Below are 117,070 nucleotides of genomic sequence, written 5' to 3' on the forward strand. Positions count from 1 at the left end.
AAACTTTGTAAGGTCTCAATTCTGTTTCTTCCTGGTCTACTCCTCTCATGGTGCTGCTCTGCTACCTACATATACACCAGCAGCAGACACAATTTTCTACACTCTGGGTCCTAGTGGCAGCCCCCACAGTCTGGCACCTGAGGCAACCGCCTCAGTTCGCCTCATGGTAGAGCCAACCCTGCAGGGAAGCCATGGCAAAAGAACTGCACGTTCACATTTCCAAAGAGAAGAAATCCAGGTGCCCACACAATAAGTAGAAACCTGCCGCTTTTCAACAGGTGGGGGGTTGTTTTGCAACACCTGGAAGTGGTGCACAAACAGACTGAAAACACAGACACCTTGCAACTATAAAACCCGCTATTTCCCATGCTGTGCCTCAGCCATGCGGGCAGATGAAGATGGGAAGCGACAGTCTGTGTTTATGTCCTCAGCGCAAAGCCACCCCGGGCTCAAGAAGCACACGCTTACCATGCAGTCCTTTCAGTGACCGCTCATGACTCAGCACAAGTGGCCCGGCATGACAGTCACAAGCCCAGACGTGTCACTCAAAGCAACCGTTCTCCAAGTATAAAAAGCTGCTTTCATCCCTACCAGTCCCAGAGGTGCGGTTGTACAGAGCGAGAGTAAGTGGAGGGCGGGCAGGCGATACCCTGCAGGTTTCCAGCCAGGATTGTGTGAGTTCAGAGCGCTTTTCATCCCAAAGGTTTTATTACTTCATAGTGTTTCCAAGTGATTCTGCTTCACACACCGAGTGTTTCCATGGGCACAGCACAAGGCCGGGAAGAGCATACCACCTACCACGGACCAGAGACTGTACGGTTACAGTCACCCAGCCAGGGAAAACTGCGGTGGGAGCTACCTCGCACCCGGCTGAAAGGGCAGAAGGTCTGAATCGGGCCAGGATACTCGAGCTACCGTTCCTGCTCTTGCAAACAGTGCTTTTCAAAAACCATTGCCATGATGGCCCACCCACGGCTGGTAGGAGGATGCTGAGGAGTATTCCCCTAGCTAAGGAAGCACTCGCAGAGCTTCAGAGAGCCAGCTGAGATCCCAGAGGAGGCCCCCACTTGGAACTGTCACCGGGAGGATTTGAACCTGGGACCTCCGGAGCTTAGTGCAGAAGACCAGCCAGACGGGGTCAGACCAAAGGTCCATCCAGCCCAGTGTCCTGTCTGCCCACAGTGGCCAATGCCAAGTGCCCCAGAGGGAGGAATCACAACAGGAAATCCTCCCGTGATCTCTCCCCAATCACCCATCTCCAGAGAAAGTATTTAATTGCGCAGTGCAGCACGGGGCGTGAAAAATACCCCCATTTCCAGAGAAATGGAGGCGAGGGACACCATTCCTCCCCATCCTGGCTAATAGCCATTGGTGGACCCAACCTCCGTGAAGCTTAGGCTGTAGAGCTCCCTTGTTCTCATCTCTCACTGTGAGGGGTCTAAGTGCCACTCCACGGGGCAGTGACCTACACAAGCTGTGTGGGTTACATCTGCACACTAGTAGGTGGAAGCCCCTTCTCTTGCATGGGTGTAATTCATAAAGCCATGTGTGTAAAAGAGCCCCAAATGCCCGAGAACGTAAAATAGGATGGTAAGAGCCTGTGAACACCTGGGAAGATTCCACCTGATGATATTATAAATGAAAAGCTCTCAGCCATGCTTGTGTTTCTGTCACTTCACACTCACTCCACAAACATTCTGGGCTTCCGAGGGATGCTTGGAGTCATTGTGGGTATTTCTAGACTACATGCCTCTGCTGACAGAGGCATGTAAATGAGACATACCGACATAGTCAATGAAGCAGGGATTTAAATATCCCATGCTTCATTAGAATAAAAATGGCCACCGCGTTGTGCCGGCTCAGCTGTTTGTCGGCTCAAAGCAGCAGTCAAGACAGGGATCGGTCAACAAGGAAAGCCGTTGTTGACTGCTCCTGTAAACCTCGTTTCATGAGGCATAAGGGATCGGTCAACAACAGCTTTCCTTGTCGACCGATCCCCGTCTTGACTGCCGCTTTGAGCCGACAAACAGCTGAGCCAGCACAACGTGGCGGCTATTTTTATTCAGGTAAATTAGAGCTAAATCACAGAACACGGAGAGCCAGGACTGATGGCAGTCAACAAACTTTATGGGACCATGGGAAACTTGGCCACATACATAATAAGTGGACATCTGGTAACTCAATATATAATACCGGACCACGGATGTTGCCAGGCCAGACAGTGCCAAACTAGAGAGGTGCAACCTGTCCTAATATTTTCCAGATTCTCTTTTCCCATTTTGCCAATATAAACCACAGGGCCCACTCGTGAAATTATCACTGCTTCCACATCAACGCACACTCTGGGATGCGTGCTCTTTTTCACTATCTTCATTTGCAATTAGCCTTTTATTGTTGGAGAAGCTGTGATCCAGCATGTGGTGCCTGCAATCCCCACCTTGTAAGAGGCTGGAAAAAGATATACCTGCCAAGGAAAATATTTGTGAGGCTTTTCCCTGCAGTGGTAAGATGCTACTTGGCCTAGCTAACTTTGTCTGAGCTTGGTGACCAGCACAGTTTTACATCTTATGCGTCTCTGATTTGGCTGACTCAAGTCCACAGGGATATGATTCATCTTCTTAAGAGCTGGCATTTCTTAGTCGGCAGGAATTGACCCGCTGGTGTTTCCTAAACTTCATTTTTATTGAATTTTCACTGGATAAGAAATAGAAAAACAACAATAGTGCATTTAGAGCGACAAGGCAGGAGAGAGGCCGCGCATGGTAATCACTTTACAAGACAATACAAGTATTTATAGATCCCATGCTCCAAATACTTGGTACTGGGCCCACTGCTCTCTAACATAAGTCCCATTGACTCGCTGCAGAGAATCAGGACAGGGCTGTGTTTTTGGAGCCTCGATTTTGCAAGGACTTCCACACATGCTTAACTTTAATTTGAGCTCCAAGGGACTACTCAGAAGCTTAAAGTTAAGCATGGGTGTAAATCTTTGTAGGATCAGAACTTAAAATACTCTGGCTATCCTTGGAGCGGCACTGTCAGGATAAAATGAGTAGTACTTAAATAAAAATTAATATTTGTAACAATTACTGTCCTTCCCTGTGCTACTAACAACACCTTAGTTTGATGAATCGGAAAAAAAATTAAAATCTCTGTAGCAATTGCTGGGCTCACTGTGCCACTGTCTCTCTCTGGTCTCCCTGAGTGCATCCCCTCTGGGATCAGGGGCTGTCTCAGGTGGAATCACATGATTATCCTACCAGGTCCTTGGCTGCAGTACCTGCGCATCAACCATTCCTGCCTTGCAGTTCCAATGGGATTTAGGATTTAATAGGTAGCAGGTTTAAAACAAACAAACAAACAAAAATAAGTACTTCTTCACACAATGCACAGTCAACCTGTGGAACTCCTTGCCAGAGGATGTTGTGAAGACCAGGACTTTAGCAGGATTCAAAAAAGAACTAGATACATTCATGGAGGTTAAGTCTATCAATGGCTATTAGACAGGCTGTGTAGGAATGGTAACTCTTGCCTCTGTTGATCAGAAGCTGGGAATGGGTGAAAGGGGAAGGATCACTTGATGATTCCTTCTTCTGTTCACGCCCTCTGGGGCATCTGACCTTGGCCACAGACGGAAGACAGAACACTGGACTAGATGGACCTTTGTTCTGGCCCCTTATGGCTCTTCTTATGTTCTTAAGATCATTGTTCTGTTTCAGCAGCCTGTGACCAGTGGTATTCAGTTATTGCCATGGCCCTCCGAAACCAAAGTATGGTTTATTTTGAAGGAACAAAGCACTGGAAAAAAGGATTTTAAAAATAGCAAAAGATCTACATGCAGATGCTAATCTTATCCAGAGTCCTTCCATGCCAAAATGTCGACCTACTAGACTAAGACACCCCTAACGACCGTGTTGGGTGTTAACTGTCTCCCCTGCTTAACCAACGGTGTCTCTTTAAAACCTCTTCGATCATTTGATCTTCCTTCCCCTCAGGGGGACTGATTCATTCCTAAGGAAACCAGGTCTGGCAGGGCCAACAGAGCATCTAAGCAAACTAGCCAATTAGCCCGTCATAAGACGAGATTTTCAGGTCTCTCCTCCACGTCGGTCTTCTCTCTTGAGCCTCTGGTCTCTCTCTCTCTCTCTCTCTCTCTCTCTCTCTCCTTCTTCCTCCTCCTCCTGCCTCCCCCCCTCTCTCTCTCAGCTCTCCTCTGCCTCCTGCCTCCTGCCTCTCTCTCTGTCTCTCTCTTTCTCTTCTCCTCCCCCTCCTGCCTCTCATTCCGGGGATCGCGGAGCCCAAACGGCCATTTGGGCTCCGCACTCCCCGTGCTGCATGGGGAGCATGGAGCCCAAACAGTCACTTGTGCCACTTACTCCCCCGTGGCAGCCCGGCTGAGCGGCACAGAAGTCAGCTGAGTGCCATGGTGGGAGGCGAACGGGGGCGGGGCAGTGACATTTACGGCCAGGGGGCGGGGCCTGGAGCCGCCGTCACGCCGCATGTCACCGTCCCGCCCCGCCCCCCTTTGCCTCCCGCCGTGGCGCTCAGCTGACTTCTGTGCCGCTCAGCCGGGCCGCCGTGGGGAAGCCCAAACGGCTGCTTACTCCACTTGCTCCCCCGCAGCGGCCCAGCTGAGCGGCGCAGAAGTCAACCGAGCGCCACACTGGGAGGCGAAGGGAGGTGGGGCAGTGACATACACAGCCAGGCCCCACCCCCTGGCCGTGTACTTCACCACCTCACCCCCCTTCCCCTCCCGCTGTAGCACTCGGCTGACTTCTGCGCCGCTCAGCAGGGGAGCAAGCGGACGTTTGGGCCCCGCACTCCCCATGCAGCACGGGCCGCCCAGAGGGAACAGCCAGCATTTCAGCAACAGCGCCGCCCAGAGGGAACAGCCAGCATTTCAGCAACAGCGCCGCCTAGAGGGAACAGCCAGCATTTCAGCAACAGCCCCCCCAGAGGGAACAGCCGGCATTTCAGCAACAGCGCCCACCAGAGGGAACAGCCAGCATTTCAGGCAACAGCACCACCCAGAGGGAACAGCCAGCATTTCAGCAACAGCGCCCCCCAGAGGGAACAGCCAGCATTTCAGCAACAGCGCCGCCCAGAGGGAACAGCCAGCATTTCAGCAACAGCGCCCCCCAGAGGGAACAGCCAGCATTTCAGCAACAGCGCCCCCCAGAGGGAACAGCCAGCATTTCAGGCAACAGCGCCGCCCAGAGGGAACAGCCAGCATTTCAGCAACAGCGCCCCCCAGAGGGAACAGCCAGCATTTCAGCAACAGCGCCCCCCAGAGGGAACAGCCAGCATTTCAGCAACAGCGCCCCCCAGAGGGAACAGCCGGCATTTCAGCAACAGCGCCGCCCAGAGGGAACAGCCAGCATTTCAGCAACAGCGCCCCCCAGAGGGAACAGCCGGCATTTCAGCAACAGCGCCGCCCAGAGGGAACAGCCAGCATTTCAGCAACAGCGCCGCCCAGAGGGAACAGCCAGCATTTCAGCAACAGCGCCCCCCAGAGGGAACAGCCAGCATTTCAGGCAACAGCGCCGCCTAGAGGGAACAGCCAGCATTTCAGCAACAGCACCCCCCAGAGGGAACAGCCAGCATTTCAGGCAACAGCGCCGCCTAGAGGGAACAGCCAGCATTTCAGCAACAGCCCCCCCAGAGGGAACAGCCAGCATTTCAGCAACAGCCCCCCCAGAGGGAACAGCCAGTATTTCAGGCAACAGCGCCGCCTAGAGGGAACAGCCAGCATTTCAGCAACAGCACCCCCCAGAGGGAACAGCCAGCATTTCAGGCAACAGCGCTGCCTAGAGGGAACAGCCAGCATTTCAGCAACAGCCCCCCCAGAGGGAACAGCCAGTATTTCAGGCAACAGCGCCCCCCAGAGGGAACAGCCAGTATTTCAGGCAACAGCGCCGCCTAGAGGGAACAGCCAGCATTTCAGGCAACAGCGCCGCCTAGAGGGAACAGCCAGCATTTCAGCAACAGCCCCCCCAGAGGGAACAGCCAGCATTTCAGCAACAGCACCCTCCAGAGGGAACAGCCAGTATTTCAGGCAACAGCGCCCCCCAGAGGGAACAGCCAGCATTTTAGCAACAGCGCCCCCCAGAGGGAACAGCCAGCATCTCGGCATTACAGACTCTCAGACATTGGGCTACTATATATATGATGGCTCTTGCATTGTGCTTCCAGTGCTCGTGAGAAGTGAATATCAGGATTTACCTTGCCACACCCCATATTGACAATGCTGCTGCTGAATTAACTCCATATGTGTATCTAGCAAACACCACAGCGTCCGCTCAGCACGTGAGATTCATAAAATTATTACAAGCCATTCCAAATCCATCACAGCCGCATTGACCTTTCCCACATTTCTGCACTCTACTTACTTCTTAGCATTTCCCTCGGCTTGAATTAGAGAAGCCAGACTGGACAGTGGCACAAAAGGTGGTTGTGTTCAGGCTGCACACACTGCTGAGAGAGATTCAGGATTCGCTAGCAACTAACTTCACTGAAATTAAACCAAAATGGAAACATTTTATCTTCATGGTAGATTTTGATAAAATTATTTTCTTTCAAATGAAACAAAACAATGCAGCCAAACTGTCTGAACAGGGAAAATCTTGGGGTTCCTCCTGCACTGAAAGACCCTGCTAGAAGTTTCTTTTATACTCAGATCAGCACAGAATCTAGACATGCAACTTTCTAGTTGCTATCCCTCTTGATATGTTTCCAGGTGGCTACTGCTCACGACCCGTGACTGACAAGAACTTTGCTATAGCATACTTTCAATCAGTGCTTTTTTTGTAAGAAAAAAGGTGCTGGTATTCCAGGCTCAATCTTGTTGAGCAAAAAAAAAGGGGGGCTGAAATGTGGTTGTGGTCCCTTTAAGAGCCAAAACACCATGCTGGGAGCCGGAAAAAAAACACCTCGTGTCCTGAGCAGGCTTCCGTCAGGATACAAGCGGAGTCAGGAAAACAGGTGCCGGTACATGCGGGGGGAAATGCTATTCCTTTGCTGGATGCTGGAAAAATAGGTGACGGTACACCGTACTGGGCCATACCAACACAAAAAAAACACTGCTTTCAATCAATACAAATACAAATTAAGGGTCTAAGTCTGAAGTTCTTGCTCAGACAAGTATGCAGACTGCAAAATGTGTTTTAGATGGAATGTAGATACTACTAAAATGTGTTGCCAGTTCTCCCAATGCTAGAGTCTTGCAACACTTTAGAGTTTTTCTGAAAGCCCCAGATACTTCAGTCATGTTATTAACCTCCCCCCCCCCCCCCCACACACATACACATACACACATTTCTACCTGTCATGATAAGGAAGAAAAGGTGAAGAACATGAACACCAGCAAACAAATAAATAGCATATCAAACACAGTACTTTCAAATCTTGTGGTCTCTTAAAGCCAAAACTCATGAGTTTGGGACAGTTGGGGCCAATAATACTGCTGGAGCCTATGAGATTTCTCCTCTCAGTAAGGGCTGTAGAACTAGGCCTTTTAAAGTCTGCCCCTGCTCCCTCAGCAGTGATATAGGATGGCATTTGCTGAAGAGACTCATGGTATTATTCAGTCTAGTCTCACAAAGCCCTGTCTTTATTTACAGCCAGATAGTGCCACGGATGGGTCTGAATGTGGTGTACCCCGGCAGAAAGCGATCTGTCTCTTTAAGGGGATGTCTGGATTTAAAAAAAAAAAATTAGCTGGACTAAATATTCACCTGAGACTCCAGTGATGCCGCTTTCCCCACCCCACCCCCCCAGTTGCCTCTCAGTCCTCAGCCTAGCCCTTTTCACCTGCTCTTATCCATGGTTCCACTCAGAGTGCTAATGTACTGTGTGCTCTGTCAGCTGGCTGGCCAGACGCCGATTAATTTGAAATCCCATTGCCCTTTTGAGCACTGCTCTTACCTGAATAAGCAAAACACACACACCTGAGTCCCCAGACACAGCACAAGCAAATGGACAGCCTACTGCATTTTAAGACAACTCCGCACAAAGGGGAAAGCGGCGGGTTGCGTGTGGTGGATGGCAGTTCTTTGGGGAGGGGGGTTGACCCTTATGTTAGAGATAGGGAAAAAAAGAGTCTGGCTTTGATCTGGCTCCCTCTCCGCGCTTCGGGGATTAGGAGATTTCACCTGCTTCCCAGCCCACCCTTCACTGCTTTTCCAGAGCTAAAAGGAGCAAAGAATGCCCCCCTCCCCTCCTGCAGAGCCCAGCAGCTTTGAGAAGCTGCAATTCTCAGCATGAATAACTGGGGCAGTGGCCTGGAAAACAGAGGCCTTAATTACACACTGCCGTCCAAAGGGCTGAGGCAGCCATCTTGGGGCACGGGACATTCGAGCAGGGGTTCTCCACCTTTCTCTTTCTGAGCCTCCCCCTACAGGCTATCAAAACACCACGTTAAAAACACCTCCCCCTACAGGCTATCAAAACACCACGTTAAAAACACCTCCCCCTACAGGCTACAAAAACACCACGTTAAAAACACCTCCCCCTACAGGCTACAAAAACACCTCCCCCTACAGGCTACAAAAACACCTCCCCCTACAGGCTATCAAAACACACGTTAAAAACACCTCCCCCTACAGGCTATAAAAGCCAGGGCTGGTGTGAGGGGGTAGCAAGGAGGGCAATTGCCCAGGGTCCTGCACCATCAGGGGCACTGTGAAGCTAATCCACTCAGGCTTGGGGGCCCAGATTACAGTCCTGCATTCAGGGGAGCCGACAGCCTCGCCAGGCCCCTGGGCAAGGGGGCGGGGCAACTCTGCTCACCCAGAAAGGGCGGGGCCTCAGGCAGAAGGGGCGGGGTTGGGGACAGCCAGTCCTCAGTGCTACCTGGAGCACAACATGCGTGCTCCAGCCGTGATTTAAAGAGCCAGGGCTGCAGGCACTGCTGCTGTAATAACAGCCAGAAACCCTGGGCCCTTTTGAATTGCCAGGCCCTGAGGTAACTGCCTCATTCCCTCCCCATCCCCACTGGCAGGCCTGCCTGCATGGATGGACTTTGGCTTTCTGTGTTAATGCTTGACACCCCCATCCCCGAAACCTGCTTGTGCCCACCTCGGCGCCCTGGCCCCTGGTTGAGAGCATAGCACTGCCCCATAGCACCTTGTGAGTCCGGCAAACGTCGCATTGGCTTCTGAGGGAGCTTTGCTTGAGCAAGGAGCACGGAATGAAGCCCACGTCACTCAGGGAAGTAACGCAGTGAAAACCACCTCTTCGTTATGGCTTAGTAATAAGACACGCTTGGATTTATGAGAGAAGGGAGATCAGCTGGGATGTCCCATTTAACCCAACTCTCGGCTTCTCGCAAGGGATTCTCTTGGTGGCAGCAGCTGGTAAGGTAAGATGCCCTCTTGGGCCTCTCAGAACCACTTCCTGCATCTGTCCACATCACTCAAAGCCTCTTGGGAGATGCTCCATTCCAGTCCCACCTCCCCAAGAGAAGAGGTTGCCGGCTCAGCAGTTCCTCAGACTCATTGTCTGACTTGAACTCTACAGTAACCTTCTGAGGATGCTACTTTTTGCCCTGTTAGGAGCTGGACGTCGGGAACATGTATCATCCATGTCAGGGGGGTCTCTTTCATGCTTCCTTGGGTTTTCTCTCTTTAATGCTGCAGGTCCAGCTCTCAGCTCTGCCTCTCCTCTCTCCCTCAGCTTCTTGCTTCAATCCATTCCCTGTGGCCAAGTACGCAGCCGTGGGATGGGAAAATCCAAGAAGGTGACAATGAAAGAATTTTATTAAAGCTAATGTTTCCATTAAGTTTACAAAATACAAGTTAAAAAGGGAAGGCAGTGTATATCTGGGGTTAAGTTTGGGGTACGAGGAATTACAAGTATTGGTTTATATAGTTAAGGAGAAACAAAGCCTACATAACCAGCATTGGTCCAGATTAAGATGGGTGAGTTTTTGAAGCAAATAAAGCAAGTTAGCAAATGAAGAATTCTTGGGGGCACAGCCCATAAAGGGTAAAGAGTCACAGACTGTGGCGGTGAAGTGCATAGGCACATGGATGGAGTATGTCCCTGGGTCTGTCAATGATTTGTAGGTCTCCTCTGGAAAGTTATATAGCTCTGTCAGGGAAGGAAGTGGGTGATTGCCCTGACCTTGTCTCACACTGGCAATCTTGTATGTCTCCTATGAGAAGATACAGTCTGTTAGGGAAGGAAGTGGTAGCTTCCCTGACTGTGTCTCTCAGAGGCAGTCTCATTCACTCACTCTGCTATTGTCAGTGGCCCATGATGTGCTCAGGACCACCATATGGCATTGAATACTGTCAGTTGCCCTGTGAACCGGGCATAGCGCTGACCGCCACCACACGCTCACAGCACCAGCTCGTTTTGATGGTCCCACCCACCCAAGACCCCCACGAGCAGGGCATGGATCTAGACCTTGTAGCCCCCGGCCCTCGGGGTCTCTGCCGATGGAGTGTATTTCTCAACCTTCCGAGCTCCAGCACCATGGAAGGCCGGAGTCTGATTCTCAAAATGCACCGTGATTTCTACTATGATGACCTTCTTCTGCTCTTCATTGGTCACAATGATGTTGGGTTGCAGCAGGCTGTCCGTGCCGGGGACGACGGAGTGGACAGCAACACCCCCGTAGGGTTGGCGGGATGGCTTTGACCAGCCAGTCCTGGATATCATTAGGGCAGAGCTGCCAGGCCCTGGAGTGGGTCTAGCAGCTACACTGGATATGGGACTGTCTCGTTGGCGAAGCCACACCTCCTGCAGTGTTTGTCTTGATCCACACTGCGGACGAGCCCGTTGAGGGGGACACAATTGATCTGGGCCTGGTGAGCGAACTGCCAGTCAGCAAAGCGGGTGAAGTTGCTCCCCGGGAGGAAGGTTGGTGGTGTCCCAATTGCGGGTCCTCTCCAACACCTTGCCCTGGTCAGGCTTCTGCTTGAGGTTCTCCATGTAGAGGCAGGGTCAGCACCTTTCACGGGCCTCTCCAGCATGGTTCTGGTGGGTGGGGTGATGATGGTGTGTTCCAAGGTCTTAATGTGTGGCACCAGGACTCCCAACTACTGTTGCTTTTTGCACTTCATCCAGTGGCAGCTGATCCTCTTTCCCAGGCATCGTGAATGTTGCAGGTGCAGGACCACAGTGAGAACAGGTCTTCTCCATCCCTCCCAAACTCAACCTCCAGGAAACCGCTGAGGCCCATGGCGGCAACCTGCTCGTAGGGACCCTGGCAGTGTGCTTCCTGGCCGCGTCCTGCGAGATTTCCATGGGGCAAAGCCAATTTGCCCCAGCTGAGGCTCTGTCCCTGGTCAGTTTGTGATGTTAACCCCAATCAAGTCTGGTCTGGTGGCAGCAGAAACGATTTGCTCTTACCTGCAAATGATAAAAGGAGGAATGCAGTTCATATCAGCCCGAAAGCAATCTGCAAGGAGCTCTGCAAAGGTTTTAAATCAATTCCCTGCATAGACCACCATGCAGCTTTTGAACAGCTCTCCTCACAGGGAGCAACAACATCATATCGATGGAAATGTAATAAAATGTCAGCATCAAATATTTATCCCGTTACGCCGGCTTAAGCAATTTAAGCTGTTGAAATCAACATAATGTTTATATTTTTAATGAGCCTGTTTTACAACAGGCTCCTCTGTCATTGTCAGGTGTATGGGGCAGAGAGCTGCAGCGACACAAAGCAATTTTCACCTCCCCAAAGAAACAATGCTAAATAATGCATGGCCTTTACTAACACATTTCCTGTGACTGAAGGGAAATCTGCATGCAGCTAAGCCTGATATTCATTACCGTGCGGGATGGATGCCTCTTGCATTCTCGTGCTATTTCCTCTGACATGTTCTCCGCAGGAAGCTTTCATGCAGGCTGACCTGAGAGGTGTGAGCCTAGAGCCATGACTGCTGCACCTAAGGTTTGAATGTGTCTCCCTTTCCAGATGTTAGAAACAACATCTCGTCTGTGGAAAATTCTCCTCTGTTTTGTCTAGGCTAGTGCTCAACACTTCAGGTAATGAGGGGTCCAGCTCTTCCCTAGGAGGAGAAATCAGCGGCATATGGGCAGAGCCTTGCAAATCCGTGGGTGTCCGCGGATATCCACATCCCCGCCACTCATGTTTGCAGATACAGATGGGGATACAAATGTTGTATCCATGCAGGCTCCATCTATGGGGAATACACGCGTGTAAACAGCAGAGACAGGATCTCAGGGCTACCACAAGCTGCACACCAGGCCTTCCAATGTGTTATCAGAGATATAAGCCTGCTATGAAATACCTGGAAATGGTGGGGGGGGAGGACGAATGAGCTCACCAGGTTATCCAAGTTTGCTTCGGACCGCCTAGAATTAGTCTCAACAAGAAGCTGTGGAACCGGCATACTGAGTGAGGTAAGGCAGTCCCAGGGGTGGCAGGTGTAACAAGGTGCCTTCCCACACGGCCAGCCTGGTGCTACCCTGACTCCACCCCCAGAACCCTACTGGAGGTGTACTGGGAGGGAGTGTGGCTGCCCCCCGAGCACCAGTCCTTCCAGTGTTCCGGAGTCTGACAGACTGGGGACGCACGCCACCCTACTTCCCCGGGGTACTCTGGGTTGGGGGAGGGGCTTGGCTCCTATGGGGGCGGGGCCTGGGCAGAAGGGTCGGGGCTGGGCAGGGCCCGGTACTTGCCTCCCCTGGCCCTACCTTCACCTACCGCCCATAGGCACTACTCTCTTTGGCTACGTCTGCACTGTGCTGGTTTTGCATCTTTTTTCAGGAGGAACGGCTCTTGCGCAAGAGATGGGGTTGCCGTGTAGATGGCTCCTTTTTGCGCAAAAGCCTCTTGCGCAAAAAGCGGCCGCTCATTAATTATGCAAATGAGGCTCGGTGATATTCCATGCTTCGCCTCATTTCCATATTTCTTGTGCAAAACCAGCGCAGTGTACACATAGCCTTTCTGTCTTCCAATTTATACACTAAAGTCTATTTTTATGTGTGCTGGGTCCCTGACTTTCAAGGATGTCTAAGAACTAGAGATGGGCTTGCGCCACCATGTATAGAGCTGGAATCAAACCCGAACGGGGCGTCCGGAAAGCCTGAGGTATGTGAGACAATGACTCACACGCAGCAGTCTATCTGGGGCCCCTCTCCACTACATCCCCTCCCCTCATAAGGGGTAACCTTCCAAGCAACAGACCTTTGAACCTTCGGTGTTGTGTGGACCTTTGAAACCTGTCACTGAATGAGGCATCTGGTGCTCACAGATGGAGTCACAGGGCTGCAGCCTAACCCCCTGAGAATGATTAGCCTAGATGAGTGGAAACAGAGAATAATTACAGGAGCTGGTCCAGTGAGTGAGTGGCAGAAGTGTCGTTCCAGTGAACTCATGCTCTTACAACAGGGCAGGCGCTGTCTCTGGAGAGGAAGCACCTCACATCGAGGAGACGAAGAAGCCACAAGACAAGGAGAAAAGGGAAGACATTTCCGAGAAGAAAACCTCTCTGAAAAAGCCACGGGCCAATGGTGGCATGAGTGCAGCTTGTTAGTCAGAGCCAACAGCAGCTGGAGCCAGCAGCTGGGAGAAGAAGAAGGCCTGAAATCTCTCAGAACAAAGTGCCCTCGTGCAGTGGGTTTTCTCAGGCCTTAAGCCAATTCCCGCAGACTCCTGCTGAAGCGGCAACGTGTGGAGAAGCTTTCTGAACAAGGGAAAGGTTGAGAGCAAGCGATACCATGGAGCACGGGAAGGTTCCAAACTGTTCGGTGTATCCCACAGGCTGACAGAGCGGTAAGGATGCCCCGCGGCAATGAGTCAGTACAGAAAGCCAGGTACTTAAGGAGAAGTCTAGGAACGGTGGCGGTGAGGAGCTTTCTTTCCACGGGGAACCACCACGGCTTGGGGATTAGATTACTCGGAGGCCCAGTGGGTGCAAGAAGCCCAGCAATGAGGGAGCAAAGCCAGATCTAACCTGGGAGCTAGCAGAGTCAAAGGGGACGTTCGAAGACATGGAAGAGAAGGAGACAGTGGGCCTGTCCCAAGGGCGGGGCGTAGCAGAGACAGATGGGTAAGTGCAAAACTGGGTGGGCCTGACGCGAATGACGCTTGATTCAGTCTCTTTCTGCAGCCTCTTTTCACTGCTCGGCGGCACAAAGGAGGCAAACCTTTCTGAGCAAGCTCTTGCACATGGGCCGTAGGTTCAGCAATGACCGTGTGTGGAGTCTGGAATGACGTCAAAGTCTAAAGCACAATGCACATGCAGGACCGTCCTTGAGGGTGAGGGCTTGGGGCCACCTCCCCCCTTGCCTCAGGCTCCGCCTCTGCCCCACCCCCACTCCACCCTTCTCCAAGCTCTGCCCCTGTTCTACCCCACCCCTCCCCATTGCACCCCTTCCCTAAGGCCCCCCCTCCCGAGCGACGCGACCTGAGGGATTACTGGAGGGCCTGGCGCGGGGCAGCAGCACACTCACCGCGATTGCAGGAGCCACAGGAAGTGGGGTGGCCCAGCAGCCTGCCCCGACCTGCCACCCTCTCCCAGCCAATCGCTTCACTCCCCTCAGCCCGTGTCACTTTGCTTCCCACCACCACGGTGAAGTGGAGTGACCCTGCCGGGAGATGGCGGCTGCTGCATCACTCTGCTTCCCACAGCTCCCACCGCTGCCGTGAGTGCAGGGGGAGCTGACCTCTGCTGCCACCCCTCGACAAATGCCCCGGTAATCGCCCGAGCCACCCTGGGCCCCACGGGCTACCATCAATATAGGGCTCACAGGGGTACTTTACCAGTGGGGGAATCTCCCATCCAAAGGATGGTTGGGGTGGCCGCTGCGGGGCGTCCTAAAGCGTGGGGCCCGGAGCAGCCGCCCCGAACCATCCTATGGATGGTACAGCTCTGGGCACATGTTCATGAGTAGATTGGGCAGATGCTGCTATCGCTACCAAACCCTCGGTGAGTGTCTTGGCAGCTATGGCAATGCTAAGACGCTTTCCTCTTGCGGCTCACCGGCGATTATCCCTGTCCTCGTGTGACGGACCGGGCACAGTCTGGACACCGCTGAGGACATCCACTCAGGGTGAATTGCTCCTTACCGCCCCAGACTGGAGACCTTTCCTAAACAGGCCACACACCAGTCACACCGAGCTTCAGCTGCCAATCCGGCCAGCAAGAAGCCTCACGAGCAAAATCCCTCAGACACCCCAGCTCTCCCTGCACCACTATCAGCCTCGGGCCTGCACACAGGTGAGGGGTTATAGGATCCAATCTCACCTATGCCAAACGGGTCCTCTTGGTCCCAAAGAACCAGCCACAGATCCCCGGTCAGTTTCCACTTTTGATCTTACCCACAAGAGCACGCTGGGCCAGTCCTTTCGAATCTAAAATCGAACGGTTTATTCATCAAAGAAAGAAAAGGTGGAGAGTGAGGTTGTTAAGGAGAATACATGACATGCACCAGTCCCCAAGTTCTGGATGCAGGCTCTCAGCAGAGATGTCATAAGCTGCTACCTTAAAAGTCTCTGATGTACATCCTATGTCAGGGACGGGTCGACAATCCTTCCCGGCTCTCTGTCCCTCGCATCTGGGATCAGTAGCAGAATTGAAGACAAGATGGAGTCAGCCTCATGGCACTTTATATCCATTCCTGGTACCTTCCAAGCTGGAGCGGGTCACGTGGCCCAGTGACCTGTCCCTGTGTCCCCTGCCAGCAGCCATAAGATACTGTCTGGTTTGCAGGTTTCCAGACGCATTCCTCAGGTGTGTATTGGCACCTTGAGAGCCATGGTCCTTGGGGCTCTGCTAATTAGCATAGTCCTTGACTGAACCATCCTTCTTTACAACAGGCAGCCCAGGCCCACTGCTCTGTCTCAGGCAGAGAACATTCCCAATACCAGCCCAGAGCACATATTCCTAACTCCACATACAAACATCACACAAGTACATGTGTAGCATACATAGAATCAGTAGGACATAAGCTTTCATTTGACACGTCACATGGCCCACTTTGTACAGACTATGGGGCAAACACCTCCCCCCCCCCCCGTGGGTGCAGCCGTGATCTGGTTGCTCCCCTTAAAATCCAATAACGTGACACCCCGTCCCAGGCTTTGAGCACTGTCTGTCACCAGGCCAATCTCTTTGATGCAGCCGCATGGTTCTACTGTCCCAAAGTGTAGGCTGTCCTGGAGGCTGGCCTTATAGCACTTTCTGGGGTGGTCTTAGTTCTAAGGTCCTGGTATCAATGCTCCATTGAGAATTGTTCTGGGGAGACCCTCCCAGTGCAGCTGGGCTTTTATCAGCCTGGCCTCAGTGCCTGTAACATTTGGAGAACCTCTAGGTGGGTAATTTTGTTTTGCCAGCAGATCTCCATAATGGCATGGAACAGGCCTCCACTTGCTTGGTATACCATTTATATGGACCTGGGCGTAGGTGTCAAGTGGTCACTCTGTGTGGGAACAAGTCACCTGCTGAGCTGTGTGAAATCTTGCTTATGTGCCCAGAGGTGTTGGACCAGGTACATTTTTACACATCTTTATAAACTAATGGGGAGGAAGAGCAGGCCTTTAGTCGCCACTCCAAAGATCACTCTTCTGGCGTTTGATTTAACAGGTCTAGTTATGACCCGCTAAATGGAACGCTGAGGGCCAATCCAACTGGCACCTGTACTCCTCAGCGCTAAACTCGGCTTAAGATGAGCCGATTCCAACTACGAGTTTATATAAGTGGAGCTGCATACCTTATGCAGAGCTGCCAGGTCTAGTGTAGACCTGGCCTAAATAAAAACAAAGAAATAATAAGAAAAGAATTTCTGCCTCGAAATGTGGACTTTGAAGCATTCCCTAAGTTTAGTCTTGCAGGAGAGAGGGCACGCCTACACAGCAAGGCTAAACTCAAAATAAGCTATGCAACTTGAGCTATGCTAATTGCGTAGTTCAAGTCGAAATAGCTTATTTCGATTTTTGGCGTTGTCTACACAGCAGTTATTTCAAGATAGAGCATTCTTCCCTGGACTTCCCTTACTCCTCCTACAAAAAGGGTTACAGGACTCGGAGTAAGCAGTCCTCCAGCTCGACGTTATTTCGACGTTACATCAAAATAACTGCTTGGCTATGTCTACACTGGTATGATTTTCCGAAAATGCTTTTAACGGAAAACTTTTCCGTTAAAAGCATTTTCAGAAAAATCAAGTCTAGATTGGCGGGATGCTTTTCCGCAAAAGCACTTTTTGTGGAAAAGCATCCGTGGCCAATCTAGACGCGGTTTTCCGCAAAAAAGCCCCGCTCGCCATTTTCGCGATTGGGGCTTTTTTTGCGGAAAACAGTACTATGCTGTTTACACTGGCCCTTTTGCGCAAAAGTCTTTTGGAAAAAGACTTTTGCCCGAACGGGAGCAGAATAGTATTTCCGGAAAAGCACTGATGATTTTACATGAGATCGTCAGTGCTTTTCCAGAAATTCAAGCAGCCAGTGTAGACAGCTGGCAAGTTATTCTGGAAAATCAGATGATTTTGCAGAAAAACTTGCCAGTCTAGACACAGCCCTTGTGTGTAGATGCAGACTATGTTATTTTAGAATAAGATCAGTTATTCCGAAATAACGCTGCTGTGTAGGCATAGCATAGGAAGGAAAGTTACCAAAATGTGGATTACACAGCTAAAATTCAGGAGTGATGGGGACCCCACACCCGACTGCTAACGTGTACCTCCCCCGCAAATGGAAACAGCCACAGTGGACTGAAGGAAACAGGAGTGAAACTGTTTGATGCCAAGTGCCAGGCTGGGAATAGCAGACTGTCGGGGCTATTGAATCAAATAACAGATCTGGCGCTGTGAATCCCCCTGGGATCCCCAGCAAGGGGCTCGGGCTTGGAACGGAGCGCTCTGGCCACCCGCAAGTGAGCTAAATGGCTTGGCACAGTAGGTAAGTCCCTTCCCTGGTAATCAGCGCAGTGCCAGGGAACAGCTGCTTCTCACCCAGGAATTTGTTTTTAATCTTACATGCTCCTTCCCTGTTGGTCTCCAGGGTGCCGAGAGGGAGTCTGCAAACGGAGACATGAAAAATCCTCATTTTCTCCAGCTTTGCTGGGGCTTTGGGGCTCTGACAAGCCTGGGAGTCAAGAGATGTGCTGCTTGCTCCCTCTCCTTTTCCACCCCCATCCCTGGAACATCTCCTCCCTACCCCCGCAGAGGAACAGCTAGGGTCTCGGACCCCCAGGGCCACACGGCAGGAAGTTGCCCTTCCTGCTGGCTTCCTTTTCTGTGGCATCAATTTCCTATCTAATACTGACCCCAAGTGTTTGGGATCTGGGAGATTTAAACAGAATCCGAGAGCTTGCAACACAGTTCTCATCGTTTGACCTGGTCTGCCTTTACCACACCCCGGAGAGAGAGGCACCAAGGAAGAAGGACGCACAGACAAACAGCTGACAAGTCATCTGCCCCAAAGGACTAAAAACAAGTCACTGCTGCTGCAAATTAATCCTGGCCTGGGGGGAAACTAACTTAATTTTCTTAGAGGTGCGGTCCCCTCACAACCAGCCCCCACGTGGGGTGGGGGGGGAGTATTAGGGTGGGGGAGTTGTGATATGACAGCACCTATAAGACATGTAAGTGTGGGGTGGAGGGCTCTCTAGTCACCAGCCGCTTGACACCTCCCCCCCCGCGCAGGCTCTCCATCCACTGGTCCTGCTCCACACTGGGGTCCCGGCTGCCGCCAGCCCTGCACAATCAGGGATTTCCTGCTGCCGCCCTGCACGCCAGAGTCCTAACTGCCAGCCTCCACTTTGGGGGGCAGGAGGAGGAGAAGACCCCACCCCCAGCCACTTTCTCACCGGTGCACCATATCTGGGCGCACTGATTTATTTTCACCTGATCCTGGTTCACCCTGGTCCTCCCCTTGAGAAGGGTCCTCTGCCCTTCTTTTCATGTGCAAGGCTATTTCTGCCTGCCTCTGTCACTTCCACTCCACGCATCTGATGAAGTGGGTCTTTACCCATGAAAGCTTGGGCCCAAATAAATCTGTTAGCCTTTAAGGTGCCACAGGACTCCACATTGTTTTTGCTGGGGACAGAGTCAAGGGATTTGACTTCACTTGGCAACTCCTCCACAGCATTTTCAGTGTAAACTAGGGCAGGCCATTTAACCTGTCTTTGCCTCAGTTTCCCTTCCTCTATACTACAAAAGGAGAGCATGCGGGCTTTCAGATATATTCACTAATGCTTGTGTGGCACTCAGGCACTCCAGTCAGGGGACAATATAAGTAACTACAGTAGACTTCCAATAATCCAGAACCTATGGGATTTAGGTGGTGCCAGATTATCAAATATGCCAGACTATCAGGAGGTACTATAAGCTGGTTATATATATATTGTATATATTATATATTGTATATAAAGTGTTCTTAACCCTTTTTATTATACATACTGTATACAGTATACTGTAATGTTTTAGGTTTTTTAAGCCTTTTTTACCCTTTTTGCTCAATTCAGCTGCTGCCGCTATTACCTTGTGAGTCATTTTTTGCCGAAGCTCACTCACTAGGCTCTTTCCATTTTGATGCCGGACTATCAGGAGTGCCGGACTATTGGAATTTTACTGTAGAAGGATGGAATCATTCAGGTAATGTCAGAGCTTCATCCATCTCAGGCAACCGAAAGTGGCTGAAAAGTGAGTGTTGTCTTGGTGCACTTAGCCATAGTGAAACCAACTGCTAAATGGTGAATAATTTGCAGCAATGCGAACAAAAATGTGCTAGATTCGTATGCTGTGACTTTGGGACCTTTAAGAGTTCGGCTATGGAGTAACATTCGCTGTCATTAATGGGTGGGAATTGCAGGCACCTTGGAATGTTTCAGGAGCCCATAGAGTCTATTTCATTGAAAGTGAGGTGAAATTACGAGAAGACTCCCCACGCGTGGGAATAGCAGGTCTAATGGATGAACTCGGCTTGCATGGCAACCATCATCTTGACTGAAGCTATAACTTGAACCAGCAAACTCCAGCGCTGAAAGCAAAAGTCACGACAGCTTGAACTAAAGATTAACTCAAGCAGCTGGGACTGTTACTAACTGACACTTTTCCGAATCGGGCACAGAAAGGGATGGGAGGCTCACTGTGGGCAAAAGCATCATGCTGATTAGTCGACAGTTCCCTAGTCTTCATGCTCTCACGTTCTTGGTACCCCCCAAATGTTCTTAACAAAGAGGAGCTTGGACACCTTTGCTCAAGATCCTTACTCTCCGATTCAGGAAAGCATCACCAAGTACTTCTGATCGATAATTACTTGGCTTCGGTGGGAGAAACCTTTCAACCGTTAATAGCCATTTCGTTTACAGGCTAAATTCATTCCTTTGACGGCTGTCCCTAATGTTCAGCCAAATGAGCCCAGAAACTTATTAATAAAATAGAGACACTGATGAGTGTGGCAGGCAAAGAGAAATGTGCTACAACAGACTAATTTACACATTCAGTTTCACAGCTTGTACCTAGCTTCACGTTTGATTCCAAACACCCCTTGACTTAAAGGCAAGACAGCTCCCAAATCAGCACTTTTTTCTCTTTTTTTCCTGCCTGCCCAAAGGTTTAAAAAAAAAAAGACACTTTTTAATATCATTGAAAATCCATCCTCTTTTATGCAGAGTTGTGTGCAATTTCTCAAGTCACTTGTCCCCTGAAGAAGTCTGGACGGGTCTCAAAGGGGATCGCCATTCCAGCTCCCTTTCTATGATGCACTCTCTGTGTCATGCTGCAAATGTCTGTTCTGAAGGGTATTAAGGTTACTTCAGAAAAGCTCACGGATCTTCAGCTACAAGAATGCAGAACTGCCATGAATTCTTTGCTTTGCTTTTCACTGCAGATAACCACTGTGACGGGACATTCCATATTCTGCTTGGGAATATGGTTATGCATGTGACATAACTGGAATATGTTTAATGTGACATAGCTCATGTAAGGTATCAGGAAAGGCAGTAATGTACTGAACATGATTATCCCATTGCATGTATCACACCTGTATTTGAAGTTAGAAATAGGAAGTATAAACTTGTGTCATTAATGTAGTCGTGCTAAGTGAGAGCCATCCACATTAAGGGAGCCTGTCTCGGACCCATTTTGAGTCTTCCTTGTACTGCAGGCATGCTATATCGAAATAAGCTATTTCTGAGCATTTCTTCCGGAATAGCTTCTTTTGAAATATGCATGCAGTGTAGATGTACCCTAAGGAACTAAAGGACATTAGGATGCTTTTGGAGGAGGATACAAATTACATTTTGGCTACAGAACAAAACGCAGAAGGACTCCAGAAACAGGACACGAAATCACAGAACAACATAGCAGAGATGTCTCTGAACCACAGTTTAACCCTGAAAACTTTATGCTTCTGAGAAACACATTTCATTTAAATTTTCTTATAGGTAAAATATTACGCTGTTGGTGTCTTTTGTTTCTAAGTCATACATTGTTTTTCACTTTTTTAAGGCCAAGAGGTGTGGACGAGAGCCATTCCCTGAGCGACGGGGACTTAGAGAAGGAAGGTGGATAACAACATCAAACCACTGATTAGTGTTTGTATGGTTTTGAAATCTGCAAATGTATGAAAATTTCGCTGTGAAGAAATCAGCTCTGAGGACATTGATCTGTTTACTTGTCACTCAGGCTATGTCTAGACTGCAGGCTTCTTTCGAAAGAGCCTCTTTCGAAAGATCGCGTCTAGACTGCAGGCGGATCTTTCGAAAGAGAAATCCGCTTTTTCGAAAGAGAGCACCCAGCGAGTCTGGATGCTCTCTTTCGAAGACGGCCTCTTTACATTGAAGAGGAACTTTCGAAAGAAGGCGTTCTTCCTCGTGAAACGAGGTTTACCGCCATCGAAAGAAAAGCCGCGTTCTTTCGAAATAATTTCGAAAGAACGCAGCTTGAGTCTGGACGCAGGGGAAGTTTTTTCGGGAAAAGGCTACTTTTCCCGAAAAAACCCCTGAGTCTGGACACGGCCCCAGAGGTGTAGCGAAGGGTGTGCAGGGGGGGCAATTGCCCCCAGGTGCCACACTAGGGGGGCCCTGGGCCGGGGTGAGAGCGTGCGCACGCTGTGCAGGCTCACCTGGCATGAGCGGCGAGTTCTATGGCCGTCTCCCCTGGCTGTGGGCTGTCCCTGCCATGCGCAGCATTCAGTCGGCTCCCCCTTGCCTGTGCACGCTGCACACGGCAGGGATAGTCCGGGGGGGAGGGATGGCCATAGAACTCGCTGCCCATGCCAGCGTTCAGTCGGCTCCCCCTTGCCTGTGCACGCTGCGCACGGCAGGGATAGTCCGGGGGGGAGGGATGGCCATAGAACTCGCTGCCCATGCCAGCGTTCAGTCGGCTCCCCCTTGCCTGCACACGCTGCGCAGCATTTGCAGGTGACCGGGAAGATGCCCGGGCGTGACGTGACGTCACAGCCTGGGACTTTAAAAGTGTTCGGTGCCGCGTGGTGCCGGCCTAGCTTCCAATTCAGAGTCCAGGGACTTTTGGGGCCCGAGTGCAGACTCCGGTCCCGCAAGTGGAAGGCAGAAGGTACAGCAGGGCAGAGCAGGGGGAAAACTAGGGGGAAGCGGTGGGAGAGTAAGGGGCTTGTGTGGAGGGGGGAAGGGAGAGGAAGGGACTTGTGTGGAGGTGGAGGGGAGAGGGAAGATACAAATGGCAGGGGGCCAAGTGCAGACAATGAGGAAAAGGGCAGGAGGGGAGGTGTCAGTGGGAGGGGGGACAGGGTAATGCTGGGAGAGATGAGATGAGGAGAGAAGAGAAGAGGAGAGGAGAGGGGAAGGGCATTGGAGGCTAGAGGGGGAGGTGCTGGGAGAAGGCTTGAAAGAAGGGGTGGGTATGAGAAAGGTGAGGGTGGGATGAGGTTTACCGGGGCTGCCGACAAAGGGCTTTGATGTCGGCAGGGGAGCGTTCAGACTAGCGCGCTAAGTGGACAAACAGCTGATCAGCTGTTTGTCGGCTCAGTGCGGCAGCCATGTAAATTTAAATGAAGCCGCGATCATTTAAATCGCGGCTTCATTTGACTTTGCCAAAACAACAAATCTACATGTCGACGGAGTCATGTAGTTTAGACGTACCCCTACAGGACATTTAGGGGTAAATTAGAGCTAAATGCCAGCTCAGAACACTGCAAGCCAGGACTGGTGGGTTTTTTACAGGACCTAAAGGAAACCGGACGCATGGCAAGCAGACATCTGGCTAACTAAAATTATGCCAGACCACAGATGTTGCTGGATCAGAGAGTGCCAGATTAGAGAGGTTCAACCTGTATTCTTGATCCATTAAAACAAGAAAAAGCAGATGTGTAATTTAGTATGAATCCAGAACTCACTGAAGTCAATGGGGAGTCCTTGCATAGACTTAAGTGGACTTTGGATAGGGCTCCAACTGTTACCCAGCACATGTGCTCTGGGCATGGAAACATAGTCAGTTACAAACCACAGATACCAATAATTACTCAAAATGATAAAATAATTATTATTTTTTAAATAACTACATACTTCAATGTAGGTGTTGCATTCCTTGCTTCACATCAATTCATCTCATATTATTGGTGTCACTGGAATCCTCAAAGTTAAACAGATTTGAGTTACTAACATACTTTGTTCCCTGTGGGGTGCAAAAATGAACTCAGGCAAATCTGAATAAGTCCCTAATGGCACATATTATAAATCAAACAACAGTTACAGAAAGGAGGTGCTGTGGGAAGGGAAAAGGATCTGTAATGTTTGTAACTGATGGAGCGAGAAGGCAAAATTTGTGTTTTTCGAAACATCAGCCCACTGGGGAGCAACATAAAGCAAGATTCTTCATTTTTATAAAAAGGTGATTTTAACATAGTCCTGTCTCTGGGCAAAATTCTCCACTCCCAGCTGCACTGCCAGTCTCCAATGAATTTTTATTCATAATTAGCATCAATTGCTGCTCCACATACAAAATGTGCAGTAGAGACTAGGGATGTAAAATCCTGTTTAATTGCCACTTTTAAAAAACGAGTAGTCCTGTGGCTCCTTAGAGACTAACAAATATATATAGGTAGTATCATGAGCTTTCATGGGCACAACCCACTTCTTCAGATGAAATGATCTTGAGACATTTCATCTGAAGAAGTGGGTTTTGCTCACAAAACTCATGATACTATCTATACATATTTGTTAGTCTCTAAGGCTATGTCTAGACTACATCCCTCTTTCGAAAGAGGGATGTAAATTAGACAGATCAAAATTGCAAATGAAGCTGGGATTTGAATTTCCCGTGCTTCATTTGCATAATGGCGGCCACGTGTACTTTCGAAAAAGGGCTTTTTGAAAATGAAATCGCCATCTAGACGCGGTTCTTTCGGGAAAAAAACCCTTTTTCAAAAGATCCTGTAAACCTCATTTTCTGAGGAGTACAGGATCTTTTGGAAAAGGGGGGGATACGAAAAAACCGCATCTAGTCGGCGGTTTCACTTTCGAAAAGCTCTTTTTTGAAAGAACATGTGGCCGCCATTATGCAAATGAAGTGCAGGAAATTCAATCCCAACTTCATTTGCAATTTCGATATGTCTAATTTACATCCCTCTTTCGAAAGAGGGATGTAGTCTGGACATGACCTAAGATGCCACAGGACAACTCTTTTTTAAAAAAAAATTGTTTTTAAAGTTACAGACTAACACAGCTACCCCTCTGAGACCCATTTAATTGGTTAACCTGTTAAACGTGAAGTTTAACCAGTTAACCAATTAAGGGTGCTCCAGCTCAGCTGGGATGAAGCACCCATTCAGTCCCTCTCCCATCCCCCTCACCTCCCGCCACAGGCAGGGGCTGCTCCAGCCTGGCCTGAGCAACCCCTGCCTATAGGGGTGGGGGGTGCCGCTCCAGCCCTGCTGCAGACAGGGGCTGCTCCGGAAGCCCAGGGCAACCTCTGCCTGTGACACACGGGGCCCACCAGGAACAGGGCTGCTCCAGCCCTCACCAGTTAACGGAACTCATAAGCATCATCCATTAAGGGTGACGATTACTGGTTAACCAGTTAACCTTTCACATCCCTTCTAGGAACCCAGAAGACAGAGAAGAAATCTGCCCTTTTACTATTATATCCCCTTTAAATCTCTTGTTACGCCTTAAATCATCTCCCAAAATATAATTGTTTTGTTTGTCTGCAAACTTTTGATCCTCCTTGCTTTCAGAAAGGGGATTCTATGTAAAGCATTAGCCATAATATTGAAATGTCAGGTATTCAAACAACATGTATGCCCCCCAGGACATATAAGTTTAATTTAAAATCATGGCATTTTTCTAAAACAATAAAGGTTGGGTTCTTTTTGCTTTCTGTGCTCTGAGCTTATTTAGGGGTCACATTTTCAAGCTTGTCTCCACAACCTTGAAACCTATGGATTGGCTAAATGGACTGTAAAATGGATAGAAAGCTGGCTAGACTGTCGGGTCTAGTGGGTAGTGATCAATGGCTCAATGTCAGGTTGGCGGTCAGTTTCTAGTGGAGTGCCCCAAGGTTCGGTTCTAGGACTGGTTTTGTTCAATATCTTTATTAATGACCTGGATGAGGGGATGGATTGCATCCTCAGCAAGTTTGCAGATGACACTAAGGTAGGGGGAGAGGTAGATATGCTGGAGGGCAGGAATAGGGTGACCTGGACAGATTAGAGGATTGGGCCACAAGAAATCTGATGAGGTTCAACAAGAACAAGTGTAGAGTCCTGCACTTGGGACAGAAGAATCCCAAGCATTGTTACAGGCTGGGGACTGAATGGCTAAGTAGCAGTTCTACAGAAGAGGACTTGGGAATTACAGTGGACGAGAAGCTGGATATGAGTCAACTGTGTGCCCTTGTAGCCAAGGCTAATGGCATATTAGCTTGCATTAAGAGGAGCATTTCCAGCAGATCCAGAGAAGTGATTCTTCCCCTTTATTCAGCTCTGGTGAGGCCACATCTGGAGTATTGTGTCCAGTTCTGGGCCCCCAAGTACAGGAAGGATGTGGACGCATTGGAGAGGGTCCAGCGGAGAGTGACCAAAATGATTAGGGGGCTGGAGCACATGACCTATGAGGAGAGACTGAGGAAGTTGGGTTTGTTCAGTCTGCAGAAGCGAAGAGTGAGGGGGGATTTGAGAGCAGCCCTCAACTTCCTGAAGGGAGGTTCCAAAGAGCCTAGAGAAAGGCTGTTCTCAATAGTGATGGATGGCAGAACAAGGAGCAATGGTCTCAAGTTATAGTGGGAGACATCTAGGTTGGATATTAGGAAAAATTATTTCACTAGGAGGGTGGTGAAGCACTGGAATGGGTTACCTAGGGAAGTGGTGGAATCTCCATCCCTAGAGGTTTTTAAGTCTTGGCTTGACAAAGCCCTGGCTAGGTTGATTTATTTGGGATTGGTCCTGCCTTGGGCAGGGGGCTGGTCTTGATGACCTCCTGAGGTCTCTTCCAGCTCTATGAATCTATGGGTATGTCTACACTGTCACCCTAGTTCAAACTAGGGTGGCTAATGTAGGCATTCGAGCTTGCAAATGTAGGCACGGACTAGGTAGTTCGAAGTAAAGCAATGAGGAGTAATGGTAGTTCGAATTAGGAGCTTTAATTCGAACTACCTAGTCCGTACCGCGTGTAGCCGCGGGCAGGGAGTTCAAACTACGGGGCATTTAAAAATGGCAGCGCCCAGGAACATGAAAATAAAGCCCAGGATATTTAAATCCCAGGCTTCATTTGAAAGCCTACATTAGCCAGGCTTCATTTGCAAGTCTACATTTAAATCCTAGGCTTCATTTGAATGCCTGCATTAGCCACCCTAGTTCAAATACCCTTAGATTCTAACCACAAGGAACTAGACATTTACTATACTTTAAATTAAAGCTGTGATTCCCACAAACTGCCATAACTCCAAGAACTGTTGCTTTGTGAGCAGTACCCATCCTTTCAGAACTCCCACAAGATGGCAACATTGAGGAAGGTATCAAATATCTTCTCAAACAGCCAAATCATTATCTATGAAATCTCATTATTTTTAAGCCAATCTCATGATTTTTTTTTTTGAGTAGGTGAGGCTGCCTCATGATTTCGTAAAGCTTGTAATTGGCAATAGTGACCTCTCTGGGCATGATCTCTCCTCCCAGCCATGGAAACAGTTGTGGAGAATTCCTCCATGAGCGTGCACATAATTAGGCTTGGAGAAAACAAGATTTTTATGGATAAGCATCAGCAATGTTCCCTGTAATCTTTTCCATCCATGTGCAGAATAAATGGTATGTGCCCTGAGGCATGTGCAAACACGCACCACTACTAGAAACAAAAAACTTAGCTCTGGATGTTCTGCTAATCAGCGGGCAGCCCTTGACTCTCTCCTGAGTGGCCGCACAAGCTCACAGATTACAGGGAACACTGATCCCTCAGTAAACATTGATTTCACCATAATAGAAAAGGATGAAAAATATTTCCAACGATAATGAAAATGTACAGCTAGGGAAAGGAAGGAAATTGCTTCTTGAGAACTTAGTTGGAGTGTGATTTGTGGCTATTTACTTTGCAAAGTTTGACATGTGGTGTGTTGACAATGGCTGTCTAAGGCTATAAAGCAGCAATAGTCTACCTAGGCTAGTGAGCGAGCTGCATGAGTGGCCGTCTTTCATCTCAGTGGGCCACAAGATTGTGGTAACCAAGACGGTCTCCCAGGATAGGGTACTTTTGCTCACTGTGCTTGCACACCTTCAATTTGCAGCATGTGTTGACTAAACCGTAGCACCGCTGTGATGGGACGCAGAGGGAGCACAGCTCTCCAGTCAAGTGTGTCCAGTCAGCCCGCACCTCCCTTCACAGTGCCCGTTCTTTACTGCGTGGCACTTTAGTAGCCAGCTGTATGAAAAAAATAGGTGGACAGAAAGCAGTGGCATGTGACAACTCTGCTCGTGGGCCACGGTGAACCAAACGCTTTGTGGGCCACGCAGAGCCCGGTGGGCTGCTTATAGCCCCATGGGCCACAGGCTGCCCACTTAGCTCCCTGCATCTCAGCTTCCACTGTTAGTGACCGGTCTGTGGCCAGCCATGTGCAAATGCGCGTAACCCAGTCAACGTGCCCAGCGGCTCAGGCAGCAGCGCTGGGGCGGGCGGCTCCCGGGGAGCCGGTGGGCGCTGGGAGCAGCTTTGCAGCCGGCACAGGTACCAGGAGCCTGCCAGGGACCCTGAAGGTTAAGGGCTGTTACCCTGCCACATCCCCCTCTCTGCACCCCAATGTCCCACCCCGACACTGCAGGCCCCTTAGCACCTGCGAGCGGCACCCACCCTGGGGCTAAGAGCCCTCGGCCCCCACGTGCTCGGGGCGGTGCCCCGCACAAAGATGGCGCTGACGGTTGGCCCGCCCCTCGTGCGTGCCCCGCACAAAGATGACGCCCGCTCCCTGCGTGTCTGGTCCTCGGCCCGCTCCTTACGTTCTGAGCGCCCCGCACAAAGATGGCGCCCGCTCCCTGCATGTCTGGCCTCGGCCCGCTCCTTACGTTCTGAGCGCCCCGCACAAAGATGGCGCCCGCTCCCTGCGTGTCTGGCCCCGGCCCGCTCCTTACGTTCTGAGCGCCCCGCACAAAGATGGCGCCCGCTCCTTACGTTCTGAGCGCCCCGCACAAAAATGGCGGCCGCTGCGTGAGGGGCGGTGCGGGCGCGGGGAATGCGGTGACGAGCAGCGGCCGGGGCAGGGAAGGCAGCGGGAGCGGGGCTCGCCCAGAGCCGCCCCCTCCTCGGCGTCCGATGAGGACCCGAAAGGTGAGGAAGGGCCGAGCTGCCTTGGGGCTGCCCGGTCAGAGCTCCCCCCCCAGCGCCACACGGACCCTCACAATCGCCCCCTCCCCCAACCGTCTACCCCGCACAGAGCCCCTCCCCCAGCCCTGCGCGCGCGGAGACCCCGCCCCCCGCAGCGCCTCCAAACGGCCGCCCCTGCAGAGCGCCCCCTGCGCCTCCCCCCGCCCAGCTACCCCCGCGCCCCCCACAGCTACAGCCCCCGCCACCCCAAAGATCCACCCACCCGGGCGCCTCCAGCCAGCCCCCCGCTACACCGCCTCAGCTGCCCCCCGCGCCCACACAGCTCCCCCGACCAGCCTCCCCCGAATCACACCCACAGATCTCTTGCAGCCAGCATCACCCCTGCACCCCACAGCGCGCCAGCCTCCTCCCCAAGATCCCCAATACCCCCAGCCAGCTACCCCTTTGCACAACAGAGACCCCTAGTCCTCTGCAAAGCGACCCCCCAGAGCTCTTCCAGCCAGCTGCCCTCCTCATGTTACAGGAAGCCCCAGTCCCTCCCCCAAATGCCCCAAACAGAGCTCCCCCAACCGGTTCCCCCCCTTTGTGCCACTCGGGACCCCAGCCCTCCCCCCAGTGCCCCTTCCTCCATAGAGCTCCCCTAACCAGTATCCCACCCCATGCCACACAGAGTTCCTCCACTGCATCACACAGAGCCCCAGCCTCCCCCAAAGAGGGCCCTCTCCACTCCCACCCAGAGCCCGGTGTGCTCTTTGCCCCCACAGACTGCCCTAACAAGAGCCTTCCCAGAGTCCCCCAGGGTGCGATCTTTGCGCACTGGTGGGGTTCTGTGGCCTTTTTCGCTGCCTGAGACTGGCTTCCTACCCGTGTGTCCTGCAAGTCTTAACCATTTGCAAGTCCCAGTCCAGTGGTGAGGAGTTTGAACCTCCTGCTGCCCCTTACATACATGGAGAGTGGGTTCTACCCTGCAGTTCTGGAGAGCTCTGTCATGGCCGTTTGGATGCCTACCATGATATTTTCTGAGATTTCTTGTTGCTGGAAGAGATGCTTCTCCTGCTGAAGGTGTCACAAAACCCCCACTTCCTCTTCTGGATTGTAAAATTGCATTTGGTTTAGCTTGCAGATGGAGTGCCAACTTCAGCACGCCAGAAGGGTGGAAACCATGCAGCCACCCAATTTTCATCTCCTCAAGAGGTTGATCTTTGCAAATCTACAAAAACAGTGTGTCTGGTAGGAAAAACCTGTGACTTTTGCTGCCTGAGTTGTTTGAAGAACATTACTTACATTCATTTTGCAATGAGCTGTTAACTTTGGAATATTATTTAGGGGATGTTTTGACTTTTAGTAAGGCCATCAAAATAATATGTTGAGCAAAATGTTTTTATTATATTATTACAGAGGCAAAGTGGTTGAAGTAATATTTTTAATTGGACCAATTTCTGTTAGTGAGAGAGACTAGCTTTTGAGCCACACAGAGCTCTTCTTTCAGGTCTGTTAAAGGTTCTAGATGTTACCGCTAACTGTTAAGGGACCATTCGGCAGAAGTGATCACCTCGCTCACCTTGTCTTGGTAATATCCTGGGACTGACATGGTTACAACTAAATGTTACTTAGTGTACACATAGGCTGTGTCTAGACTGGCCACTTTTTCCGGAAAAGCACTGACGATCTCATGTAAGATTGTCAGTGCTTTTGCGGAAATACTATGCTGCTCCCGTTCGGGCAAAAGTCTTTTTCCGAAAAACTTTTGCGCAAAAGGGCCAGTGTAGACAGCAAAGATTTGTTTTCCGCAAAAAAGCCCCGATCGCAAAAATGGTGATCGGGGCTTCTTTGCGGAAAAGCGTCCAATCTAGACGTGCTTCTCTGAAAATACTTTTAACGGAAAACTTTTCTGTTAAAAGCATTTCCAGAGAATCATGCCAGTGTAGACGTAGCCATAGTTATGCCGAGAGCAAGGATAGATGGACATAAACTTGCTTAACAGACATGCCTTGTATTAGAAATTAATATTCTATATGTCGATATATTAAACATTCATCACTGTGATTGTTCATGTATCTGCTTGTTAATATGGATGTCTCAGGAATTAGAGGTACTGCCGATCAGATATAGCTACATTTAATTCCTCAAGTTACTTCAGGGTATGGCAGAGGTGTGCAGTTTTTTTGAACATGCAAGCAGTAATACCTAACTGCAAAAAATGCAGTGGCACCTTTTTCTTTTCACTCTAAAAACCAGGTTTTTGCATATTATGTTTATACTGCAGTTGAACTGTCTACGTTTTTATCATCATAAAACCTTGGAAATGGTTCTAAGGAAAATAGCATACTATAGTGCAACACACTGGAAGTGAGATCCTGACTTCCTGTTGGTTACTGTACTGGCTAAAAAAATTATGGGGAAAAAACCTCTAGTAATGTGCAGTTGTATCTTGCAGTTTATAGTGGTAACTTATTTTTCCTCACTTACAGTATTGTGGTTTATAATGGCAATAATGAATAGTTAGGGCATTTTCCGGTCAGTTAATGACTGGTGAGGTTAATGACTCCATTCCTTCAGCAAGTCACTAATTGCTAGGAAATAATGTGTCCTCCCCAGCAATCATTATTACTTTAATGTATGTGCAATGTGGCCTACTTATGGCTGCTGTGGGAACCACAGTTTTTTCTGAGGTTTAAAATCTGTTTAAACAATGCAGAAAGGGTTTGTTTTGTTTTTTACATCTAACTATAAACAGTTACAAAATGAGCATCAGTGTGATAGATTTAGCTTGAGAATTTGTTAAAGAATACCTTTTCAGACTCACTATATTTGTATTTTATTATATGGCCATGCAAAAAACACAATTGAGGGAACAAGTTTATACACTGTGGAGTCAGTTTTCTGGGTTTGTTCACAGCATAAAGGGCAATGTGTTTATGTACTGTTTTGTGAACTCCTATATAATCGTCATCTCATAAAATAAGGTGTATAAAGTTCGTTCTGTTATGGTAACTGTAAATAACATTGTCAAAAAAATCTGATGATTGGTAATTATTCACTTGGTATGTTAGTTCTGTGTTTTCCATGGGAAGATGATTCCAAATGGTGATGAAATGTTTGTAATTTTCTGAAATGTAATTGTCAAATTTTAAACACACTGTTAATCATAAAATCAGTTTTCCTTAGAGGTATAGCTTTGGATCAAATTGCAGCCTCTTAGAGAACACCCAGGTTACGTCTACATTGCGCTTTCTTGTGCAAGAACAAATGCAAATGAGGCGTGGCAATAAATATTGCTGTGCCTCATTTGCATATTTAATGAGCCACCATTTGCGCAAAGGGCTTTTGCACAAGGAGCAATCTACTCCTTCTTGTGCAAAAGCTCCCTCCTGTGCAAGAGCAGTTCTGCCTGAAAATAAGCAGCAGAACAGCTCTTGCGCAAGAGGGGATTTTTGCACAAGGAGCAGTGTAGAGTGCCCCTTCTTGCACAAAAGCCCCTTGTGCAAAAATGGCTGCTCATTAAGTATGCAAAGGAGATGAGGCAATATTCATTGCCGTGCCTTATTTGCATATGTTCTTGCTCAAGAGAGCGCAATGTAGACATAACCCCAGCGCTCACTTCATTAAGCTGATCACCTTCATATCAAACTTGTCACTAACATCTAGTGAAATTTGTTCAAAATAGACCTTGAATTTTCTTTCTTTGTGATAGGCTTCTTCACACAAAGCAGCTGACAGACGCCCTTCAAAGAGGCTCAGATGTGAAAAAAATAGTCTAGTGAAACTGGACTTACAAGAGCTTGTATCTGGAAATGGAAATATTCCCCTACTGAAAGAACCAACAGAAACTTCTGATGAGGCTCAACATTTGGGAGACTCAGTTGACCCCAATATGAAGCCTTTACACAGTAAAAGCAAAAGTGCTCCAAAAAATGAAGAGATACAGGGGGATGATGATGTTGTTTCCATAAAGCCATCTGCACTGAAGGGAAATAGCTGCCAACCAAAAAAAGAGGAAGGTGAAACTTTCCTGCAAAACCATATCCCAAATGTGGAAGAGGAGAGCAGCTGTGGAACTGCATTTTCAGATGAAGCTGGGCTAGAGACCCTGGAAAAACCAATACAATTGGATAATAGTGCCTTCTTAGACGAGGACAGTAACCAGCCAATGCCGGTGGACCGATTCTTTGGAAACATTGAGTTCATGCAGGTAAGAATAAAACTCTGAAGTGTATTTTGTTAATTCTGCTCTTATGAACTCCTGTCTAGCCTTTAAGTCTGTATGTCCAAAGAGTGTTAAAGTAAATTTGACCAATATTGACACGCTATTAGAGAAACATCTTGATCTATTGGATAGAGCTGGTTGAAAATCTTTCAACTGAACAATTTGCTGGGATTTTTTTTTTAAAGCCGTTTCATCTAAAATGGCATTTTTCAGGAACTGTTGATTTTGAGAGGAAAATGTCTAAATGTTTTTTTGAGCTTTATCATTTTGTTTTGATAAGGTGAAACTTCATTTCAATATCAAGGTTTTTACTTTTTTAAGTATAAGATGATCATATTTCATATTCTAATATAACACCCAAACATTTTGACCTCAGTAAAACAGTGTTTCAGTGGTTCTGATTGGTATTTTTAAGATATTTCTACTACATCAGCTCTACTAATGGATTGAGTGGATTTTGAGTTCTATTCTCAGATCCACCACTGACACATTGTAGTCTTGAACTCCATATACTTTTTTTTTCCCCACAGCTGTTTAATAATGAATAATACTTAACCATCACACAGGGGCAATGTGGGGATTTTTTGGTGGAGCACTTTTCCCAATACTTTTTACCCAAGTATTAAAAAAAAAAAAGGCAGATATGTTTTGCTCTGAGCATGAGTTCATGTAAGTAGTTTGTGTAGATTCACCTCAGATTGCTTCTGCTTTTACTTAAGACCTATGTGAATACTGTCAGCTATAGGAGGGTATATGTTAAGCATATACCAGCTGTATAAAGTTATGTGAAATATCTGTATGAGATGGGTGTTTTGGTTGCTACAACAGCTGGCTTTTGTTAATATCTCCTCTTTCTTAAAGGATCTCCCAGCAGCTGCACTCACGTGCACTGCAATGAGCAGGCGAGAACTTAGAAAGCTGCACTTCATTGCAAAGGAGGACGACGACGATGATGCACTTTAAGCACAGAATGCAAAAAAGATGAAACCTTTAAAATTGTCTATTTTTCTAAGTCTGTTAAAATAATTAGTGATCCTGTTACACTTACCCATCCTACCCGTTATATTTCATTGGCATGACATCTTTCTACAAATGCCTTTCCTAGAGAGAGACTTTCTATGGGAATCCTAGACAAAATGCAAAACCACAAAGTTGAATGTGTAAGTGGGCAAGTGCCTTTACTAGAGACTGGAAGTATGAAGTCTGCAGGATTTAGAAGCCATATCTACTGATTTACCAGTTTAACAGACTTAAAAGACTTGTGACTAAGCAATTGTACTTTATCTCCTTTTGTTGTGAAGAGGACTGGCAAACAGAGCATTATGTAAATCTGAGCTCATACAACACAGGTCGCAGTGAGCTAACAGTGATCTTCTTAAAAAGAAAATCTTCAAATCAAAATGTGACTAACTCATTTGTATTATTATTGTATGATGTTCTTCATAGGTGCCTGGTAAGAAAGCTTCTGGTACCCAGTACCTAAGAGGGAGTCCATCCTGTATTCCTTATGTTTAGTGTTATACTATTTGTTTACTTCTGAATCTATTTGTTTATTTCTGAATCTAATCAATTTAACTTACAAACCATTACATTGCAGTTCTGTTGGGAAAACCGACTCTGTGCAAATGTCATTGTGGGTTTGTTTTTGTTTCTAGATGACCAGATATGCTTATTTTACAAACGAATATGAGCGCTTTACTCTGTCCATTCAACAAACTCCACCTGTCACCCGAGAGACAAGCTGGGCTTTCATTCCTTCACATGTATTACCCGCTGTAAAAATACTGCAGGATAAATATTTCCCTCATTCATACCTATGGAACCTTACTCTCTTTCTTCAGTTGGTGTACACAGCTATTACTGATGGAAGCTCAGTAAACAATTGTGTTAATGCTCAAGAAAGAATAAAAACTAATCTCTGAGCTTTTTTCAACAAGTTAGAAATAGGTGAATTGGAGCTGACCATATAGAATAAGGTTGGTCTGCCTGATTTTCCCAGGTTGTAATGGTTTTGGGAAATGAGCAGTTTCAGTTGCCTTCATGAAAATTATTTAATCTAAAACTAAGAACACTTCATCGAAAGTAGTAATTAGGTAATAAGCTTCAAGATCTTTATTTTTTAACTTTGAATACTTGTTTCCTACTTTTCTAGAAATATAGAGAACATTTCAGCAGATGGCTTACATAAATATTCATTTCTAGTGCTATTGCCTATTAAGCATTCACATATAAGCTGAACAAATTGTATAGGGTATATTCATTGACTTATTTTCATTTCATTGGATATGCTATTACTGTCAACGTCTTACTGCTTTCCTCTTTTCTAATGCAGTAATATGAAGGCATTTAAAATAGTGTGGCTATGGTTTAACAAATATTGCTGTAACCCCAATAACTCTGCACTTCAGGGTTTTGGAGATTTATATTTGAACCTCAAATGTCTGTTCAGGTCGAATAAGATTTTAATGGCATCTTAAAAGATATGAAATTATTTAGGGGACATAGTACATAGATCACATTACTACATTGGTTAGCAGGTTAAGAAAAGGATCTTCATTATGACATCTTCACAAATATTGTCCTGAAGTAAATGTGTAATTTCCTATTTACAAGGTATTAAAACAGTTACACATTACTATGCAGTTGTTTTGATTTTATTAAGTATGTTTAAAAATTAATGGGGACAGTACCTATTGCAACAGGTATAGCCCTGCTTTGAAAAGGTACTGACTCAGGCATTCAGCAGTGCTGCTGTCCAGTTATTTTTGGAGTTTGTTACTCACCTTGAAGAGGCCCCTTGAGATAGGAGATAAGGCAGGTATGTTGTACCGAGTGTTTCACAAAAGCTAAATATACAACTTTGTGCCTAACAATATTATTCTAGCCTGATCAATTTATATTTCACACTATCAGAAGGGGGTCTTAGTTCATTTGATTGTGCCCTAGTTGCTTGTACATGCCCTGTCTCTCCTTTATGGTTATACTCAAAGCAAAAGATGCCGAAACGTTCTTTATTAAACATATAAAAATGCATTGTTTTACATTTACATAGTTCCTGAGAATTTGGTTGACATAAGGTCGTCATTTTAAAAAAAAAAATCATTCACAGTTTACTGCATAATTAAGAGAGAGAGAAGAGCACAGCTGAATTGACACTTACAAAAGACATTGGACATACAATTGCTTTTCCAATAATATCCTTCAGAGGTACTGCAGGAAAAGCAATCAAGGAAGCTGAAAGATGGTATTTAAAAAAAAAAAAAAGTGGGGGTGGGGGAAGAGGGACATGAACCAAGCACAAAGAAAGAATATAACACGGATCATAAGCTTTTGTGGGTGCTTTGAAGAAGTGGATTGCGCCTACGAAAGCTCATACCAGCTACATGTTTTGTTAGTCTTTAAGATGCTACTAATCTAAGTTTTTACTTTTGTATCATTTAGAAAACCACAGCAAAGAGCCACCTTCAGGAAAGGTGCTTTCTAAAGAAAGTCTTACGCTTTCTTTTGGTATATATTTTAGTTTTGTCACAGGTGAGATTATGGCTGGCTTTTTTGTGGCAAGCAATATGCACTAATTTTAGATTATCCAGAGTAAACAGCAACCGATAGAAATATTCCCAGTCCACTTTCCTTCCATCTTGTTCGTTGATCGCTTCTGCAAGGGCTGGGACAATGGTACGTTTCTTCTCTATCCTGCAATATACAATGAGGAGCATTTCACGTTATTAGCAGTAAAGTGTTTTTTTTTTTAAAAGAAACCATGTATGTATTTGCTAAAGAAGTGATGGGAAAGATTTTTCTATACTGATACTAGGATAGGTGTGGTGGTGAGGTTTTTTTTTTTAAATTCTAAAGAAAGGAAGCTGGAACTGATTTGCAGTCACTGCTGCAGCGCCTCCTGCTGACTAGTCCTGGGAATTGGTTCTTCCAGTCCCAGCGTGCCCTCCTCTGTTTGGTGTCTAACCTCCCAATTCTCCATCACAACACTGTGTCCCTCCCAGACTGAAGTACCACCTTCTACTGAGTACTGCCCTACTGCAGTGCCCATGTTCTGAGTCTTCCCCTCCCTAGGAACCCAATTACCCCAAGCCCCACTACTTGCCTCAGTGACCAACTGCCATCCTTCCTCTAGCCCAGGGGTGGGAAGTCACACCAGTAATTTGGTAAGTGGTCAGGGGCCATGCTTTTCTACAATATTAAAGAAGGGTGTGTGAAGTCCTGGAGGGAATTGGGGTAGGGGTTTGAGGTATAGATTCAAGAAGGGGTTCTGACCTGGGTAGGGATGCTGGTGGTGAAGGGCCAGGGAAGGAATTTGGATGCAGAAGGGTGTTGTGATGTGGGGCAAGGTATTGGGGTGCCAGCTGAAGGCTCTAGCAGGGAGGTGTTTACTGTAGGATGCTCTTGACCAGTGGCCTAGCAGGACCCTCAGACAGGTTCCCTGTGGTCCCCCACACCACTCAAACCAGCTGATTGCTAGGTCCAGTGTGCATCTCTGTGTGGTTTTCTCCTTGGGCATGCGAGCAGCAGGTTTCTATGTGCTGCCTGTGTCTGCAAGCACTGCCCTTATACTTACCATTGGCCAGTTTCACCCACCCCCTTTGGGGTGTGCCACTGAGACACACACATTATCCCCACCCGTGTGCCTCTTTGAGCAGCATGTGGAGTGCAGCAGCCAGAGGCCGTATTTTGCCTATCCTGGCTTTAGCCTCTTTCTTTGGGGACAAAACTGCAGTCAAATTTGGCCATGCTCATCATTGGCAAGGAGGAGGGACCTTCTGCCTACTTCTACCCTGGCTATCCCTCTGCAGCCCTAGTACCACCTCAAGGCTTTACAAGTAGTCCTCAGAGCCTGGGAGTTGGCCAGGCCAGAGCTTCCCAGCTCCTCCTGCCTTTCCCCAGCACTGCTCTGTCCAAGGTACCTTGATCTGTATAGGCAACAAGTCTCTGGAGAAGAAGGCTGGTCTGCAACCCTTTTTATAAAGCCTGACCCTGACAGGGTGTGAGGCAGCCAAACTGGCTCCCAGGACAGCCCTCTGCCAGGGCTGATTTTAACCCTTTATGCACCACTGTGGAGAACCACCCCATCACAGGACCCTAGAATCTTAGTAATTTCTAAGTGCATAACACGTTAAAATTCTTCAGGCAGGGACAGAAATGGACGAGAACAGTCAACTGATGAGTTAGTGGGTAATGTCTGTAATACAGAGAAGTTGGAGGATAAGAGAAGAGGAGCTAATGATGAATCCACCAGAAGTAGGATTGATTCTAGAGTTCTATATGTCTATCCACTGCAGTATTAGAGTACATTCCATCTCAGTGGACTTTAGATAAAATGAGCAGGCAACCATCAGATTTCCCCATAAGATGAAAACAAGCTGGGTGGTAACTTATTTGACACTGAAGGTGGACAGTGTGTAACAGGTATGTTGGGTTTAATGTGTATTTTATATATAAGTTTTTCCTGCCAAACGACAAAATGTTCCTGCTGGGCAACAGAATGACGTCAACAGGCTCAGCGAAGCAAAAAGCAGCCAGAGAGAGGGAGATAGGCAAGCAGAGGGCCCTTAGTACTTACATATGATCGAGATTCCAGGTACTGAAGAGGATTCTGCTCTCCCTGTTACTGTAGGGATTGATGGAATGTTTATACAGGCAGTAATCCTCATCAAAAGGACCCTGTAGTGGGATGGTATTCGCTCAGCAAAATGTACTCAACTTGTTGCATTGGAAAAGATATGGGAAGAATCAAGATCATTCATTGAAAAAGTCTCCCCTTAGAAATACAGGAGATAGTTCATTCAAGCTATATTGACTCCAGCCCACTCCCAAATGTTAATAGTTTTTCCCTGCAAAAAGTAAGCAAGCAACTCCAGAAACTAACGTATGCTTGTATTTAATTGGGTATTGAAGCTATTTCTTTCTCCTCAAATCCCATCAGTATAGAGCAATGATTCCCAACCTATGGTCTGTGGACCGCTGGGGGTCTGCAATGGTATTGTAGGGGGGCCATGGAAAGTTTATGAACGGAAAAGTCAGGATCGGGCCCACCACAGGACAGGGACTTTCCAGCAGGCAATTCTCATCTGGAGCTTGCTGTTCGTGACCAGCCGCACGCACTCTGCCTCCCACCCTTGGGATGGGATCTTGATACTCCAAAAGACACCATCTGTCCTCCCGCCACCAAACACGCTGCTCTTTCCACTCCAGCCCTTTCCCTCCTCTCAGGCCTGCGGTGAGCCCGATCCTTACTTTCCTTTTCCTTTTCTTTTTTTCTCCCCCAGGGCCCCATGCCCCACCAAGGGCAGAATGCCAGAGCAGGAGCTGCCTTTGGCCACGAGAGCCCCCTCTCCATATCCTCTATGGATCAGAGGGGGCAGGTGCTGAAGCAGCAGCACGGGCCAAGGGATGTGCTGGCCACCACTTCCAGCCTCTGTCCCGGGGGGGGGGGGGTCCGTAAAATTTTAGCAGATTGAAAAGAGGTGCGAAGGCTCAAAAAGGTTGGCAACTACTGCTGTAGAACATGCAGCACTTACTGCAGTAGAGAACTCTGGCTAAGAAATGACTGAAACATGTGCCCTTGTAAGGGGTGAATGGGGGCAGCTCTTAGCATGGTGAAACTTTCAACAAAGATTGGCAAGCTAGTACTGGTGCCCTGCTACCGCTGTTTTACAACAATTTGTGGATCAGGTTCAGGACAGCAGATGTGAAATCCAATTTTTAGCTTAGGGCAAGAAACAAGTGCTCATCTAAAGCTGGGTGTTGTTTACACAACAGTTGGCACCATGCCCTGCTGAAAGCCTTAATGAAATGTCAACCTAAATCAGACATTTACTTAACTAAAATACAGAACCCTGGACAGCCTTCTTGCCCCATGAAGGCTTGAATTTGTTCAGCAGTATGACAGTCAGCAAAAGGACAGTGTCAACCTAAACACGATGTAAATAAGTTTATCGTCCACACCCTTTATTATTTTAGGTGGTAATTTGTCACAATTTGTTTCTCAAAAGCAAGATGCTCAAAGTAATAGTTTCATGCTCAGTGCTGCAATGTTGAAAATAATATTCCAAAAAAATAGTTGTTGGTCTTAAGTCTTATTTAAATTTAGTAAAATACCAAAGAATTGTATATGAGAACTAATTATGCTGGCTGCGTCCTTCAGTCACTGTAAGAAGGTCGCTTGTTTCTCTTCAGTTTAATAGTTTGCAGTGCCCAGAGGCTTATTCTGCCTTTAAATGCATAACTCCCATTACCATTTATTTTCATAGCATAACACATCAAACATCCTGTACACACACTTATTTGTCTTAGAAATAGCTTCTTACTTGACAGGAGAACCATCCTTCAGTAGTGCAGAGGCGGACCACCTCCTCCTCTCTTCTGTCAAAGTAACAGCCATTATATTTAACAGACTTCAGTTTATCCAACATAGAGTCAGTTATTCTTTTATATTCTGCTTGTGCCGCTGGATGAACAGCTGAAGTATAACTGCTAACCTTTAAGAAAATAAAAAGCACTATGTCATTCCTAGCTCAGGCAGTATTGCACTCGGAATCTACACAATAAATCCAATAGCTTTAAATGTAAAACTTAAATAGCTTCATAGCTATTTATGGAAAATAATCAGCTCTCTGGCTCTAATGCAAAGATTTATTTTTAATAGCTGGAAACCAACCTACATGCAAAACAGCTATTTTTACCTCTTTCATATAACTTCGTATTCTGCTTTCACAACTGTACCTCATGTAACTTGATTTATTCTTAAAGCGAGACTCTATACCTAAAAGAAATAAAATACATATTTTGTGATTTGCTTCTTGTATAAAAAAATCTTGAAGGTGTTTTAACTGGCTTGAATCCGGCACCTTTTCTTTATAAGTGAATCTGATTATTTATTTGCTTTGCTTTTCTATTCATAAGATAAGCACTCTGGACCCCAAGAATATCTTACTATTTTGGCTTTACCTAGGGCTCAGCATCTTGTTTGCACTTAGTAAATCATATAACAATAACTGATTTTCACAATATTCCTTGATGTGCTCATACCTGGAATATTATGTTCAATTCCAGGCATTTTTGTGATCTGTAAAAGGGAATATCTATCTAAATATAAAGAATATAAATTAAAAAAATCTAAACACTAAAGAGTTGCCCAGAGATTATATATGTAGAAAAAATGGGAGGGAAGAGGAAAAACTGACAGAACTACTATGTGTGCAGCACTGTTCCCAAAAAAATGGTGGAATCCCCTTCTCTTGGGTCATTTTAGCATTAGCTTTAATAAAGCACTGAGGAATTCAGGAAAAAATCATTTGTCGTCAAATCAAAGATGGAAACAATTTTAAAAGATCTATAACCTGTCTGAGAGATTTAGCTGCTATTCTGATACAGAACTTACCTTCAAACCACCTTGTGTCTTCCTCTCTGCTTTCAGCCAAAATGTTATCACTGACGTTTTGAATGAGATCCACTAGAAGCTTCTGTCTCTTGGGAGCCTGCTCTTCTGATAGTAGCTTTTGTGCAGCCTCAACAAAGTCCTTTTTGTGTGTGTAAAATGTGTTTAAGATGTGATCGATGTCACTGACAACTGTAATGTTAAATGAAGAAAAAGTTAAACTAGTGCTAGGCAAATTTATGTAGCCTGAACTGTGTTTCCAGCTAGGATTTTGGTGTGTTCCATAAAACAAGTTTATTAGGTACTATATTAAAAATATCTTTAAAAAGAGTATTATGCTATTTTTCAACATGTATATACACTTGAATCTCTTTAATCTGGCAACTCTTGGGAATCAGAATATGACAGACTGAAGATTTTGCTGAGTCAGGGAGGTCACTGTCCGGTCTGGGCCTGAAGGGGTGGAGCTCTGCATTCTAACCACTATGGGAGCAACAGGGAAAAGCCTCAAGGGAAGCAGCTCGGCACACTTCAGTTCACCCAGGGAACAAGGGAACCAGCAGTATGCAGGACTACTTCCTCCTCTACAGCAGGGGTGGTCCTGGATTAGTGACACCCCAACATATGGAGGTTTGTGTATTAACTAAAAATAATAAAACTAAATCTAAAACAGCATTAACAACTTCCTGGTCTTTCAGAGGAAATCTTGGAGCAAAGGGTTTCCTTCAGGCCAAATTCACAGAATCATAGAATTCTAGGGCTGGAAGAGACAGGAGGTCATCGAGTCCAGCCCCCTGCCCAAAGCAGGACCAACCCCAACTAAATCATTCCAGCCAGGGCTTTGCCAACCTGAGACTTAAAAACCTTTAGGAATGGAGATTCCACCACCTCCCTAGGTAACCCATTCCAGTACTTCACCACTCTCCTAGTGTAATAGTTTTTCCTAATATCCAACCTAGACCTCTCCCATTGTAATTTGAGACCATTGCTCCTTGTTCTGTCATCTGCCACTCCTGAGAACAGCCTCTCTCCCTCCTCTTTGGAGCCCCCCTTCAGGTAGTTGAAGGCTGCTAGCAAATCCCCCCTCACTAGTCTTTTCTGCACACTAAATAAGCCCAAAGCCCTCAGCCTCATCTCACAGGTCATGTGCTCCAGCCCCCTAATTCCCACCAACTTTTTCACGCTGAATAGCACCTCCCTCCCAACTTCAACGTGACTGCGTGGGCAGTAAGATTCCATTTGGAGTGAGTAAAGGCATCTTGACTTTTATTCTATACCTTTTATTCTACACCTACTGGAATTTTCAGAGTGACCAACTCTGAAAAAATGAGGAAAATTTCTTCCAGTTTATTTTTAATCATGCTAACATAGTAACACGTCACTAATCAGCGTGTTGCCCATTTTACATTTTTCATTAAGTGGGTGAACAAAACCCCAATGGTAATGCATCCAAACATATTTAAGATTAGCTTTAGTTTTTAATAGTTCAGACTAGTAAATGCATAGTAGAATATAATTAAGTTTTAGTGTGGTATCATACTGCTTTTACAGCTTCATAAACTGAGGCATAAGGCAGCCTTTACAAGGTTAAGTTGAGCAATATTTGCAAAGATGGAGAATAAAACCCCAAATTCTGACTACTTCCCAATTGGAGTTTTGAAATGTGAAACTTTTTAAGTTGCAAGATAAAGTGAATTTTCCCCCCACTTACAACCCTGCCAGGTCTCCCACGGGGCTAGCAGTACAAGGTCCGTATTGTCTGCAACATGTCTGAAGTAGCCTTCAGTCAGTTCTGTCCCATCTTCATACAAACACAGCCGGCCCTCAGGAGAAGAAAGCTGTTCACAACAAGAATACACACAGAAACACGCTGTCACTTTAATAAAGTTGGGAAATGGACACAGAAAACTTCACATGTAAACACTGTCCCTTGAATGGTGACAAGTATCAGAGGGGTAGCCGTGTTAGTCTGAATCTGCATAAACAACAAGAAGTCCTGTGGCACTTATAGACTAACAGACTTATTGGTGCATAAGCTTTCGTGGGCAAAGACCAATGCATCTTACGAAGTGGGTCTTTGCCCATGAAATCTTATGCTCCTATATATCTGCTAGTCTCTAAGGTGCCACAGGACTTCTCTGTTGGATAGTAATACAGAGGTAGCCATGTTAGTCTGATCTTGCTTAAACAAAAGGAAAAAACAATGTAGCACTTTAAAGACCAATAAAATGGTTTAATAGTTGATGAGCTTTTGTGGGCCAGACCCACTTCCTCAGATCTGAGGAAGTGGGTCTGGCCCACGAAGGCTCATCAACTATTAAACCATTTTATTGGTCTTTAAAGTGCTACATTGTTTTTTCCTTTTGGTTTAACAGGACTTCTCATTGTTCATGTAAACTCTGTTACGGAAATAACTCATCCTAAACCCAAAACTCCAGTCATCTGAAGAAGTGGGCTGTGCCCACAAAAGCTCATGATACCATTTACGGCTATGTCTACATTGGCATGATCTTGCGCAAATACTCTTTAATGCAAGTGTTCTTACGTTAAAGTATTTGCGCAAGAGAGTGTCTACACTGGCATGTGCTTTTGCACAAGAGCATCCGTGCCAGTGTAGACGCTCTCTCGCGCAAGAAAGCCCTGATGGCCATTTTAACAATAGGACTTGCTTGCACAAGAAATTTATGTTGTCTGTCTACACTGGCCTCTTGCGCAAGAACAGTTATGCAAGAGGTCTTATTCCTGAGCGGGAGCATCATCGTTCTTGCACAAGAAGCCCTGATTTCACACACGGGAACGTCAGCGTTCTTGCACAAGAACTCACGGCCAGTGTAGACAGGCAGCAAGTTTTTGTGCAAAAGTGGCCGCTTTGGTGCAAGATCGCGCCAATGCAGACACAGCCCAATTGTTTTATTAGTCTATGAGGTGCTACCAGACCAGTTTTTGTTTTTTAAGAAATAACCAAGTCAGGGAATAAAATAACCCAGTAAGCGGGGGGAGGGGGGGTTGCAGTTAGGGCAGAACGGCTGAGCTGGGGACGGGTAGCTTGGGCTAAGCTGCAGCAGCGAGGGCAGGCTGAGCTGGGGGCCAGGCTGGCGGGGGGGCTCCGGGGGGCCGTGCGCCCGGGCCGCGGGGAAGGCGCCGAGCTCGCCGGGTCCCGCCTACGCCCCCGCGCCCGGGCCGCACCTGCAGCAGCTCGAGGCTCTTGCGCAGCAGCTCCCGCAGGTTACTCGCCGCCACCCCGAACTTCCGGGTCCCGCCGGGGCGGCGGACCTTGAAGGGCCGCGGCGCCATGGCAGCGCCCGGAGCGGGGCACGAACCGCGGACGCCGGCCGCTTCCGGGCCCTAGCGCCGCGCCCGTTCCCACCGCGCATGCTCGCAGACCCGGCCCCTCCCGCCCAGAACTGGGCTGCGCCTGCGCAGATGCGGCCCGGCCACGCGAGAGGACGCCACGCATGCGCGGGGGCGTGCGCCGGGCCGGTTGCCATGGTTGCGGTGGCCCTGGCAATGGGGCCGGAGTGAAGCGGGCCGGAGGTGAGAGGGCTGCGGCCGCGGGACCGTCGCCCCGCTCGGGGGCCTGTCATGCCCGGGGTGAGCGGCAACGTGCGCTCGTGCCCGGGCCGCGCCTTCTCCCGGGACTCCCGCGCGCTAGGGGAGCCCGGCCTTGCCCTCGGGGTCTGAGCCTGTAGCCTGGGCAGGGCCAGTCCCCCCCCCCCCCGGCTGCCCCCCCCTTCCAGGCCCAAGCCGCTGAGAGCGGCCTCTTCCACTGGGGATGCGGGAGATGGCCGGGGGGCTGGTTGGGCTGCGCTGGGCTGGGGAGCCGGGGGGGGGGCTGGTTGGGCTGCGCTGGGCTGGGGAGCCGGGGGGGGGGGGCTGGTTGGGCTGCGCTGGGCTGGGGAGCCGGGGGGGGGGAGGCTGGTTGGGCTGCGCTGGGCTGGGGAGCCGGGGGGGGGAGGCTGGTTGGGCTGCGCTGGGCCGGGGGGGGGGGGGCTGGTTGGGCTGCGCTGGGCTGGGGAGCCGGGGGGGGGGCTGGTTGGGCTGCGCTGGGCCGGGGGGGGGGGCTGGTTGGGCTGCGCTGGGCTGGGGAGCCGGGGGGGGGGCTGGTTGGGCTGCGCTGGGCTGGGGAGCCGGGGGGGGGCTGGTTGGGCTGCGCTGGGCTGGGGAGCCGGGGGGGGCTGGTTGGGCTGCGCTGGGCTGGGGAGCCGGGGGGGGGCTGGTTGGGCTGCGCTGGGCTGGGGAGCCGGGGGGGGAGGCTGGTTGGGTTGCGCTGGGCTGGGGCGGGGAGGGGGTAGAGGGGAGGCAGCCACAGACTATGACGCCCCCTGCTGGAGTCTTTGTTTTGTTTTGTTTCACCAACACCCAGCCCTAGCCTAGGGCCCAGCCCACCGACCCCTCCCCTCGGGCCCTCCTGGATATAACGCCTGGTTCTCAGTGCCTGAGCTCCACCTCCTGCTTCTGCACACAGCTCCTGTGTGCCGCCTCGGCAAGCCTTTCTCCCCTGGGACCCGCCCCGGGGTCACTGAGTTTTGGGAGAACTGGAGGGGAGTGCAGGCTCAGTTATTGGTCTTCTTAGGGTACGTCTAGACTACGGGCTTTTGTCGACAGAGGCTTTGTTGACAGTATGGGTACGTCTAGACTACATGCCTCTAGCAACAGAGGCATGTAGATTAGACTACCCTGCATAGGAAAATGAAGTGTCGATTTAAATAATCGCCGCTTCATTTAAATGTAAATGGCTGCCGCGCTGAGCCGATCAGCTGGTTGTCAGCTCAGCGCGGTCGTCTGGACGCTCCATGGTCGACATCAAAGGCATTTGTCGACCTCCCAGGTATGCCTCATCCCAGGAGGTTGACAAATGCTTTTGATGTCGACCGCAGAGCATCCAGACGACTGTGCTGAGCCGACAAACAGCTGATCGGCTCAGCGCGGCAGCCATTTAAATGTAAATGAAGCGGCGATTATTTAAATCGACGCTTCATTTTCCTATGCCGGGTAATCTAATCTACATGCATCTGTCGCCAGAGGCATGTAGTCTAGACGTACCCATACTGTCGACACAGCTTCTGTCGACAAAGAGCATCTAGACTACATCAGTTTTGTCGACAAAGCAAGCTGCTTTGTCGACATAAGAGTATAGACACAAAGGACAGTGTAGATGCAATAACGCCTTCTGTCGACAGAACTCTTTTGACAAAAGGCGTTATTCGTCGTAGAATGAGGTTTACCGCCATCGACAAAACTGATGAGTTCTGTTGACGTTATGTCGACAGAGCTCATTGGTGGTATGGACGCAGGTATAGTTTTTTCGACAAAAGTCCACATTTGTTGCCAAAACCCTGTAGTCTAGACGCACCCTTAAAGAATGGGAGAAATGGAGAAGTGTCCATGTTAAAGATGTATCGCTTTAATTACAATATATTTTATAGTCACTCGAAACAAAATGCTCCCATTCAGGTTTTACTTCTTGTAGCGAGGTTGTGGTTGGACAGTACCTGTAAGAAATTTAAGTTACTTTTACCCTTGGTATTTTGGGGGATTTCAGTCTGAGGGGGACATAAGCTTGGAGGCCTTATGATGTCACTACTAGTAAAATAACCCTGGGCTACGTCTACACTGGCAGCTTCTTGCACAAGAGCTGTTTTGAGGAAGAGTTCTTGCGCAAAAAGTCTTCCACAAGAGCGTATCTACACTGGCATGTGCTTTTGCGCAAGAGATGTGTTTTTGCGCAAGAGCATCTATGGCAGTGTGGACGCTGTCTTGCACAAGAAAGTTCTGATGGCCATTTTAGCCATAGGGGTTTCTCGCGCAATTAAGTCATATTGCCTGTCTACACTGCCCTCTTGCACAGGAGCTCTTGCACAAGAGGGCTTATTCCTCGTGGGGAGAGGAATAACTCTTCCGGAAGAAGCCCTGTTTTCTGATGCTGGCTGTAAATTTACTTGCGCAAGAACGCGCGTGCAGTGTAGACACCCGACAAGTTTTTGCACAAGAACAGCTGTTCTTGCGCAAGAAGCTGCCAGTGTATATGTAGCCTTGGAGTTGAAAAAAAGTTAAAGGTGATCATTTACTAGCACAAGAAGTAGCCTATGCAGCGTTAATGCTGGCCGCTGTTTGCTGGGCACAAGGCATGATGAGGTTATTTAGAAGCTTAGCAAAACTGAATTTTCCTCCAAGGGGAACCATCTTATTACATGTATGTGGATAACAGTGATGAGTGCACAGGGCAGGCCACAGAAAGAATGTGTTCTGTGGCATTAAATCTGCTCCAGTTACCAGTGACTGGTTGTTCTCTGATTAATCTATTTGGTGGGTTTTGGTTGAGACTCCCAGTATTCTCCATGCATTTTATTTTAATATAATCACAAAACATGGTATTTATTTTGTCAGATGTTATAGATCATTTGTTAGTTTTCAAAGCAGAGTGCAATTTATGACAAACCAGCTTGTGAGAGTTTAAAACCAGGTGGTGGATTTTGAGGCAGAGCTTGATTAGAACAGAGGTGTTCTATTTTAGACCTTGCTGTGTTTGTAATTTTGTTGACAAATAACCTGTACGCAGACCACTTTAAGTGATGAAATGACATGTTTTAAAGGCATTATATGAAAGCAAGCATTACATGTTAGCTCTGTACCTTTTTTGCTGTGAAAGGAACTCAGTTTTATAAGATCACTACCAAGGTGGCTGCTTTTGAGAGTGGTCTTTGCTGTTCTGCCCATGCACTTCTTTCTGCTTTTGCCCAATGAGTCTGGCTGTAATATCTGAAATATTTCAATAAATCTTTACTTTTCTCACTTATCAGTTCCATCATTACATAAGAATAGCCACACTTAGTCAAACCAGTGGTCCATCTAATCCAGCATCCTGTCTTCCAATAATGGCCAGTGCCAGAAGCTTCAGAGAGAGTGAACAGAACAGAACAATTTGTTGTCCGGTCCCAGCTTTTGTCAGTGTTTAGGGACATCGAAACCATGGGGTTGCATTCCTAATCATCTTGGCTAATAGCCATTTATAGACCTATTCTGCATCTGTCATACAGCTTGACAATGGGTTCCCAGGTTGACTGTGCATTGTGTGAGAAAATATTTTTTTGTTTGTTTGAGACCTGTTGCCTATTAATTTAATTGAGTGATCCCTGCCTAGTATGTTATATGTGAAAGAGTAACACATCCTTGTTCACTTTCTGCACATCTTTGTGATTTTATAGATCTCTATCATTACCTCCCCTTCCCAGCTATCTCTTTTCCAAGCTGAACAGACCCTGTTTTTTGTATTTTTTAATTCTCTTCGCATGGAGATATTCAGTACCCCTAGTCATTTCTGTTACACTGCTCTGTATTTTTTTCCAGTTCTCTTTTAAGATGAAGTGACCAGAACTTCATGCAGTATTCAAGGTGTGGATATACTGTGGATTTATATAGTGTCATTATATTTTCTGTTTTATTATTTATTCTTTTTCTTATGGATTACAACATTATTTTTTGACTCTGTCTGCACATTGAGCAGATGTTTTCAGAGAACTATGTCCAATGACTCCAATATTTTTTCTGTGTGGTAATAACTGATTTAGACCCCATCTTCACTCCCTCTGTCTGGGGCATCTGGCATTGGACACTGTCAGCAGACAGGATACTGGGCTAGATGGACCTTTGGTCTGACCCACTATGTCCGTTCTTATGATTATGTTAATTGTTTTGTATGTGTAGTTTGAGATTGGCAAACAATGTGCTTTACTTTACACTTATTAACACTGAGTTTCACCTGTCACTTTTTTGCCCAATCACCCAATTATGTGAGATCCTTTTGTAACTCTTCACAGTCAGTTTTGGATTTAAGTATATTGAGTAATTTTGTATCCTATGCAGACTTTGTCATCTCACTATTTATATTTTTTCCAGATCATTTCTGAATATATTGAATAGCATCGTCCCCAATACAGATCCTTGAGAACGACCCTTTTCATTGTGAAAACTGACCATTTATTCCAACACTTTGTTTTCTATCTTTTAACCAGTTACTGAACTATGAGAGAACCTTCCCTCTTATCCCATGACTCTATGCTATTAAAGGGGAACCATAGATGAGAAACCTTGCCAAAGACTTTGTGAAAGTCTGTTTCTAGTTTCCTTTAAATTTAAGACCATTAAAATGCTTTGAATTCTTAAGTCATGTTTTCACTAAATGGGTCCTCACACTTTTTGTTGGCTCTCACACACAGGTGGATATGGAAACCCAAATCCAATTGGAACGGTACAGAAAACAGTTTAATATAGCAGGAATTCTGAAATTCAGCTTAAGGCAAATATTGCAAAGTTCCCTCTGAGTTAGGAAGTTTTTATAGGCTTTATTAAACAATGCTTGTCAAGTTAGCTAAAACTAATACCTTTAATATTAATTAAGTTTGATAGCATTTAAATTAAGAGTCTTGATGTGCTAGTATTTATTCGAGAAAGGTCCCATGGAAGTCAACAATCATTTTGTCTTAAGTAGGGACTGCAGGAGTGGGTTGTAATTATTTAGATGTAACTTTTATAAAATTGATTAACTTAATATTAAAAAGTTATTGTTTTGATCAGCTCAACTGTGCAGAATGCCACACAAAATAGGATTTGTGGTTATCAGTTCATCTGGACATGAAGACGGCTTCAGCGCAAAAGAACTGATGGTTCATGCACCAACAGTCAATGGATGGAGATCACCGAGGTACTGTATGTGAAAGAGTTATTTATATTAAGGAAGCATTGAGGTATCTGTAAAATATGAGAAGTAATTCACAAGAAAATTATTCTGTCTTGAGTATCTGATGACATTAACAAATCTAAGATAGACAATCATAATTTAGCATAATTGCCCCCTTTCAAAAATCACAAAGAGTTTGACAAAATCCATCCCCTGCGAACTGCTCCTGGCAGCCTCCTGTGTCCACATGAGATCCCATCAAAGTCAGCTGCGTGGTCTATCTGCCCGGAACAGATTGCAGGGTGAGAGACTTCACTGGCTGAGAGCACTATGGACTGGGTACTGTAGATGCATTTCATCTCAAGCAGCCCTTATTCTTTCCCCTGCTCACACAAAAAAACCCCTCCAGAGCAGTGGTGGACAACCCATTCTGTGTGTGGTAGGGATGTTAGATATTGGGTAGTTGAATATCCAAGTAACCATATGAGTTCTTATCAGTTACTCGACTATTCTATAGTCCCTGGGGGAAGGGTGGCAACCAGTACAATTTGGCCCCATTCGCAGGGAGCTCCCTGCCATCTTGCACTGCTGCCAGGCGGGAGCCAGTCCATGAGAGGAGCTGGTTTAAAAACCAGCTCCCCACTCAGATTGGCTGCCTGCTCCTCTGTGTTGCTGCCTCTGATACAGCTGACCTTGGACAGAGGCTGGTCTGGCAGCAGCCTCTGTCCGCAGGGTGGGGTCTGAGCTTGCAGTGGACAGAGGCTGTGGGGGGAAGGGGAGGAGATGCAAGTAGTCAACAAGATTCACTGGTAAGACTAGGCTTACCAGTTAATCGTATAGTCGACTACACATTTACATTCCTAGCGTGTGGCCCACAAGACATTTTGTTTATGGTTGTCCATGCCACAGGATTGCCAGTTTCTGCTGATTTCCATCCACTTTTTTTTTCCTGCCAACATTAAAGTGACACACATGTAAAGCAAGGGCATGTGAAGTGTGGCATATGCTAATTGCACACAATATTGACTGTGGGAGCCTTCTGCATCCAGTCAAAGCGCTGCTACAGTTTTATCACTACACCCTGTAAATTCTAGATGTGAAAGCATAGTTAGCAAAACTACCCTATTTCAGGAAACTGTCTTAGTTATGATAATCTGAAATGGAGGGCCACTCATGCAGCCCACTTATTAGCCTAAGTTGCCCATCTCTGCTCCAGAGTATTCTTAAAAGCAATATCATTTACTAGTCAATAAACAAGAGGTTTGGGCGCTATATCTGCCTGTGAGTTTCCCCTGCCATTTTTTGTGGGTTTGCAATCACTTGTCTTGTGTTAGTTTAAAAATGCTTTTCTCATTACTGCTATTATTCAGCAGTTGGACTGCATGTTAGGGATGTAAAATTGCCCTAAAATACATTAAAATAGGTTAACCACCATGGGTGGAGGAACTGCTTTGCTGCTGTCTCACAGGGTTCGACCTGGATCCCTCGTCTGGGCTTTGTAACCTATTACACAGGGCTCTAGAACTACAGAGGTTTGGTCTGGCTGACCCTCACTTGTGAGTGGTACTATGACTCTGCATATCAGGCGGCAATGTCACTTGGTTTTGGGAGCCCTCTCAAACAAGAGATGTAGTCAAGTTGTTCCCCCTCTTTCCATCCTTCCTGGCATGGCTCTGAGTGTTAGGAATGCCTTGCAGCAGTAAGCGAAACAATTTTTAGACAAAATGTGATTCAAGTTGGCAATAACTCTTTAAGAAGATGACTTGAAAATTTTCTCTTCTTTCAGACTCTGCCAGTATCCACAAGAAATCGTCCTTCAGATGGTGGAGAAATGTCGAGTTCGAAAGCTGCAATTACTCGCTCACCAGTATATGATTTCAAGCAAAATTGAGTTCTTCATAAGTGAAAATCTGCCTGAGTACTTTGCACCGTATCAATCAGAGAGGTTTCGCAGACTGGGGTAAATCAAAAGCTGCTAAATGATAGTGTCACTTTAATCAAAAAAGTAAGATATCGAAGGGGTGGTATGTTAGTGATAGGTAAAATGTTGATGTGACATTATGTAAAGAGGGAGAAGTTGTGTCTCCAGATGCATCTGTGGAATGCCACAATAACCAAGTTGAAATCAGTCAAATTGCATTGACAGAATTTTTCTCTGAGCTTTCAGAACACATGACAGCTGTGTGTTCTCTGTGTTTTAATAAAAAAACATGGGTATAGACATCTTATTAGACTTATTGACTAATAATGCTCAGTACGCAAGCTGACATGTCATCTTTTTAAATATGTATGTGGAATAAGTACAGTTGTTGAAAGGAGAAGAATTCATTAGGATACAGTATACATTAAGTACTGTGTCATTATTTAGCACTTAGAAGCCCGAGTCATGAACCTCACTATGCTAGGTGCCATACAAACACACAAAAATATGATCCATGTCCCAAAGATCTTATAATCTAAGTACATTGTTTCAATTTTTAATACCTTTAGATAGAAAAGTCCTTTTTATTGCAGTTTTAGATGTTGCTTGCCATAACTTCAGTTGGTTTTACGCATCTCTGTTCTCTGATAGTTTGTTAATAATTGAGCATTTGTACACATTTCATTTGCTTAATCACTTTCCCCTGTATAGTTATGTGTCTCTCTCAGACAATGAGAAGACTGGGTACAAGGCACGGGAGCTGAAGTCAGTGTATGTGGATGCAGTAGGACAGTATCTAAAACTCACTTTCCATAAAAATTTCATCAATAGGTACAACTTGTACAGTCAGGTAAGATGAACTAAAATGTTTATTTGATGCTCTAGACAATATTTCAGTTGTCCAAGACTGCAATAACAAAGTGATGTTTTGGTTCATAAAACTAAAATGATTAAAACTAAAATGGGAAGTTGTTTGTGAAGAAGTAATTCTCAGAAAAAAATGTCAGTTAAAAGTCTGGTGTCTCTTTTATTTAATATGCATATTATTAGCTTCAGTTTATACTCAGGACATTTGGATATTATCAAAAGAGCTGTAGTTTGGCACATTTTTATCCAAGCACTGCAGTATATCATAAGAGTATAGATAATATCAGAAGGTAAAGGTTTTCTTGCTGGCTGCTTTTAAATCAGATTGGCCAAAAGTGGTATTTGGTATATCTGGAACAGATTGATCAAGTGTGTAGTTTGTTACCCCAAAAATAGTCTCACTGGAGATCACCCAGGGTTACATTAGTATGGGTTTATTTCCACTAGGTAAAACTGAAGATGAGAGAGCAGCCACCAAAGGTTTAAACTAAAGAAGAAACAGAGCGCTCTCTCTCACACACACACACACACACACACACACACCACACACACGCACACGCGCAAGCAAACAAGCACACATACCCCTCCATTCTTTCACTCATTCCCACACATTCATTCCTGCCCTCAGGCACTCACACAGGCATATGGGTTGCAGAAGGAGCCAAGGAATGTGGATCCTGGAGGGTCTGTCTGCTCATCATGGCTGGGGAAGCTGGTCAGGAGGAGAGACACTGGAGAGGAGTTTCTCAGGAGCAGGGGAAGAAAGAGAGAGAGTCTCACATGTGCTCCCTCTCCTTATATTGTGTCTGAATAGCCTCTGTGACTTATCCACCTTGTCACCAGAGAGCATGCCCAGACTTCCCTTTATCCAGCAAAAGCAGCAGTCTGTGATCACTCATCACCATGTGGTCCATTGTTCCCAATCTTCTTCAAACACAAACACTCTCACACTCATGGGAGAATGCAGTTTAGAGAAAGTTACAAGCCAGGTGGCTGTAAGTTACAAAGTTGCAGTTTACAGTAAGTTTCTAAGAGTTCTAAAGATTACAAAGTTTGACAAAGATCACAATGATTTGCAGTTAAAACCTTAGACCTTACAGTTTAGTGTAGTTTCAGAAAATCCATGTATGTAAATCAAGTAAGCTCAGGTGGAGGCTTTTTTATGCAACCTAGTTCTATTCTACTTTTGATTTTGAGCTCTGAGTGCTTTATGCAGGAGTGGGGAATGTGGCCCCTGGCTTTCCTGGAACCAGCCCCCAAGACTCAAGGACCCCTCTTGCACTGGGGAGCCTGCACTGGTGCTCAAGCCCCCACGCTGCCCCACTGTGGGACTGGAGCACACAAAATCTACTATCCTGAGCCCCCCTAGGCTCTGGTGTGTGAGGGGAATGTGGGGTGTGTCTGTCTTCTCAGTCAGCGGCCACGTCAGTGAGGGGTTTGGGTGTTTTGGAGTTTTCTTGTTGGTTTTTTGTTTGGTTGGTTTTTGCTTCTCACTCGTGTATAGTCCCCGACTTATTTTTCTGTGGGTCAGTAGCCCCTGACCCAAAAACAGTTCCCGCCCCTAGCGTAATGCATAATACAGCCAAGACAAATAGCTTTCTCTGAGATGGAATGCTGCTGCTGCTGATGCCTAGCACTTCACATTACAGTGCTTTAGGATCTGAATGTTTTTGCAAGTGAATTCAGTAGTTACACTGCATATCTAACCAAAACGAGAGAAGCTAAGAACCATTCTCTCTAACTTTGCACAGTTGTGCTGTTCTGAATCAGACATCTTGCCCTATAATAGGTGTATCAAACCACTATAATCGTGTTTCTGAATAAGTTTCTTTAACCAATTTAGTAGCAAATTGTTGAACATACGCATTTTACGTATAGAATGAGCTCCTGCACCCTATGTTTGAGGGGCTAGGGCCTATAGAATGTGTGAATGTAATTCACTACTAGATAATTTTCAGAAAATAATACAGTAATTCCTCATTTAACATGTGCCCGCTTAACACGTTTTCGCGATAGCATGATTTTTTTTTTTTTTTTAGGGAACATTTTTTGAATTACACGACCGTCCCTGGAATAACACGATTTCCCCAGCCGGCCCGTTGCCGGTGGCTGCGCGGGGCTCCCCCCGCCTCCCAGAAAGCGGCGGAGGGTTTGCCGCTCGTTGCACCATTCCCCGCTGACTCCCCCTCGTCGGACGCCTTGCCCCCTCTCCTCCACCCCCTCTTGCAGGCTGGGGGCTGGGTTTCCCCAGCCGGCCCATCACCGACGGCTGCGTGGGGCTTCCCCCGCCTCCCTGCAGAGCGGCGGAGGGTTTGCCACTCGCTGCACCATTCCCTGGCAACCCCCCTTCACCGGACGCAGTGCAGGTCCCAGCAGACCCGTCACAGGGGCATACTCCCAAACCAATCCCCCTCCCCTCTCCTCCCGTTCCCTTCTCCAGAGCCAAACACCTCCCTTCCCTACTGGAACCCACTCCCCTTTCTCCCCCAACCTTATGTCCCAGTCTCAACCACTCAATCACTGCTTGAAAAGCAACCCCCACCTTTTCCATTATTTTCAATGGGAAAATTGACCTCGTAACACATTTTCACTTAACACGATCATTTTCTGAAACACATCTATAGTGTTAAATGAGGAATTACTGTACAAATATTTGAGGTGTCAGCACAAGCTGTGTAGTGGCTCAGTGCATGCTATGTAATTACTTTGCTACGGTCTTCATAAAATGCAAGTAAAATAATAGTGGTTTTGTGCATCTTTGTTTCTTCTTTAATTCTATCTTAGGTTGCTCTGGTTGCAATAAATATAATTGGGGAGCCTGCAGACTGCAGCAATGACAGCAATAATGTAAGTATATAAAGAAGATAGATGAATGTTTCCCTTCCAATAGACTGTCCAATTTAGGTTGGTACTAGGAATGTGAATGTTTAACCAGAGGGGGCTAGAGCAGCTCTCTGCCAGCAGCCTCTGTTTGTGACAAGTCCGGGTGCCTCACAGGCTGGGGGCTGGAGCAGCCCCTGCCTGCATGGTGTCCTGGTCCCCTGTAGGAATAGGCTGCTCCAGCCTGGCCAGTGTAGCCCCGTACGTGCAGCGACAGGGGCACTGGAAAGGTCCCCCACCTGCCAATTAAAAAACAATTAAGCAGGATTTTACATTGCTACTTGCTTCCTAAGTACAGGCAATCCCCGGGTTACATGGATCCGACTTACATCGGATCCCTTCTTACAAACGGGGTGAGGCAACCCCGCACTAGCTGCTTCCTCCCAGCAGACCAGGGAGACGCGAAGCTAGCGCGCCCCCCCCCCCTCCCCCCGCCCAAGCAGACCAGGGAGATGCGGAGCGGCTTTTCTCAGCAGACACCTCAGCTTGAGAATAAAGGACTGAGGGAAGTGAGGTGTGGGAGAATAAAACTGAGCTCTGGAGAAATGTTTGGCTAGAGTTTCCCCTAAAATATGTACCAGTTCCGACTTAGATACAAATTCAACTTAAGAACAAACCTACAGTCCCTATCTTGTACGTAACCCGGGGACTGCCTGTAGTAAGGATGTTAAGTATTTAGTGACTAATTATGTACTTGATACAATTTCTATTGAGTACAGGATTAGTCGATAAGGGACCACTGCAGTTCTGCAGTTTAAATGTAGTAGGAGCCGAGCATGCAGGCAACCCTGTTCCTACTACATTTAAACTGCAGAGCTGCAGAGGGAGTAGGTCCAGGACCCAGCATGAGCCGGGACTGCGTCAGTCCCGACTAGCACAGGGTCCGGACCATTGCACCTATGCCTTTTAAAAATAATAGCCAGGCAGTTCTTACTACATTTAAAAGGCAGAACTGCAGCATGCTGCACCTCTGCCTCCTCTGCCCTTCTCAGCCCCACACCACGGAGACAATGCTGGTGGGAACCGGCTTTTAGGCTGGCTCCCCCAGCACCGGCTCCTGCTTCCCCACCCTTGCTGCCTCTGATATAGAGGTGGCTTGAGGGGTGGGGAAGAAATGTGAGTAGCCAACTTGACTACTTTTGCATCCCTAGTATGTACTTAATAATGACATGCTTCACCTACTGTAGGTTGGCTTTTGATTTTTGTTGTTCTTATATTAGTTTTGTTTAAAGAGCCATCATGCACATGTTTTCGGTTGTTTGTTTTTTTTCTTTGATTGTTTCTTTTTAGTATAACTTTAAAAAAGAAACTTACTTAGAAGTAAACGAAAATGGTATCATGGAACTCAGTATATTTATATTTTAAGTCTTGTTATAAAAGGCTCAGATTATTTTTACATGCATGTGTACATACAGTCCACTATATAACATGCAAAATGGCCCCCTTCCTGGATTGGAGTTACTATCTGCAGAATTAAGGTAGAAAACATCAGCTCCAGCCTTTTCATAGGCTGGGTAGTATTCCTCACTTTAAACTGCAACCCGCACCCTATCTTCTTTATCCTAAGAATCACTTCCATGTTCCTGTCCACAGAAGAGATGGTCCAGCAGAACCTACTAACCCTAACCCTAACCTGATAATGAAGTGGGGTGTTTCAGGCAAATGTTGTTGTTCTTATAGTACAGTAAATATAATTTATTAGTTTTTAAAATAAAACTTACTATGTAGTTTGTGTATAAGAGAATTGTTTGCCATGTTTGGTCTATTCTGCTAAACAACTACAGTAAACTTCCGATAATCCGGCATCTTTAGGACCCAGGGGGTGCTGGATTATCAAATATGCCAGACTATCGGAAGGTGGGACTATAAGGGATCTAGGGTGGTATGGGGGGGGATGCCACCCCAGGCCCTTCATAGACCCCCCTTCCGATAGTCTGGCTCTGCCCCAGGCGTCCCCGATTTAGCCGCTGCAGGTCAGTTTCAGCAGCTGCTGAATCTGTACGCCTGCGGCAGAGCAGCTGGGGTGCTGCTGGGTTGGTCCAGTAGCATTGCCCCTTGGCGCTGCGAGATCAACCCTGCAGCACCTCAGTTGCTCTTGGGGACGCCTGGGCCAGAGCAGCTGGGGTGCTGCTGGGTTGGTCCCATAGTGCCAAGGGGTGGCGCTACCGGACCAACCCTGCAGCACCCCAGCTGCTCTGCCCCAGACGTCCCCAAGTCAGCCGCTGCTGAAACTGACCAGCGGCTGACTCCAGGAAGCCCTGGGACAGAGCAGCTCTGCCTCGGGCTTCCCGGAGTCAGCCGCTGGTCAGTTTCAGCGGCGGCTGAATCGGGGACAGCTGGGGTGCTGCCAGGTTGGTCCCGCAGCTCCGAGGGGCAGCGCTACGGGACCTACTGGCAGCACTCCAGCTGCTCTGCCCCCAGCTTCCCTGATTCAGCCGCTGGTCAGTTTCAGCAGTGGCTGAATCGGGGAAGCTGGGGGCAGAGCAGCTCCAATGGTCTGGCTGCCCGGACCACTTCTGGGTTCCTGATGGTGCCGGACCATCAGGAGTGCCGGACCAATGGAGTTTTACTGTAGTATTTTGTCAGCAGTAAGGTAAAAACACTACTAATATTGAGAGACCTCTTCATAGTTAGTTTGAGTGAAGATGCTATTAATTCTGCTTAGTTATTAGTCTAAAAATAGAGGCATATTGGAAAAGGCATAACATGATGTCTCCTGTTCAATTTTAATTGTTTGTATTTATAGTTTTTAATCTGTTCAATCAAAAACTGGAGACATTACATTAACGTTTTTCTTCCAAAGCCTTCAAGAGAGAAGCTGATTGACCATTACCTTGGGAACAGTCCAGATGACCTAGCTTTAGATGGAACATACCTTGGGTAAGATTTCTCTGTTGACATTTGTAGTAGAGGAGTTAAAACTGGTAACCTGATGAGCTATAATTAAAAACAGTTTGGGTACCGGAACTTTGTAATTTCTAAGCTGTAAATTGTGCCGATTATTGTTGGATTTCTTGCTTAGTGAATGAACACAGTGCAGTTACATTCTGTTGGGTCTTATTTGTCGTCAGCCACTTATGTGTCTTATTTCTCAGAAATGTTATTCCTTAAATACCAAATTTGAACCCAAGTGGTTGTTACAGATTTGATAGCACTAGTTATTCTTCTTGGCATCTTGTTAGCCAGCCCAACGTTAACTACCATTCATCCTATTTTCTTCTTTAACATTTATAATTTGGTTGCCATCACAACATGTATGCTAGCAGCTAAGGAGTCAGCTAATGTGGCATCACTGCATATTTGGACAGTAGTAGTTCTTCTGTCAGCTGACAGACAAGGAGGGTAGTTTGACTAACATACTAGCCTGTACTCTCCAGGAGCTATCTAGAGCTCTGATTTTGACCTCTTACTGAGTTCATCTCCTACTGACATTATTGTAGCAAGCCACCAGCCCCCTGTTTCTCTTTTAGGCTGAGTAATTGTAGATTTTCAGACCTCTACTACAGCAATGCAAATTGTGCTATTTTGCGCATGCAGATCAAATAACTGACAACATTTATTGCATGCAAACTGTAGTTACTTAATTTACACACATGATGGTTTTTACATGTGTTGATATATGGATATCCATGTCCACTGCATAGGATTTTGATGTTTTGGCCTGTAATACTTCCTACTTATTCTGATCCAATGGTTCCAGTCTTAGCATAATCAAAAGATTATTGGATTACTTGTGTGATAACTATAGGTTGTCATATAGCGTGCCTAGTACACAAAAAGACTATCAAAATAACTCAATCTTCTAGTTTTCAAGAATCTTATTTTTCTGGATCATTTTTCTTTGTTCATTTTTAAAATTTTAGCATCTCACTTAAAAAGAAATGGTTATTCTCAGTCATAAATTTATATATTTTGAAGATCAGAAGGAACCATCGTGATCATCTAGGATTCTCGTCTGAACTGTGTACCATGGCCCTTACAAAAATTACTGGGTGAGATTCTATCAAACCCTTATCTTGTGGTTGGTCTAGAAAATATATTTTTAGAAAGATTTCGTCATCATTTACAGACTTGAATGATGGTGAATCTAACATATTCCTTGGTGGTCTGTTTTAGTGATTAATTTCCCTTGTAGGGAACATGTTCTTTTGAATAAAAGACAATTTTATAAAGCCATTGATCAGATTATTTACTTACTAAAGTCACAGCAGTCATATCCACATTCTCTAGTACTAGAGGTAGTATTTTCAAGTGTACCTCATTTGAAGGAAAAAGCCCCTTAAAGTGGATCTGGGCTGTGAGGAAAAGGATTTGACGAATGATGAAAATAGGAGTATAATAATTAGCTGTTCGCTAGTACTCTGAATCTTTAAAGCCGTTAAAGATTAAACGTAAGAGACATTATAAGAGACATCTGCTCTTCTTCCTTAGAAAAATCCTCAATGACCAAAGTGTGATGATGTAATCATATAGATGTCACTGAAAACTGATCAACATCTGAGGAGGTAGTAGGTCTAGAACATTGAGTTAGGAGATAACCCATCCCCTAATCTTCAGTGTAGAGTAAAATGGAAAATATACATTTTGGATAATTATTATTAAAACCAATAGAAGAAATAACTTTTGCAAGATATAAACTTCTATTTCAAATTAAATTTGACTTGGAACCCATTTAAAATAAGTGAGAGCCACAATATACTGAAGAATGAAGAAAAATAATTGTCATTTTAATATATATCAATTTGCTGGCAGCAAAAAGAGACGGAATATATTGTAGCTGCTGCTTCAGATTAACCTCAAAATTATCTAATTTTTTCCTCCAGAAAGCCTGACTCCATTTCACCACTGGATGATTTGGCTTTTGATATGTACCAGGATCCAGAAGTTGCTCAGATCATTCGTAAACTGGATGAGAGAAAGCATGAAGCTGTTCGTCATGAACGTTACGACTATGCCAAGAAACTCAAACAAGCTATTGCTGACTTGCAAAAGGTACTGTTTAATGACTGTTGTGTCACAGATCCATGAGCTTTTCATTTGTCCATAAGGTGTTCCTCAGTTTTTGCAGTAAAATGCATTTGTAGTGGCTGCAGTTAGGAATCATTAAAAAGGGTATAGAGAATAAGACAGAGAATATTTTATTGCCTCTGTATAAAACTGGCAGGTCCACATCTTAAATACTGTGTACAGATATGGTTGCCTCATTTCAAAATAGACATCTTGGCATTGGAAAAGGTTCAGAAAAGGGCAGCAAAAACTATTAGGTGTTTGGAACAGGTGCCATATGAAAAGAGATTAAAAAGACTGGGACTTTTCATCTTAGAAAAGAGGAGACTAAGGGGGGATATGATAGAGGTCTATAAAATTATGACTGATGTAGAAAAAGTGAATAAGGAAAAGTTATTTACTTGTTCCCAAAACATAAGAACTAGAGATCACCAAATGAAGTTAATAGGTAACAGGTTTAAAATAAACAAAAGGAAGTTTTTCTTCACTCAGTGCAAAGTCAACCTGTGAAATTCATTGCCAGAGGATGTTGTGAAGACTAGGACTTTAACAGGGTTCAAAAAAGAACTAGATAAATTCATGGAGGTTAGGTCCGTCAATGGCTATTAACCAGGATGGGTAGGAATGGTGTCTCTAGTCTCTGTTTGTCAGAGGCTGGAAATGGATGACAGTAGAGGGATCATTTGATGATTCCCTGTTCTGTTCACTCCCTCTGGGGCACCTGGCATTGGCCACTGTCGGCAGACAGGACACTGGGCTAGATGGACCTTTTGTCTGACCCAGTCTGGCTGTTCTTATGTTCAGTTCAGTTCACCCAGTATGGCTGTTCTTGTGTTTAAAAATAACAAATGAAAAGTCATACAATTGAGTTTTATAGCTAGAATTCTATATACATTTTAAAAATGTGATTTCCAGCAACCTGCATGTCACACAAACCTTATTTTTCAGGTTGGGGAACGACTCGGACGGTATGAGGTAGAAAAGCGCTGTGCTGTAGAGAAGGAAGATTATGATCTTGCAAAGCAGAAGAAACAGCAGATGGAAGAGTATCGCCTGAAGGTATATCAGCAACTGGAACTGCACAACCTTCTGGATCCAGATCTTATGGTAAGTTTTACTAGTCATAATATAAAAATAAATACATGGTGGTTTGACTAATCAGGCTTTATCAATTGGCATTATAAATAGAAGTGTGCCTGAGAAACTAAAATAAACTCAAGGAATAGGAACTGTCATAGAATATTTTTGTTAAATCTTCATATTACTGCCATACATCATCTCCATATTTGGTGCATGTAACAAACTTCACTCTGCACATGTATGGGAAAATTGAAAGGGAATATTGACCCAGAGGTGTATTTGTAACTTTATATTATACCTGGAAAGCATTATTTGCCAGTTAGGTGAGGCTGCTCATAATCTGTTGTTTTCTCTCCTGGGTTGCTTTGCTTTTAAGGCAGACACCTGCATTAGAGCCAGGATTTCAGAGCTAACTTGTGTTTATTCATAGGCAGCTGATGTAATAGTGGTAGCTGAACTTCACTTCCAGCATTTTGGTTTGAAGCAATGTACAGAAATTGTATATTACAAAATTACTCTTTCTTTTCTCAGATCCGAAGACCTCCTGAATTGCCCCTTGAGCCTTTGGTTTATTCAGTTAGTCCTCGGCAAAAGAAACCCATGCAGTTACCCCAGCATGAGAAAGCAGAAGCACAGAAGATAGAGCCTTTTCCACAAGAAAAGTCACCTGAGACAACTTTTCCTGAACCTGTTATTCCTGAACACTCTGCTTCTCCTGTAGCCCCGCCACCAGTCTCTGTAGATGGTTTTCCAAAGACAAATGTATGTGATATTGTTTATCCATTAAGCACATTACATAAAACATTATAAAACAATGTGGTCTACATCATTTCAGCTGGCTTGGATTGCAAGGCTGTTTAATTGCAGTATAGGCAGCCAGGCTCAGGCTAGGATCCTGTGAAGTGGAATTGTCCCAGTGCTCAGACTGCAGCCTGAGATGGAACATCTGCACTTCAGTTAAACAGCCTCTTAGCCCGAGCCCCCTAAGCTCAAGTCAGATGACACCCATGACCTCAAGGTGTCTTAACTGAGGCTTAGACATGACCAAATAGGCCAGCCCAACTTCCACTGATGCCAGCAGAGACTCCCATTGATTTCCGTAGGAGTTGGATTGGACCCTAAGAGCAGCAATAATCTCTTTACAGTATGCTGGAGTTAAATAATGTAAACTGTCTATGTTGACTTCATATCTGGAGAGAGGCTATAAATGGAACTCCATAATGTTTTTAATCTTTTTCTTATCTGCTTAATGCCATATAAAATATATCCTTTGTACTGACTTCCATTCTGAAAACACTGTTGTCATAGTAACAGGATAAAAAATGAGCATGTCCAAATCTGCATGTAAAATGCAGGAGATACAACTCTGGAGAAAAGTCTGGATAGATTGTGTTGAAATGAATCAAAGTAGCGATGGAAGAACATCAGATCTCAGTCACATTTAGAATTACTTTGCTTGCCTTCTCCATTAGGTTGAATTTCTGCCTTATGATGAGAGACCTCTCCCAGCTATTCGTAAACATCATGAGGAAGGATTTGCTTACCTTGAGCCAGAGATGAATGAAGAAGATATCAGTGATACTCCAAGAAGTGGCATCACTGGGGAACCAGAACCATTAACTGAGAAAGCACTGAGGGAGGCCAGTCCAGCCATTGAAGTTTTTGGAGAGGCCTTGGTAAACTCTAGGAAAAATAAACCTCTGCACGTTTATAATCCAGATCTTGAGTCATTTTAGAATTCACTTTGAGAGCAAAACATGAGATAATAGTTTCACATATGTAACGATTAAATGCAAATATAAAGTTTGGTATCGCTATGTCTATTATTAAAATCTGGTGCTTATTTTCAGCCTATTTTCTGGTGCCTACGTAACTTTCTGCTGCTAATGAGTTGGTTAACTATTGTTGGGGAAATCTATTAGGTGTATATAAAATTATGTAGATTTGGTCCATCCATTTTCAGGAATGAGATAAAATATTTGCAGATTATCTGTTTTAGAATTTGTCTTCTGCTGGAAATTTCACTGCTAGTGCCACAATGATTGGTGATTTATTAGTAGATAGGTGATTCAACAAACTATCCCAGATTTTGACAGGTTTAAGATATTAATCCCTTTTTCTTTGGCATAAAATCTCATTTTTCCTTGAAGCAGTTTTATGGGAGACATTTTCAAGGGTGCAAAGTAAAGAAAGAAATCTCACTGCCTTTGAAATTTAAATGGATTTGGGAGCTTAACTCCGATTTTGCCTTTGCAGTTTTCTTCCTGTGTCGCACTAAATTATGAGTTGAGTTGCCAGCATTGGCCATTTGTTAACAGTAATCTTGCTCTGTATCAGGTTGCAGGAGCATATTCCAAGACTTGGTCGTATCGAGAAGATGCTCTGCTTGCTATATATAAAAAGCTGATGGAAATGTCTGCCGGCACATCTAAGGATGATTTAAAGAATATGCTTAGAGCTGCTGTCTTTCTCATAAGAAGAGCTATAAAAGACATAGTGTCTTCAGTGAGTAATACTGTTTGATAATAATAATATCATCATTGAAGCTCCAGTCCTGCCTAACCTTGTGCAGGGCTGTACTCACGTGGAACAAGTTTCAGGATCAGAGCCTAGTAAATGTAGGCTTTTAGTGGAGAAAATAATTGTAAACATATTAAATATCTGAACAATCTACACTTTAAAAGGGAATGCTGTTGTATTAATTTTGGCTCTGAATTATCGGAGCAATTTTACAAAAATGTGATTTCATGCAGGTTTTTAATTGCTGCAGAATTTAGGGAACTGCATAATATGCAGAGCTAAATATTTCAATAGTTTGTAAAATGTGAGCATCTTTGGTTGTCTGTATATTGTATACCACCAGCAATGGTGACAGTGCTCAATAAATACATTTTATAAAACTTTTTATACAGAATTTAAATGCTAGACTAGAAACTTAGGTTATTTAGCAAATAATATATCTTATGGGTAATGTACCCTGAAATGATTCTCTAATGCTTCACACAACATGAGTGAAAGCTGAGAATCCTAAAATTCATCTTAAATTTAGCAATTTAATTCTATAAAATACCCTAGGGAACAAGTAACAGTTAAATGTGCATAGCTGAAGTGTGTAGTTAAGGCATCTTGGTTCTTGCAATCAATACTTTGTGCAGACTTTTTCAGAATGAATAAAGGAAGGTAGACTATCTGCCTTTACTTAAGTCATTTAATCTAGTTTTGGGCAAAATAAAGGCAATATTTCTCACATTTGAAGTAAGGATGTTAAATTGCATTTAATCAGCTAATCGAGAAGTCAATGGAATTTCTGGCGACTACTCAATTAGTCAGTAAGGAGGGAAACTGCAGAGCGGCAGTGGAGTTAGCTCCTAGCCCTGGAAGCTAACCCTGATGTGGCTCTGCCTTTTAAATGGATTAAGAGCCGGGTGGCTCCTTACAAAGCAAAGGTGCAGCGTCTGGGACTGGGTGCAATCCAGGACAGCTGAGTCCCAGCTCATACCTAGTCCCCCGATACACCTATGCCTCCCCTGAAACTCCCCTCCCCCCATGGAGACACTACTGGGGGGAACCATCTTTTAAGTTGGCTCCACCCAGCACTGGCTCCTGCCTCCTTCCCCTCTCCCCTCCCCCTCCCGCTGCCTCTGATAGAGACAGCGGGCTGGGGCGGAGGGGGGGAGTGACTAGTTGTGTAGTGACTTGACTACCTAATGAGCTTAATAGGTAGTTGACTACTTGACTAGTCGCTTATAACCCTAATTTGAAGAAGCCCAAAGTTAAGTAGTGGGCTTAGAAAAGTAACTATTGATGCAATATGTACTGACATTGGGCTTGAGTGTTTTATGAGGTTGATATAGGAAACAGAATGGGTTGAAGAAGGGTAAATTTTATAGTCTCCAGCTATGCCTCAGGAGATGGGAAAAGCTCTCCCCCCCTCCCTCCCCCGATATTGCTGGGTATTCTAGAAAATCAATGGAATGCATTGTTTGGCCCTTCACATTAGGATTTAACTCATGTTTTCAGGAGTGTGGGTAGAGGGGAGAGAACACCTGAGGCCACGTCCATTACCATGCTTTCCCTTTTGACATTTTGGTAATTCTAGAATGTTGGTGCTTTTATTAATTCTAGAAAACAGACTATGGGATATTACATAGAAACAGAAAATTCTAATTTTTTTGTTTGTTTTTTGTTTTAATAATCTTTTAAACTCAGGTTTTCCAAGCTTCCCTGAAACTTTTGAAAATGATCATCACTCAATATATACCAAAGCATAAGCTAGGTAAATTGGAAACAGCTCATTGTGTGGAAAGAACACTTCCAAATTTACTTTCTAGAACAGGAGACTCTTCAACCCGTCTTCGTATTGTGGCTGCAAACTTTGTCCAGGTAGGAATGTCATCGGAACTGCATATTAGAATGACTTTTAACACAATATGTCGCTGTTTTGCCCACACACATTGAGAATGCATAAGGAGAGATGGGCTGCATGACATCTGTCCAAAATCAAATGTAAAGTTAATATGCAAATGTTATAAGAACTATTGGCTCTCCACTGATCAGTTTACTGCTGCTGAATTAACCTAAATAAGCCCCACATTATGGTTATATGTTTTTACACTAAATGTTAATCTTCCATTTTGGTTTGAATTAGGGATGTTAAATATTGGTTAATTGAATAATCGAGTAACCTCATGAAATGTTATCTGTTAGTCGACCATTCTATATTCCCCGGGTGTGGGGCTGGCAGCTACTGTATCAGAGGCAGTGCGGCGTGCCAGGTGGGAGCTAGTCCACAATGGAAGCCAGTGTAAAAACCAGCTCCCCTTGCGGACCAGCTGCCTGTCGCCCTGTGCTGCTACCTCTGATAAAGACGCAGCAGCGCAGGGTGGCAGCAGCCCCTATCTAGGGGGTGTCTGAGTTCCCAAACGCGGTATGAACTGGAACTGAGCCAAGCTGCCTGCCTGGCCAGCTCCTAATACACTTTAAATGCAGAGACAAAGCAAGGGTAGGTCCAAGATGCATCGCAAGCCAGAACTGAGCCAGGCTGATGGCCAGCCTGCTAAAAAATGTACTGGCAGGGAGAGGGAAATGTGTGTAGTCTATAGCATTAACCTATAAGCTTTTGCTTATCAGTTAATCAACTATACTATTACATCCCTAGTTTGAATTTGATATTTCTGGAAAATACTTTATTACACATTCTACTGTCCTATTTTCATGCCAATTGTTTAGGGCCACCAAAGACTTCCACATTCTGGGCTGGCTGCTTTCTGTGCTGTTTAACTCCCAAGCAGCAGCTATGGGAGCCAGTTTGCTCCAGTATCAGAAAGCCCTACAAACCTAGCTGCAAGCGAGCCAGCCCCAGAAGTTGCAAACTTTGGGAGCTCTAACAGCTGCTCATAGAAATTGACATTCTTGTCCATTTTATGGCTATAGCAGTGGCTAAATTGATAAGAATAAATTTTAGTCAACGGCTGCCATCTGGGAAGCACTCTTCTTTTCTGGAAATGTCATGTGTTGATTTGTGAGAAACAAAATATTTTTTAGGATTTCCAGTTCACAAGACAATTCAAAATATTGTGCTGAATTGGAATTGCATCAGTATTTTGAACTATGGTTTATCTTGTGAACTGGAACTCCCGAGATTCATTTTGTACTGCTTGTGACACTGGAGACAAACTTTCACAGGATTTGGACCTAAACTGTGGAACTCACCCAACAGATGCTGACCAAGAACCTTGAAATCATTGGAACTAACTTCATTTGTTTGACTTAGCTTCATCAGTTACTTTTTCAGAAACATGATTGCATCTACTGGTTTTGAAGTAATCGCCTAGCTTTCAGTCTAGTCCTCTAGGAGCAGAATGGACAGACAGTTTAGTTTATCATTCTTTTTAAATAATTTGAGTGGTATTGCCAAGATAAGAGCTACACAAGTACCTAGATAGCCCTTGCGCCCTCTTTATAATACGGTAGAATTTTTGATTAAAGGAAAATATATTTACACTCAGGTTCATTCGTGTAAAATTGTAAATAAATTTACCTATGTCATGTCCTTGAGTTTGAGTCATTTTAATCTCATTGCTATAAAAACTAAGGGACATTTTTAAATTAGAAATAAAAAATGATGTAAATATCAGATTTAGCAAATGGAAAAAAAATGCCAGTTAAAAAATTGACAATCCATTTGACGTGTGGGGCCAGTGGTGAGCAATTGTGAACACTTAAAGTTAAAGTACAGATTGTTTTCCAGTAAAACTTAAAAGCAGGAACAGTAATTTTCTCTTTGTGTGCGTATGTGTTAATACAGTGCTAGGAGGGTACTAGATGAATCACTGGCTCAGAGTTATTTTGTCATTGAAAGCATCCAGATGGGGTGAAAAGGCTTTTCTTTCATTGCAGATTTGACTTAGATTTTAATAAGGATATTGTGAGAACTGCTCTGGTTTGTCACGCTAATCCCAAAACTGGCTTATTTTATGAATACTGTACCTCTTAGCTCATCTACAATAGATTTGTAATTGTATACTTGAAAGGACGTGAGGAAGCCATTACTTATATAGAGTACTTGGCTTTGAAAGAGAGGAAGATGTAGTTATTATATTATTGGTAGGAGAAAATAAAAAAATACATAGAACCTAAACAATAAAACTTTATAAATATTTGGAGTGGACAGTAAAATTTTATATCATTTTCCTACAGGAGGTATAAAAGATGGTCATTCAGCCCTTTTCCTTTATATACTCAATACCTTTTTCCATCAGGTTTGCCTCTGACTTCAGTAGTAAATGCTTATCTATGATATATTTGAGAGAGTTTGTGTATATGTCTCTGCCCCCACACCTGTGCCCCCTTTAATTGGCTTACCAATTAAACAGGATTTTATGTCCCTAGTCCTGCACCCCACAACCCTGACTCCTGCAACCCTTTGCTCTGAGCCACCCACATCCCCAAACCCTTGCCCTGAAGCACCCTTGCAACGTCAGGTAAATCTTCTAGTATGAACTGAATTTCAAATGAAGCCTTGCTTCATCATAATTTAAAAGCAAACCAATTTATGAAAGAAGCAGCTTCTCTTATGTTACTATTGCCACCACTTATCCCTTTGGCACATGGGTCCCACATAAACCCTGCACATGAAAGGTTGAAAACAAACCTTAAATTATCCTGTGCAGTGGGTGGCTTGCAGTTCAGTGTTCTTCCTCCATGTGCATTCACTGCATATTCTTTTGATCCAGGTAGCAAGTTGCATCCCATTCTCACTTTCCCCTGTCAGCTGCTTATCTCTTTTTCCTAGACACTGGCAACCAATATTCAGTCAGTTGTCCTGGCAAGACCAGTAGTGGCTCATGGTCTGAGCTGTGTTGCAATAAACCTGTCAAAACAGATTCCTCTTTGTATACAACCTGCCTGAAGTAATGTCTGGCTCTTTCTTGGTTCCCTCCCTGCCTTTTGTCAGGTTTGCTTACAAGAGAACAGGGTGAAGTGAATACTACCTGGCCTCAGAGCGTCGTGGCCTGGTGTCTGTGCTTCTGTACTTCCAGTGTCACAGCTGACTTACATGTTTCTTTTAATCTACTTATTGTTGGCAGCTCCTTAGACAAGTTAGGAAACCTTCACCAAAACATACTTTAGTTAGTGACCTTCAGCAAATTTTAGTTACACATTAAATTGTATGCCGTTTGTGTTGAAGACATGAATGACGCTTGGCACTAAACTGACCAGTGAACCAAATTACAAATGCTTCAGGGGGTAGCTTAGTTAGTCTGTACAGGATAGACTTAAAAAACAACAAATAGTCTGGTAGCACTTTAAAGACTAGCAAAACATGTAGATGATATCATGAGCTTTCATGCTATCAGACTATGTGTTGCTTTTTAAGTTTATCAAATTACAAATGTTACTTGAAATTTAAGAACATAAGAATGGCCAAATGGGGTCAGACCAAAGGTCCATCTAGCCCAGTATCCTGTCTTCCAACAGTGGCCAATGCCAGGTGCCCCAGAGAACATAGGGGCTACGTCTACACTGACCCCTTTTCCGGAAGGGGCATGTAAATTTCACGAGTCGTCGTAGGGAAATCCGCGGGGGATTTAAATATCCCCCGCGGCATTTAAATAAAAATGTCCGCCGCTTTTTTCCGGCTTTTAAAAAAGCCGGAAAAGAGCGTCTAGACTGGCCCCGATCCTCCGGAAAAAGTGCCCTTTTCCGGAGGGTCTTATTCCTACTTTGGTGCCCTTTTTCTGGAGGATCGGGGCCAGTCTAGACGCTCTTTTCCGGCTTTTTTAAAAGCCGGAAAAAAGCGGCGGACATTTTTATTTAAATGCCGCGGGGGATATTTAAATCCCCCGCGGATTTCCCTACGACAACTCGTGAAATTTACATGCCCCTTCCGGAAAAGGGGCCAGTGTAGACGTAGCCTAACAGAAACAGGTAATAATCAAGTGATCTCTCTCCTGTCATCCATTTCCAGCCCCTGACAAACAGAGACTAGAGACACCATCCCTACCCATCTTGGTTAATAGCCATTGACTGACCAAACTTTCATGAATTTATCTAGTTCTTTTTTGAATCCTGTTAAAGTCCTGGTCTTCACAACATCCTCTGTGTGCTGTGTAAAGAAAAACTTCCTTTTGTTTGGTTTAAATCTACTACCTATTAATTTTATTTGGTGACCCCTAGTTCTTATGTTATGGGAACAAGTAAATAGCTTCTTCCTTATTCACTTTCTCCAAACCTGTCATGATTTTATAGACCTCTATCATATCTCCACTTAGAAAAGAGGAAACTCAGATGAAAAGTCCTAGTCTTTTTAATCTCTTCATATGGCACCCATTCCAAATCGATGATCATTTTTGTTTCCTTCTTTTGGACATTTTCCAATGCTAATATATCTTTTTTGCGATGAGGTGACCACATCTGTACATATTATGTAAGATGTGGGTATACAATGGTTTTATATAGAAGCAATAAGATGTTCTCTGTCTTATTCTCTAACCCTTTTTAAATGATTCCTAACATTGTTTGCTTTTTTGACTGCTGTTGCACATTGAGTGGATGTTTTAAGAGAACTATCCACAATGACTCCAAGATCTCTCTCAAATGGTTATAGCTAAATTAGTCCCCATCATTTTATTTGTGTAGTTTCTGGATGATAAATATTGACTAATCGAATAGTTCATGTATTTTGCATTGATTATTTGATTAGTCGATAAGGCACTTCTACCTTTGAAGGGTTCATTAATGGAAGGAATAACTCTTGATTCAAGCATAGTGATATTTTTTCACAGGGGAGAAATCCTGGATTTATTTATTGAATTTACTTGATGGGTAATAATCTGATTTATTATGCTACTTCCTAGATCAGAAGATGGTGGATTTACCCTCTTTTAGCATATGTAACCCATGGGTTATGCAAGGTTTTACAATCCCCGCCCCCCCCTCCCTCCCCGTGGGCTATACTCATCTGCATGTTATACAAGTTTTTTTTTTTTTACTGAAATTACAGGAAGACAAGACTGACTCTTACTTGATAAAAGCAGCATATTTAAAATATGTTTTAAAAATTAATTACAAGTTAAAGCTACTAAAGGAATAAATAAATGGTAAAACGGTGTGTTTCAAAGGGGTTATATACCAGCAATAAGGGTTGTAGCGTACTTACTGCTCAGTGTCATCAGCTGCGGTTCATTAACACTTCATTACAGGTGCTATTCATTAACAGTACCCACGGTTCATCTCCCATGGGCTATACACGTGCGCGGGTTATCTAAGACTTTTTTTACACAGTCAGGAAAAACCATGGATTGTGCACAGGAGCGGGTAATACACATGCGCTAAATTACGGTAATCCAGGTTTATGTTAAAGTGACAAGGAGTCCTGTAGCACCTTAGGGTATGTCTACACTAGGGTGGCTAATGTAGGCATTCGAAGTTGCAAATGAAGCCCGGGATTTAAATATCCCGGGCTTCATTTGCATCTTGCCGGGTGCCGCCATTTTTAAATCCCCCTTAGTGCGGACTCCGTGCCTGCGGCTACATGCGGCACGGAGTAGGTAGTTCGAATTAGGCTCTCCACGAAGAGTAACAGTAGTTTGAATTAGAGAGCCTAATTCGAACTACCTACTCCGTGCCGCGTGTAGCCGCGGGCACAGAGTCCGCACTAAGGAGGATTTAAAAATGGCAGCGCCCAGCAAGATGCAAATGAAGCCCGGGATATTTAAATCCCGGGCTTCATTTGCAACTTCGAATGCCTACATTAGCCACCCTAGTTCGAACTAGGGTGGCAGTGTAGACATACCCTTATAGATTAACAGATGTATTGGAGCATAAGCTTTCGTGGGCAAAGACCCACTTCGTCAGATGCAGGTTTATGTTCTTGTCATTGAAATTAGAATCTAGCCTAATAATTAAAACGTGAAATGACAGTAGTTGTGTTTTTCTATGTTAAAATTACCAGTTTTGCTAGAATTGGTGCTGTCTAGCATTGAAAGGACCAAACAGCAAGCATCTTATGACAACAGAGTTCAACTATGAGGCTGTTTCCTCAGTAGATCAATAAAATATGTTGTGTAGATTTCCTCTGCTAAAGCACTTTTCTAAGATCAGTCTTGAGGCATCATCATCAGATTTGCTCTAGGAAATTCTTTCTCTTCATTTCAGTTATTTAAAACAACAACAAAACCCTTTATTCTGCAGGTCTTGTTCAGGTGAGAGCTCTCAGAGAAATAATACTTCTCAGTAGGTGCAATCAGTGCATGTTCTCTGTCAATAAATCTGTTGTCAATAACAAGACTAACACTTTTTTCTTCTCTGTGTATGCTGTATACAGGTGAGTTTGTTGAAGTAGTGAATGGTCATCTGCCTTACAGTCTCATCTGATTGTAACTAACACAAATTATTCTTGGTTATGATGTCTTGAATAACATTTAGCTTTGCATACAATTTCATCCCGTGTTTCAAAATTTTCCTGTGCATGTTAACTCTGCATTTCCTTACAGGAGATGGCACTATGTAATGAAGTTAAACCTCTTCAAATGATCCCTGTTCATCTGGTCCAGCCATTGAAACCAAATTCCCCTACTCATTTGGCAATGAGTCAGGTGGACTTGGTGGAACGCCTGTTGAAAGACCTGGGAACAGAAAATTCTGGTTTTACTATTGACAACGTCATGAAGGTAGGAGGATTCTACAGTATGTTAAGTCTCTCTTTCTTGGTTGATTGTTAGTTTATCTGTGTTGGAGTGCCAGCCACATTCACCAATTAATGAGGACCAATGAGCTTCTTTAGGCAGAATTAGACAACCTTGTGAAGATCCATAATTACCAAAAAAAAAAAAAAAGCCCTATACAGGATATTTGGTTGGAGAAACATGTCTGTCTGTCTAAGCAATCACAATGCTCCCAGTGAGGTGAGCAATCCCTCCAGATTAAGGGAACAGATCCTTTGATCTGACTGAGCTAGGCTCGGTACAGTGGAAATGGAGCAAGCAAAGGTGGTTTAAAGCTGCCTTTGTTTTCCCCCAAATATAATAAAACTATTCCAGGCCAGATTAAATTAGAATAACCCTTTTAACCAATATATTTTCAGTTTGCGACAGGGGCATTGGAGCACAGAGTATATGAGGTACGCGATTCCGCATTACGGATTATCTTCGACATGTACAGGCAGCACCAGACTGTTATACTGGACTATCTTCCTCCAGATGATGCCAATACACGCAAGAATGTTCTCTATAAAACACTCTTTGATGGATTTACTAAAATAGATGGCAGACTTACTGAGGCTGAGCTTAGAGTAAGTAATAAAACTGTGGAAAGTGTGCAGTTATAGTAAGATACTGTACCATATTGAATTTGTAGCTGCACTGATCATAAAATGATTTATTAAAACATTTATAGCAAATTTTGTAATTGTAAATATCTTGATTCCATAGTAAAAAAGACTAGCACTAACTTTAACATGTTAATCAGTTTATACTAAATCACTGTTATGATTGTACTTTTTTCATGTTTAATCCCTAATTATATTTCTGAAACAGTAATAGTATTTTCACGTCCGTAATAAAAATCTAGGTGTCAGTAGTAGAATGGTCATTCTGTGACACGGATGAAGGGAAGATATGTTAAATTATTCATCTGTCAGTTTCCATCATGACAAAAACATCTAAATCACAATGAATTTATTTAAAATTAGGATAGAAGGTCCTTTTTTATATTGTAATAGACCAGTTGTTTTACATTCAGTAAGAAAACAATGTTATATACTTGATTAAATGGTGTTTAGCATCCTTCCTTGTATGAGAGAGTATTACAAAACCACGGTAACTGAGAGAGTATTTCTTAACAGGCACAGAAAAAGGCAGCCACAGAAGAAGCAGAAAAACAGAAAAAAGAGGAGATTAAGGTTCTGCAAGGGCAACTGGCAGCACTGAAGGAGATCCAGGCAGAAGTTCAGGCTGGAAAGGTCAATATCTTTTTCACCAAATGTCCTGAGTTGAAATTATCTTGTAACTAGAGGATTTATCTTGCGTTGCTTGGGCCCTTCAGGGCAAGGGACTGTAGATGTGGGGGGTGTAGGAGTCAGGGCAGAGGAGGCTCAGGCCAGGGGCTTAGGAGGTTTGGGAGGGGAGCTCGCCGCAGCCACCCATGACAGCGAGCATGGTGCTGCTCTGATGACATCTCCTCCCAGTAGGCCGGAGCTGCGTTGCCCTGTGGTTTCTTAGGGTGGGGGGCGAGCAGGGCTTCCCCACCCGCAATCCGGCACTGCGACCGGTGGGGGGGGGAACCTTGGGGGCATGCAGTATAGCTGTCCCCTGTGTTCTCTGCTCCTAGTGGTCATTGCAGATCATAACTGTCTTTTCTTCCAGACCCCTCCTTTTTCCATGTTATGGAAAACAATCTAATTCCAGGTATGTCTCATTTTCCTGGGACAACCAACACCTGACCTTGCATTAATAAGTTAGGATAAGAGGATGTTGCATACCAAATTTGGTGGTCCTAGCTGTTACCGTTTAGGAGGAGTTCTTAAATGGACTCACAGGCGGACGGATGTACTTATGGACAGATGACAGGATACTGGTCCTGTTTTTTCCTGATGAATACTGGAAACAGATTACACTGCTGTTCTGTGAGATGAAAGTTGCTTTGTGATAAACTTCAGTATTATATTAAACCACAAGAAGTGTAACTGAAGTATATGAAGTGACTGGTCTTTATTGATATCAGAAAAAGAAATTCTGTGTTTTGTTTTTGATAGCGTGGTACAAACATTGTGTCCAGGTAGGGTTATTTAATGCATCATGTGGTGTTTGGTGGCTGCATCTACAAACTTTAAAATGTCCCAAGTATTTGTTAGAGCAGTGAGTGGGTACTACAGGCAGTCCCCGGGTTACGAGGATCCAACTTATGTTGGATCCGTACTTACGAATGGGGCTTTTCTCGCCCCGGAGAACGCGGGCAGCGGGACCAGGGAGACGCGCCGTGATCTCGCCACCCGGGTTCTCCACGGCTTTGCTCCGCGTCTCCCTGGTTCCGGGGGACTGTAGGTTTGTTCTTAAGTTGAATTTGTACTTAAGTCGGAACTGGCGTCCAGATTCAGCCGCTGCTGAAACTGACCAGCGGCTGACTACAGGAAGCCTGAGGCAGAGTTGCTCTGCCCCTGGCTTCCTGGAATCAGCCACTGATCAGTTTCAGCAGCAGCTGACTTGGGGACACCTGGGGTAGAGCAGTTAGGGTGCTGCCGGGTTGGTCCCCGCAGCGCCGAGGTGCGGCGCTGCGGGGACCTACCCGGCAGCGCCCCAGCTGCTCTGTCCCAGGCGTCCAGATTCAGCTGCTGTTGAAACTGATCAGCGGCTGATTCCAGGAAGCCCGGGCAGAGAAACTCTGCCTCCGGCTTCCTGTAGTCAGCCGCTGGTCAGTTTCAGCAGCGGCTGAATCTGGACGCCAGTTCGACTTAAGTACAAACTTAAGAACAAACCTACAGTCCCTATCTTGTACGTAACCCGGGGACTGCCTGTATATATAATAACTCAGGTAGGTCACTTAGAATGATGCTATACTGTGTCATTGTCAGCTATTAGAACTGTGCATGTTTGACTTTAAAGGTAGTAATGGTAGAGGGACGGTTGCCCATCCTGATTGCAAGGTTGCTGCTGTAGTATGTATGCCTGTGCCAACATAGGGACAGGAATATATCTACTGGAGGAATGCTGTTGTGTCCCAGCACTCAGAAGAAATCCTCTTTGGGAATGCTGGCTTCTGCACCACAGCCTTGACTTTGCTTCTCATTTCTTCGCTGACTGGGTTTTCTTTGGATTTATCTGCTCTTCCTTCCTGAAATACCAAGAAATCATTCTGTCCTGGCCAGTGCCATAGTCACCAATGGAATTACTGACGTCTCTTTCTCTGTTTGGCAGGAGAAAGAAAATGATTTTCAAAAGCCAAAGACTCAAGGTAAGAAAAGCTTAAAACTATTCAAAAAACACAGAAACCAAACTAGCCTTGAAATGTTTTGGATGGAGAAATAATTAGGACACGTGGCAACCAATAGGTGACTGACCATGGCATAATGCATGCTGACTCATCTGAGTTCAGAAACAAACACATCCTAGAGCTTTGGATTGGCTGAGGTTCAGTCTAACAGACAGAATCATTCTGCCTTCAGAGGAGAACTGACCATTTAGTGTGCCAACATTAGTTGCCAGCAGTGAGGCTGGTAATTTCTCACGCCAGCTCAAATTGGCTTGTATTGAAGCCAGTTTGGATTTCTCCTCACAATGAGGGTGAAATCATCTGCCACTTTATTTTCAAAATGTTAAGCAACATTTTAAATAGGGACTGGTTTTCAACAGCTCGTTGCTGATGTTTTGTTGGTCAGAGCACCCAAAAGACAAGCAGTTATCCTGCTATATACAGGAGTGTTGCCTCTTAGTGCTGCATATGCTTTAGTTGCTTGTCAATGTTTAGGAATATACTGTTCCAAATAATCAGTTGCTATTAAAATTTTGAGAAATAGTACTGTTCTGAAAGAACTTAGGGATAGCTCAGTGGTTTGAGCATTGACCTGCTAAACCCTGTGTTGTGAGTTCAATTCTTGAGGGGGCCATTTAGGGATCTCTTACGGTCCCTTCCAGTTCTACGAGAGAGATTTATCTCCATAAATTTTTCGGGGGCAGGGATAGCTCAGTGGTTTGAGCCTTGACCTGCTTAAACCCAGGGTTGTGAGTTCAGTCCTTGAGGGGGCTATTTAGGAAGCTGTGGCACATCTGTCAGGGATGGTACTTTGTCCTGCCGTGAGGGCAGGGGACTGGTCTCAATGACCTCTCAAGGGCCCTTCCAGTTCTACGAGATAGGTATATCTCCATTTATTATTATTATCTATTGAGTTTAATAAATTCCTTTTTACAGGTGAGCAAATAAAGAAAGTCACCCTACCTGCAGCAACAGAGATTCCAGATGATCATTCCTCAGTTGCAAATTATTTAGATAAGTAAGTAAAATCAGAAGCTTCTAACCTCTTTAATGTCACTGCTAAAGAGGAGATAGAGATAATCCAAATGCAAATAATTATACTGATGTTTGTAGACAATTCGTTAAATAAGATTTAAATAAAATGCAAATGGGGCCATTTTGAATATTTTAATTTCTTCCCCCTTATTCTTTATCTTCTACAATAAATACAGTTAAGACTGTACAAAGCAGGATTACCTCAAATTGCACAAATAGTGAAGGGTATGTGTGTACATGTGCTTTGAGAAGTTATGTCCATGGATTAGAAAACTGTCACTGCTATAGGAACCAGAGGCAAAGCTAAGGCTAAGACTATCACATTTAAGGACTTAATGAAAGTAGAAGATGTCCTTGGAGATTGGATAAAGTGTCCATGTGAGCTTTTCCCCAGTACTTATTTGTAATAAAGGGCATGTCCAGACTACATCCCTCTTTCAAAAGAGGGATGTATATTAGACAGATTGAAATTGCAAATGAAGCCAGGATTTGAATTTCCCACGCTTCATTTGCATAATGGTGGCCACATGTTCTTTCGGGGAAAAAAAACCCTTTTTTGAAAGATCCTGTAAACCTCATTTTTTGAGGAGTACAGGATATTTCGAAAAAGGGTTGGTTTTTTTTTCAAAAGAACCGCGTCTAGATGTCGATTTCACTTTCGAAAAGCACTTTTTTGATAGAACGTGCGGCTGCCATTATGCAAATGAAGCGTGGGAAATTAAAATCCCGACTTCATTTGCAATTTTGATCTAATTGACATCCCTCTTTCGAAAGAGAGATGTAGTCTAGACGTAGCCAAAGTCTCTCTCTTTGAGTGAACCTTTGAAGTTATAGCTCTACTACCACTTCACAAAAGTCTCTGCTTGAGCCCACTCGAGGCAGTTAGTTATTCTGTTGGGATGATGATTTGTACAAAAAACCTGTAAGTCGCGGAATGATTTTAAACTGGAAAGATGTTTCTTTTAGTAATCTGTAGCATTTGTTATTGTTCCTCTGTCTTCTCCAGCTTATGCATTTTTTGTGGTGAAAGGGACGAATCGTTCACAGAGGAAGGCTTGGATCTCCATTACTGGAAACATTGCCCTATGTTGACAAGATGTGAGCACTGCAAACAGGTCAGTCATTGTATTCAAAAGTCTGCATTACTATATAATCTGTATGCACATTCCTGAACTAACAGAAGCAGTGAATTATTCTATTGTCAATCAGTAAGATGCAAAAGATTAAAAGTTCAGTTTGTAGCAGAATCATTGTCATGGGCAATAACACAAGGAAAGGAGCAGTATAAGGAACCAGATTAACAGGCAAAGTAATTCCGCTCAACATATTTATCCATTTAAAATGTACAGCACCATTACAATCAGGAAACTGGAAAAGAAGGGTATCTCTCCTCTCAGTTGGACAAACACCTTTGAAAGGAAAGGTGTTGTCAATCTATAAGGGATTTGCCGCTACACAGTACAGTAAAATTCCAGTTGTCCAGCATCCAGTGGTCTGGCACTCCTGCTAGTCCGGCACCACCTGGAACCCGGAACTGCTCCTGCCCTGGAGCTGCTCTGCCCCGGGCTTCCCAGAGTCAGCTGCTGGTCAGTTTCAGCAGTGGCTGACTTGGGGAAGTCTGGGGCAGAGCAGCTGGGGTGCTGCCAGGTTGGTCCTGCAGCACCGCCCCCCGATCCCCTCCACCCTACCCCAACCCCGTAATAGCCGTCCCCCCTTCCGATAGTCCGTCATATTTGATAATCTGGCACCCCCTGGGTCCTAAAGGTGCCGGATTATCAGAAGTTTACTGTATAAGCTACAGGTGCAAGTGTGAAACATCGGAGCTCTTGCTGGGTGTGACATTCTAAATCATTTCAGACCAGAGGTCATATTGAGGAGAGGAGAAATTAGTGATATTTTACCTGACTCGACCCACAAAATAAGCTCTGGCCACAGGCGATATGTAGTCATATTTTATTAAGCAGATGTTCAGAGTATGATCACACATGCTCTCAGGGCTTGGCTTTCTCCCAACATGGGTCCTAATACATGCCTGGCTCTGCTGAACTCAAGTCTAGTTTCCCCATAATGAAACTTGCAAGCCCCACAAGGCTCCTGGAGCATGCCTTCCCCTTAATGGGGCCCTTCTTGAGTGAGGGAGAATGCAGCAGTGTCTCCCAAACCCATTTGGTGCTGGTGCCAAAGGGAGCTGTCCTTTACAGTAGATTGAAAATCTGCACATACACATACTGTAACCCATCCCCTCTCCTTTTTTATGCGGTCTGACAATCTGTTGTATTAACATTGAGATGAATCGAGAAGCTGATAACACTCTCATCAGTTCAGGCTCTACAAATGTGGGTAGTTATGCTCCCCATGTTTTTGAGGCCATCTCAATAATTATCACAGCTAGAGACTGATTTTGCCTTTTTAAAATTGCTGGGATTCTGGGGAACAATATATGGTGTATCATGCCCTATGATTGCTATCCAGCTCAGTGTGGGTCTTGTTTCAGATATGTATGTATGTGTGGGGGCTCTTTAACATTCCAGTGTTACTCGTCAAATAGCTTGTTCCAACTTGTCATACATTAAAAGTGTCAAACAAGTATTACTGACATGTTAAGTGGGCAAAAGATTATTCCAGAAAAAAACATGTATTCCTGTTTTGTCCCAGTGCCTGCCTGTACTTGCATGCAATGTTAACAACTTGTAGCTCATGTACAGTACAGTATGTGGAATCATTTGTATCATAAGTATATTTAAATGTAAAAGTGGAGTTAAACACAGGATCAAGTTTTAAGTTACTTTTCCTTGTTTTATGTTTAAGCCCATAATTGTACAATTTTAAATTGTGCAGGTTGTATGTGTTGAAACACAAGCAGTGTATTATCAGATAGAAGCATTTTTGAAATTTTACTCCATGCCCCATTTTCAAAGGTGAAGTAGGAGCCCAAGGCTCATGGATTTTAGTGACATTTAGAGCTGTAGGTGCTTATGTCACTTTTAAATATGAGACTTGGGCTCTAAAGTTACTTAAGATGATTTAAAAATTTGAAAGCACAATACAAGTGTATAGATGTGTCTCTTGTATTCTCAGCAACCTGTTTGTTTTCCGGTGGCAGGTGGTGGAGATAGCAAGCCTGACAGAGCACCTGCTGACTGAGTGTGATAAAAAAGATGGCTTTGGGAAATGTCAGCGCTGCAGCGAGGCCCTTCCAAAAGAGGAACTCCCCAAACATGTGAAGAGCAAGACTTGCAATGGTGAGTAGCTTCAAATGGAATAAGTGAAGCCGGGGGAGCTGCAAGTACTCAATACCCTTGGAAAACCAAGCTACTTCTGTTCAGGTTCTGAGCTGAAATCCCAGTGAGGCTAAGGATTGAATATTTTTGGCCTAACTGCTCTTACTTTTCAGTGCTCCCTGCACTTACCTCCAGTTAATGCATGCAGGAGTGTCTTGTGAGCAAGAACAGACAATTTCTGAAGATTATTCTACAATTTAGACCACCCACATCACTGCACTTCTGTGTTCGCTGTTTTTCCTTTCCTCTTCCTTTTTTCTCTTGATAATGACATTGGTTTCTAAAGAACTGTCAGTTCCATCTTTTGTTCATAGAAATTGGCAGAGCTCAATCTGTTTCTCTTGCCTTTGGCAAAGCACATGCGATAGCATACCTTTTATTCCTGCTTTCTAATCCTTTCAGCTGCAAAACCAGAAAAAGTGGCAAACCATTGTCCCTTGTGCCATGAAAACTTCGCCCCAGGAGAGGAGGTAAGAGAAACACGCGTAATGTCAAATTGGGCTTGCTCATCTTGTCACTAAGACTTCAATAATTTGTCCATTAACACTGAAATTACTTACACTGCCTGAATATAACCATATCAAAAAGTGTGTGATTCTCCTCTGTCTGTGACTTCAGATTCTAGAACAATGATAGTAAATGCAGCCTGATCACAAACTGCTTTCAAAGGCTGTGCAAAGCAGGGTTTTAATGGACACCTTGCTTCTTTTGTAATCAGCCTTCCAACATAAAGTGATGTTTCTAATTCTTCTCCCACTATTCCTGTCACCTTAATTTGATTTGCTAAGTGATTTAACGGAGTTACATTTAGGCTTGTTCAGGTTACAGCAGGAATTGATTATCAATCTTTGACTTTCACCCAGAGACCAGTTCTAAATCTGATCAAGACAGCAGTTAACAGGCAAAAGAATGAAACCAAGTGTCAGCTCAGTCCCAAGTTCACTGTGAGATGTTGCTGATATTTTCTTGTGTAGGCCAAAACTATTAAAATCTGCTTGCTTTTCTCAGTAAAATGATCCCTAACATTTCATTTTTCCCTTGATACTGTAAAAAGTGTGTGTGTGTGCATATGTGCAAATATAGAAATAGTGTTTGTATGAAAGACCTGCTATTTCTCTGCTTTTATAAAACCAGTTGTTTTTTAATTGATCATAGGCTTGGAAATCTCACCTAATGGGTAAAGATGGCTGTAAAATGAATCTACGGAGGGGGCATACACTAAATAAAACTCTGCTGATGCAACCTGGTATGGATTTCCTTGTGATTATTATACTTTCCACTTTGTTCACTTGTTTAAACAGAAGGCTTTATTCTAGAAAGCAAGTTGATCCTTAGTCAGTAAGGGTATGTCTACACTACAGCACTAATTCGAACTAACTTAATTCGAATTAGTTAATTCGAACTAAGCTAATTCGAATTAGTGCATCTAGACCTAAAAACTAGTTCGAATTAGCATTTTGCTAATTCGAACTAGCATGTCCACATTGAGTGGACCCTGAACCAAGGTTAAGGATGGCTGGAAGCAGTGCCAGCAGGGCATCAGATTAGGACTTAGAGCGTGAAGCTGCTGTCTCAGGCTAGCCGAGGGTTGTGCTTAAAGGGACCCGACCTCCATCCCGGACAGACAGTTCTCAGGGGTTCCCCGCTTGCAAAGCAGTCCTGGTTTGGAGTGCCCTGAGTGCCCACACTTGGCACATCACAGCATTCGGCCATCAGCCCAGCTGCACTTGCCACAGGCTGCCATCTGGGGAGGGGGTCAATCGGGGGGCTGCAGGAGAGCTTCCACCCCGAGGAGCCCGCAGAGCCAGCCCAGTCCTCCCCATTGGGGGCTTGTACCCCATTCCTCCCTCACCTCCTTCCACTTACCCCTCCCTAGCCCCCCTTCCTGATGTACAAAATAAAGGACACGTGTGTTCAAAAATAGAAACTCTCTTTATTGAACAAAACTCGGGGAGACTGGGAAAAGGAGGTGGGAGAGGGGAAGAGAGAGGGTGGGAAAGGGGAGGGCAACTAAAATGATCAGGGGTTTGGAACAGGTCCCATATGAAGAGAGGCTAAAGAGGCTGGGACTTTTCAGCTTAGAAAAGAGGAGACTGAGGGGGGATATGATAGAGGTCTATAAAAGCATGAGTGGTGTGGAGGGGGTGCATAAAGAAAAGTTCTTCATTAGCTCCCATAATAGAAGGACTAGAGGACACCAAATGACATGAATGGGTAGCAGGCTTCAGAGTAATAACAGAAAGTTCTTCTTCACAAAGCAAAGAGTCAACCTGTGAAACTCCTTGCTGCAGGAGGCTGTGAAGGCTAGAACTAGAACAGAGTTTAAAGGGAAGTGAGATAAAGTCATGGAGGTTGGGTCCATGGAGTGGTATTAGCCAGGGAGTAGAAATGGTGTCCCTGGCCTCTGTTTGTGGAAGGCTGGAGATGGATGGCACAAGACAAATGGCTTGGTCATTGTCTTCGGTCCATCCCCTCCAGGGTCCCTAGTGTTGGCCGCTGTCGGCAGACAGGCTACTGGGCTAGATGGACCTTTGGTCTGACCCAGCACGGTCATTCTAAGCTCAGGGCTCAGGGTCGGGGGTCTCACTGGACCACCCTGATTTTCATGCAAACCTGCTCCTGGGTGGCCAGGCTGGCAGCTATCCTGCCCTAGATGGCCACTTTCCTGTGCCTAGTGCGGACATCGTGGATGAGGTCCACGATCTCCGCACTAGACCAGGCGGGCGCCCGCCTCTTGCGGACCCGGGCAGGCTCCTGGGAGCCGCCAGCCTGGTCCCGGGAAGAGACGGAGGGCTGGGTGGCAGCGGGTGGCTGGCACGAGCCGTGTCAGGTGCAGGGTCTGCTGGCTGGGTGCTGGAAGGCTTGCACCTGGCACAGGCACTGTAGCCAGCCTGTGCCCCTTTAAGGGGTCCGGGGCCGGGAGGGGGGCAGACGAGTTTCCCTGGTGGTGCCCAGAGTGGCCACCAGGGAAAGCTGGGGAGGGCTAGCCTCCCACTAGTTCGAATTAAGTGGCTACACAGCCCTTAATTTGAACTAGCTAATTCGAACTAGGCTTAGTCCTCGTAGAATGAGGTTTACCTAGTTCGAATTAAGCGCTCTGCTAGTTCGAATTAAGTTCGAACTAGCAGTTTGTATGTGTAGCACCTATCAAAGTTAATTCGAACTAACGTCTTTTAGTTCGAATTAACTTTGTAGTGTAGACATACCCTAACAGTTCCGTGTATTATTCAAGTATTTATATATTTATATATACTCTGTATTTCTTATGTGTTGGTATGAAATAGCATGCACAGAGTGCAAATTATCCTCTGTTACTCCAGCCAATCTCAAAGACTTCAGCACAAATGCACTGTTGTAATGGAGTGGAAAAATTGCCTCATTTTAAATTTTATCTTGTTTTATGGAGCAGTATTACCCCCAAAGATTCTCCTTGCTATAGCTGCCCTCTTAAATCCTAGGGTATGCTATGAACTGAACACGCAGCTGCTTATTCTGTCAATACGCCTCAGGCCTGGAGTGCGGGATGGGGGGCAATTTAAGGATGCTAATCTAGCCATAACTTTGGTACAGAAGGAAGTGACAGGTAGTCTTTATCTCTCGTGTTCTTTCAGTTCACACTTACCGAGGGAGGAAACAAGTTGTGATGTAGCACTCTAGCAATTAGGGTTCTAGGTTGATTCAAATGTGCAATCCGTCTCTTGTTACCACTCCCACGAATAATTGTCACCTCAAAATGAATCTTATTAATTCTGTCAATGTTATATCTAATGCATGTACCTGAAATGCAAGAGAGATGCTGTATTTGTGTGTGATTGATAATCTGTATGTTTTTTTCCCAGGCAAAGCAGCAGGATTAACCTTAACCAAATCAGGTACTACGGGAACAAAGGTTCGATCTCCCGCTGTAGGAAGCAAGATCCCTACCCCAAAAGGGGGCCTGAATAAAAGCACTGGCAGAACATACGCAAAGCGATGACATGAGAAGTACTTGTTTCCTTTGTCTCCATAACTGAGCAAGTTTTATGTGATGCACAGGTCTAAGATTGGTTTGCAAGTGACAGGAGCCCCACATCACTCATTTCACCAGAACTACACACTGCTTTTTATTGACCATACCTAGTGTTTGCCTGCTTCATTTAGCCAATAGCTACAGCTTATATATTTCTTTTCTCTGTGCAGTGTTGTGTACAACTGTCCCAAGGACTTGCCTTTCATGGTTAGTGATGTGCAGTCTTTGGGGACAGAGATGCTGCATTCCCTTTGCATTTTCCCAGTAGCACAGAGGAAGCAGAAAATAGCTTCCCCTTCCCTGAGGAGGATTCCTGGTTAGCTCAGGATCTGACTATGCTGGATCTATACCATCTGCTGCTGCGGTAGCCAATATAGAAATCAGAGGGGGCGCTGTATCAGTCTGTATCTGCAAAAAGAATGAGGAGTCCTGTGCCACCCTGAAGACATCTGATGAAATGTTTTTTGCCCATGAAAGCTTGTGATACTATATATATATTTCTGTTCGTCTCTAAGGTGCCACAGAGCTACTCGTTTTTAGATGTATTTGGGTATAAGTTTTTGTGGTCCAAGACCCACTTCGTTAGATGTCGGTTTTTGCCCACAAAAGCGTATGCCCAAATAAATCTGTTAGTCTTCAGGGTGCCCCGGGACTCTTAGTTGTTTTTGCAACATAGAGATTGTGGCCAAAATGTAACATACTTCGGCTATCCCTGGTCAATGTATTGCCCCATGAGACGAGGGTGCTAACTAGTGCAAACGAGCATCTTGGATGCCAGGAAAACTAAGGAACTGGCATCCTTTTGGCCCTTCGAAGCTACAACTGCCTCTCTTTTGGCCCTTCGTCTTGGCATAGCTGAGATGTTAGCCCTTCTGATTGAAACTATATCAGGTTTTCAGAACAAAGCTTTGAGGTATCTTTTCCTTTGAACCAAAGCTAATGTTTGCTTACAAGTAGTCCCGAAACATTTTGGGAATGTAATCATTGTATCATGTGATTTTTGTCACATTAATGGAGTCATTATAAAATGTGTTGAAACACATTTATAATTGTTCTCTGCCAAAATTAGCTTAGTTGCATGACACACTAGAAGTAATAGTGTCACTATATACCTGGTTGGGGGGGTGGAATGCTAGCCATATGATTGAATCATTTTCCTACAGTATAACTCTGCTATGCATATCTCTGCACCTCTCCAGCAAATCAAAACCAATCTACAGAGAAGTTATCCTATGTAGGCTTTGAAGCACATCACTGAATGTTAGAAACACAGTAGCTGTATTGCAATCATAGTAGCTTTGTTGTCAGTAAGTTTATGTTAAGTAGTGTCACAGCCCCACTGTTCTAACATATAGCTCACAAAAATTAAAGTAGAAAGTAAGACTTGAGCAGCTAAAAACATTCTTCTGAGACACCTTGAAATTCTTTAGCTGGTCAGTGTTATGTAGCCACAAAATGATGTGGATGAACAACATGCTCTTTCTAGAAAATTTTTTAACTGCTCTTGCACTCCTTTTGATTGGCTGTCTTACCTCCAGATTCAAGATTGATATGATAAATATAATGAATATTTCAGGTAGCAGTTTTTTATACAATAACTACATATACATAGAAGAATATACCTGTCCATTCAGAGTAACAGTTAGACATTTATGCAAAGGCTTAAGCATAAATTATTCTGTCAGTTAAAGGCGTGTTTGAAAAAAACAGATTGTACTTCCAAAACAGTAATTTTATAAATATGGCTAAACAGACCCTTGTGAACAAACACGTGGAGTAGTTAAATAGCAATTTCCCTAAAATAAAACTCTACCAGAGATGTTGAATTTAGAAACAACAATAGAAAGTCACCAGTGCAGGCCAGGAACATACTTTGAATCCTGCAGGATCCAATCAGTTTCTCTACCTACAAGGTACCCAATTTATAAGAAAGATAATCTGAAATGTTTTTGCCAGATGCCTTGTTCTCTGTTACCCATCCTAACATCTTGTAAAGCAAAAAATCAAACCATTCTCCAGAAACAGTATTTATTCATTATGCCACATACTAACATGATTTGATAGTAATTCCGCAATACCCTTTGATGTTACTATAATGAAGGTTCAGTCAACATGTCTATAGAAATCCCAGCTGTCTAGGGTTTCTAATCCTTCTGGGAGGCAGGCTGTTGGCTGAGGGGGCAAAATTGGTTTTAGCATATGTGGATGAAATAACTGAAGTCATTTAACTTACAAAATGGTAAAAAACTGGTAATTTCTTTTGTATGCTTCCGCTCAAGCCTGTTATTTCTAAAATGGGATTGTGCATAGTAGACTGAAACAATGTATTTATACTTCCTTTGGGATCTAATCTGACTCTCAGTGAAGCTTATGGAAAGATTCCCATTGAGTACAGAGAGTTTTGGATCAGCCCTTATAACAATATGTGTCTGAGAGTAAAAGCTACCAGGAAGAGCAGCTTTAAAAAACAGTTTCTCTAAGGGTGTGTCTACACAGCAGGGCTTAACTTGAAATAATTTACACAAATTGAGCTAAATCAATTCCGTAGCTTATTTTGAAATTGGGAGCATCTACACAGCATTTATTTCAAAATATAACACTCTTCCCCCGACTTCCCTTACTCCTCGTACAATGAGGGTTATGGGAGTTGGAGTAAGAAATCCTCCAGCTTGACAGTATTTCAACATTATTTTGAAATAACTGCCTGCTGTGTAGACACAAACTAAGTTATTTCAAAATAATGTTGCTGTATAGATGTACTCTGAGAGACCATTCAAAGGCTTTTACTACACTTTTCAGTAGATTTTATCACAGGCATTTGCTGTGAAGTTACCAAAATGTGTTTCTCATCTACCAGAATGAGTAGGAATGGTGTCCCTAGCCTCTGTTTGTCAGGGGCTGGAAATGGATGACAGGAGATGTTCACTTCCTTTGTGGCATCTGGCATTGGCTACTGGCGGAAGACAGGACATTGAGCTAGATGGACCTATGGTCTGACCCAGTAGGGCCATTCTTATGTTATTGAATAGACCACAAAAGTTCTCAGCCAGTTTTTTTAATAGTCACCAGAGTGCCAGAAAACCCAGACAAGTTGCTCTTTAAATGGTTTCTTTAACAACTATAGTTTCCGTCAATGATTCCCCATCCTATTTGCTCATACATTGTAATGCTAGTTGAACTGCAAACAAGAGACTAACCTGGTCATAAAAATGCATGGTGAATTCCTGGCCCTCTTGAATTCTATAGAAGTCTTATTGCTGGCTTCAGTGGGGCTGGAATTTCACCCAAAGGCTCACCTCTTATACAGCTGTGTGTCTGTGAGCAGCTGTATGAAGTGTTAACTCATCCTATTTATTATTTAACTTTTAACATAATTTGCTGCACTTCTATATCATTTTCTACCCAAAATGCTGAATAAAATTGTTGGTCCACTGCCTAGGAGTCTGGGGGGATGACAAAAGGTTCCTTATATAGAATTGTTTGATATCGTAAGGGCTATAGAAATCCACTGCCAATAAAAGCTATAGGTTGGGAGGGGGAAATGTCTGTTTCTGGAGAAAATACTTCTTGGTTAGAAGGGAACAGGCTGCATAACCATGGGAATTTGCAGTTTTTAAAATGAAACTAGTATAAACGTGCAGTAAAATATTGAACCGTATGCACTCCCTTTATATGGATAAGCAGCTTCCTTAAATATTAGCAGGAGCACTGACTGCATGAGGGGGAAAACGTGGAATACCTTGTAGACTGTCTCTCTCTAGGAAATTTGTCACTTGTAACTCATCACCAGTGTAGCTCCACTGCTGATAGCAATAAGGGAGGGTTATAGTCTTGAGACTGATTTCCCCTTTGCAGCTCAGCCCTTCCAAATGATGGCTGGAGACTCTAACAAAAGGCATGTGTGTGCTGAGAGGAGGGACCTGGTCCCCTCAATGAAATCTGGCCTTCTATTCTGATAATCATAGGTCTAGACTTTTCAAGGAGGGGAACCACCCAAATCCTAGTTAACACCATGGCTCAGTTCTAAATAGGAGATTGGTTGACTATTACCTTAAAAATGGAGAAGGGTCTTTGGGAATTATAATTACTAAAAGAAGTAAAAATCCTTTTAAAAATATTCTAGTGACCTCCCCTGGCTATTTTCAGAGCCCTAATTTAACGGTTTCTCTCATTTAGCTTTTTAGTAAAATAAAAAGTCAAAATTCCAGTGTGCAGTTTTGCTTTTAAACTGAAAGGCTGTGTCTACACTGGGCCACTTATTCCGGAAAATCAGCCGCTTTTCCGGAATAAGCTGCGAGCTGTCTACACTGGCCCTTGAATTTCCGGAAAAGCAACGACGCTCTACTGTACAAAATCAGCCGCTATTCCGGAAAAACTATTCTGCTCCCGCTCGGGCATAAGTCCTTATTCCGGAACACTGTTCCGGAAAAGGGCCAGTGTAGACAGCCCAGTAGTCTTTTCCGGAAAAAAGCCCCGATCGTGAAAATGGCGATCGGGGCTCTTTTCCGGAAAAGTGCGTCTACATTGGCCACAGACGCTTTTCCGGAAAAAGGGGTTTTCCGGAAAAGCAGCCTGCCAATGTAGACGCTCCTTTTCCGGAAAAACTGAAAACGGAATAGTATTCCGTTTTAAGCAGTTCCGGAAATTCATGCCAGTGTAGACACAGCCAAAAGGTGTGATGTGTTAAAATTCATGCAAACCCTGGAACAGCACTTCAAACACCTTTCCTGCACTGTACATTTCAGGACATCACCTTCTGAAGAAAAAATTAATTGTCCTGCACCACTGTCCACAGCAAGGTCCAAAAATACAGGATTATAGTAATCTGAAAGCAATATTTTTCGTTTGCCATATTAATTGAAGTTTCTATATTTATTTTATTTTGTATATACTATATTATATTTGTAGTGTACAGTTTTTATAGAGCTTGTTTGTGTTCTCTGTACATGTCTATGAATTTGATAAGCACATTGCAGCACTTGCATTTTGAAATGCTGTTGTATGTAACCTTAAACACTTTTTTGTGTATTTCTAAGAAATTAAATTGTCTGTTTTAGAACCTGATCTTGGAGTCACTTATGCAGGCAAAAATCCTATTGACTTTGCTCAGAGTTTAGCCTGTGTAGTGGCTGCAGGGTCAGTTGCTAAGATCCCAGCATACAGCTTACCTTTGAACAGCCCAAATCTATAATCTTTTATGCAAAGAATTCAGTGGACCTACTCCTATCTGGAAAGGTTTTTGTGCATGTAAATTGGCTGGATTGGGCTCCCCTGGGATTCAGTGCACTGGTAAATGTGACCCTTCTTGCATTGTGTTGTATTTTGAATCAGACAGGCAATTAATAGTTTAAACAAAGGAATTTAATTAAATCTTTCACATAACAAAAGCATCAAATATGCTCTCTATCTCTTAATTTGACTGGAGGGCAGTCCAGAAAATGACTTATTTAGACTTTTATGACTTTATTGTTCACAGATTAAGCCCCAGGAAGTGGAATAAAGGCCATCTTTTATGTTACACACCATTTTGAATAGCTGATGAATTTGGGGCTGAACTCGGCATTCTTTTAAGAATTCAGTATTGCTTCTTTCTTTCAATCGGTATCTTCAATCGGTTCTTTGGAAAGGATTTGCCCATCTCTAAGGGGATTTGAAAGTTGGGATGCTCAGGTCACCTGTCTAAAACGTGCATCTCCCTATTTCATGGATCAGCACTGCACAGCAGGGGTATGAACTGTTTTCCTATTCTCTTAGTGGTGGGCGACCCTCGGCCCATCTGCTTGCATGTGGCCCAGCAGGATTCTAGGTGTGGCCTGCATGACATTTTGTTAACTGCTGCCCATATGCAGGGTTGCAGATTCTCTTCCATCTGCATAGTTTATTTTCCTGCTTATACTACTAAAATGACACACATGTAAAGCCAGGGCAGTGAAGAGAGGTGTGGACTGATTGCATGCAGCACTGACTGTGAGAGCCGTGCGCTCCCTCTGTAGCCAATCAAAGTGCTTCTACAGTTCAGTCACCGCAGCCCACAAATTCTAGGTCCACAAGTGAAGTTAGCAAAATTCCCCTGTCCTGAGAGACAGTCTTGGTTAGGAAAATGTTGCAGCCCACTGAGATGGAGGGCCACTCATGCCTAGGTTGGCCCATTGCTGACCTTAGGCTACTTTCTAGAGTTTAACTAGGCTCCTCGTCTGCATTAACTATATAGCTTCCTTACAGTCTCCTAGTCAGTGCTAAATATTTTTGTATTATGCCTGCTGATACAAAAACCCAAGGGAAACTTCAGCACTTTTGAACTTTATTGGGATTGGAGACATTGCTTACTACAGAAAGGCTCGGAGAAAGGCAACAAAAATGAGCCAAAATATGGAACGACTTTCCTATGTAGAGGGAGGTTAGGGCTGTTCAGCTTAGAAAAGAGATGACTAAGGAGGAGGGATGTGACTGAGGTCTACAAAATTGTGAGTGGTGTGGAGAAAGTGAATAGAAAAGTGTTATTTACTCTTTGGGTGTGTCTAGACTACTGAGTTTTGTCGACAAAAGTGGACTTTTGTCGACAAAACTATACCTGCGTCTACGCTACCGATGAGTTCTGTCGACATAACTTCGAGAGAACTCAGCAGTTTTGTCGACGCTGGTAAACCTCATTTTACGAGGCATAACACCTTCTGTCGACAGAGTTCTAGTGACCTCCCCTGGCTATTTTCAGAGCCCTAATTTAACGGTTTCTCTCATTTAGCTTTTTAGTAAAATAAAAAGTCAAAAGTCAAAATTCCAGTGTCCAGCCTCTGAATCTGTCTAGAGGCTCTATGTCGACAGAAGTTTTGTCAATAGTATCTGTCGACAAAACTTTCTTCGACAAAACCCTGTAGTCTAGACGTACCCTTTCACACAATACAGAAATCCGGTGTCACCTGATGAAATAAATAGGCAGCCAGTTTCATACACATAAGAGGAAGTGGGGATGGGGGGGGAGTTGTCACACAGCCCGGGGAACCCATTGCTGTTGTAATGGCTGAAAATAAACGTGGTTTAAAAAAGCACTAGATAAAATCATGGAGAATAGATCGACCAGTAGCTTAGCCAAGATAGTCAGGAATTCCATCACATGCTTGGGCAACCATAAATCTCTGACCCCAGAAGACAAAGGTGGATCACTCCACCTGCCTTTTTCTGTACACACCTCTAAAACTCTGGTACTGGCCACTGTCAGAGACAGGATTTTGGGTTAGACCATTGGTCTGACCTAGTAAGGCAGTTCTTACATTATTTTACATTTTTTTTAACATTGCATATGTTTCATGTTGCGTAAAGGAGAATTGTATTCCTTTTTCTTGAGGCTAGCACTGTGAAATTCTAAAATGCAAGTAGCTCTTCTCTCCATGAATAAACTCAGGCTTTCACACCATAAATAACTTTGTTTCTCTTCTAACATTCCAGGCTTCTGGGATGAGCAGAATCCGTCCCAATTTCTCTTGGCTGCATTTGTCCTAGTAAACATCCCACCTGTAACTCACTCCTGGTGCAACACTAATTCTGTTCCGAGCAGGCCTTATGCACCGCACGGCTTAATGCACTGGCAGATCATCACTGTTCCACTCCTGCTATTTCTAGCCTAAGACGAGCTGCACCTTACTAATGTCATTCAGCTTTCTGGGTGTCTGGCTGGTGAGTCTTGCCCACATGCTCAGCATTTAGCTGATTGCCATATTTGGGATCGGGAAGGAATTTTCCTCCAGGGTAGATTGGCAGAGGCCCTGGAGGTTTTTTGCCTTCCTCTGTAGCATGGGGTACAGTTTACAGCTAGAGGATTCTCTGCATCTTGGGGTCTTCAAAGTATTTGAAGGCTTCAATATCTGAGATATAGGTGAGATGATTATTCTGGGAGAGGTGGGTGAGATTCTGTGGCCTGCACTGTGCAGGGGGTCAGACTAGATGATCATAATGGTTCCTTCTGACCTTAAAGTCTGAGTCTATGAGCTTTTGAGCACAGTTAGAGGAGACTGTAGCAAAAACAGCTGAGCCCTACACTACAGCTTCCACGTCGGCTGCCTGCTGTCGAGTTATGGCTGTAAAGTTTTCTAATATAGATTGGACCCAGAGGAATGCTGCGTTAATGCTTTGTAAAGCTTTTTAATGTTTTTTGTGTGCGCTTTTTTTCCAATGGAAACTGTTTAAATGTAAACTTTCCCCTTCAGGGTTGTGATACAAACAAAATTGTGACAAGAGAGGCCAGTTCTCTTTTCATTGTCCCTAATCACTGACCTGCAAAAAGGAAACCCAGCATAAATAGTGAAAAGTAAATGTAAGGTTAAAATTGTTTGTTGTAGTAAACACAGTAGGGTAATACCTATGGGTAGTAACATAGGAACAGACTCTTTTTTCTGACCTTTTTCCCCACATCACCTCAACTGTTTTACAAAACTGCTAGATATTGGAAAGTGTATTCACAGAAGGAGATGAGGATGCAGCATGTTGTTGCACAGCATTTAAAATAACAGTAAAAATATGTACCCCTTGAGAATTCCTGCAAAGTCATCGTTAAGTCTTTAATTTCTTCCATTAAGTCCAAGGTCGCTTAAGTGTTTTGCAATATCATTTAGGAAGTGCCCACTTTCATTAGGATTTCAGAAAGTCTAGGGGGGCAGCCATGTTAGTCTGTAACTTTTTAAAAACAATGAGTAGTCTTGTGGCACCTTATATATTTGTTAATCTCTAGAAGCATGAGCTTTCATGGGTAAAATCCACTTCTTCAGATGAGTTGAAGTGGAAATAACAGAACCAAAGGTATATATAACAGTTACCTGTCAATTGTAGGACCTGTGTTTATGAAGCCAATTAAGTAGACTGGATGTGTCCCATGCATAGCTTTTGGTAAGGGGCCTACAATTGACAGGTAACTGCTTTTGCTGTTATATACATTTTGGATTCTGTAATTTCCACTCCAGGTCATCTGATGAAGTGGGTTTTACCCAGGACCGCTCATGATCCTATAGATTTGGTATTTTTAAGGTGCCCCAGGACTAATCATTGTTTTTAAGTATTTTAGAGAGTGTAATAGTGGATAGATGTGAGCATATACTATGAAATCAAAATCTTATTAAACAATCTAGAATTAGAAATACAGTTTAAAGGTGAATAAGTAGAAATTTTCAAAGACCTCAGAATATCTTTGTTGCTATGTTCATTAATTATTTATAGATATATTTTAAATGATTTAACTGGGCTGCTTCCTTTTTAATAAACAGTCTGTTTTCTGTCTGTTGGTAAAATAAACTCCCGAGTGAAAAACAAAATGAGGCATGTTCTTATGTTATGAAAGAAGAAACATAAGTGCTTTCAGAGGCTTTTAGAGTAAAATATTCTGAAGCTAAAACTGTTTTCCAGGGTGAAATAAGTCCCTGCCTCTGCCCCAAAACAACCTGATTAGCATCCTTAGCAATACTGCAGCATCACCACTAAAGAGGATAGACTTTGTCTCCTACTCTGTGACTTTTCCATTTTAATGTATTGGGCTCTGAGTATCTGCCAATTTTTTCATCTATCTAAATTGCAGAAACTGTTCAAGAGCATACAGAACTCACTCTCTCCAGGAATCCACTGGTCTAATTCCTTGATTTTTTTTTTCTATCTTGGTTGATAAGAATAATCTATCTCTGAAGAGCAGGCCTGATCCCAGAGATCTTCAGCCATCATGTATAGTGGGTCAACATCTACCTGAAATATACAAATTAAATTTTATTGCTATATTTTAATAAAATTCCATCTATGTTAGAAGTACTGATGGCGTGTCTGCTTTTGAAAACATACTCTGTCCTGTGTGGGCTATTGCTGAGCTCACTAACCTGCCAGTGGTTTGATCTCTGATTTACTCAGTTGCAGGTGGTGATGTTAAAGCTACAGGCACATCGCAGTGGCAAGACTGCACCTCACCTGTCAGCAACATTAATTTAAAGGGAACCCAGGAAATGCAGATTTTCAGCTGTTTTTCCTCAAACAAGGCTCCCAAATTACTTTGATTTTACCCTGAGAATATGCCCATAAGAAATGTGGAACAAGGAGAATTTGAGGTTAATCAACATGATCAAACCTGAATAGAGAAGATGCAATTTACACTCCAAAGGGCAGACCATGCTTCCTGTTGCATCACTGTAAACTCTGCTGGTTGTTTCTCCTACTATGTCACCTCCCCACCACACTTGCTTCCCTGTCTCAGCGTGTCCATGGAACTTGCATGATCTCTGAATTTGCCCCCAGGGCTTGCAATCATGTGTGGAAACTTGGGTTTACAAATTGCCATCCAGCCTTTGGTTTATTTAGCAGCTCTTTGGGAGAGCAGTGTCAGAAAAAGTAAATCCAGTGAAACAATGCTGCAAAGCAAAGGACTTCACACAGTTCAGAGCAGCTGTCACAAGCCTCCCCCGCCCCCAAAAACAGCAATGCAACTGGGCCAGAGCTTTTCAAGTTACGTGAAATGAACTGTCCTAGCACAGCTGATTTTCTTGACATACAGAAGCTCCCACATCCTGAGTAATGCCGCTGGGGTTATCTCGTGCAATGGTCCCTTTTCCTTCTGCTGCTCCTGTGCCTGACAATCCCAAAGTCCTGAAACCTGAGTGGGCCGTGTGCACTCCCGACCTTCCTCGGGCACATGCCAAGGATCTCTTGGTCAATGAAGAAGAGCTGGATTGCTTCAGAGCCAAGGACAGTCTGGCCACCACAGAGGCTATGAAGAAGCCATTCTCACCATCACAGAACTGGTCATAGAAGTGTTTGCAGATGTAGTACGTGCTCTGCCTGTTCCGCACGGGGAAGGCCCTGGTGATGATGTCCCCAACAAAGGGGTGTGGGGAGGCTGAGCCAGGAAGTTAGGGGTAACCCACTGGATTTCCTGTGCACATCACTGCCTTGGAAGGTGACCTCAACCTGTCGGCATCACCGGTTGGACCAGCCCAGGAAGTTGACCTCGTTTGGGATGTCCATGAGGAAGAGGGTGCAGACCTAGCATCTGAGCCACCTGTAGCTTGCAGCCCCACGTGCTCTGCCCCGCCCCCTGCCACATGAACTGCTTCAGCCCTGACTTGACACTGGATAGCAGGATGGTGCAGCCACCCTGACACCGCTCAGCTGGCTGAGCCACAGCAGGAAGTAACAGCAGTGGCAGTGAGTCAGAAAGGATGGAATTGCCCATTCACCTGTCCAAGCCAGCCTAGGACCCCCAGGACACTCAGCTTCATGCCTTTTCCCTGGGGGAGGAGTGCAGCAACCCCCAATAGGAGCCCAGGTTCAGGCTATGGGCCTGGGGGAGCCAACCTCAGAAGCCCAGTGGCCCCCTGGCAATGGCTGCCACAGCTGATGCAAAGTGAGCACCAAGGCTAGGAGGCGGGCGATGGTTGGCAGCTGCCCTCTGCATGGGGCCGTGTGCCCTTGTCAACCGGCTCCCATGAGCCCTGCCTGGCCCCTTGCACTCACCATCTGCCAGGTTACCGTGCTGTGGCACAGGGCTAGCCTGGTCTGCCCACCCCAGGAGATGGAGAGATGTACAGAACGAGCTGACTGCTGGACCTGCCCCAGGGCGGGTACTCCAGGACAGGACAGGCTCTCCAAAGCACCCCCAGAGTCCTGACCTGCTCCACTGGGTGCCCGTTACAGATACACACACGGCTCTGCAGGGACAGCTGAACCTGGGACTGGACTCCGTGTGAAGAGGAGGGGAGGAGAAGGGAGTGCAGCTCTTGGCCTCCCTGAGTTGCTGCATTTTTCAGCCTTTCTTATGCAGATCGCATCCAACAATAAAAGGAGAGGCAGGGGGCACAGCCCCAGAGGGGCTTTGAGCCTGAGATGTGAGGTCTGGCTGGGAGTGGGAATAATACAGCACAGAATAAGCACGGATCATAGCAGACTGTTGGAGATAGCACTGGGGTTTTAAAGCACTGCAATCTTGCCTGGTAATGCAGATGGCTGGGGCGTTAATATGCCCCTAGAGGCTCCATTTTTGCTGTGTGGGCAGAGTCAGTGCAGTGTGTCCAAAATGACCCATCCCCTCCTCCCCACTCACACCTGAGGAAGAGCTCTGAGTAAGCTCTGAGAAAGGGCGTGAGGGCTCGGAAGAGCAGAGGCAAAGACAGGAAGACTGCGGGGAGAGGGGGCGGAGCCCGCCTGCAGATGAGCCCGGGGGCTGCCAGGAAGGGAGGAAGGCGGGAGGGAGGGAGGCGAGCGGGGCGCCGCCCAGAGGGCCTCCGGCGCCCCACCACCACCCGGGCCTCCCTGGGGCGAGGGAGGGGAGGCCGGAGGAGGCGCACGGGGTGGGTGAGTCGGTCGGTCTCGCTGCGGTCGCCCTGACCGAGGAGTGGGCGGCGGGCCGTGAGCGAGCGGGCGGGACTTCCCGGGGGCTGCCGGGAAGGGAGGAAGGCAGGAGTGAGGGAGGGAGGCAATCCCACGGCGGCTGCTTAATCAGGGGGTGGGGGGCCAGCAGCCCCCCGTAGGATACTACACTCGAGCTTACCTCACCTTACGGCACACACAGACGTACTCTCCCCCTCCCAAGACGTCCCCCAGCGCGGGGGAATAGAAACTTTCTAAGTCCCGCCCGCTCGCTCACTGCCCGCTGCCCTCTCCTCGCTCAGGGCGACCGCAGCGAGACCGACCGACTCACCCACCCCGCGCGCCTCATCCGGCCTCCCCTCCCTCGCAGCAGGGAGGCCCAGGTGGTGGTGGGGCGCCGGAGGCCCTCTGGGCGGCGCCCCGCTCGCCTCCCTCCTTCCTTGCTGCCAGCCTCCGGCAGCCCCCAAGCTCATCTGCATGCGGGCTCCGCCCCCTCTCCCCCTCACTTACCCGGCCTGTTGCCTGGCTGGCCCACCCGCCCGCTCGCTCCGACCCGCCTCGCCTGCAGAAGCGGCTCGTCTAGTGTTCAACGGGGCTCATCAACTGCTCCCTGAGAGCCCTGCTCGCAGGTCCGACGCCCCGCCCCGCCCCGCCCCGCCCCGCCCCGCTGGCAGGAGTGAATGGGGCTCGTCAACAGCTTGCTGGCAAGGCTGACGCCCCGCAGACTGCTTGCCTGCAGTCATTCTGCCTCTGTCCCTGCTCTTCCGAGCACTCACTCCCTTTCTTGATTTAAAAAAAAAATAAACACAAAATTTAAATGAAAAAAGCAGCGGCTTGCCAATGCTGCCTTTGAAAAAACCTCCCCCAGGAGACCAGGGAGACGCGGAGCAAAGCCGCGGCAAGAAAAGCTGCTCCTGGATTCCCCCCAGCAGACCAGGGTGATGCGGAGCGGCTTTTCTCCCCGTGGCTTTGCTCTGCCTCTCCATGGTCTGCTGGGGGGCCCTCCCAGGATACCAGGGAGATGCGGAGCAGCTTTTCTAGCCGCGGAGGATAGGGGCGGCGGGACTGCCCGCGTTCTCCACAGCGAGAAAAGCCTGGTCTGCTGGGTGCGGGGGCGCACTAGCTGGGCCCCCCCCCCCAGCAGGCCAGGGAGACGCAGAGCAGCTTTTCTCGCTGCGGAGGACGCGGGCGGCGGGACCGTGGCGTGTCTGGGCGGTCCCACCGCCCGCGTCCTTGTGGCGAGAAAATCCCCATTCGTATGTAGGGATCTGACGTAAGTCGGATCCACGTAAGTCGGGGAGTGCCTGTATATTTCATTATCTGACTTTGGCTTTTATATTGTCTCTCTTAAGATGTCGGCATAGCTCTAGCTTTATAATTATTACCTCTTCAGTGTTTGAAAAACCCCAATCCCCTTCGTAGAAGAGTCTTGTACCGAAGATTGATGAATGATTGTCTCTTGTCACAAGAACATAATTATATGATCGTATTTTAAATATGCCATTGAGCATTCAAATACACATATTTTCGGGAAGTTCCCAAAGTATCCAAAAGACATTTTTTTAATTATTTGGGATATTAAATAGTTGTTTTATTTTTAACCCATTTTATCATGCATGTAAAGGTTATATGTTGCATAATTAAGGTCACATAGGGGAATTTAAAGGGACAAATTCATTTGGAAAAAAATAGTTTAGATGTGTGTAATTAAAGGCTGTATGCAGAATGGAGATGAATTGAGACTGCACGGGCATTTCTGGCATTTTCTAATTTTTGAGTATTTGATTTTGGACCTTCATGGCCTTTTTTGTTGTACATTTGGGGGACTAGAGGTGGGAGGAAGGAGAATGATCTTTGCCTTGTCCCTCTGCCTTGGCCCACATCCTCTCCTTTCAATGTCCTATAGCCACTCTTCATGAAAATTTAGTCCCATTGATGTGAGTGAAAGAAGAGATTTCCCATTCTCTGAGGTGAGAAACCAGACCCTTATATCCACTGCCACCTTGTGACCAAGTGGTGCATCATCCACACACTAAAATCTCTGCTTGGCTTTGCATGTGCAGTCAGACCAAGTCTACGCTTAAAAATTAGATTGAGCTAGCTCCCCTGCTCAGGAATGTGAAGAATTGCATGCCCTGTGTGGTGTAGTTAGATCACTCTAACCCCCAGATAATTTAGCTAATGCCTGTACTGCCTCTCGGAGAGACGGGTTAGCTGTAGGGTTGCCAGGTTGGCTTGGATGTATTCCTGGAGGTTTCGTCACATGACAATGTTTTATTCCTGGACACTCCAAGAAAATCCTGGAGGATTAGCAAACCCCTGCCACATGTACCTCCTTTGGCAGAGGTGGAAAACCTTTTCCGTGAGTGTAGGAAGGATCTGCACTAGATGGCAGGGGCGGCAGTGCAGCAGGGGAGAGGCAGGCAGGCTGCCTGCATGTTATGGCCAGTGGCCCAAAGCCACTCCTGGCAGTGGCCAGCTGTTGGCACATCTCTGTGCACCCCTGGCAGGGGCGAAGTGGCTCCGTGTGTTGCTCCTCTCCCCCCCCTCCCCCGGCAGTGCATGAAGATCTACCCTCCCCAAACTGCAGGCAGAGACGCGCCACCAACAGCGCAGCAGGGCTAGGGCGGTTCCCAGCCCACTCTGCTCCCCTCCCTCTGTGCTGCTTATGGAAGCAGCCAGTCTGTCACTATGATCCCGGGTGGGAGGCTGTCTGTGCATTGTCCCTGCCTCCAGCACCAACTCCACAACTCCCATTGGCCTCAGTTCCCAGCCAACGGGAGCTGTGTGGGCAGCGCTTGTGAGCAGCAATGCAGTGACCCCCTGGAGCTGCTGCCAGAGGGCTGTGCCGATTGCTGTGGGAGCCGCAATGCCCCAGGTACAGCCCAACTCCCTAACTCCCCTCCCTGCACCTAGGGTTACCAGATGGCTTAAAAAAAATACTGGACACACTTGATCTCAGATGGGGAGGGACCGGCCAGGTTGTGGAACGGGGGGAGCAGGGCTGGCTGGGGGAAATCAGGGGATAGGGGGGAACCGGACAGCAGGAAGCGGGTCTGCCCGGGGGGGAACCAACTGGCAGGAAGCAGGGCTGGCTGGGAGGGGGGAGAGGGGAGCGGGACTGGCTGGGGTGGGGGGGTCGGAGGGAGTGGGGGGGAGAGAATCAGCCGGCGGGGAGCAGGGCTGGCCTGGGTGCACACAGATCCCAGGGTGCTGCCTGTCCTGCGCACAGTCCCTGCAGAGCACGAGCGAATCCGGCTCCGGGGATTCCATCACGCCTCGGCCTCACCCCCACCCCCCTCCTCTGTACAGCGTCGCTGCGTACTCCTGGCTGGTAGACACGCTCATGCAGTGTGACTCCCGCAATGGGAGTGTGTCTACCAGCCAGGCAGTACGCGGCTACGTCCTGATACTCATGATAATAAAACTAACTTAATTAGAACATACCAGACATTTCTATGGCCTGTATTTTCTCAATGTGCTTCCCGGACAGAAAGCTCAAATACCGGACAGTCGGTTCAAAACCGAACACCTGGCAACCCTACCTGCAGCTGGGCCCCCCAGAGCCTCAAGCTTCCTCCCAGAGCCTGACCCCCTACACCTCCCTGTGCCCCACCGCCCTGCCCCAGCCCAGAGCCTGCGCCCAACTTTGTTCCCCTTCGTTCCCATTGCTTATCCCAGGGGAGGGAGGGAGGCAGGACAAATACAGGGGAGAGGAGAGACTCTTCTTTTTCTTGGCTGAGTCCCGGGAGGGGGCTCCCCCAAAATGACTCCGCCCAGGGGCCCCCAAGCCGCCCCTGCTGTGCGCCCTGCTGCCGCAGCTGTCGTGTAGACGCACCTCGGCTACTGGCACGGGCGCCAGCTGTCCCACAGCTGCACGGACACCTCCACCCCGCCAGGGCGCGCGCGTTCGCAACAAGGCTGGCGGGACGCTCTCGCCTCTGCGCCGCTCTCTATGGTGCGGCCGCCCGACCCACGCGCAGCGCCGCCCCGGAAGCAGTGCGGCGACCCGGAAGTGGGGGAGCGGGGCGCATCATGGCGGAGCCGGGCGGCTGGCCCGAGCTGGAGGCGGCGGCGCGGGAGCGGCGGCGGGAGCTGGTCCTGCCCGGCGCGGCGGCCGAGGCGCGGGTGCGGGCGGGGGGCGGCCGGCTGCCCCCGGAGCTCCTGGCGCTGCCGCTGCTGCAGGCGCTGGAGCTGAGCGGCTGCGCGGCGCTGCGGGAGCTGGGCCCGGGGCTGGCGGCGGCGCTGCCCGCCCTGCACACGCTGGTGCTGCGCGGCAACGGGCTGGGCCCGGCCGGGCTGGGCGCTGCGGGGCTCGGGGGCCCGCTGCCGGCCCTGCGGGTGCTGGACCTGTCCGCGAACGGGCTGGAGACGCTGCCCGCGGCGCTGGGGGGGGACCCGGGGGGGGCCCCTCCCGGGGGGGCCCCCGACTTCCCCCAGCTGCGGAGCCTGAACCTCACCGGGAACCGGCTGCGGGAGCTGGGGCCGGGCCTGGCTCGCTCCGCCCCCCAGCTCCAGACCCTGCTGCTCTCCGGGAACCGCCTGAGTGTCCTGCCCGGCGGCCTCCTGCCCCCCGGCGCCTCCGGCCTCCTCCCGCTGCTCAGCCAGCTGGAGGCCGCCGACAACGGGCTGCAGGAGCTGGGCTCAGCCATCGCCAGCCTGCCGGCTCTCAAGGTTAGAGGGCGAGCGAGGGGAGAAGGGAGCTGGGAAAGAGGCCTGGTAGCCCTGGGGGAGGTTGGGACCCCACGTGCTGGGTTGAGGAGCTGGGACCCCACGGTAGAGTGGAGGTGGTTTCCTGGAGGTTGGCATGGGGTTGGTGCTGGAGCCCCGTGGAAAGGGAGGATCACAGTTTAGCCGACCCCACTATACAAATAGGAGGAGTTAAGCACTTAAAAGTGACGTGGTTTTAACAAATACACACATTTGGGGTTCATTGTGTTTGCCTTCTAGTTTCTGGGCCTTTAGAATGTGTTTGCTTCTGATGTCAAGTTTTTCTCCACAACAGTGAGGGCTAGAAATGTCTTTGGTGGAAGATGAGTGGCGTCTCGCGCAATTGATTCTGGATACTGGGGCTTTAAGAAAATTTAAATATTGCACGAATTATTGGCATTAGTGGGGATCACTTGATGATTGTGTGTTGTGTTCCCTCCCTCTGAGTCACCTGGCACTGGCTGCTGTCAGAGGACAGGATACTAAGCTAGATGGACCTTTGATCTGACCCAGTATGTCTATTGTTACATTCTTAGGTTTTTATTTTCTTGATTTTATGATTGGACTTCCATGAGAACAGGTTGGTTGGTTGGATGGATTCTGTTAAAGTACAATGTCTAAAAGTGATAAGTGTTCTAAAGAGCTGGCTGAACTCAGTACTATGTGCATTGATAGGATGACACACCTTGGCTGTAGTGCTAAGAAAAGTGATCTTTTCTTTTGGGGGAGAAAAAGTAACAAATTTAAATTCAAGCACTTTCATTTTTGACTTATGGAATCTCTGAATGGAGATATGTAATGCGAAATCTTGCCTTACCCTCTGGTGTCTAGCTGCCTTCTGAGCAAACCGCATGCCAAGGCTGAGCTAAGGCTAAGCCTTTTAGAAGCATCCAGTCTAAGTTTGTAAATGTTTTTTCCTCCTTCAGATCCTGGATGTTTCCAATAACGAGTTATCAGAAATCCCTGTTGAGCTTGCTGACTGCCCTAAGTTAAAGGAGATCAACTTAAGAGGGAACAAACTGAAAGACAAGCGGCTGGAGAAAATGGTCAATAGCTGCCAGACAAAATCCATTCTGGAGTACTTGCGGGTTGGAGGCCGAGGAAGTGGCAAAGGAAAAGGGAAAACAGATAACTCTGATAAAGAGGAGATTAGGAAAAAAAAGAGGGATAAACGCCAGAAAAAAGATAGTGGAGATGGGGAACAGGACATGCTGGAAGAGGTGAATAAACTGATGATCAAGATTCTGCACATTGCTGAAAATCCAGCTCCACTCGTAGTTAAAGTTAGTCCAAATATCAAAGAAGTCCGGCCATACATTGTTTGTTGTGTGGTGAAGGGAATGAATTTGAAGCAAGGAAATGCCTTGAAGAGATTTCTTTCTGCACAGGTAATTATTGAAGGTTTAAGTTAAAAAATTTTTGAATATATTTTCATTGTGTACTTCCAAGCCGGCTCCCCACACACACTGGTGTGTTCTGAGCACACGCGCCCATGCGCACACACCCTGTAAATGTGCAGCCACTGAAAACATCAGCAGTTACACAGTTTACACAAATACTTTTTAACATCTCTAGTGATCATTTTGCTCCTATTCCAAATGAGCCAAATTGGGAACAGTTAGTTCCTGGGTATAAACTCCATTAAAGAAAAAGACTTTTGCCATGCTACACATTTCCTAAGAAAAAGTGGTGAATGAGTGATCTATCCCATTGATTCAAGTAAGTGCCTATTTTTGGTCCCATATAGTCATACATGACACACATGCTCAATCTTTAAATGCAACTGCCACACACAATATTTTGAAAGTTGCAGGCTTCGGGGGAGTATTTTCCCAAAACACTTGGTTGAGATGGAATCTGTTTCTTTTCACAGGTTTCCTAGCTTTTACATATATACAATGATAAGCATCTTTGACACAGTTTCCTAATTGGTATAGTAAATGAGTATGGGATTTAAGGGTGGAGAGTGAGAGAAGGATCGAGGAAGTCATTTTGGAAGAAAAACAAGCGATGTGGGGCAAAACGTCACTTCTCTTAATCTTGTGAGGTGGGGGGAAGTTTGCTCTTGCTTATTTGTGTAATGTGTATATAAAATGTCTAAATAGGAGCAATTTATCTGTTCCCTGATTGGTTTTTTTAAGTCTCCGTTTTTATGGAACCAGCAAAACGATCTGAACTCCTTTCTTCTGTCTACAATTAGGTGTGGCAGAGATCAATTTTTTTCTGTAATTTCAACAATCTTTTTTTTTTTTTTTTTTTTTTTTTTTTTTAAATGGCTACACTACTCCTGACCCCACCCTGAAGCCCACCCATCTCGGGATATCTGAGATGACACAGGCTCACGTTATGGGGATAAAAATAGCTGTGTAGCTGTTCTTCCTGAGGCTGGAGCCCTGTATTTGAGATGTACCCCCGTCACTAAGTTTCAAAGCCCATGTTCCAGCCCAGATAGAAGTGTCTATGCTGCTCTATATAGCCCAATAGCATGGACCCAAGTAATTGACCTTGGCTGAGACAGCTGATTTCTGGCTTGCGCAGGGTCCCCCCTGCTGTGTGCCAGCCTTATAAATGTATTAAGAGCCAACAGGCTCTTAATACATTTAAAAGGCAGAGCTGCAGCAGGGGTACCCTGCACTGGCTCCCCTTCTTATTGACTAGTCAATGGAAAATCCTTCAACTAATCGATTAATTGATTAAATTTAACATCCCTAGTATAGACGTAGCTGGAATTTTTTACAGTTGCTGGAAATTAAGCCATGTTTGCAGTTAGGGCAGCACTTATAGCAGGAATCCAGGGGACTCTGAGCATGGCCAAAGGGACCGAAGGTGCAAGTAAGACTGGTCTTGGCCTAACGGAGCCCATGGCCTCAGGTTGATGCTGAACAGTTCCTGCACAGGGATGGCTTCTGGTGGTGCTGTGACAGCGGAGCTGAAGAGGGCTCTCTGGGCTGGTGACATTGGATTGCTGCAGGCACATGAGGCGAGTAAGAGTGTCATCCTAGGATAGCAGAGCAGTGACCCCCCAGCTGGTGAGAACATGGCCTGACACTGGGCTGCAGACAGCGCTGGTGACACCCAGTCCTTGTCAGCACAAGGCAGGGAGACTACTCTCCTGCTGTATTCCTAATCCGTCTTTTTTCCATCTATTTCAATGTGTCAGTTGAAATTATTTACCAACATCTATCGAATTATGCTGCTAAGCTTAATGATAATCAGAGAGTTAATGAGCATTTTTTCCAGTGCTCCGTGGACAGTGGTGCCGCGGAAAGAGAGCTGTTGCTTTCAGCCCCATCCAACAGCGGGGAGCCAGTCTTGTCAAACGAGAAGACAAAATTAACGGAGGTGAAACACGTTGACACTGAGGGACTAATTTATTAAGGCAACTTAGAGGAAGGTTGAGACTGATAATGGTGCAGGAATGCTGAAGGCTATTGGCTGGTAACTTCATATTTCTGTGTCCTGCAAATTTCGTTAGATCAAACTGCATGAAGACATTTGTGAGAGACGCACAGCAGCAACCATTGCCACACATGACTTGCAGCTCATCAAGGGGCCCCTGCTGTATGATGCTCAGCCACCTAGCGAATTAAAGGTAGGATACATAACCTTTTCCCCTCTTGCTTTATCACATTTTGCAATGCTACGGAAATGGGAAGATGTTATTTTGCATTTTGAAGAGAGGAGAAAACTTAACAGGCACCAGGAGGTTAAGTTCAGACAGTGTGCCACCATTGTAACAATCTCTATCTAAATCCAGCTCAGAGAACTCCTCACTGTTGAAATGTCCTTCAGAAAGTGCATGTTGCTCTCTTTTACTATTAGTTATAGAACCTTATCACCAGCTGAATACCTTCACAATTCAAACAGCTAAAGCAATCCAAAATCTTTCTCTCCATAACTAGTATTTGGATCTTGCGTGCCATGCACATTTGCTTAGGGTGACAGAGGTCTTAAGGTTTCCCTGTTAATAGTTTCACTGCTAGACCTCTCCTCTGTGTTGAGCTGTTGCCAAGTTAATGTTCAGTGGAAGTCCATAAAATGTGAAGCTACAACCGGAGTACTGTGTAGCGTAGCTGGTATTCATTCATGACTACATGGAGTATTTGGCAGCAGTCTATAAGGTAATCAACTGACCCAAATTCAGGCTCTGTTCACCACTTTTCTCTCTCTGGTAGTTCTTATTTCCACACCCCCAAGTAACGTAATTATTTACAGCTCGTTAGTACACCAAACGCTTACACTAACCTTGATATGAAACTTACATAGTTTCTTTCATAGTTACTTAGTTTAACATGTTGATCAGGAAGCCCCTTTGTGACTTGCCATTGTAAGAGTAAGTCATTCACTTTAATTGTTGATCTAATTGGACAATTTATATAGGAAAATCTGAATAATGCGGCATTTGAGAGCAGTTCTGAGTTTTTTGTGGCATTCATTTATCCTCTCTGCGCACGAGGGATATGAATGGCTAACTGGTAAGCCTCACCTTTTCTGGTTCCAGTTAACCAGTAGGGGCTGGAGCAGCTGCGTGCTCAACAGGGGCAGAGTGTATTTAACTCATAGCAAACCATAAGAGCCAGCAGTACAATCCAGGTACTTGTCTTGCATATATAACTGATATTAGAAAAAATGTGGCAGGTGTGGACTTTGGCTGAGACCTCACAACCTTGAACCACAAATAAATCCTGGACTTCATATGCACTACCTGCCATTGAAAAGTTGCCTCTCTGCAGGAAGTTGACATCCAGTGAGGTGATTCTGTTTGCCAGTTGAGCAAGTGTGTTTACAACCAGTTATTTTGTGTGACTAGTCACACAATACAGTAAGCTCATGAACTCTTCTTTCATTGCTGGAAGCTTTGAGCCAACTATTTCCTTGAGTCACAGGTGAAAGGTTTTGTTGGAACTTCAAATTCAATAGTCCACAGTCTCATGATTCAAAGGGGGCAGAATCCAAGTTGTAGGGTGATTCTTGAGAGTGATCCAGTGCTTCATTTTTTTTCTGCCCGTTACCATTCATTGCTGACCACACTATGGAATAGACTTTGAGGTGTCCCTAACAACCATGTCCTTCTCATGCCATGAATATATACAACAGCAGAATGATGGACTAACCCTTTTTCTTTCTTTCTAAAGGAGATGGGGCAAAGTTGTGAAGCAGGGGTTATTTGTTTATTAGACATAAACCATAGCATATTTTCCCCCAGCTGGACACAGATCCCCTCCATAGCTTCTCCCTCCCTACTGTGCAGGAGGATTTCCAGCATAGAGTGGTTAAAATAAAGGCATCGAAATCATGAAGTCATGATTTGAGTTGCTTGACTTAAAAAATATAACAGTTATGAATCATGTTAAGGCTTTGTAAAATGAGTTTTAAATTTTGCCCATTGCTTAGATAAATATTTATGCTGGATTATAAATCAGGCTGGTTGTGTTTTAATTGCACTACTGTTAAGGTATCTTTTTCAGTTTTTTGAAAGTTTTTTTTATTTTATTTTTCTACCCTGATTTCCATGCTACTGCTGTGTCTTGCTTTGCTCCAGTCCACCGTCTGTAGCACCAATGAGAATGCAAATTGCAGAGCTGATCAAATAGTCAGGGATCATAATCACTTCTTGAACTCATAGTGGCAGCCACCTGTGATAAAACATGGGACAGCCAGAAGAGATTTCAGCAGCACCAGTTCGGGTGAGGATCATTTTCTAAACTCTGCAAAGAGCTATAGAGGTTAATCTGTTGTAAAGTAAATCTGTGGTATGCACACATCACACACTAGGCTGGTAGGGCATAAGAGGTAATACTAAAACTACTGTTTTTTCTTCTAAAACATTCCAAAGCACTGGAGAGTCCTTGGGCGAATCATGGTTCTGAGGTCAAACTTTTTATTCTTGAATGTCTCCTATTCACTCAGCCCCTAATATAAACATTTTGAAAACTCCAGAATCTACCATAAATCACAGGAATTTCCATTTGGTGCGGTAGCACCATCAAGGACCCTCGCAGGGAGCCTAAACATGCCCGAGTATCAAGGATGTGTTTAAAGGGAATGAAGCATCACAAATGTTTCATAAAATCCCATTTTCTATGTTCCAAGCAGTAATTGAAATGGAAGAATTAGTAATGAGAAACTTTCAATTAAGTATTAATTAAATCTCCCAATTTTTTTTTTTTTTTTTTTATCCCTTAGCTCTGATGAACCAGCCAGATAGTCATGGTGTCAATGAATGACTCTTTGCCTTTAAGTCTTTGCTTTCTCTCTGATACAGGTAACACCATTGGGTCGGAAGGAGATCAAGGCAAAGGATCTTGTCCGTCAGTTGCAGTTAGAGGCTGAGGAACAAAGAAAACAGAAGAAGCGTCAGAATGTTTCCGGATTGCACAAGTCAGTGTAGTAATTCACATCTCTTTTCAGATTGATCAGATGCATTTTGGCCAGTTTAAGATCACATGAAAAGCAACAATCTTGTAACTGTGAAGAACGTTGGATATGCCCTTTGTGCTTAGTTATGAAAGGCAACATCTAATCCTAGCTGGGCACACATGAGCACCTGAAAATCTAGAGGAGAAAAGAAAGGTTTGGGGGAGGTGGGAGGGACTGAATATAAACGTAGGCCGAATAAGTTTGCTTATGTGAAATGTCTAATATTATGTCTATGGAACAACTTGTAAGGGGCTGAAACCAAATTTGAAGGAAAGTGACACATCAGCCTTCCATTCTGTTTGTATTGTGATCATTTCATATGTGTGAGATTGTCGTATGTGTCAGGGAATCTGACCAGGTAAACAAAGTGGGGATTGCGTATTTGTGTAAGTGGTGGAGACGGGTAATGAAACTTAAATTTGAGCATATGAGCTTGGAGTGTCAGTAAAACAAGCTCTGAATTTTGAGCACTGGGAGCAGTAAAAAGTATTAAGAACAAGTTTGCTTACACATGAGCAATTGGATTATTACCTTAAGTATTTCATGATATTGCTTCATTACTCGCCCTCAGTGCGACCGTACAATTGTTAATGTGATGCTGTAGTTGTGGTTTCTGTGTATTGAATCAGGAACTCGTTACCTTCGTTTTCCCACTCTGTTGTATTTATTGTTGATTGATTGTTCTCTTTCCATTATCTTCACTTTTTTCTTCTTAGGTACCTTCAATTACTGGATGGGAAAGAGAACTATCCTTGTCTAGTAGATGCTGAGGGTGTTGTGATTTCTTTCCCACCAATCACGAACAGTGAGAGAACAAAGGTACAGAAGTTTCAATCTACTTCTCTGAGTCTCCGTGATAGTGGGAAATAGGCCAGGCTTCAAAACTAAATCACTCCCTTCCTCGGCTTTTTAGGAAATACATTAAGTCGTTGTGGAATAAGTACTCCAGATGTTTAGTTCTCCAGTGAAATTCATGACTGAGTTTAGAATCTGAACGGTCAAGGTCTAATGTTTGTGCTAAAAGCACTAGATTTTAAAATATGAATTAAATTCAAACTGTGTATGTTTCAGGCTAAATGTCCAAACTGTGTCCAGCTATTTAGCAGCGCTTCTCAATCCTGTTGGGCTCAGGAGCTATTTGTGAAACTTGAAGGCCAATGGTGACCCAGAGAATCGCTTAACTACAAAAAATCTGGCTTACTAAATATTTAGTATTTCGTACCTAGCTGATGAAGCACACTAGTGTAATAAGTCCTAAAAAGTGCACAGTGCACGTCAAAACAGAGGTTTCTATCCTGGGGGGCTGGCTGAGGCAGGCTCCCGTTCCGGGTGTTGTGAGTTCTGGGGTTGCAGGGGAGCTGCTACTCAAACTCTCCTGGCCGGCAGCCTGTCGTCCTACTGGAGGAGTGACTGGGCCAATCTGAGTGTTGCTACCTGCTGTGACCTGGAATGGGGAACGGAGCCCAGCCAGTCCTGCAGGACTGAGCCATAGGAGTCACTGGGATGGGATGGGTCTGGGGCAAGCTCTACAACCTGCCTCTCCTGCTGCAGGCCCCTTTTCCAGCCCCACCCCAGAGCATCCTAGGGGCAGTACCCGACCACTCCCTCCCCTGGCTTCCCACTCGATGGCTTGACTCCATCTACTCTGAGCTGGGGATATGAATCCCCTGATCATGTACATGTACTTGCACTAGCCATCGTGGAACTAGCGTGAGTATAATTCTGTAACCCTCCCAGTGCAGGTAATGGCGGCAGAGGCTGCTAGTGCAGGTAATGGTGTCAGCTAAGCCAGGCCGGGTATCCCTCCCCCCTAAAACTAGTGGGTGTGTACTCGGCAGGGCTGCCCATGCTGTAGTGGGTGGACTGCCTTTTATACAGCTAGCCCCAGTTTGTGCTCACAAACAAGGGACTCACACCCTCACCCTTAGTGCAGACGTGGCCTTTGCAAAATGTGGCTGTCCAATTTTTGGGTAGCATCCTTCGGGCTGAGACCATGCTGCGTAGTAAGTCACTTGTGTGTTGGCCTGAGGCTGCTGGTTCCTGAGCTGCCCAGATAAGTGCAAACATGCAGTTTTTAAGTGGGATTCACGTGTAGTTAGGACTGTATGCAACTAGTCGCTTACCCCCCTTGCTGCCTCTATCAGAAAGAGGCAGCAAGGAGGGTAAGAGAAGGGGCTGCTGGGGGGAGCCGGCTTAACAGCCGATTTCCCCCCAGCTCTGTGGGAAGGGATCAGGGGCGCAGCAGCAGAATTCCAACTTGGAAATGTACGAGTCTCCACTGGGACTCTTGTACATTTCAAAGATTGAAACACTGCATGGAGCACGGGGCCAGCGGGAGTCTGTTGACCTTGGACTCCATGCGGGCGCTTCTGCTTTGAAATGTACAAGAGCCCCAGCAGGAAACGCCTGCATGGAGCCTGGGGTGACTGGGGGACTCCCCGCTGGCCCCGGGCTCCACCCGGCGTGTCAGTCTTTGAAGCGCACAAGAGCCACTGCTGGGTTCTTGTACTTTTCAAAGGTGGAACACCGCACTGGTCCTTATCGACTAATCGAAGAGTCAGTGGAAATCCCATCGACTATTCGATTAGGTAATCGACATTTTTACATCCTTAGTATGGTTCCTTATGCACTTGGATATTTTTCAGCTGAGGTGGTATTAGAATAACAAATGCAGCCATGTGACCATGGAGCTGTACACACTCGTTTCTATTTCACTGCATTACAATTCAGCCTTCCCTTTTCTGAGTACATCTGCAATGTTTTCCAGATTAGAAAAACCACTAGCGATCTCTTTCTGGAAGTGACGAGCGGCACCAGCCTCCAGATATGCAAAGACATCATGGACACCCTCATTCTAGTAAGTATTCAAGGGAGTATTCACACTATCTTCTTTGTGTGTGCCTCTGGATCAGAGAGCCGTGTTGGAACAGAGCGGTACATGGAGCTTAATTTCTCTACCTTTATTTATCATCTTTACTTGCCTGTTACCCTGAATGTTTCTTATTGGTCCTTTGCTGCATGTTATGATGCTGCTTCTTTATCAGGAAGTGAGATGCATTACTGCCCGTTGGAAATGCACGCCCAGCAGAGATTGCTAGGCTCCAAGCCTGGAGGGTACCATTGTGAGAGTCCAACCTGAGCCCTGCACTGCACAACTTCCCTACAATAGCCCACAGGCAGATTTCTGGAAAAACATCCAAACTTGATTTTAAAAATTGTCAGTGATGGAGAATCTGCTTCCCTTGGAAAGCTTCCCAAGGGAATTACTCGCACTGGGAAATGTGTGCACCTTAGTTCCAGTCTGAATTTAGCTTCAACTTCTGGCCTTTGGGTTGTATTAAACCTAGTTCTGCTTGGTTGAAGAGTCCATTATTAAGTATTTGTTCTCATTTAGATACTTTGACCGTAATCAGCTCACCCTTCAACCATCTTGTTGTTAAGTTACACAGACCCAGCTCTGAGTCAGGCACTGTAAGGCAGGGTTTCTGATCCTTTCGGCATTCTCGCAGCCCTTCTTGGAACCCTCAGCAGACCAGGACGCAGAATTCCTGCAGTGGTCATGCCTACGTAAGATGCCCCTCTGTGTGCATCCTAGGATCTCATTAGCTTTTTTTTGGCCACAGAATTCCTCTGGGAGCTCATGTTCAGTTGGCCATCCACTGCGATCCCCAGATGTTTTTCAGAGTCTCTGATTCCCAGGACAGTTGAGTGTATCTAGATGTTACACACGTACAGTTAGGTCTGTCAAAGCAGATAGCGTTTGCTTCTACCCAGTTTACCAAGTGATCCGGATCACCAGGGCTCGAAAATCGCAGCAAAAACCACTCACAAGCCCCGCATGCGCAAGGCCCACACTGTGCATGCGCAGACCGCCGGTGAACGGGGCAACCGCCTGCAGTCTACTCGCCACAGGCGAGCAGACAAGCGTATTTGTCGAGCCCTGCAGATCACTATGAATCCGTGACCTGTCCTCTTCATAGTTTAACCTCCCTCCAATTTTGTGTCAACTGCAAATGTTGCTAGTGGTTGTATAGTTTCTTCCAGATCATCGATTAAAAACGTTAACAGCGATCCCCAAGAACGGATTGCTGCAGTACCCTTCTGGCAACAGGCCGCTCGATGACTGTTCCCTATTGTTACATTTTGATACTTGACAGTTAGCCTTGTTTTTAATCCATTTGATGTGTGCCGTGATTTTATATCATTCTAATTTTTAATCAAAATGTCATGAGTCAAATGACTTACAGAAGTCTAATTATATTGTGTCAACATATTGCCTTTATCAACCAAATTTGTAATCTCATAAAGCCAACTTAGGAGGACAAGAACTTTTTTGCCATAAACTCTTCATGGAAAAACTCCCACGTTTTAGTTCTCTCAGATGACAGAGCGATGATGTTCGAAGTGAACAGACACAGGTGGGCCCATTGAGCCAAGTAGCAATACTGCTCTTTGTGAGATTTGCATCGCCAACACAAATCAACACCCCGGTCTTCAGAGTAGCGTGGCAGACGGAGCAGATCTTTCGCCAGTCGCCGCAAGTGGTCTCTCTGGCCAAATATTTGTCAGCCTCATTTTCAGGGGTTTCCCCACAGACCTCTGCAACTCATCACGGCAGAGTCATTGCTTTTGTTCATGTGCAGGTCACACAGTCCGAGCTGGCTGGATGTTTTCCTCCAGCACTGGAAAGACAAACTCTTGCATGCTCACCCCGATTCTGCTCCTTCTACTCCTCATTCATTAATTGTCATTAGCATGTTCTGACACTTACATAGCTGATATAGGACAGGAATGGGGGCAACTTAAAATATGTTGAAAGCAGAGCCCTTAGTAGTGACACTGGAGCAAGTTCTTTGCATTAGGATCAAAGTGCTGGTGTTCGAAGCTTGGTTTGTAAACCTGCTTGTATAGAAGCAGGGACAAGGCTAGCGGGAGGAAATCAGGATTTCAGACAGAATTCACTGTCCTATCTATTGAGCTGTAAGCTTCTTATTTAAAAAAAAAAAAAAAAAAAAAAGCTAAAATGATTACTGACGGTTTCCATTTCTGCTGTCAGTCCCACAGCAAAAGCGGCGAGGAGTCCTGTGGCACCTTATAGACTAACTGAAGTGTAGGAGCATAAGCTTTCGTGGGCAAAGACCCACTTCGTCAGATGCACGAAGTGGGTCTTTGCCCACGAAAGCTTATGCTCCTACACTTCAGTTAGTCTATAAGGTGCCACAGGACTCCTCGCCGCTTTTGCAGATTCAGACTAACACGGCTACCCCTCTGATACTTAAGTCCCACAGTAGTGTGTAAAGCTCTCGTCTGCTTATTGGAAACTCTTTAAGCAGTTCATAGCCCATCCACAGCGTTCATACTGTGCATTGAAATCTTTGCTTCCTTTTTGTTTCCTGCTCAGAAAATGGCAGAACTCAACAAATTCACGTTAGAGAATAAGGAAGAAGAATCCGTCTCTGATGGTGAATCTGACATGACTTCTGAACCAGTGAATGCAAACCCCAGCCAAAATGCAGAGCAGGAGCAGTCTCCATTAACCGTGGAGCAAGTTCGGGTTGTGGATGCAGATGGGAACTTAAAAGTCCTGTATCCATCTAAAACTGACCTTACTCTGGTCTCCTCTCTTCTAACCATAATACGCTAACAGCCAACAGCCATCGAGGTTCTTGTAAAGTGCTTTGATTTTGAATTTATTTTTGCATATTTTACAAAGACAGTTTGTATATGGTAAAATTAAATTAAGACCTGTTATGTCCCTTTAAGAAAACATATAAAATGTCTCCTTTTGGATGCATAATTCAAATTGATTTGATTCCTTTGTAGCCAGGAATGCTACATCCTTTCCAGTCTTGGTAATAAAGCCCCAATGTTCTAACTGGTTAGAAATGTGAATGGGTCTTTAAATGCTAAACTTGGGATCTAAGTCTTTCATGTTTTGTGCTCAGGATCATTATCTCATCTAGTTCTGACAGATAGCTATGGTGACCTTGAAAGTTGAGATCACATTGACTTGTGCTAAGACGTTTTAAAGCAAACTGCCAATTTATGAAATTGATTTTGGGGGCAGGGGGACTTTGTGTTCATCTGAATTGAATGTAGAAACCCACTTTGTGACTTACTGAGTAAATTGATAACATGAAAACTGACCAAGAAGGATACATCGCATCTACCAGTACTAACGACATGATGCAAAAACTGTGCATCTCTTGTCTTATGTACCACAGAAAGGTATGAAGAGTTAAAGCTATTGCTGATGAGAATCATTTCAGAGATTTTTTTGAAGCAACTCTACCTTTTTACTGTTTTATATGGCACTAAGCCTGAAGCACAGCAAATCCCATAGCCCTTTTGGGGAGTTTATCCTCTTCAGTCTAATTGCAGCCAAACGTTGTTTTAAAAAAAAATCTCAGCAGCGAGTCTTTCAGGTGGTGGTTATTCAAAGGGATTTCTGTAGCTGTGACACTGTTCCTGGTGCACCTTGCGGGTGCTGTGTTGAGCAAGAGGATAGCTTTTTAAAACTAATAAAAGAAATTTCTTCACACAGCATGTAGTCAACCTGTGGAACTCCTCACCAGAGGAGGCTGTGAAGGCTAGGACTATAACAGAGTTTAAAGAGAAGCTAGATAATTTCATAGAGGTTAGGTCCACCACAATTAGTACCTTCATAAAATATAAAATCCTTTTATGCCTAAAATCTTTGCCAACATTTTGGAACAAACGAAGGTATTGTCATGGAGCTCACACAAATTAACGCCCCCCCTTTTCTAAAAAGAATGGACTGTGTTGCAAATGCACTAAACCACTCTGAGTAATGGAGAATACTTTTCCGTTAAAAGTATTTCTGCAAAAGCACATCTAGATTGGCAAGGATGCTTTTGCACAAAAAGTGCTTTTGCGCAAAAGCATCCGTGGCTAGTCTAGACATGATTTTGCACAAAAAAGCCCCGATCGCCATTTTAGCCATGGGGGCTTTTTTTTTTTTTTGCACAAAAGAGTTCTTCCCTGTCTACACTGGCCGTCTTGCGCAAGTATTCTTGTACAAGAGGGCTTTTTCCTGAGCGGGAGCGTGAAAGTATTTGCGCAAGAAGCACTGATTTTGTACATTACAAAGTCAAGGTTCTTGCACAAATTCAAGCAGCCAGTGTAGACAGCTGGCAAGTTTTTGTGCAAAAGCAGCTGCTTTTGCGGACAAACTTGCCAGTCTAGATGCACCCAATGAAATTCTAAACAGAACATCATGATGGGCTCCAGAAATGGGATGAGTGTCTCCTAAAGCAAGTTTCTGGACTAAGAAAACAAGTAGCCATGTGCCCTTTTAAAACAACCAAGATCTACAAGCCTTAGCGGTAAGGCGCTGCCATGAAAGTGAGATGAGGTATCAGTACTGCTTGGCCAAACTGCCAGCTTGTTACCCTGTGAAGCAGTAAAGTTCCTGAGCAGTACGTCTTGTTCCTTGGGCATGTGCTGCTTTGCTAGTTGGGGGAAAGGCAAAATCCTCAACACGCAAGTTAGCAAGATAGTGCAGCAAATGCTGGAGCAGAGAGTAGGTGTGAAGGTTGCGTCAGAGCCTTGACCTGTGAGATTTCCTCTGCAAAACTGCTTAAACCCCTAGCAATGTTCCAGACACTGGCACAAATGACATCAGTAAGGCCTGGGTGTGCTCTGTGATAACTACATTTCACAACTACTTCCACACAGCATTGCTGTAGGGCATGAAATACACCAAGGGTCAGCCTAGCGCTACCTGAGCTAGATAGTGGAGTGGAATTACTGTGGGCGCATGTAGGCATGAGATCCGAAACAAGCTCCATTTGCTACGTCAGGTCTCCTATCACGGAGCTCCCGTCCCAGAGGTTCAGGGTGCTCTCGTACACCGTAGGGAAATACAAGTGCCTCTCTGCTCAGGTCTGCTTTCTCTACATGGCCTGGTTCAAATCTCAGCCAGGCTCACGGCAACCAAAATCACCCACTGGGTGGAGCCCAGCCCAGGTCCTGGATCCCATCCCAAAGCTGCCATTGCGTCCAGCACCCATTAGCATTCCTGCTCGTGGACTAGTGGGGGGGAACACCCTGCTCTGGCCTAGAAGTAGCCCCTGACTGATGGAGCACAGCTGCGCAGCATGGGGAAGATGGGTGCTTGTGCTCAGAGGACATCAGACTCCTGCTCTGTCAGGCCAGCCCGTTGGACGAGCAATGCCTGAGGCCAGGCCTGGGGAGCCGTGCCAGACAGCGTGTTTGCGGAGACAGCTCACCCCAAGCAGCCCCACGGTGGAAACCAGCAGCAACTCTGGTTAGTCAGTGCTAATGCCAGAGGAGAAGTGTCAGGGCCTGTGGTGTATTCCTGTTGTTCAGTCGCTTTCTGCTGCTTTCAGTCTCCTGGCCAGGTGACCTCACTGGAATTTGCTCATGAGATCGCTGGCCAAAGCTTAAGCAACGCCACCATAAACCAGAGGAGAGGCAACGCTGCCAGGTTTAGCCTCCCCCACAGGTGCTTATCTTCAGTAGCAGCCCAGCTGGGATGACTCACTCCTCTGATAAGCAGTCCTGTGACTGAACTGCTTGGAGAGCCCTTTTAAACACATCGCAGAGCTTAATGTACCTATTCAGCCCCCTCTGGCCTCCAAAGCTCCCTGCTGCCCTCCACTAGCCAAGATGACTGAGTCCTACATAAGAAAGAGGGGCCTAGGGCTCCATGACACAAGGCGCCGCGTGGAATCGTGGGGAACAGCAGGGTGAGCTGAGAAATGAGCACAAGGACTATCAGACACAAAGTGCTTCCTTGTCACGCACCTTGGTACCCTGATGTCTCCAAAGCTCCTGCCCTGACTCTTTGCCCCTTTTCTCTGTTGTCTGACACCCAGGAGGCTGCAGACCAGCTTTGCATTCTCTACCAGTGACATAACCAGACCCCTTGGTAAATAAATAACCTGGGCTGCTTTAGCTAGCACAGAAGCTCTGCCGGTTAGAGGTGGGGGCTGGCCTATCTCCCACAGCCACATCCTGGACTAGTCCTTCCAGACAGTGCTGCTGACAGGGCTGGTCAAACGCGCGGCCTTTCCCCATGCAACCTTCCGGGTGGACACTG

At 45.7% G+C, this 117,070-nt stretch overlaps 4 protein-coding genes and 1 long non-coding RNA gene across 10 annotated transcripts; 3 read left to right on the forward strand and 2 right to left on the reverse strand.

Moving 5' to 3' along the window:
- Positions 1 to 17,296: 17,296 nt before the first annotated feature.
- Positions 17,297 to 28,516, reverse strand: LOC112546071 (uncharacterized). 2 transcript variants are annotated; one of them, XR_003089700.3, is made up of 4 exons: positions 28,379 to 28,516; positions 27,660 to 27,806; positions 23,463 to 23,529; positions 17,297 to 20,835 (listed from the first exon to the last, which is right to left on the reverse strand). It is a non-coding gene; the product is annotated as an uncharacterized LOC112546071 (long non-coding RNA). The 2 variants fall into 2 exon arrangements; XR_003089699.3 differs by having other exon boundaries at positions 23,463 to 23,571.
- Positions 28,517 to 28,532: 16 nt separating this feature from the next.
- C24H1orf174 (chromosome 24 C1orf174 homolog) lies at positions 28,533 to 35,545 on the forward strand. 2 transcript variants are annotated; one of them, XM_075906616.2, is made up of 4 exons: positions 28,533 to 28,706; positions 29,820 to 29,933; positions 32,398 to 32,895; positions 33,772 to 35,545. In XM_075906616.2, the coding sequence occupies exons 1-4, from the start codon at positions 28,533 to 28,535 to the stop codon at positions 33,871 to 33,873; spliced, it is 888 nt and encodes a 295-aa protein (XP_075762731.2). In that variant the 3' UTR covers positions 33,874 to 35,545. The 2 variants fall into 2 exon arrangements, with proteins under 2 accessions (XP_075762731.2, XP_089629334.1); XM_089773208.1 differs by lacking the exon at positions 29,820 to 29,933.
- Positions 35,546 to 36,166: 621 nt separating this feature from the next.
- On the reverse strand, positions 36,167 to 44,678 carry DFFB (DNA fragmentation factor subunit beta). Its single transcript, XM_075906615.2, has 7 exons — positions 44,489 to 44,678; positions 43,014 to 43,140; positions 41,306 to 41,494; positions 40,608 to 40,687; positions 40,233 to 40,403; positions 38,486 to 38,586; positions 36,167 to 36,603 (listed from the first exon to the last, which is right to left on the reverse strand). The coding sequence occupies exons 1-7, from the start codon at positions 44,594 to 44,596 to the stop codon at positions 36,375 to 36,377; spliced, it is 1,005 nt and encodes a 334-aa protein (XP_075762730.2). The 5' UTR covers positions 44,597 to 44,678; the 3' UTR covers positions 36,167 to 36,374.
- Positions 44,679 to 44,682: 4 nt separating this feature from the next.
- CEP104 (centrosomal protein 104) lies at positions 44,683 to 93,827 on the forward strand. 4 transcript variants are annotated; one of them, XR_016347814.1, is made up of 23 exons: positions 44,736 to 44,893; positions 49,877 to 50,003; positions 51,766 to 51,939; positions 52,612 to 52,750; positions 55,552 to 55,614; positions 58,451 to 58,527; positions 60,471 to 60,639; positions 61,603 to 61,761; positions 62,266 to 62,496; positions 63,207 to 63,410; positions 64,072 to 64,239; positions 65,944 to 66,117; positions 72,732 to 72,908; positions 73,322 to 73,528; positions 74,081 to 74,197; positions 76,149 to 76,185; positions 77,140 to 77,221; positions 78,245 to 78,353; positions 80,342 to 80,480; positions 80,922 to 80,989; positions 81,675 to 81,765; positions 84,359 to 93,318; positions 93,428 to 93,827. XR_016347814.1 is itself a non-coding variant. In XM_075906613.2 (23 exons), exons 1-22 carry the CDS (start codon positions 44,758 to 44,760, stop codon positions 84,493 to 84,495), a joined length of 2,985 nt encoding a protein of 994 aa, XP_075762728.2. In that variant the 5' UTR covers positions 44,736 to 44,757; the 3' UTR covers positions 84,496 to 84,503; positions 90,005 to 93,827. The 4 variants fall into 4 exon arrangements, 3 of the variants coding, with proteins under 3 accessions (XP_075762729.2, XP_075762728.2, XP_075762727.2); XM_075906613.2 differs by having other exon boundaries at positions 84,359 to 84,503; positions 90,005 to 93,827; XM_075906614.2 differs by having other exon boundaries at positions 44,683 to 44,836; positions 84,359 to 93,827.
- Positions 93,828 to 100,867: 7,040 nt separating this feature from the next.
- LRRC47 (leucine rich repeat containing 47) lies at positions 100,868 to 113,782 on the forward strand. Its single transcript, XM_006124698.3, has 7 exons — positions 100,868 to 101,529; positions 102,492 to 102,953; positions 105,041 to 105,157; positions 107,831 to 107,946; positions 108,702 to 108,804; positions 110,753 to 110,842; positions 113,387 to 113,782. Exons 1-7 carry the CDS (start codon positions 100,891 to 100,893, stop codon positions 113,627 to 113,629), a joined length of 1,770 nt encoding a protein of 589 aa, XP_006124760.4. The 5' UTR covers positions 100,868 to 100,890; the 3' UTR covers positions 113,630 to 113,782.
- The last annotated feature ends 3,288 nt before the right edge of the window (positions 113,783 to 117,070 follow it).

Source organism: Pelodiscus sinensis, chromosome 24 (assembly GCF_052426305.1).
Source record: "Pelodiscus sinensis isolate ZL-2025 chromosome 24, ASM5242630v1, whole genome shotgun sequence".
In the NCBI taxonomy this organism is placed as follows: Eukaryota; Metazoa; Chordata; order Testudines; family Trionychidae; genus Pelodiscus; species Pelodiscus sinensis.

Bases quoted from the DNA above. Each gene is read 5' to 3' on its own strand.
- CEP104 (XM_075906612.2), top strand. From the start codon at position 44,758: ATGCGCGGGGGCGTGCGCCGGGCCGGTTGCCATGGTTGCGGTGGCCCT. The intron at 61,762-62,265 runs GTAAGTTTTACT...TTCTTTTCTCAG, and splicing joins TTCTGGATCCAGATCTTATG to ATCCGAAGACCTCCTGAATT. The intron at 64,240-65,943 runs GTGAGTAATACT...TTTTAAACTCAG, and splicing joins TAAAAGACATAGTGTCTTCA to GTTTTCCAAGCTTCCCTGAA.
- LRRC47 (XM_006124698.3), top strand. From the start codon at position 100,891: ATGGCGGAGCCGGGCGGCTGGCCCGAGCTGGAGGCGGCGGCGCGGGAG. The intron at 102,954-105,040 runs GTAATTATTGAA...AAATTTCGTTAG, and splicing joins AGAGATTTCTTTCTGCACAG to ATCAAACTGCATGAAGACAT. The intron at 108,805-110,752 runs GTACAGAAGTTT...AATGTTTTCCAG, and splicing joins CGAACAGTGAGAGAACAAAG to ATTAGAAAAACCACTAGCGA.
- C24H1orf174 (XM_075906616.2), top strand. From the start codon at position 28,533: ATGGCGCCCGCTCCTTACGTTCTGAGCGCCCCGCACAAAAATGGCGGC. The intron at 28,707-29,819 runs GTGAGGAAGGGC...CATTTGGTTTAG, and splicing joins GTCCGATGAGGACCCGAAAG to CTTGCAGATGGAGTGCCAAC. The intron at 29,934-32,397 runs GTAGGAAAAACC...TCTTTGTGATAG, and splicing joins CTACAAAAACAGTGTGTCTG to GCTTCTTCACACAAAGCAGC.
- DFFB (XM_075906615.2), bottom strand. From the start codon at position 44,596: ATGGCGCCGCGGCCCTTCAAGGTCCGCCGCCCCGGCGGGACCCGGAAG. The intron at 40,404-40,607 runs GTAAAAATAGCT...ATTTTCTTAAAG, and splicing joins TACGAAGTTATATGAAAGAG to GTTAGCAGTTATACTTCAGC. The intron at 38,587-40,232 runs GTAAGAAGCTAT...ATCCCACTACAG, and splicing joins AAGGATGGTTCTCCTGTCAA to GGTCCTTTTGATGAGGATTA.